At 32.8% G+C, this 144179-nt stretch overlaps 12 protein-coding genes across 16 annotated transcripts; 3 read left to right on the top strand and 9 right to left on the bottom strand.

Moving 5' to 3' along the window:
• Positions 1-18319: 18319 nt before the first annotated feature.
• Positions 18320-20586, bottom strand: LOC104877920 (sugar transport protein 8-like). The gene is made up of 4 exons (XM_059742103.1): positions 20385-20586; positions 19804-20123; positions 18916-19542; positions 18320-18810 (listed from the first exon to the last, which is right to left on the bottom strand). The coding sequence occupies exons 1-4, from the start codon at positions 20500-20502 to the stop codon at positions 18355-18357; spliced, it is 1521 nt and encodes a 506-aa protein (XP_059598086.1). The 5' UTR covers positions 20503-20586; the 3' UTR covers positions 18320-18354.
• A 6970-nt stretch (positions 20587-27556) lies between these two features.
• Positions 27557-29931, bottom strand: HT18 (putative hexose transporter). Its single transcript, XM_059742106.1, has 4 exons — positions 29729-29931; positions 29148-29467; positions 28260-28886; positions 27557-28154 (listed from the first exon to the last, which is right to left on the bottom strand). The coding sequence occupies exons 1-4, from the start codon at positions 29844-29846 to the stop codon at positions 27699-27701; spliced, it is 1521 nt and encodes a 506-aa protein (XP_059598089.1). The 5' UTR covers positions 29847-29931; the 3' UTR covers positions 27557-27698.
• A 10179-nt stretch (positions 29932-40110) lies between these two features.
• On the bottom strand, positions 40111-42380 carry HT17 (putative hexose transporter). Its single transcript, XM_059742101.1, has 4 exons — positions 42251-42380; positions 41666-41985; positions 40778-41404; positions 40111-40672 (listed from the first exon to the last, which is right to left on the bottom strand). Exons 1-4 carry the CDS (start codon positions 42366-42368, stop codon positions 40217-40219), a joined length of 1521 nt encoding a protein of 506 aa, XP_059598084.1. The 5' UTR covers positions 42369-42380; the 3' UTR covers positions 40111-40216.
• A 7211-nt stretch (positions 42381-49591) lies between these two features.
• Positions 49592-51948, bottom strand: HT16 (putative hexose transporter). The gene is made up of 4 exons (XM_002268141.5): positions 51831-51948; positions 51250-51569; positions 50362-50988; positions 49592-50256 (listed from the first exon to the last, which is right to left on the bottom strand). Exons 1-4 carry the CDS (start codon positions 51946-51948, stop codon positions 49801-49803), a joined length of 1521 nt encoding a protein of 506 aa, XP_002268177.1. The 3' UTR covers positions 49592-49800.
• An 8831-nt stretch (positions 51949-60779) lies between these two features.
• Positions 60780-62952, bottom strand: HT15 (putative hexose transporter). Its single transcript, XM_002268094.4, has 4 exons — positions 62835-62952; positions 62254-62573; positions 61365-61991; positions 60780-61259 (listed from the first exon to the last, which is right to left on the bottom strand). The coding sequence occupies exons 1-4, from the start codon at positions 62950-62952 to the stop codon at positions 60804-60806; spliced, it is 1521 nt and encodes a 506-aa protein (XP_002268130.1). The 3' UTR covers positions 60780-60803.
• Positions 62953-65599: 2647 nt separating this feature from the next.
• On the top strand, positions 65600-90186 carry LOC100265347 (crossover junction endonuclease MUS81). 2 transcript variants are annotated; one of them, XM_002268049.5, is made up of 16 exons: positions 65600-65950; positions 66583-66671; positions 66783-66861; positions 66971-67057; positions 67166-67291; positions 68195-68423; positions 71139-71346; positions 71456-71586; positions 72419-72508; positions 72620-72768; positions 74731-74788; positions 77922-78080; positions 79335-79414; positions 82468-82705; positions 89178-89264; positions 89765-90186. In XM_002268049.5, the coding sequence occupies exons 1-16, from the start codon at positions 65757-65759 to the stop codon at positions 89867-89869; spliced, it is 2109 nt and encodes a 702-aa protein (XP_002268085.2). In that variant the 5' UTR covers positions 65600-65756; the 3' UTR covers positions 89870-90186. The 2 variants fall into 2 exon arrangements, with proteins under 2 accessions (XP_002268085.2, XP_059598083.1); XM_059742100.1 differs by lacking the exon at positions 72419-72508.
• Positions 90187-90925: 739 nt separating this feature from the next.
• Positions 90926-94297, top strand: LOC100255053 (uncharacterized). Its single transcript, XM_002266733.4, has 3 exons — positions 90926-91251; positions 91347-91446; positions 93004-94297. The coding sequence occupies exon 3, from the start codon at positions 93026-93028 to the stop codon at positions 93935-93937; it is 912 nt and encodes a 303-aa protein (XP_002266769.1). The 5' UTR covers positions 90926-91251; positions 91347-91446; positions 93004-93025; the 3' UTR covers positions 93938-94297.
• Positions 94298-95532: 1235 nt separating this feature from the next.
• LOC109121948 (probable inactive purple acid phosphatase 27) lies at positions 95533-100652 on the bottom strand. The gene is made up of 13 exons (XM_019217805.1): positions 99763-100652; positions 99345-99432; positions 98942-99208; positions 98752-98857; positions 98483-98597; positions 98013-98145; positions 97628-97815; positions 97148-97334; positions 96955-97022; positions 96797-96881; positions 96534-96725; positions 96357-96437; positions 95533-95703 (listed from the first exon to the last, which is right to left on the bottom strand). Exons 1-13 carry the CDS (start codon positions 100107-100109, stop codon positions 95638-95640), a joined length of 1923 nt encoding a protein of 640 aa, XP_019073350.1. The 5' UTR covers positions 100110-100652; the 3' UTR covers positions 95533-95637.
• A 3303-nt stretch (positions 100653-103955) lies between these two features.
• Positions 103956-108632, bottom strand: LOC100253306 (probable inactive purple acid phosphatase 27). Of its 2 annotated transcripts, none has more exons than XM_019217803.1 (13): positions 108079-108632; positions 107777-107864; positions 107374-107643; positions 107185-107290; positions 106940-107054; positions 106546-106678; positions 106124-106311; positions 105753-105939; positions 105561-105628; positions 105393-105486; positions 104971-105162; positions 104784-104864; positions 103956-104322 (listed from the first exon to the last, which is right to left on the bottom strand). In XM_019217803.1, the coding sequence occupies exons 1-13, from the start codon at positions 108411-108413 to the stop codon at positions 104227-104229; spliced, it is 1953 nt and encodes a 650-aa protein (XP_019073348.1). In that variant the 5' UTR covers positions 108414-108632; the 3' UTR covers positions 103956-104226. The 2 variants fall into 2 exon arrangements, with proteins under 2 accessions (XP_019073348.1, XP_019073349.1); XM_019217804.1 differs by having other exon boundaries at positions 106949-107054.
• Positions 108633-118977: 10345 nt separating this feature from the next.
• LOC100258442 (scarecrow-like protein 3) lies at positions 118978-122176 on the top strand. Of its 3 annotated transcripts, none has more exons than XM_010647387.3 (2): positions 118978-119758; positions 120628-122176. In XM_010647387.3, exon 2 carries the CDS (start codon positions 120630-120632, stop codon positions 122055-122057), a length of 1428 nt encoding a protein of 475 aa, XP_010645689.1. In that variant the 5' UTR covers positions 118978-119758; positions 120628-120629; the 3' UTR covers positions 122058-122176. The 3 variants fall into 3 exon arrangements, with proteins under 3 accessions (XP_010645689.1, XP_010645688.1, XP_002267910.1); XM_010647386.3 differs by having other exon boundaries at positions 119176-119758; positions 120600-122176; XM_002267874.5 differs by having other exon boundaries at positions 119178-119758; positions 120603-122176.
• Positions 122177-124720: 2544 nt separating this feature from the next.
• Positions 124721-125536, bottom strand: LOC100260153 (dirigent protein 22). Its single transcript, XM_002266416.5, has one exon. The coding sequence runs from the start codon at positions 125484-125486 to the stop codon at positions 124938-124940; it is 549 nt and encodes a 182-aa protein (XP_002266452.2). The 5' UTR covers positions 125487-125536; the 3' UTR covers positions 124721-124937.
• A 1555-nt stretch (positions 125537-127091) lies between these two features.
• Positions 127092-131390, bottom strand: LOC100852743 (protein trichome birefringence-like 38). The gene is made up of 5 exons (XM_010647385.3): positions 131058-131390; positions 129140-129314; positions 128433-128608; positions 128147-128305; positions 127092-127587 (listed from the first exon to the last, which is right to left on the bottom strand). Exons 1-5 carry the CDS (start codon positions 131357-131359, stop codon positions 127296-127298), a joined length of 1104 nt encoding a protein of 367 aa, XP_010645687.1. The 5' UTR covers positions 131360-131390; the 3' UTR covers positions 127092-127295.
• Positions 131391-144179: the final 12789 nt, after the last annotated feature.

The raw sequence follows: 144179 nt of genomic DNA, 5'->3' as shown, positions 1-144179 counted from the left end.
CTAATGGATGTCTCCTTGGAGTCCAAAAGCTTACCAAGTGTTGGCAATTCTAGAAAATCCTACCTCCAAGTCACTTCCCAAAAGCTCGCAAGAGATAAACAAGTGCATCTCCATGGACGGAGATCACGTGCCTTACCAAGTGTTGGCTCAAGTGAATTAAAGGTGTTTTAAGTTAACTAAAAACATAGAAATCATTAAAGGATCACACTTTCTTTTCATTAATGGCTAAAACCACAAAGCTATAAATTCTTGCACTTGGAACCTTTCTCGGCAACCTTAACTCCAAGGAACTAAAAGTCTAGCCTCTCATTCTATGAGGAAACTTCCTCAGAGCTTGTTTGGCTAGTAAGAAAACTAACGAGAAAACAATTATATCAAGGAAAAACGGAGCAGGTGCTCTGTGAAATATATTTCTTTCTTTCGCCGATTACATAATCATCTTTTGTAAAGAAAATTACAAACTATATATATGAGGTTATTCACCCCTTTGTTCTTACTTAAAGACTAAGGAATCCTATGATAGGTGGGTTACAAGGAGACTTTGGGGATTTAGACAACAAATATCTAAAGCAAAATATCTCAGGATGTCGGTCGGAAATATCAGGAAGCTTTAGCAGAACACCGTGGCACTGTATACTGAGAGAAAAACTCCCTGGTAAGTGCTATCAGAGGATCCGGATAAGTCTGACTGGAGAAGTTGAAACGTCCTCCTCTCCCATCCGGCTATGAGATATCCGGATGTAAAATGTCGACGCACGGAATTCCGGATATGAAATGTCGGCGCACGGAATTCCGGATATGAAATATTGGCACACGGAATTTCGGATATGAAATATCCGGAGAAGGTGGAAAGCCGGCCGGATAGAATTCTTCCCCGAGTGGAATGAGCTATGTTGCGCAAGGGGGACCGTCTGCGTGTGCAAGGTGTAGGGACCCCTCTCCCGGATGACACGGAGCGCGCAAGGCTATCCGGATCAACTCCATCCGGATTCCCCAAGAGGACATGTGGCGCGCTCTCCTATCCGGACTCCCTCAGGGAGAAGCACACGGCACTCGTGAACATCACACCCAGACGATAGCATATCCTATCCGGATATGTTGTCTGAATCATTGACTTCCGCTGCCATCCTATCCGGACGCCCTGTCCGGACATCTTTTACTCCTTGAGTTCCGGATCTGCTTATGGCAAAGGACTTCAAAGCTTCGGTTCTTCATGTTTCTGAGCTTTCCATTGTTTTGCCATGGATTCCAAAGAACTCTCCTTAATCACGGATTGCTTTGGTGATAAAAAAGCTATCAAAACACCAAAACTTAACACAATTTGATTAGAATTGATTGCAAGGGTCCTTAATATGTTAATTGGGTTAAAAGGTGATAACTACTACTCAAAAGTGTTTATAAGAGTTAATTACAAGCTATGAAATAATACTTTTTGAGTAGTAATCACTCCCCCCAACCGACATATTGCTAGTCCCTTAGCAATGAAAGAGAGAAAAAGAAAAATAAACAGTACTATAATTTACAACATCATGCTAATCAAAAAACAATTTTCAAGTGGCATGATGATCTAATTCTCACATGGAACATTAAAGAAATAAAACTCAAACTTCAACAAGAGTTATCAAATAACTTGTCTAATCACAATTCTTAAAGAGAAGGCATTATGCAAATTTAAGTTTTAAAAGAGTTTCCACTCCCAAAGGGTTAAACCTTACTCTTCCACAAAAATCTAAGTGTTATTTATTAGCTTCCGAATATAGTATGTTGAACTAACCTCTCCCCCCAACCTAGTTCTTTTTCACAACTTAGCAAACTAATCAACCTCCAATAGGTTAAGAACGCACCTCTTTTTTCACAACAAATTTATTTTTTTTATTTTTTTATTTTTTATTTTATTGTAGGAGTATAAGGCTAAAGGTATTCTTTTCTAAATTGTCCATGTAACGGGGGTCCATCGATGACTCCCAACCAATTAAGGTTTAGGGCATCAAGCTTTAAGGATCTTTCAACCACTAACTCCTTGGATTTTACCCCGGACTTTTGAGAATGAATTTTAATACCCAAGCACCTACAGTATGTTAAACTCCACCTATCCACTCTTGTAACGAGCATTGAGGTGGTGTCTCCTAACCAATTAAGGCTTAGGGCACCAGGTTTTAAAGATTTTCACCATATACCCCTCAGACCTTGCTTGGGTTTCAAGGCAAGCAAACATTTTTTTTTTCTTTCTTTATTCTTTTTTTTTCTCAAAGGCTCATTGGCCTTTTATAAGGTGTCCCAACACTATTAAATGAGGTCAAAGGTACCAAGTCTAAAATTTTCCTAAGTCAAGAGGGAAATAGTTTTCCATCTTATAATCGGAACTGTGGGATCCTCACTAAAAAGTGCCACGTGGCTCCCTCTCCCTTGGCCACGCAGACGGCCCCCCTTGCGACGCGTGGCATAGCTCATTCCACCCGAACGGAAATCATAGCTCATTCCACCCGGACAGAAATCATCGCTCATTCCACCTGGATGTCTCACAGCCGTAATTATATCCGACCGACATTCCACCTCATCCGGATATCTCACATCCGGATCCGGCCGACGTTCCATCTTCTCCAGATATTTCACATTCGGCGCCTGCTGCCGGATGGGAGAGGAGGACGATTCAACTTCCCCGGACAGACATGTCCGGATACTCTGGTGACGCTTACCCGGACAGCTTGGCTCGTCATACGCTTATGATTCGCCGGATCCATTTCCGCCCACAATCAAAGAGCACCGACAATACTAACGACAAATTCTCCTGAGCTGTCACTCACTTTAATGCAAGATACATTCGACAAGACATTCCCAAGTCTTCTCAGGTCTTCTGACACATCCCTGATATTTAAAGTCATAAATTGAGGCGACATCCACTGCCTGAATACCTTCGTGACAGCCGTCACCTGGCACCAGAAATGTCATAATTGAAGTGACAGCCGCCACCTGGCACCAGAAATGTCATGATTGCTTTGCCGCCCTATGAGCCGCAATCATGACGATGGGACCCGCTAGCAAAGATGTGCCATACTTTCTGACTCGTATATAAACTCTAAGGAGACTCTCAGGAAGGTAAGGGAAAAACAAAAAGAGATAAAAAGAGAAGAGATAAGCATCCTGCAAAGCAATAAGCATCCTTGACAAAAATCACGGAGCAACACTCCCAAAGGAAAACCCTATTTTCCAACAGCTTCCAAAATACTAACTTACTCATCAGAGGGTGTGTCCGGACAACCCATCCAGACATCTTTTTTGCAGGAGGAAAGAGGATTCACTGTAACGCGTTGATCAAGATTCCGTTGCTGGTGATGACTATTGTAGTAGGGGAATTTTGCCATCAACAAGAACCTATTGTGCACAGTGTGTGAATAGCTTAAAGTGGAAGAACTAAGGTTGAATTCAATAGAAGTTTCAACAATTCATCAACTTTAGTAAGCATAATACAAAATCTAAGTCAAGTGAAAAACAAAAATTCAATTTCTCTCATTTCATTTTGAAAATTTTTCCTTAATAACGATGGAGAGTAGAATAAAAACTTAAAAAAATTTAAAATTAAGCAAAAAGCAACTAAATTGCCAAAATAACTTAGCATTAATAATAAAAACTTCCTTCCTCAACTCTCCCCCCAACCAAGCTGAACATTGTCCTCAATGTGACAAAAGCGATTGAAAAATAGGGAGGAAGTGGTACCTCCTTAGAGACATGAAGTGATGCTGTGGAAATAATGGCTCAGCTGTCTCTCTTGTAGGAGGCTCCTGATGAGGCAAAGGCTGATCAACAAAAGGAGGGGCCTGTGATGGCTCTGATGAGTTGGGAATGGCATCAGCTCGGAGCAACTTCTTTCGATTTTCTTGCAATTCCTCCTTGACTTTAATCATTCAAAAAGTTAGTTACAATTAACATAATTTAAGACCAAAATTACAATCAAATAATTTACAAAACTTAAAAATTAACATATTTAACAAAATTATGGACTTTGGTGAAACCAAGTCCATCTAACCCTTCTCTGATCAGGATTTTTGTGGCTCAAGGAGGTTGATTTCATCCTTTTCTGGCTTGAACGGTTCAATGAATGGCTTGAGGCGATGACCATTGACTCTGAAGGTGTCTATGCCATTGGAATTTAGTAATTCCACCACTCCATTGAGATGTACTTGGTGAATAATGAAAGGACCTATCCACCTTGACTTGAGCTTCCTTAGAAAGATATGGAGCCTTGAGTCATAGAGTAGGACTCTTTGTCCTTTCCGCAATTCTTTGTTGGAGATTAGTTGATCATGCCACTTCTTCATCATCTGTTTTGCAACTTTGGAATTGATGTAAGCATCATTTCTTAATTCCTCCATCTCATTAAGGTCTAAGCACCTCTTTTCCCCAGTTCTGATCAAGTCCATGTTCAACCTCTTGATTGCCCACCAAGCCTTATATTCAACTTCCACAGGGAGGTGGCATGCTTTGCCATAGACGAGACGATACGGGGACATGCCAAGAATAGTCTTATAAGTTGTTCTATATGCCCATAATGAATCATGCAGCTTAATAGACCAATCTTTTCTGCTTGTAATCACCACTTTCATCAGTATGTTTTTTATTTCCCTGTTTGCTAGCTCTACTTGCCCAGAAGTTTGAGGATGATAAGGTGTAGCTACCTTATGCTTCACTCCATACTTGGCTAATAGGGCTTCAAAAGGTTTGTTGCAAAAATGAGTACCTTCATTACTGATTATGGCCTTGGGCATCCCAAATCTTGAGAAGATGTTCTAATTAAGAAATTTGAGAACCACCCTGTGATCATTTTGTTTACATGGGATTGCCTCCACCCATTTGGAAACATAGTCCACCCCCACCAATATATAAGAGTTACCAAAAGACATTGGGAAAGGTCTCATGAAGTCAATACCTCAAACATAAAAAAGATCAACTATAAGGATGAGGTTCATGGGCATTTGGTTTCTTTTTGTAAGCTTCCCGAGTCTTTGGCATCTATCACAACTCCTACACATGATGTGGGAATCTTTGAAAAGCGATGGCCAAGTAAACCCTAATTGCAAGAACTTCATGGCTGTTTTCTAAGAGGCAAAGTGGCCTCCACAGGCATTCTCATGGCAATGGTTGAGGATCCCTTGTTGCTCTTCTTCAGGGACACACTTCCTTATGATCTGATCTGCACAATACTTGAAAATGAAGGGCTCTTCCCAATAATAAGCATGAATCTTTGCAAAGAAGTGCTTCCTGTCTTGTGCTTTCCACTCACTTGGAACTTCACCAGTAACCAAATAGTTAGCAATATGAGCATACCAAGGAGCTTTCTCTAGCAACATAAGTGATTCCTCAGGGAAATCATCATTAATAGATAATACATGGGAATTATGTGCTATAGCCAACCTTGAAAGGTGGTTAGCTACCACATTCTCCACCCCTTTCTTGTCTCTGAGATCAAACTCTTGTAACAAAAGAATCCATCTAATCAACCTTGCTTTTGCATCTTGCTTTGTCAATAAATACTTCAAGGCTGAATGGTCAGTGAAAACAATGATGAAAAACCCTACCAAATAAGCACGAAACTTGTCTAAAGCAAACACCACAGCTAACAATTCTTTCTCTGTAGTTGTGTAGTTTCTTTGAGCCTCGTTCAGTGTTTTGCTTGCATAGTAGATCACATAGGGATTCCCATCTTCTCTTTGGCCAAGTACAACTCCTGTAGCAAAGTCACTGACATCACACATTACTTCAAAGGGTAATTGCCAGTTAGGAGCCCTTACTATTGGAGCGGTTGTCAAAAATTGCTTCAATTGATCAAAACTCTTTTGACATCTCTCATCCCAGACAAACTTAGCATCCTTAACTAAAAGTTCACAAAGAGGCCTTGACAGCTTAGAGAAATCTTGTATAAACCTCCTGTAGAACCCTGTATGGCCAAGAAATTGCCTTACTCCTTTTACAGTGGTTGGGGATGGCAATTTGGCAATAAGTTCCACCTTTTCTTTATCAACTTCAATGCCTTTCTCCGAGATGATATGGCCAAGGACAATTCCTTGACGTACCATAAAATGGCATTTCTCCCAATTGAGCACCAAGTCTTTTTCAATGCATCTTTTAAGAACCGCTTCCAAATTTACTAAGCATTCTTCAAATGTACCTCCATATATGGTGATATCATCCATGAAAACCTCCATAATTCGCTCCACCATATCACTGAAGATACTAAGCATACATCTTTGGAATGTTGCAGGTGCATTGCATAAACCAAAAGGCATTCTTCTGTAGGCGTATGTTCCAAACGGACATGTGAAAGTGGTCTTCTCCTGATTTTCAACATCAATTTCAATTTGGAAATACCCTGAGTACCCGTCCAAGAAACAATAGAAAGGATGGCCAGAGACTCTCTCCAGCACCTGATCAATAAATGGGAGTGGAAAATGATTTTTCCTTGTCATAGCATTCAATTTCTTGTAGTCAATACACACCTTCCAACCTGAAGTGAGGCGTGTAACAATTTCTTCACCTTTTTCATTCTGAACCACAGTAATATCTGACTTCTTTGGTACCACTTGAGTAGGACTCACCCAAGGGCTGTCAGATATGGGATAAATAATACCCGCTTGGAGTAGCTTCAGTACCTCAGTTCGCACCACTTCTTGTAAATGAGGATTCAATCTTCTTTGAGGTTGACGAATTGGTTTAGCTTCTTCCTCCATATATATGTGATGCGTACAAACCAAAGGACTGACTCCTTTCAAGTCAGATATTTGCCATCCTATTGCTTTCTTGTACCTCTTAAGAACTTCAAGTAGAGAAATCTCCTGATGACCGGTAAGAGATGAAGATATAACAACAGGACATTGGTTATTTTCTTCCAGGTATGTATATTTTAACTCCATGGGTAGAGGTTTCAAATTGAGCTTCGGGAATTCTTCTGTTACATCGTCTTGTCCCTCCTCCTTATCGAATAAAGGTAGGATCTCTTGGTTCCTCGTCCAACCTTGTAGAGTAGCAAGTATATCAGCGGGTTCAGACAACCCTTCTTCAAGATCCTCAAGACTTTCATTTAACTCGTCTTGCATATTCTGATCACAATGCTCCTCCACTAGAGTGTTAATAATGCATACCTCTTCTGGACCTTCTTCTTCTTCCGGAGTAATCAGCTTCTTTGACATATGAAAGATATTAAGCTCAAGTGTCATGTTGCCAAAAGTAAGTTGCATAAGTCCATTCCTACAATTTATGATTGCATTTGAAGTAGCAAGAAATGGCTTTCCAAGGATGATAGGAACACAATTAGCTTCCTTAACTAAAGGATCAATATCAAGAACAACAAAATCTACTGGATAGTAGAAATTATCAACTTGAACTAAAACATCCTCAATTATCCCTCTTGGAATTTTCACTGACCTATCAGCTAAAGATAGAGTGATTGATATTGGCTTTAATTCACCAAGTCCCAATTGCTTATAAATAGAGTATGGCAACAAATTCACACTTGCTCCCAAATCTAACAAAGCTTTTTCCACTACCTTTCCTCCAATCATAACTGAAATGGTAGGACATCCCAGATCTTTGTACTTCAAAGGAGATTTGCATTGTATGATGACACTCACTTGTTCAGTCAAGAAGGCTTTCTTATTCACAGTCAACCCTCTTTTGATAGTATAGAGGTCCTTTAGGAACTTTGCATATGTTGGAACTTGCTTAATCATGTCCAGCAATGGAATGTTGACCTTCACTTGCCTCAATACTTCAAGGATTTCTGATGCATTTTTTATCCCCTTTTTCCCATGCAAAACTTGAGGAAAATGTGGAGATGTGCGTTTCTTCATCAGTTCTTCCTTAATAAGCTCTTTCTCTGGATTTGCATTCACTATTGAATCACGGTCCTCCTTCTCTTCACTGATATCTTTCTTCTTTCCTTTCATTTCCTCCCTCTTCTTTGTCTTTTCTTCTTCCTTCTCTTCCGCATATGGCTTGGGTGTTGTTGACTCAACCTTTTTACCATTCCTTAGAGTGATCAAGGCTTTAACATCTCTCACCTGTGAAGATTCTCCCTCATGAGTTTCCACTTTATGGATACCCTTGGGGTTTTGGTGAGGTTGAGAAGGAAATCTACCCTTCTCCTGCACTGTGTTCAAATTAGTGAGCCTTGAGATTGAGTATTGGAGATTATCTATCTTCTGAGATAAGTCATTTTGCATCCCATCCATCCTATTCTCTACACTGTCAATTCTTTGACTGAGTTGAGAGTTGATGGATTTTTGTTCTCTAATAAAATCTCCCACAACCTTGCTGAGATTCATTATTGCTTGTTCAAGACTTAAAGCTTGTTGGGATGGTTGAGATGGTTGAGCCGACTGTTGGTACTGAGGTGCTCTTGGCTTCCATGAAAAATTTGGATGATTCCTCCAACTTGAGTTATAAGTATTGCCATACGAAGCATTGCTATTGGGCTTGAATTGTCCAATGACATTTGCTTGTTCTTCATACATTTCTCTAGCAACTGGAATTGAAGGGCACTCCTCCACCAAGTGTTCATAAGATTGACAAATAGAACATGGCTTTACTTGCACTGGTGTTTTAGCAACAGCTTGCACTTCATGCATCTTTTTCAGTTCTAGCTCTTCCACTCTTCTTGTCATAGCTGCAAATTTTGCTTTCATATCAACATCCTCATTCAAGGTGTACATCCCAGCCTTAGCATGAAGAGCATTTGGTTGAGACTTCATCTTTCCCACTTCTCCTCTGTGCGGTTCATCCCATCCCCTTGAGACTTCAGCTACATAACTCAAGAAATTCATAGCTTCCTCAAGATTCTTACTCATGAAATCCCCTCCACACATTGTTTCGAGGAGTTGCTTCATTGAGGAAGACATCCCATCATAGAAATAACTCACCAACAACCATGTATCAAAGCCATGGTGAGGACAAGCATTAATAGCTTCCATGTATCTTTCCCAACACTCATAGAATTTCTCATTCTCTTTAGCTGAGAAGTTTGAAATTTGCCTTTTCAAGCTATTTGTTCTGTGAGTAGGAAAACACTTCTTGAGGAATTCAGCTTGTAAATTAGTCCAAGTACGGATACTCCTTGGCCTTATCCTTTAAAGTAAAAGGAAATAATTTAAGCCTCATCAGGTCGATAGAAGCTCCTCCTTCTCAGAATGTATTACAAACATCTTCAAATTCCTTGATATGGGCATAGGGATTCTCACTTTCCATTCCATGGAAAGTTGGCAGAAGTGGCACAATATGGGGTCTGATCACTAGCTTCTCTGTAGGGGGGCACTATACATGATGGTGCACTCATACGAGGTGGATGCATACGGTCCTTCATTGATCTGAATTCATTGGGATTGTCCTGATGATCATGGTGACTATGCTGATCCTCAGGTGTAGTTTCCATGATGTTCAAGATTACTTCCAACTCCTTGTTATGAGGTGTTTCAAGTTTAACAAGCCTTCCTCCACAATCTCGTATCCACTTTGGCATACACAACTAGTATCAACTGTAACAAAGAAAGAAAAACAAAAACAGAGGAAAACAAAAAACAAAACTACCAAAAAGAGTTCGATTAACTAAAACTAAATTAAAAGCTATGCTAAAATATAAACGAGTAAAAGAAACAACTAAAAGAGTTAAAAAATGAAGGAAAATTCACCAAACTTGTGATGAAAACCCCAAGTATCCTGAAATAATATCAATATGAAGTTGGCACCTTTCCCGGCAACGGCGCCATTTGATTCGTTCCCAATTGGTGTCTCAGCTGATTCATGTCCAGTTGGTGCTCCTTGAGTGAGGGAGTGATCAACAAAATTTATAACCTATATCACCATGCATTAGGATAGCTTTAGCTAATATAGCATAGTGGCTCTAGGATCGTTCACTGGGAAGGGTTTTCAACTCTCAACTGATACCAATTCAAAGTTAAATTGGTGCTTTTTCATTTCAAGGTTAGCTTAAGAAATAAAACACAAACTTTGTTTAAATGAGGTTTTGTTTAAAGCAAACTAAAAAGAAAGTAATGGAAATTACTTATGAAGAAAAACATTCCTTGGAGGTTTAGGTTCACAGGGGAGGTTCCTTATGCAAAAACAGAGCTCCGGTCATTTGGTTCGTTTCCTCGCATTAGAGAATTAACATATAGTCAATTCTCTAATCGGTGTTGTACAGATGTATCCTTTAAATGGATTTCAGCTCTAATTCCCTCCCACTGATGCAACTTGCAATGGCTCGTGCCTCTCACCTAGCATTTGCCATTTAAGGTGATCTTTAACTTTGGACTTCCCTTCTCAAGCTCGCAATAGATAACTAATGGATGTCTCCTTGGAGTCCAAAAACTTACCAAGTGTTGGCAATTCTAGAAAATCCTACCTCCAAGTCACTTCCCAAAAGCTCGCAAGAGATAAACAAGTGCATCTCCATGGACAGAGATCACGTGCCTTACCAAGTGTTGGCTCAAGTGAATTGAAGGTGTTTTAAGTTAACTAAAAACATAGAAATCATTAAAGAATCACACTTTCTTTTCATTAATGGCTGAAACCACAAAGCTATAAATTCTTGCACTTGGAACCTTTCCCGGCAACCTTAACTCCAAGGAACTAAAAGTCTAGCCTCTCATTCTCTGAGGAAACTTCCTCAGAGCTTGTTTGGCTAGTAAGAAAACTAACAAGAAAACAATTATATGAAGGAAAAATGGAGCAAGTGCTCTGTGAAATATATTTCTTTCTTCCGCCGATTACATAATCATCTTCTGTAAAGAAAATTACAAACTATATATATGAGGTTATTCACCCCTTTGTTCTTACTTAAAGACTAAGGAATCCTATGATAGGTGGGTTACAAGAAGACTTTGGGGATTTAGACAACAAATATCTAAAGCAAAATATCTCAGGATGTCGGTCGGAAATATCAGGAAGCTTCAGGAGAACACCGTGGCACTGTATACTGAGAGAAAAACTCTCCTGATAAGCGCTATCAGAGGATCCGGATAAGTCTGACCGGAGAAGTTGAAACGTCCTCCTCTCCCATCCGGCTATGAGATATCCAGATGTAAAATGTCGGCGCACGGAATTCCGGATATGAAATGTCGACGCACGGAATTCCAGATATGAAATATCGGCACACGGAATTCCGGATATGAAATATCCGGAGAAGGTGGAAAGCCGGCCAGATAGAATTCTTCCTTGGGTGGAATGAGCTATGCTGCGCAAAGGGGACCGTCTGCGTGTGCAAAGTGTAGGGACCCCTCTCCCCGATGACACGGAGCGCGCAAGGCTATCCGAATCAACTCCATCCGGATTCCCCAAGAGGACATGTGGCGCGCTCTCCTATCCGGACTCCCTCAGGGAGAAGCACACGGCACTCGTGAACATCACACCCAGACGATAGCATATCCTATCCAGATATGTTGTCCGGATCATTGACTTCCACCGCCATCCTGTCCGGACATCTTTTACTCCTTGCGTTCCGGATCTGCTTATGGCAAAGGACTTCAAAGCTTCGGTTCTTCATGTTTCTGAGCTTTCCATTGCTTTTCCATGAATTCCAAATAACTCTCCTTAATCACGGATTGCTTTGGTGATCAAAAAGCTATCAAAACACCAAAACTTAACACAATTTGATTAGAATTGATTGCAAGGGTCCTTAATATGTTAATTGGGTTAAAAGGTGATAACTACTACTCAAAGTGTTTATAAGAGTTAATTACAAGCTATGAAATAGTACTTTTTGAGTAGTAATCAAATTTCTAGAGAAAATTAATGGTTATGATTACAACAAATAGCAAAAGTGGCAGCAAAGATGAGTTTTGCAAAGATTCTTTTATGTTGGGGTTCCATCAAGTCCCCATTCAATATCCATAAATTTAACTTGTGTATTCTCATTAGCTTGGGACCACAAGTTCAAACAAATGTTAAGAAAAAAAAAAATGGAAAACCAAGAAAAAAGAGTACAACTTGGATAAAACTAAGTTGCATATTTTAAAAAGAAAATGAGATCTTTGTCCTAAAAATCTAGAATGGATTTCTTTAAAAGTTTTTAAATGATCTAAATTCCTTTGAAAAATGATTTTAGGAAAGCAAAAGGAACCATGTGAATCAATAAATCCAAAACATTGATACAAAATAGACATTTTTTTTTATTTATAACTTCAAATGGTTTTGAGAACAAGAGAAAATCAACTTGGATCACTTTTTTTGCTACCTTTCATTTGAAATCAAGGAGTCTCATTGATGATGGAAGGAAATTTATTTTTACAAAAAGAAAAAATGATTTTTACTCAATCCAAAAAAACCAATTAGATAATTTTAAAAGGATTACAACTCAAACAAATATTCTATTTGAATTATTGAATCAAGAAATGTTAAAACAAATAAATAAGATTCGATTCAAAACAATTATTTTTTTTTAACTCAAACTACAAATTAAATATCATGGGATCAATAAAAAAAATAACCAAAATTCCAAAAGCAAGTAAACTAAGATAGGAACACATAAACTTAGTATCATGGGATCTATTAGATTAATTTACGAAAACCCAAAAAACTGTAAACTGAAATATGATAAATAGCAAATTAAAGTTAACAAGCCTAGAACGTGAAAGTAATAACATGAGATCATCTAAACTAATCAATTAAAATTCTAGTAAACATGCAAACCAAATACGATGGATCCAAAACCAAACGAACTTAGAACATGAAAATATTGACATCAGGTTAACAAAATTAAGCAACAAAATTTAAAAAAAAAAAAACACTAAATATGATGAATCAAAACTAAAGTTAATAAGCTTAAAAAAAATATGAATATGATAACACGAGTTCACTAAAACTAGTAAACTCTAGAAAAAATATGATCTAAAATTGGACCAATTAAGAATCAACGTGAACAAACTCAATATATGGACAAAATAACATGGAATCAATGATAATGACATGGAATCAAATAAATTAATCAAATAAAATACTAAAGCCACACATAAGTCAAATAGGATGAATCTAAAAACTAAAATTAAAATTTAACAACTTTTGAAACTTACCTCAAATTTTTTTGAAATTGATGTTGTCTTCACGTTGCCAAACTCAAGCCATGTGCATCGATTAACTCACTTTAAATTTCAACAACTAGATTATACACATATATAACCACTTTTCCTCTTGAATTATAAATAACTTTCAGCCATGGAATTACGCACACATGCAGCCACAATTCCACTTGAACCACACTGAATTTTCAGCTATGGAATCATGGACGCATGCATGCAGCCATAATCCACTTGTAGTCTCAATTCATGGCTGCATTTCTATTGATTTTGCAATAAAAAATTCAGCCACCAGAAAACCATTGGATGGCGGCCACTTTCATCCATTAAACTTCCCATATTATATCCACTTTAAACAATTACAAGAATTCTCCATTATGCAACCACAACTTTCTTAATTTTCATCCACAAGAATCTTCATTTATGGAGCCACAATTTCCCCTTAATTTTCCACCGAAATTCTGCCTCCAAGAATCCACTAACAACGATAAAAAATTCAGCAAGCACAATTGGAAGAATCGAACTCCACTTTCAGTGAATAAAAAAATATATATATTTTCTCCATCCATAGTCGTGCCTCCATCAGGAAATTCCTTGTAGCCAATAAAATTCAGCAATCTTTAAACTTCATTCACCATAAATTTTCAGCCACAAAAGTTCCATATTGCATTCACTTTATTCAATCATATATCCTTCATGATGCAGCCACCATATTTGAATTGTTAATGCCACAAGTTCATCTCATCTCCATGGCCAACAACTTGCATTTAAATTAAACCTTTCAAGCCCCCATTAACAACCTGCAATTCAACAATGAGTTTTCTTCTTCATGTGGAAAAAATGGCTACTAATGGTGTGTTCTAGAAGTTTCTAACAATAATCTGGTTCTCTTCTCAAGTACCTCACGTAGCAATTAGTCAAAACCTTAAGATCCTCCCTTTCTTCCTTCCATGCCATCATATAGAGAATCATTTTAATCTCCAAAGTCCTCAAGCCGTGTCTTTCATTATTTGGTAGCTAAAGTCTCAATGTTATTCGTCTCCAAAAAAATGCTCACCAAAAGATGTCCTCTCCCATCTCAGATTCTCCAACATCCCTAAGTCTCCTCGAACTCCATGCAATAACATGATCCCCCTAATGGATTTTAAATTCTGACCCCATGGCCTCCACGAATAGAGAGAGAAAAACAAAAACAGAAAATAGAAAACAAAGTTTAACCCAAGAAGTGCTAAGCAAGCAAACAAACTACTGAATCAGGTCCCTTTTTATGTTTTAATCAAATGGCCAAAAACAAATGAAAGAAACAGTGGGCAAAAGCGTGATTCTTGTGCATCAAATTCAAAGATATCACAGGAAGGTTTGTTAATGTCCACACCAAATAACAAACGAAATCAAAAGATTAGCAAAAAATAAAAATAAAAAAAAAATGAGAAGGAATGCATGGTAATCAAAATGAACTAGAAACTTACGACAACCATACTTGTAACAACTCCTCCGAAATCGTGTTGACTAGGCTTTAAGTAAGTTGCATTCCTTCCTCTAGCCGATAAAATAACCAACCTTTCTTTTTTCTCCTTCAAACGCCTTCTCCTTGATTTTTCTTTTCGTTTCCTTTTTCTTTTTCTTTTTTTTTCTTTCTTTCTTCTTTCTTTCTCACAACTCTCTAATGTCTTTTTTCCTAGGACAATCTCTCCCTCTTTCTTAACGTTTTCTTTATCACCCACGTGTGTAATCTTGAAGAAATTTGATTCTTTTTTTGAAATTTGTAACCCCGCACTACTACAAAAATAATTTATGGTGTCACTTTTAAAACAATGACACCATATGACTTAAAATTCATAAAGGTGACACATCATGTAAAAATTTTCAATTAGGATAGACGATATTAATTTTAAGTTTACAGTGTTAGTTTTTGAAATGTGACACCATATAAAATAAAAATTAAAATATTATAATTTAATGGGCCCACTTTGAGAATAATGATAGTATATAAAAAAACTCATTGTTTCCACATACCCACAATCCAAAAAAATCTCATTTCATAACCCTAACCATCCTTTTCTTCTACCTCTTCTCACACCCATAGTTACACACAACTGCTCTTCTCTACTTCGTGGACTCTCAGGTAACCCAAAATCTTAGATTTATCATTTTTTTTTTTTTTTATGAATACCAAAATCTTTATTAGCACAATTGATTTAAATTCATTGATTTGGTATATCTGTAATGTGGATTGTATAAATAGTTTTTTTTTATTTATTGAATTGTAGGAAAGTAAAAATTAGGTTTAACATTCCACAATATCTTATGTTTCATTGTTAAGTCCATAAACCCCAAAATGAATGAAAATAAGATAAATAAATTATTTTTTAATATATTTCACACTCAGAATGAGGGATAAACATTTTACAGTATGAAATTTTCTTTTGATCTTACAAGAAATTTCCTTTAATGGGACTTTCTGTTTGTTTTTTAGGAATATTATAGCATATTGTGATGAGGATATGTATCGATGATATTTCAAAAATAATTTTTTAGAAAATTATTCTCAATATTGTCATCTCCCACAAAAGTAAAAATGAAATAGTTTCCATATAATATTGGAGTTGGTTTGGAATGTTGGAATTAATAATGAGAAATTAATTTTATTTTTATTTTTATTTTTATTTATTAATGTAAATGAATTGATTTTAAAATTTTAAATAGGAATGATAATTTTTATAATTATAAAAATGATCAAATCTTATATTTTGATTTTTTTTCTTCTTCTTTTACATGGTATTATGGTTAATATCTCATCTTGTTCTATTCATATTTTTTCTATTTTTAAAGTATGTTTTTTTATTGTTTTTACCTTTTTTTTATTGTTTTTATATGTGTTGAGCAAAATTTAGAGTAATTTGAGATTGATGATGAAATTTCCCTTTCAAGGTTAAAAAATTTCTATAAAATCCTTTTATTATATAAATTTTCCTTCCATAAAACTTTTTTTTTGTTTGAAGAAGATGTTTTATAATTTTCTTTTGATTTTCTATGAAATTTCCTTTAATTAACTGTTTGTTTATTTTCTAAGAATATTATAGTATGTTGTGATGAAGATATTGGTTGGTTATATTTGGAAAATAATTTTTGAGAAAATTATTCTCAATATTGCTATCTCCCTCAAAAGGATTCTAAAAATATGTTTTATTTTTGTCTTCTTTTCTTGTTGTTTTTATATGCATTGATCAAACTTTGAAGTAATTTGAGATTGATGATGAAATTTTCCTTTCAAGGTTAGGAAATTTTCATAAAATTCATTTATTACAAAAAAATTTCCAATCCCTTCCATAAAACTCTTCCTCTTCTTCATTTTTTTTTTTTTTTTTGAAAAAGATGTTTGATAATTTATTAATCTAAAGAATAATACAAGTAAAAAATTTAAAATATTGAATATCTTTTCCTTCGATGTTTTTAATTTTTTATTATTTTTATTTGAACATATTTTTCATATCCAATTTTTTTATTAATTATTTTAATTAGAAAAAATAAATATCAATTGGAGTTATGACTGAAAATCAATAATTTTTATGAAATGTTCTTTAATTCTTTTTCATACTAATTTTTCTCTTAACATTTTTTAAGAAAAATTTTATCATCAATCTCAAATTACTCCAAATTTTGGTAATTGCATATAAAAGCAATAAGAAAATAAGGTAAAAATAAAATATACTTTTAGAATCCTTTTGCGGGAGATAACAATATTGAGAATAATTTTCTCAAAAATTACTTTTCAAATATGACCAACCAATATCTTCACCAAAACATACTACAATATTCTTAGAAAATAAACATAGAAAATAAACAAACAGTTTGATTAAAGGAAATTTCAGAGAAAATCAAAAGAAAATTATAAAACATCTTCTTAAAAAGAAAAAAAAATGAAGAGTTTTATGGAAGGAATTGAAAAAATTTATGTAATAAAAGGATTTTATAGACATTTTCTAACCTTGAAAGGGAAATTTTATTATCAATCTCAAATTACTCTAAATTTTGGTCAACGTGTATAAAAACAATAAGGAAAGAAGGTAAAAACAAAAGACAAAAAACATATTTAAGAATAGAAAAAATATGAATAGAATAAGATAAGATATTAACCATAATACCATGTAAAATAATTAAAAAAAAAATCAAAATATAAGATTTGATCATTTTTATGATTATAAAAATTTTCATTCCTATATAAATTATAAAAAACAATTCATTTACATTAATAAATAAAAACATAAAATTAATTTATCATTTTTAATTCCAACATTTCAAACTAACTCTAACATGATACGAAAACTATTTTATTTTTCCTTTTGTAAGAGATGACAATACCAAGAATAATTTTCTAAAAATTTATTTTTCAAATATCATTGATACATATTCTCATCACAATATACTATAATATTTCTAGAAAAACAAACAAAAAGTCTCATTAAAGGAAATTTCTTATAAGATCAAAAGAAAATTTGATATGGTAAAATGTTTATCCCTTATTCTAAGTATAAAGGATATTAAAAAAATTATTCATTTATCTTATTTTCATTCATTTTGGGGTTTATGGATTTAACAATGAAACAGAAGATATGGTGGAATGTTAAATCTAATTTTTACTTTCCTACAACTCAATAAAAAAACATTATTTATACAATCCACATTACAGATATATCAAATAAATGAATATAAATCAATTGTGCTAATAAAGATTTTGATATTAATAAAAAAAATAAAATGAAAATGATAGATCTAAGAGATTTTGGATTACCCAAGAATCCTCAAAATAGAGAAGAGCAATTTTGTGTTAACTATAAGTACGAGAAGACGTAAAAGAAAATTATTGTTAAAGTTATGGAACGAGATTTTTTTGGATTGTGGGTATATCGAAACAATGAGTTTTTTATATCCTATAATTATTCTCAAAGTGGGCCCATTAAATTATAATATTTTAAAAAATTTATTTTATATAGTATCACTTTTCGAAAACTGACACTATAAACTTAAAATTAATAACACCTATCTTAATTGAAAATTTTTATATGATGTCTCACCTTTATGGATTTTAAGTCATATGATATCATTATTTTAAAAGTGACACCATAAATAGTGATACAATACATTATTTTTTAGTAGTGATGGTTGCAACACTGTATATACAATCATTCACATTCAGATTGATAAAGGGCTCTCTACCCATGCATGAGAACAAAAACATTCTTTTGGATGAGTCGTCCCACATTTGTAGCGAAAAAGAAAATATTTTTCTGTGCAATCGTCATATGATCATCCCAACATTTTTTACGTCTTCTTTACCGTCATAATCATCCATGAATCTCTTCCAGACCGGGTGCTGCTTCCACACCCTCTCAACCATGGCATCAATCGGCACATTCTTTGTCTCGGGCAACAGGAATAACACGAACAACCCCATGGCCACTATCCAAGCAGCAAAGAAGAAAAATATGAAGGCACGCATGTGGCACATCATCGACAAGAATGCCTGAGCAATGATGAAGGTGAAGAGCATGTTGGAGCTCACTGCACATGCAAACCCGGAAGTTCTTATCTCCAGAGGAAAAGTTTCGCTGGGTATCAACCAACCAAGAGGACCCCATGACCATGCAAAGGACATAACAAACAAACACACTAGCACCACTACAAGCCCTGCTAGTCCTTCGTCCAGAGAGTTCGAACCTTTCAAATGAACTAGTAGGATTGCTCCAATTGCAGTCTGCATCATATAGCATTGCAAATGATCCACGGTCAATACCAATATGTGAACAGGCTACTTGGAAAACTTAAGAAAAAGCAGGGTTATGCCAATTCAATACATCACCTGACTTATGAACATCTGGACGCAAGCTTGGAGAAGCAGTTTCCTCCTCCCGACCCTGTCAACACCATAGATCGAGACCAACGTGCTGAAAACATTCACAAGTCCGGTGATGACAGAGGACAACAAAGATGCGTCATTCTTAAACCCGACGGTCTGAAACAAAACCGGTGCATAAAACATGATAGCATTGATCCCCGTAAACTGCTGAAACACTTGCATCATAACGCCAATGATTAGTGGGGGCATGCTAGAGCGCTTCATGAGTGTCTTGAATGGATCCTTGACCTCTCGTGCTGCCTCGCAAGCCATTTTAATCTGTTCAAACTCCGCATCAACATCTTCTACTCCCCTTATCTTCTTAAGCGTCGATAGCCCTTGAGATTCTTGATTACGCTCGACCAGGCTCGCCGGTGTTTCAATGATGACCACAGAGCCTACAAATAGGAAGGCAGCCGGAAGGGATGCAAGGCCTAAAGACAGTCTCCATCCCCATGGATGAATCTTGGACGCGCCATAGTTTACCAAATTTGCGAACAAAATCCCTATTGTAATGAAGAGTTGGAAGAGAATGTTTACAGCTCCTCGATGCTGGACTGGTGCAATCTCCGACAAAAATAGAGGAACAGCCTACAAAATTTTCAAGATGTTGATGTAATTAGTTATAATTAGCAGTCCACGCTGGTGTTTCATACCTTCAAAGCAATGCCTAGCATTTGATGATCGAAAATCTCGACGATGTGAATCCAACAAAAAAACGGTTCGTAATTTCGATTTATGATTCGAAAGTTACGACAATTTAAAGCAGTAGTGCGCGAAAAATTGATGATTTTAATGCGAAAAGGAGAAGGATGATGATAAAAACTGTTGTAACTGGTGCAACATTAATACCTCATTGCCAAAGCCCACCCCAACACCTAGAAGAACCCTGGCAAGGATGATCATCCAAATTCGTTGAGCGGCCGCGCTCAAGAGACTGCCACACAAGAAAAAGGCAGATGCCACGAAAATCGTGGGCTTTCGACCCAATTTGGAGCACATCTTTGAGGCAGCAAAGCTGGAAACGAGAGCAGCAAGATAGAGTGAAGATGTGAAAAGCTGAAGGTATTGATTGTCATACTTGCAGTAGTTGTCTTCCTTCGCACGAAGCTTTCTTTGATAAACGGCCGGAAAGAACTTGATGAGGAAGTCATCCATGGCCGTCACTCCACCTGCCACACCCATGACAACAATGATTTTAACGTAAGCTGCTGGATTACATCTTCAATGATTTAAAAATCGCTACTGTCATCCAGTGGTTTGAACGACTCATTCATTGTAGGATCATGCTGACAACTTGAAAAACGTCCAAGGATTGGAATTGGATTATACCATCATCTTCAAGGGCACGCCTTAGATTACCAAGAGAAAGCTCATAAAAATAAAATAAAATCGGAATAATGAATTACTTAACACATGCAAGCATTTTGCACCTGAAATTCCGATGTCGTAGCCGAACATCAGGCCTCCACAGGCCGCTAGAACCCAACAAACTACCACATAAACGGTGATTTTCGATTCAAAGCTACCAACCTTTTCGATCTTTGTCATCTTTGCCTTTTTCAATAATAAACTCAATCACACCACATAAAAGGAAAAACCAAAAGACACGAAGTTCAACTCACGGTAAAGAGATACAAAGAGAGTGGGAAAATTGAATGAGCGAGATTACAAATCCAGAAGTGTGAATTTTATAGTCAAGCATTTCACTAATTTGAGAATTTTCTAAAATTGTTAAAAGACACTCTGGATAAATTAGACAGGTAATGCTGACACGAAAGTTGTGAGTTGGGACCAGAGGGGATTTTGAAGATCTTTATGTGGCAAAATAAAAGTTACAAAGTAGTTTTTCTTTAAATAGGTTGTTGGCGATTTAATTAAGGAGTGTGGAAAATATTAGGTTGGATGGGTCGATGCTTTAATTTTAAGTCCCCTTATTTTACTTCAAGAAATTTCCCCTCTACAACCAAAATCCTACACATCTTTCAATCAATAAAGTAAAAAAAAAAAAAATTAGAGAAACATCCTTTCTAAATTTAGACATTCAAAACTCCAAATCTCTTGTGTTTGGTCACTTAGATTTTTATGTTAGGCAATAACTGATTTATAAATGTCTCAAATGTTTATCCACATTTCTTTCAGACCAAAATATATATCCATATTTCATAAATTAACATCAACCTTATCCAATACCATTTACCTTCACATCTTCTACAAAACCATTCAATGACATTACTTGCAATTTCTAAGATTAGTTCTAATTTCCCACTTGTAAAAACCATAATTGAAATTATTGAAAAGGCTTTTCAAGAAAATGAGGACCATTGACTCCTTTTTATCCACTGTATTCATCTTCCAATAATCAATTTTCATTTCCAAACTATGTATGTGCCTTCAACTCTTCTTCAAAATCCGTGCCAGTGTAATTGTGGAGCAGCATTTTTTATGAGCATCCTCACTAGATTGATCAGACCTGCTTATGATTAAGGTTAAAAATTTTATTTTTGTTAAAACTTGAAGTTGCCACTTACTTTTATTTATTTTTAAAAAGGAAATCAAGTAAGAAAAAAACCCCTAAAATGACCCTTGATTTTTGGAAAACTTGTCTACAAAAAACCCACGTCTTGGTCTGAGGATCAGGTTACCTGTTAAGAAGGTACCTTTAAAGAGGTAGCACCTTTGTAAGCCCTAAGGAGGTCTCTACTAACTTAGTTTGGGGAAATCAGGCAATTAGTAAGTTGATCATAGATACTTAGATGGGCTAAAGTGATTTCAAAATTCTACTATTACTATCATGTCAAACAAGAATTCAAAGCACAATTATAAAGAAATGATAGTATGAGTACCTGAACCGTAACTTAAGCGCTATCACAAGACATCAATGGTTAGTTAAAAAAATAAGACACGGAACTTGTATTTTACCCTAGTCTCTTAATCATAAATGGCAAGTGAAACAAGCAATAAAAAAAAAAAAAAGATATGCTAAACATGTTGACAATTACCTTCAAAGTAATACATAATGATTAAGCGCTATCACAAGACATCAATGGTTAGTTAAAAAAATAAGACACAGAACTTGTATTTTACCCTAGTCTCTTAATCATAAATGGCAAGTGAAACAAGCAATTAAAAAAAAAAAAGATATGCTAAACATGTTGACAATTACATTCAAAGTAATACATAATGATCATACATAAAACAAAACATAATTTATGGAATTAAGATGTGAAGGGAAGAAGCGTACCTAAATAACATTGATAACTTACAATGCCCTTCCATAAGACATGGGGGGTTAGATAAAAATTATAGTAATAAATAATAAAAGAAATAAATCCTAGCATGTTTGGTGTCCAAATAGCATAGCAAAAATTATCAGAGTACATAGAATCATTAATTATCACATACATCTTGTATATAATTTCTAAAAAAAATTAATGGTTACGATTACAACAACTAGCAAAAGTGGCAGCAAAGATGAGTTTTGAAAAGATTTTTTTATGTTGGGGTTCCATCAAGTTCCCATTCAATATCCATAAGTTTAACCTGGGTATTCTCATTAGCTTGGGAGCACAAGTTCAAACATATGTTAAGAAGAAAAAAAAAAGTTTTTGGAAAACCAAGAAAAAATAGTGCAACTTGGATAAAACTGAGTTGCATATTTTTAAAAGAAAGTGAGATTTTTGCCCTAAAAACCTAGAATGGATTTCTTTAAAAGTTTTTAAATGATCTGAATTCCTTTGAAAAATGATTTTAGGAAAGCAAAATGAACCATGTGAATCAATAATTCCAAAACATTGATACAAAATAGACATTTTTTATTTATAACTTCAAAGAGTTTTGAGAACAAGAGAAAATAAACTTGGATCACCTTTTTTGCTACCTTTCATTTGGAATCAAGGAGCCTTATTGGTGATGGAAGGAAATTCATTTTTACAAAAAAAAAAAAAAAAAAAGATTTTTACTCAATCCAAAAAAACCAATTAGATAATTTTAAAATGATTACAACTCAAAAAAATATTCTATTTGAATTATTGAATTAAAAAATTTTAAAACAAATAAATAAGATTCGATTCAAAACTATTATTATTATTTTTTAAATTCAAACTACAAATCAAATATCAAGGGATCAATCAAAATACTAACCAAAATTCCAAAAGCAAGTAAATTAAGATAGGATCTAATAAAAAATTAATGAGCTCAACACATAAACTTAGTATCATGGAATCTATTAGATTAATTTACCAAAACCCAAAAAGCTGTAAACTGAAATATGATAAATAGCGAATTAAAGTTAACAAACTTAGAACATGAAAGTAATAACTCGAGATCATCTAAAACTAATCAATTAAAATTCTAGAAAACATGCAAACCAAATACAATGGATCCAAAACTAGATGAACTTAGAACATGAACGCATGCATGCAGCCATAATCCACTTGTAGTCTCAATTCATGGCTGCATTTCCATTGATTTTGCAATAAAAAATTCAGCCACCAGAGAACCATTGGATGGTGGCAAAGATAAAACATTGGAAATGACGGTAATTTGATTTTACGGATATATTGGATATATCGGCGGATATTTTGGAAAAAAAATATCGATAAACGTAAAACTGATCAAAATTTATAAAAGTATAAGAAAAACTTCATAAAAATGTAATTACAAGTATAATAGATATTTTAAAGTTGTTTTATTAAAGAATCCAATATATGTATAATATGATTTATTATATTTGATAATAATATCATATGCATCGATAAAAATATGAATTTTATAAGTGTACATTTATTATTAAATTACATCAAATATTATTTCATAATAATATTATGATGTTTGATTATATTATGTCTAATTTTAAAATTTATATTAATATTAAAATTATGATCCATTTAATTCAATTATATTAAATGATATAAAATAAATTATGATATATGTACAATTTTTTTAATATTGGATTAATTTATTAATGATATTTAAAACTCTATTAAGAAAATTATTATGATAATTTTTATATTTTGGTAATCAATTAAAAGAAATTTTGGTATTTAATTATAAAATAATTATAATTAATTTGCTCTCTAAAATTTTCTTTTAAAATTTTCTTTATATGATGACTTTGAATATATATTTTTAGTGCATTATATTTAATAAGGGTCAAACTTGCCCTCGTGGTAAGAAGGGTTGAACCCCAAACCTTTTGTTTGGGGTTTTGGAGGGAGCACTATAGCTTACTGCAGCAGGAGCACTGTAGCACGTTAACCATCCAATATATTGTGAAAAATCGACGATTTATCACCATATCGCCAATATATCAGGAAATATCGCTGATTTTTGGCAATTTCTCCTAAAATTTCGCCAGAATGATATTTTTCCACCAAATATCGTTTCCATACCCTCCGATACACGAAATTTTGGCGACATATCGCTAATATATCACTATATTTTCTTCCATGGATGGCGGTCACTTTCATCCATTAAACTTCCCTTATTGTATCCACTTTAAACAATTACAAGAATTCTCCATTATGCAACCACAACTTCCTTAATTTTCAGCCATAAAAATCTTCATTTATGGAGCCGCAATTTCCCCTTAATTTTCCACTAAAATTCTGCCTCCAAGAATCCACTAACAACTATAAAAAAATTCAGCAAGCACAATTGGAAGAATCGAACTCCACTTTCAGTGAATAAAAAAAAAATTATTTTCTCCATCCATAGCCATGCCTCCATCATGAAATTCCTTACTTGTAGCCAATAAAATTCAGCAATCTTTAAGCTCCATTCTCCATAAATTTTCAGCCACAAAAGTTCCATATTGCATTCACTTTATTCAATCATATATCCTCCATATGATGCAACCACCGTATTTGAATTGTTAATGCCACAAATTCATCTCATCTCCATGGCCACAAGCTTGCATTTAAATTAAACCTTTCAAGCCCCATTAACAACCTGCAATTCAACCATGAGTTTTCTTCTTCATTAAGCTCTCCACTAAGTGGAAAAATTGGCTACTAATGGTGTGTGCTGGAAGTTTCTAACAATAATCTGATGCTCTTTTCAAGTACTTCCATGTAGCCATAAGTCAAAACCTTAAGATCCTCCATTTCTTCCTTCCATGCCATCATCTAGAGAACCATCTTAATCTCCAAAGTCCTCAAGTCGTGTCTTTCATTATTTGGTAGCCCTTTTTCCCTAAAGTCTCAATGTTATTCGTCTCCAAAAAAACGCTCACCAAAAGATGTCCTCTCCCATCTCAAATTCTCCAGCATCCCTAAGTCTCCTCGAACTCCATGTAATAACGTGATCCCCCTAATGGATTTTAAATTCTGACCCCATGGCCTCCACGAACAGAGAGAGAAAAACAAAAACAGAAAACATAGTATAACCCAAGAAGGGCTAAGCAAGCAAACAAACTACTGAATGAGGTCCCTTTTTATGTTTTAATCAAATGGACAGAAACAAGTGAAAGAAACACTGGGCAGAAGCGTGATTCTTGTGCATCAAGTTCAAAGATATCAAAATAAGAAAAAGGAAAACCAAAAACAGAGCAAACATGCAAACAACCAATTTTAGCGAAACCTTCCTGTGACTCTTAATGTCCACACCAAATAACAAACGACATCAGAAGATCAGCAAAAAAAAAAAAAAAAAGGAATGCATGGTAATCAAAATGAACTAGAAACTTACGACAACCATACTTGTAACAACTCCTCCGAAATCGTGTTGACTAGGCTTTAAGTAAGTTGCATCCCTTCCTCTATCTGATAAAATAACTAACCCTTCTTTTTTCTCCTTCAAACGCCCTCTCCTTCATTTTTCTTTCTATTTCCTTTTTTTTTTCTTTCTTTCTTCTCTCTTTCTCACAACTCTCTAATGCCATTTTTCCTAGCCCAAATCTTAACATCTTCTCTATCACCAACCCATGTGTGTGTGTTCTTGAAGAAATCTAATTCTCCACACCGCGCCCACCCCCACCCCCCTTCTTCTTCCCAATCTTGGTGAGTGCCTTTTTTGGTGAGTGCCTTTTTTTATTATTTTCAATGGTGTATGTTGGTGCCTTCATCCAGAAATCTCATCCTTCATTTAAAAATAGCCCTTCCCTATGGTTTTTCCAAAATTCCATCTTTTCCCATGAAGCAATCCTTTGAAACTCCCCAGTCTCTCCTCTTTTCCAATCATTACTCTTGTTTTCTGTTTCGACACCTTTTCAAATTATGCATGCATCATGCTTAGTTGACTGTACATATTTAAAGGGGACAACATGCACTCAAGTGGCCATGCATGGCCGTGCAATAAGTGGGGCCTAGCCGAGGCCTTTAATATCGACAATATTGCACTTCGATTTGTGTCATACTAGTAGCTAGCTAAGGACGTTTTTCTCCAAAGTGGTAGTCCCCAATTTCCAATATATATAGTACTCAAGTCCCATGCAAAATAAAATAAGGTCGAAAGTAGGTATAATGCAAATTAAAACTAAACATCAAAATTATGCAACAAATAATAAAAACTAAATAAATAAATAAGTAAATAATAATAATAATAATAATAAATAGATAAAACAAATATAAAAATAAATATCACGTTTTGCATTCCGATGAATTTAGGATGTTAAACAAGCTCAATGGATTGTAATAAAAGTAAAAACCTACACTAAAAAAATCTAAGTGAGATCTAAACTAAGCTCAAAAGGCAGCCATAGGATGATTACGTGTCAACAGAAAAGTACAGGAAGGCACCTAATGTCACATATGATAAATAACAAAATGGAGGGTCTACAGTAGGGTTTTTACCCATAAATTCCTAAGTTTTAATATAATTTCCCACATTTTCATGAATAATAATTGTGAGGTAATCAAAATATTACTAAAGGTCTCGAAGAGCTTAATATGAGCGCTAAGGAATTATGAGCAAACGATATGGATGTACGCTCTTTCCAGGTCATATAACATAGTTAGCTCCTTTCAAACAATGGGAATTAAAAACTAGGGAAGAGGACGAAAAAAAAAATTAGGAAGGGACAAAAATTCCTTCTTGGGTTTATGGTGGAAGGTATGAAGGACTATTAAATAAAATGAAAACTATCTAAAAATGCTTACATTTCAAATATCTTGTTCTCGAAATAGAAGACGGAATTACAGCAGAAAAATTAAAGAAGCTTGTGAGAAAAAACAAAAAAAAAATGTATTTAGATCACACTTTTTCTTTTTTGGATTTGATTCACTTTTTCCTTTACTTCCACCCTTCTTTCTCTCTCTTCTTTCTCTTGTACTTTCCCTCCCCAACATTTTTCTTCTTCCTTCTCCAACTCCTTTAATATTCCTATTCTAGTATTTTTCTTTCATGCAAACATTTGTAAAATCTAATTTAAAAGCAGTTCGGAATTAGGAACACAAAAAGTTTTGCTTTTTTGTTTTCCTTTCTATTTTTAATTTTGGGCCAAAGGGTTTGACATTATTTTTCAATTTCTCTTGATTATTTTAGAATGTCCAATAGAAGATTGAAAATTAGGAGGTGAAGTTGAGTAATGTTCTTCATGTCATTTACTTGTCATAACAAAACACATTATTGCTAAGAGGGATGCTGTTATGGTTAATGGATTTTAACTCAAGCCGATGGCTTGAGCAACTCCACAAATTATTCCAAGTGCATGAAGATTTGCATCTCCTCTTGTTACGGCACACAAGTTTTTATCTTTTCTTCTTCAAAAAGAGGCCAAATATAGTGGCACAAGTCAGATCCCATCATCATATGATCATCCCAACATTTTTTACGCCTTCTTTACCATGATAATCATCCATGAATCTCTTCCAGACCGGGTGCTGCTTCCACACCCTCTCAACCATGGCATCAATCGGCACATTCTTTGTCTCGGGCAACAGGAATAACACGAACAACCCCATGGCCACTATCCAAGCAGCAAAGAAGAAAAATATGAAGGCACGCATGTGGCACATCATCGACAAGAATGCCTGAGCAATGATGAAGGTGAAGAGCATGTTGGAGCTCACTGCACATGCAAACCCGGAAGTTCTTATCTCCAGAGGAAAAGTTTCGCTGGGTATCAACCAACCAAGAGGACCCCATGACCATGCAAAGGACATAACAAACAAACACACCAGCACCACCACAAGCCCTGCTAGTCCTTCGTCCAGAGAGTTCGAACCTTTCAAATGAACAAGTAGGATTGCTCCAATTGCAGTCTGCATCATATAGCATTGCAAATGATCCACGGTCAATACCAATATGTGAACAGGCTACTTGGAAAACTTAAGAAAAAGCAGGGTTATGCCAATTCAATACATCACCTGGCTTATGAACATCTGGACGCAAGCTTGGAGAAGCAGTTTCCTCCTCCCGACCCTGTCAACACCATAGATCGAGACCAACGTGCTGAAAACATTCACAAGTCCGGTGATGACAGAGGACAACAAAGATGCGTCATTCTTAAACCCGACGGTCTGAAACAAAACCGGTGCATAAAACATGATAGCATTGATCCCCGTAAACTGCTGAAACACTTGCATCATAACGCCAATGATTAGTGGGGGCATGCTAGAGCGCTTCATGAGTGTCTTGAATGGATCCTTGACCTCTCGTGCTGCCTCGCAAGCCATTTTAATCTGTTCAAACTCCGCATCAACATCTTCTACTCCCCTTATCTTCTTAAGCGTCGATAGCCCTTGAGATTCTTGATTACGCTCGACCAGGCTCGCCGGTGTTTCAATGATGACCACAGAGCCTACAAATAGGAAGGCAGCCGGAAGGGATGCAAGGCCTAAAGACAGTCTCCATCCCCATGGATGAATCTTGGACGCGCCATAGTTTACCAAATTTGCGAACAAAATCCCTATTGTAATGAAGAGTTGGAAGAGAATGTTTACAGCTCCTCGATGCTGGACTGGTGCAATCTCCGACAAAAATAGAGGAACAGCCTACAAAATTTTCAAGATGTTGATGTAATTAGTTATAATTAGCAGTCCACGCTGGTGTTTCATACCTTCAAAGCAATGCCAAGCATTTGATGATCGAAAATCTCGACGATGTGAATCCAACAAAAAAACGGTTCGTAATTTCGATTTATGATTCGAAAGTTACGACAATTTAAACCAGTAGTGCGCAAAAAATTGATGATTTTAATGCGAAAAGGAGAAGGATGATGATAAAAACTGTTGTAACTGGTGCAACATTAATACCTCATTGCCAAAGCCCACCCCAACACCTAGAAGAACCCTGGCAAGGATGATCATCCAAATTCGTTGAGCGGCCGCGCTCAAGAGACTGCCACACAAGAAAAAGGCAGATGCCACGAAAATCGTGGGCTTTCGACCCAATTTGGAGCACATCTTTGAGGCAGCAAAGCTGGAAACGAGAGCAGCAAGATAGAGTGAAGATGTGAAAAGCTGAAGGTATTGATTGTCATACTTGCAGTAGTTGTCTTCCTTCGCACGAAGCTTTCTTTGATAAACGGCCGGAAAGAACTTGATGAGGAAGTCATCCATGGCCGTCACTCCACCTGCCACACCCATGACAACAATGATTTAAACGTAAGCTGCTGGATTACATCTTCAATGCTTTAAAAATCGCTACTGTCATCCAGTGGTTTGAACTACTAATTCATTGTAGGATCATGCTGACAAATTGAAAAACGTCCAAGGATTGGAATTGAATTATACCATCATCTTCGAAGGCACGCTTTAGATTACCAAGAGAAAGCTCATAAAAATAAAATAAAATCGGAATAATGAATGACTTAACACATGCAAGCATTTTGTACCTGAAATTCCGATGTCGTAGCCGAACATCAGACCTCCACAGGCCGCTAGAACCCAACAAACTACCACATAAACGGTGATTTTCGATTCAAAGCTACCAACCTTTTCGATCTTTGTCATCTTTGCCTTTTTCAATAATAAACTCAATCACACCACATAAAAGGAAAAACCAAAAGACACGAAGTTCAACTCACGGTAAAGAGATACAAAGAGAGTGGGAAAATTGAATGAGCGAGATTACAAATCCAGAAGTGTGAATTTTATAGTCAAGCATTTCACTAATTTGAGATTTTTCTAAAATTGTTAAAAGACTCTCTGGATAAATTAGACAGGTAATGCTGACATGAAAGTTGTGAGTTGGGACCAGAGGGGATTTTGAAGATCTTTGTGGCAAAATAAAAGTTACAAAGTAGTTTTTCTTTAAATAGGTTGTTGGCGATTTAATTAAGGAGTGTGGAAAATATTAGGTTGGATGGGTTGATGCTTTAATTTTAAGTCCCCTTATTTTACTTCAAAAAATTTCCCCTCTACAACAAAAATCCTACACATCTTACAATCAATAAGGTAAAAAAAAAAAATTAGAGAAACATCCTTTCTAAATTTAGACATTCAAAACTCCAAATCTCTTGTTTTTTGTCACTTAGATTTTTATGTTAGGCAATAACTGATTTATAAATGTCTCAAATGTTCATCCACATTTCTTTCAGACCAAAATATGTACCCATGTTTCATAAATTAACATCAACCTTATCCAATACCATTTACCTTCACATCTTCTACAACCATTCAATGACATTACTTGCAATTTCTAAGATTAGTTCTAATTTCCCACTCGTAAAAACCATACTTGAAATTATTGAAAAGGCTTTTCAAGAAAACGAGGACCATTGACTCCTTTTTATCCATTGTATTCATCTTCCAATAATCAATTTTCATTTCCAAACTATGTGTGTGCCTTCAACTCTTCTTCAAAATCCGTGCGAGTGTAATTGTGGAGCCGCATTTTCTATGAGCGTCCCCACTAGACTGGTGAGACCTGCTTATGATTAAGGTTAAAAAATTTAATTTTGTAAAAACTTGAAGTCGCCACTTACTTTTATTTATTTTTAAAAAGAAAATCAAGTAAGAAAAACCCCCCTAAAATGACCCCTGATTTTTGGAAAACTTGTCTACAAAAAACCCACGTCTTGGTTTGAGGATAGGTTACTTATTAGGAAGGTACCTCCAAAGAGATAGCACCTCTGTAAGCCTTAACGAGGTCTCTACTAGCTTAGTTTGGGGAAATCTGGCAATTAGTAAGTTGATCATGGATACTTAGATGGGCTAAGGTGATTTCAAAATTCTACTATTACTATCATGTCAAACAAGAATTCAAAGCACAATCATAAAGAAATGATAGTATGAGTACTCGAATCGCAACTTAAGCGCTATCAAAAGACATCAATGGTTAGTTAAAAAAATAAGACACGGAACTTGTATTTTACCTTAGTCTCTTAATCATACCTAGCAAGTGAAACAAGCAATAAAAAAAATATATGCAAAACATGTTGACAATTACATTCAAAGTAGTACATAACGATCATACATAAAGCAAAACATAATTTATGGAATTAAGATGTGAAGGTAAGAAGCGTACCTGAATAACATTGATAACTTACAATGCGCTTCCATAAGACATGGAGGATTAGATAAAAATTATAGTAATAAATAATAAAAGAAATAAATCCTAGCATGCTTAGCGTCTAAATAACATAGCAAAAATTATCAGAGTACATAGAATCATCAATTATCACATATATCTTGTATATAATTTGTAGAAAAAATTAATGGTTATGATTACAACAAATAGCAAAAGTGACAGCAAAGATGAGTTTTGAAAACATTCTTTTATGTTAGGGTTTCATCAAGTCCCCATTCAATATCCATAAGTTTAACTTGTGTATTCTCATTAGCTTGGGACCACAAGTTCAAACACATGTTAAGAAAAAAAAAATTTGGAAAACCAAGAAAAAAGAGTACAACTTGGATAAAACTAAGTTGCATATTTTTAAAAGAAAGTGAGATCTTGGTCCTAAAAACCTAGAATGGATTTCTTTAAAAGATTTTAAATGATCTAAATTCCTTTGAAAAATGATTTTAGGAAAGCAAAAGGAACCATGTGAATCAATAAATCCAAAACATTGATACAAAATAGACATTTTTTTATTTATAACTTCAAATAGTTTTGAGAACAAGAGAAAATCAACTTGGATCACCTTTTTTGCTACCTTTCATTTGGAATCAAAGAGCCTCATTGATGATGGAAGGAAATTTATTTTTATTAAAAGAAAAAATGATTTTTACTCAATCCAAAAAAACCAATTAGATAATTTTAAAAGGATTACAAGTCAAACAAATATTCTATTTGAATTACTGAATAAAAAAATGTTAAAACAAATAAATAAGATTCGATTCAAAACAATTATTTTTTTAACTCAAACTACAAATTAAATATCATGGGATCAATCAAAATAATAACCAAAATTCCAAAAGCAAGTAAACTAGATAGGATCTAATAAAAAAATACTGACTGAGCTCAAACATGTAAACTTGGTATCATGGGATCTATTAGATTAATTTACCAAAACCCAAAAAAAAGTAAACTGAAATATGATAAATAGCGAATTAAAGTTAACAAGCCTAGAACATGAAAGTAATAACATGAGATCATCTAAACTAATCAATTAAAATTCAAGAAAACATGTAAACTAAATACAATGGATCCAAAACCAAACGAACTTAGAACATGAAAATAATGATGTGAGGTTAACAAAACTAATCAACAAATTTTAAAAAAAAAAAAAACACAGACTAAATATGATGAATCAAAACTAAAGTGAATAAGCTTTAAAAAAATATGAATATGATAACACGAGTTCACTCAAACTGGTAAACTCTAGAAAAAAATATGATCTAAAATTGGACCAATTTAGAATCAAAGTTATCAAACTCAAGATATGGAAAAAATGACATGGAATCAAATAAATTCCTAAAGCCACACATAAGTCAAATAGGATGAATCTAAAAACTAAAATTTAAAATTAACAACTTTTGAAACTTACCTCAAATGTTTTTGATATTGTTGTTGTCTTCACGTTGCCAAACTCAAGCCATGTGCATTGATTAACTCACTTTAAATTTCAGCAACTAGATTACACACATATATAACCACTTTTCCTCTTGAATTATAAATAACTTTCAGCCATGGAATCACGCCCACATGCGGCCACAATTCCACTTGAACCACACTGAATTTTCAGCCATGGAATCATGGACGCATGCATGCAGCCATAATCCACTTGTAGTCTCAATTCATGGCTGCATTTCCATTGATTTTGCAATAAAAAATTCAGCCACCAGAGAACCATTGGATGGCGGCAACTTTCATCCGTTAAACTTCCCATATTATATCCACTTTAAACAATTACAAGAATTCTCCATTATGCAACCACAACTTCCTTAATTTTCATCCACAAGAATCTTCATTTATGGTGCCACAATTTCCCCTTAATTTTCCACCGAAATTCTGCCTCCAAGAATCCACTAAGAACGATAAAAAAAAAAATTCAGCAAGCATAATTGGAAGAATCGAACTCAACTTTCAGCGAATAAAAAATATATATATATTTTCTCCATCCATAGTCGTGCCTCCATCATGAAATTCCATACTCGTAGCCAATAAAATTCAGCAATCTTTAAGCTTCATTCTCCATAAATTTTCAGCCACAAAAGTTCCATATTGCATTCACTTTATTCAATCATATATCCTCCATGATGCAGCCACCATATTTGAATTGTTAATGCCACAAATTCATCTCATCTCCATGGCCACAAACTTGCATTTAAATTAAACCTTTTAAGCCCCCATTAACAACCTACAATTCAACCGTGAGTTTTCTTCTTCATTAAGCTCTCCACTAAGTGGAAAAAGTGGCTACTAATGGTGTGTGCTAGAAGTTTCTAACAATAATCTGGTGCTCTTCTCAAGTACCTCCATGTAGCCATAAGTCAAAACCTTAAGATCCTCCCTTTCTTCCTTCCATGCCATCATCTAGAGAGTCATCTTAATCTCCAAAGTCCTCAAGTCGTGTCTTTCATTATTTGGTAGCCCCTTTTCCCTAAAGTCTCAATGTTATTCGTCTCCAAAAAAATGCTCACCAAAAGATGTCCTCTCCCATCTCAAATTCTCCAACATCCCTAAGTCTCCTCAAACACTATGCAATAACATGATCCCCCTAATGGATTTTAAATTCTGACCCCATGGCCTCCACAAATAGAGAGAGAAAAAAAAAAAACAGAAAACAGAGTATAACCCAAGAAGTGCTAAGCAAGCAAACAAACTACTAAATCAGGTCCCTTTTATGTTTTAATCAAATGGTCAGAAACAAGTGAAAGAAACAATCGGCAAAAGCATGATTCTTGCGCATCAAGTTCAAAGATATCAAAATAAGAAAAAGGAAAACCAAAAACAGAGCAAACATGCAAACAACAAGTTTTAGCGAAACCTTCCTGTGACCCTTAATGTCCACACTAAATAACAAACAAAATCAAAAGATTAGCAAAAAAAAAAAAAGAAGAGAGAGAGAGAGAGAAGGAATGCATGGTAATCAAAATGAACTAGAAACTTACGACAACCATACTTGTAACAACTCCTCCGAAATCATGTTGACTAGCCTTTAAGTAAGGTGCATCCCTTCCTCTAGTTGATAAAATAGCCAACCCTTCTTTTTTCTCCTTCAAACACCCTCTCCTTGATTTTTCTTTTTGTTTCCTTTTTCTTTTTCTTTCTCACAACTCTCTAATGTCTTTTTTCCTAGCCCAATCACTCCCTCTTTCTTAATGTCGTGGGTGTATTCTTGAAGAAATTTGATTCTTTTTCTGAAATTTGTACCCCTTTCACTACTACAAAAATAATTTATGGTGTCACTTTTAAAATAATGACACCATATGACTTAAAATTCATAAAGATGACACATCATGTAAAAATTTTCAATTAGGATAGATGATATTAATTTTAATTTTATAGTGTCAGATTTCTGATTCGTTCCCAATTGGTGTCTCAGCTGATTCGTGTCCTCTCAATGGTCCCTGACAGTGGTGCCATTTGATTCATGTCCAGTTGGTGTCTTGATTTCAGTCCTCAGACGGGAGCAATCAACAAAATTTATAACCTATTACACCATGTGCTAGGATAGCCTTAGCTAGCATAGCATAGTGGCTCTAGGGTCGTTCACTGGAATGGGTTTTCACTTCACAATTGATATTAATTCAAAGATGAATTGGTGCCTTTTCATTTCAAGGTTAGCTTTAAAAGAAAACATAAAGATGTTTGAATGAAAAAAGGTTTGGTTTTAAACTAACCAAAAATAGTAATTGATTTTACTTACAAAGAAAAGTGTTTCTTGGAGTTTAGATCACCAGGCTCATATTCCTCATACAAAAAGGGAGTTCCGGTCACTTGTTTCTTTTCCTCGCATTAGAGAATTAACATATAGTTAATTCTCTAACCGATGTTGTACAGATGCTTCCCATTAATGGGTTCAAACACTAAATCCTTCTCACTGATGCAACTTGCAATGGCTCGTGCCTCTCACCTAGCATTTTCCATTCAAGGTGATCTTTAACCTTGGATTACCCGTCTCAAGCTCGCAAGAGATAAGTAATGGATGTCTCCTTAGAGTCCAAAAGCTTACCAAGTGTTGGCTATGCTAGAAAATCCTACCTCTAAACCACCTCCCAAAGGCTCGCAAGAGATAAACAAGTGCATCTCAATGGATGGAGATCACGTGCCTTACCAAGTGTTGGCCCAGGTGAGTTAAAGGCTTTTTAAGTTAACTAAAAAGATAAAAACCATTAACGGGTCACACTTTCTCTTCATTAATAACTAAAACAACAAAACTTCCAATTTATGCATGAAGAACTTACCCGGCTTTCTTCACTCCAAGAAACGAAGAGCCTAGCCACTCATCCTCTGAGGAAAAATCCTCAGAGTTTGATTGGCTAGAAAGAAAAAGAACGAGAAAACAAATATATATATAAGAAACAGAGCAAGTGCTCTGTTCGTCGATTCCATATATATGATTTTACATCATATATATGTATATCGTCCTCCCCTTTGTAAAGGAAATTACAAACTATATATAAAAGGTTATTCACCCCTTGTTCTTACTTAAAGACTAAGGAATCCTATGATAGGTGGATTACAAGGAGAGTTTGGGGATTTAGACAACAAATATCTAAAGCAAAATATCTCAAAATATCTCAAAATGTCGGTCGGAAATATCAGGAAGCTTCAGGAGAACACTGTTGCACTGTATACTGAGAGAAAAACTCTCCGGGTAAGCGCTGTCTGAGGATCCGGATATGTCTGACCAGAGAAGTTGAAACGTCCTCCTCTCCTATCCGGCTGTGAGATATCCGGATGTGAAATGTCGGCGGACGGAACGTCCTCCTTTTCCATCCAGTTGTGAGATATCCGCGCCGCCAGGCTATTCGGATCAACTCCATCCGGATGCCCCCGGATGGAAGGAGCTATGTCGCAAGGGGGACCATCAGCGTGTGCAAGGTGTAGGGACCCCTCTTCCAGATGACACGGAGCGCGCAAGGCTATCCGGATCAACTCCATCCGGATTCCCAAAGAAGACATGTGGCGCGCTCTCCTATCTGAACTCCCTCAGGGAGAAGCACACGGCTCTCTTGAATATCTCACCCGAACGAGAGTATTTCCTATCCGGATATGTTGTCCGGATCATTGACTTTCGCCGCCATCCTGTCCGGATACCCTGTCCGGACATCTTTTACTCCTTGCATTCCGGATTTGCTTATGGCAAAGGACTTCAAAGCTTCGGTTCTTCATGTTTCTAAGCTTTCCATTGCTTTGCCATGGATTCCAAAGAACTCTCCTCAATCTCTGATTGCTTTGGTGATCAAAAAGCTAACAAAACACCAAAACTTAACACAATTTGATTAGAATTGATTGCAAAGGTCCTTAATATGTTAATTGGGTTAAAAGGTGATAACTACTACTCAAAAGTGTTTATAAGAGTTAATTACAAGCTATGAAATAGCACTTTTTGAGTAGTAATCAATTTCGAAAAGTGACACCATATAAAATAAAATTTTTTAAATATTATAATTTAATGGGCCCACTTTGAGAATAATGATAGTATATGAAAAAACTCATTATTTCCACATACCCACAATCCAAAAAAAATCTCATTCCATAACCTTAACCATAATTTTCTTCTACCTCTTCTCACACCCACAGTTAACACACAACTACTTTTCTCTACTTCGTGGACTCTTAGGTAACCCAAAATTTCTTAGATCTATCATTTTCATTCTTTTTATTAATACCAAAATCTTTATTAGCACAATTGATTTACATTGATTGATTTGGTATATCTGTAATGTGGATTGTGTAAATAGTGTTTTTTTTTTTTTTGAGTTGTAGGAAAGTAAAAATTAGGTTTAACATTCCACCATATCTTCTATTTCATCGTTAAGTCCATAAACCCCAAAATGAATGAAAATAAGATAAATGAATGATTTTTTAATATCTTTCATACTCAGAAGGAGGGATAAACATTTTACTGTATGAAATTTTCTTTATGGGACTTTATGTTTGTTTTTTAGGAATAATATAGTATATTGTGATGAGGATATGTATCGGTGATATTTGAAAATTAATATTTTAGAAAAATATTCTCAATATTGTCATCTCCCGCAGAAAGAAAAATGAAATAGTTTCCATGTAATGTTGGAGTTGGTTTGGAATGTTGGAATTAATAATGAGAAATTAATTTTATTTTTTATTTATTAATGTAAATGAATTGTTTTTTAAAATTTAAATAGGAATGAAAAATTTTATAATTATAAAAATGATCAAATCTTATATTTTGATTTTTTTTTTTAATTCTTTTACATGCTATTATGGTTAATATCTCATCTTGTTCTATTCATATTTTTTCTATTCTTAAAGTATGTTTTTTTTTTCTACCTTCTTTTTTTATTGTTTTTATATGCATTGAGCAAAATTTAGAGTAATTTGAGATTGATGATGAAATTTCCCTTTCAAAGTTAGAAAATTTCTATAAAATCCTTTTATTATATAAATTTTCCTTCCATAAAACTTTTTTTTTTTTAAGAAGAAGAAGATGTTTTATAATTTTCTTTTGATTTTCTATGAAATTTCCTTTAATCAAACTATTTGTTTATTTTCTAAGAATATTATAGTATGTTGTGATGAAGATATGGTTGGTCATATTTGGAAAATAATTTTTGAGAAAATTATTCTCAATATTGTCATCTCCCTCAAAAGGATTCTAAAAATACGTTTTATTTTTGTCTTCTTTTCTTATTGTTTTTATATGCATTGATCAAACTTTGGAGTAATTTGAGATTGATGATAAAATTTTCCTTTCAAGGTTAGGAAATTTTCATAAAATTCGTTTATTACAAAAAAAAATTCCAATCCCTTCCATAAAACTCTTCCTTTTCTTCATTTATCTTTTTTGTTTTTTTGAAAAAGATGTTTGATAATTTATTAATCTAAAGAATAATACAATTAAAAAAATTAAAATATTGAATATCTTTTCCTTTGATGTTTTTAATTTTTTATTATTTTTATTTGAACATATTTTCATATCCAAATTTTTTATTAATTATTTTAATTAGAAAAATTAAATATCAATTAGAGTTATGACTGAAAAATCAATAATTTTTTTAAATGTTCTTTAATTCTTTTTCATACTAATTTTTCTCTTAACATTTTTTAAGGAAAATTTTATCATCAATCTATAATTACTCCAAAATTTGGTCAATGCATATAAAAACAATAAGAAAAAAAGGTAAAAATAAAATATATTTTTAGAATCCTTTTGCGGAAGATAACAATATTGAGAATAATTTTCTCAAAATTATTTTCCAAATATGACCAACCAATATCTTCATCACAACATACTATAACATTATTAGAAAATAAACATAGCAAATAAACAAACAGTTTGATTAAAGGAAATTGCATAGAAAATCCAAAGAAATTTATAAAACATCTTCTTAAAAAGAAAAAAAAATGAAGAGTTTTATGGAAGGAATTGAAAAAATTTATGTAATAAAAGGATTTTATAAAAATTTTATAACCTTGAAAGGGAAATTTTATCATTAATCTCAAATTACTCTAAATTTTGGTCAACGTGTATAAAAACAATAAGGAAAGAAGGTAAAAACAAAAAACAAAAAACATATTTAAGAATAGAAAAAATATTAATAGAACAAGATAAGATATTAACCATAATACCATGTAAAAGAATTAAAAAAAATCAAAATATAAGATTTCATCATTTTTATGATTATAAAATTTTTCATTCCTATATAAACTTTAAAAAACAATTCATTTACATTAATAAATAAATAAATAAAATTAATTTATCATTGTTAATTCCAACATTTCAAACCAACTCTAACATGATATGGAAACTATTTTATTTTTCCTTTTGTGAGAGATGACAATATCGAGAATAATTTTCTAAAAAATTATTTTTAAAATATCACTGATACATATCCTCATCACAATATACTATACTATTTCTAGAAAACAAACAAAAAGTCTCATTAAAGGAAATTTCTTATAAGATCAAAAGAAAATTTCATACGATAAAATGTTTATCTCTTATTCTAAGTATAAAGGATATTAAAAAAATCATTCATTTATTTTATTTTCATTCATTTTGAGGTTTATGGGTTTAACTATGAAACAAAAGATATGATGGAATGTTAAACCTAATTTTTACTTTCCTACAACACAATAAAAAAAAACATTATTTATACAATCCACATTACAGATATACCAAATAAATGAATATAAATCAATTGTGCTAATAAAGATTTTGAAATTAATAAAATAAAATAAAATGAAAATGATAGATTTAAGAGATTTTAGATTACCTAAGAGTCCACGAAATAGAGAAGGACAATTTTGTGTTAACTATGAGTATGAGAAGAGGTAAAAGAAAATTATGGTTAAGGCTATAGAACGAAATTTTTTTGGATTGTGGGTATATGGAAACAATAAGTTTTTTATATAATATCATTATTCTCAAAGTGGACCCATTAAGGTATAATATTTTAAATTTTTTATTATATATGGTATCACTTTTCGAAAACTAACACTATAAACTTAAAATTAATATCATGTATCCTAATTAAAAAATTTTATATGATGTCTCACCTTTATGGATTTTAAGCCATATGATATCATTATTTTAAAAGTGACATCATAAAAAGTGACACATTACATTATTTTTGTAGTATTGATGCTTCCAACACTGTATATACAATCATTTACATTCAGATTGATAAAGGGCTCTACCCATGCATGAGAACAAAAACAATCTTTCGGAGTAGTCGTCCCACATTTGTGGCCAAAAAGGAAATATTTTTCTATGCAATCGTCATATGATCATCCCAACATTTTTTACGCCTTCTTTACCATCATAATCATCCATGAATCTCTTCCAGACCGGGTGCTGCTTCCACACCCTCTCAACCATGGCATCAATCGGCACATTCTTTGTCTCGGGCAACAGGAATAACACGAACAACCCCATGACCACTATCCAAGCAGCAAAGAAGAAAAATATGAAGGCACGCATGTGGCACATCATCGACAAGAATGCCTGAGCAATGATGAAGGTGAAGAGCATGTTGGAGCTCACTGCACATGCAAACCCGGAAGTTCTTATCTCCAGAGGAAAAGTTTCGCTGGGTATCAACCAACCAAGAGGACCCCATGACCATGCAAAGGACATAACAAACAAACACACTAGCACCACCACAAGCCCTGCTAGTCCTTCGTCCAGAGAGTTCGAACCTTTCAAATGAACTAGTAGGATTGCTCCAATTGCAGTCTGCAACATATAGCATTGCAAATGATCCACGGTCAATACCAATATGTGAACAGGCTACTTGGAAAACTTAAGAAAAAGCAGGGTTATGCCAATTCAATACATCACCTGGCTTATGAACATCTGGACGCAAGCTTGGAGAAGCAGTTTCCTCCTCCCGACCCTGTCAACACCATAGATCGAGACCAACGTGCTGAAAACATTCACAAGTCCGGTGATGACAGAGGACAACAAAGATGCGTCATTCTTAAACCCGACGGTTTGAAACAAAACCGGTGCATAAAACATGATAGCATTGATCCCCGTAAACTGCTGAAACACTTGCATCATAACGCCAATGATTAGTGGGGGCATGCTAGAGCGCTTCATGAGTGTCTTGAATGGATCCTTGACCTCTCGTGCTGCCTCGCAAGCCATTTTAATCTGTTCAAACTCCGCATCAACATCTTCTACTCCCCTTATCTTCTTAAGCGTCGATAGCCCTTGAGATTCTTGATTACGCTCGACCAGGCTCGCCGGTGTTTCAATGATGACCACAGAGCCTACAAATAGGAAGGCAGCCGGAAGGGATGCAAGGCCTAAAGACAGTCTCCATCCCCATGGATGAATCTTGGACGCGCCATAGTTTACCAAATTTGCGAACAAAATCCCTATTGTAATGAAGAGTTGGAAGAGAATGTTTACAGCTCCTCGATGCTGGACTGGTGCAATCTCCGACAAAAATAGAGGAACAGCCTACAAAATTTTCAAGATGTTGATGTAATTAGTTATAATTAGCAGTCCATGCTGGTGTTTCATACCTTCAAAGCAATGCCTAGCATTTGATGATCGAAAATCTCGACGATGTGAATCCAACAAAAAAACGGTTCGTAATTTCGATTTATGATTCGAAAGTTACGACAATTTAAAGCAGTAGTGCGCGAAAAATTGATGATTTTAATGCGAAAAGGAGAAGGATGATGATAAAAACTGTTGTAACTGGTGCAACATTAATACCTCATTGCCAAAGCCCACCCCAACACCTAGAAGAACCCTGGCAAGGATGATCATCCAAATTCGTTGAGCGGCCGCGCTCAAGAGACTGCCACACAAGAAAAAGGCAGATGCCACGAAAATCGTGGGCTTTCGACCCAATTTGGAGCACATCTTTGAGGCAGCAAAGCTGGAAACGAGAGCAGCAAGATAGAGTGAAGATGTGAAAAGCTGAAGGTATTGATTGTCATACTTGCAGTAGTTGTCTTCCTTCGCACGAAGCTTTCTTTGATAAACGGCCGGAAAGAACTTGATGAGGAAGTCATCCATGGCCGTCACTCCACCTGCCACACCCATGACAACAATGATTTAAACGTAAGCTGCTGGATTACATCTTCAATGCTTTAAAAATCGCTACTGTCATCCAGTGGTTTGAACTACTAATTCATTATAGGATCATGCTGACAAATTGAAAAACATCCAAGGATTGGAATTGAATTATACCATCATCTTCAAAGGCACGCTTTAGATTACCAAGAGAAAGCTCATAAAAATAAAATAAAATCGGAATAATGAATGAATGACTTAACACATGCAAGCATTTTGCACCTGAAATTCCGATGTCGTAGCCGAACATCAGGCCTCCACAGGCCGCTAGAACCCAACAAACTACCACATAAACGGTGATTTTCGATTCAAAGCTACCAACCTTTTCGATCTTTGTCATCTTTGCCTTTTTCAATAATAAAATCAATCACACCACATAAAAGGAAAAACCAAAAGACACGAAGTTCAACTCACGGTAAAGAGATACAAAGAGAGTGGGAAAATTGAATGAGCGAGATTACAAATCCAGAAGTGTGAATTTTATAGTCAAGCATTTCACTAATTTGAGATTTTGCTAAAATTGTTAAAAGACTCTCTGGATAAATTAGACAGGTAATGCTGACACGAAAGTTGTGAGTTGGGACCAGAGGGGATTTTGAAGATCTTTATGTGGCAAAATAAAAGTTACAAAGTAGTTTTTCTTTAAATAGGTTGTTGGCGATTTAATTGAGTGTGGAAAATATTAGGTTGGATGGGTCGATGCTTTAATTTTAAGTCCCCTTACTTTACTTCAAGAAATTTCCCCTCTACGACCAAAATCCTACACATCTTTCAATCAATAAAGTAAAAAAAAAAATTAGAGAAACATCCTTTCTAAATTTAGACATTCAAAACTCCAAATCTCTTGTTTTTGGTCACTTAGATTTTTATGTTAGGCAATAACTGATTTATAACTGTCTCAAATGTTTATCCACATTTCTTTCAAACCAAAATATATACCCATATTTCATAAATTAACATCAACCTTACCTAATACCATTTACCTTCACATCTTCTACAAAACCATTCAATGACATTACTTGCAATTTCTAAGATTAGTTCTAATTTCCCACTCGTAAAAACCATAATTGAAATTATTGAAAAGGCTTTTCAAGAAAATGAGGACCATTGACTCCTTTTTATCCACTATATTCATCTTCCAATAATCAATTTTCATTTCCAAACTATGTATGTGCCTTCAACTCTTCTTCAAAATCCGTGCCAGTGTAATTGTGGAGCAGCATTTTCTATGAGCATCTCCACTAGATTGATGAGACCTGCTTATGATTAAGGTTAAAAATTTTATTTTTGTTAAAACTTGAAGTCGCCACTTACTTTTATTTATTTTTAAAAAGGAAATCAAGTAAGAAAAAAACCCCTAAAATGACCCTTGATTTTTGGAAAACTTGTCTACAAAAAACCCACGTCTTGGTCTAAGGATTAGGTTACCTATTAGGAAGGTACCTTTAAAGAGGTAGCACCTTTGTAAGCCCTAAGAAGGTCTCTACTAACTTAGTTTAGGGAAATCAGGCAATTAGTAAGTTGATCATAGATATTTAGATGGGCTAAGATGATTTCAAAATTCTACTATTACTATCATGTCAAACAAGAATTCAAAGCACAATCATAAAGAAATGATAGTATGAGTACCTGAACCGTAACTTAAGCCCTATCACAAGACATAAATGGTTAGTTAAAAAAAATAAGACACGGAACTTGTATTTTACCCTAGTCTCTTTAATCATAAATGGCAAGTGAAACAAGCAATAAAAAATAAAAATAAAAAGATATTCTAAACATGTTGACAATTACATTCAAAGTAATACATAATGATCATACATAACGCAAAACATAATTTATGGAATTAAGATGTGAAGGGAAGAAGCGTACCTGAATAACATACAATGCGCTTCCATAAGACATGGGGGGTTAGATAAAAATTATAGTAATAAATAATAAAAGAAATAAATCCTAGCATGTTTGGTGTCCAAATAGCATAGCAAAAATTATCAGAGTACATAGAATCATCAATTATCACATACATCTTATATATAATTTCTAGAAAAAATTAATGGTTACGATTACAACAACTAGCAAAAGTGGCAACAAAGATGAGTTTTGAAAAGATTTTTTTATGTTGGGGTTCCATCAAATTTCCATTCAATATCCATAAGTTTAACTTGGGTATTCTCATTATCTTGGGAGCACAAGTTCAAACATATGTTAAGAAGAAAAAAAAAAGTTTTTGGAAAACCAAGAAAAAATAGTGCAACTTGGATAAAACTGAGTTGCATATTTTTAAAAGAAAGTGAGATTTTTGCCCTAAAAACCTAGAATGGATTTCTTTAAAAGTTTTTAAATGATCTGAATTCCTTTGAAAAATGATTTTAGGAAAGCAAAATGAACCATGTGAATCAATAATTCCAAAACATTGATACAAAATAGACATTTTTTTATTTATAACTTCAAAGAGTTTTGAGAACAAGAGAAAATAAACTTGGATCACCTTTTTTGCTACCTTTCATTTGGAATCAAGGAGCCTTATTGGTGATGGAAGGAAATTCATTTTTACAAAAAGAAAAAAAAGAATTTTTACTCAATCCAAAAAAACCAATTAGATAATTTTAAAATGATTACAACTCAAACAAATATTCTATTTGAATTATTGAATCAAAAAATTTTAAAACAAATAAATAAGATTCGATTCAAAACTATTATTATTATTTTTTTAATTCAAACTACAAATTAAATATCAAGGGATCAATCAAAATACTAACCAAAATTCCAAAAGCAAGTAAATTAAGATAAGATCTAATAAAAAATTAATGAGCTCAACACATAAACTTAGTATCATGGAATCTATTAGATTAATTTACCAAAACCCAAAAAGCTGTAAACTGAAATATGATAAATAGCGAATTAAAGTTAACAAACCTAGAACATGAAAGTTATAACTCGAGATCATCTAAAACTAATCAATTAAAATTCTAGAAAACATGCAAACCAAATACAATGGATCCAAAACTAGATGAACTTAGAACATCAAAATAATGACATGAGGTTAAAAACACTAATAAAAAAAATTAAATAAATAAATAAATAAAAACTGACTAAACATGATGAATCAAAACTAAAATTAATAAGCTTAAAAAAAATGAATATAATAGCACGAGTTCACTCAAACTAGTAAACTATGAAAAAAAATATGATCTAAAATTGGACCAATTAAAAATCAAAGTTAACAAACTCAAGATATGGACAAAAAGACATGGAATCAATGATAATGACATGGAATCAAATAAAATCCTAAAACCACACATAAGTCAAATAGGATGAATCTAAAAACTAAAATTAAAAATTAACGACTTTTGAAACTCACCTCAATTTTTTTTTGAAATTGATGTCGTCTTCACGTTGCCAAACTCAAGCCATGTGCATTGATTAACTCACTTTAAATTTCAACAACTAGATTACACACATATGCAACCACTTTTCCTCTTGAATTATAAATAACTTTCAGCCATGGAATCACCCACACATGCGACCACAATTCCACTTGAACCAAACTGAATTTTTACCCATGGAATCATGGACGCATGCATGCAGCCATAATCCACTTGTAGTCTCAATTCATGGCTGCATTTCCATTGATTTTGCAATAAAAAATTCAGCCACCAGAGAACCATTGGATGGTGGCAAGGATAAAACATTGGAAATTACGGATATATCGGTAATTTGATTTTATGGATATATCGGATATATCGGTGAATATTTTGAAAAAAAAATATCGATAAACGTAAAACTGATCAAAATTTATAAAAGTATAAGAAAAACTTCATAAAAATGTAATTAGAAATATAATAGATATTTTAAAATTGTTTTATTAAAGAATCTGATATAAGTATAATATGATTTATTATATTTGATAATAATATCGTATGCATCGATAAAAATATGAATTTTATAAGCGTACATTTATTATTAAATTATATCAAATATTATTTCATAATAATATTATGATGTTTGATTATATTATGTCTAATTTTAAAATATATATTAATATTAAAATTATGATCCATTTAATTCAATTATATTAAATGATATAAAATAAATTATGATATATGTATAATTTTTTTAATATTTAATTAATTTATTAATGATATTTAAAACTCTATGAAGAAAATTATTATGATAATTTTTATATTTTTGGTAATCAATTAAAAGAAATTTTGGTATTTAATTATAAAATAATTATAATTAATTTTCTCTCTAAAATTTTCTTTTAAAATTTTCTTTATATAATGACTTTGAATATATATATTTTTAGTGCATTATATTTAATAAGGGCCAAACTTGCCCTGATGGTAAGATAGGTTGAACCCCAAACCTTTTGTTTGGGGTTTTGGAGGGAGCACTATAGCTTACTGCAGCGGGAGCACTGTAGCGCGTTAACCATCCAATATATTGTGAAAAATCGATGATTTATCACCATATCGCCAATATATCAGGAAATATCGCTGATTTTTGGCGATTTCTCCTGAAATTTCGCCAGAATGATATTTCTCCACCAAATATCGTTTCCATACCCTCCGATACACGAAATTTCGGCGATATATCGCTAATATATCACTATATTTTCTTCCATGGATGGCAGTCACTTTCATCCATTAAACTTCCCATATTGTATCCACTTTAAACAATTACAAGAATTCTCCATTATGCAACCACAACTTCCTTAATTTTCAGCCATAAAAATCTTCATTTATGGAGCCACAATTTCCCCTTAATTTTCCACTAAAATTCTGCCTCCAAGAATCCACTAACAACGATAAAATAATTCAGCAAGCACAATTGGAAGAATCGAACTCCACTTTCAGTGAATAAAAAAAAATTATTTTCTCCATCCATAGCCATGCCTCCATCATGAAATTCCTTACTTGTAGCCAATAAAATTCAGCAATCTTTAAGCTCCATTCTCCATAAATTTTCAGCCACAAAAGTTCCATATTGCATTCACTTTATTCAATCATATATCCTCCATATGATGCAACCACCGTATTTGAATTGTTAATGCCACAAATTCATCTCATCTCCATGGCCACAAGCTTGCATTTAAATTAAACCTTTCAAGCCCCATTAACAACCTGCAATTCAACCATGAGTTTTCTTCTTCATTAAGCTCTCCACTAAGTGGAAAAATTGGCTACTAATGGTGTGCGCTGGAAGTTTCTAACAATAATCTGATGCTCTTTTCAAGTACTTCCATGTAGCCATAAGTCAAAACCTTAAGATCCTCCATTTCTTCCTTCCATGCCATCATCTAGAGAGCCATCTTAATCTCCAAAGTCCTCAAGTCGTGTCTTTCATTATTTGGTAGCCCTTTTTCCCTAAAGTCTCAATGTTATTCGTCTCCAAAAAAATGCTCACCAAAAGATGTCCTCTCCCATCTCAAATTCTCCAGCATCCCTAAGTCTCCTCGAACTCCATGTAATAACGTGATCCCCCTAATGGATTTTAAATTCTGACCCCATGGCCTCCACGAACAGAGAGAGAAAAACAAAAACAGAAAACAAAGTATAATCCAAGAAGGGCTAAGCAAGCAAACAAACTACTGAATGAGGTCCCTTTTTATGTTTTAATCAAATGGTCATAAACAAGTGAAAGAAACAGTGGGCAGAAGCGTGATTCTTGTGCATCAAGTTCAAAGATATCAAAATAAGAAAAAGGAAAATCAAAAACAGAGCAAACATGCAAACAACCAATTTTAGCGAAACCTTCCTGTGACTCTTAATGTCCACACCAAATAACAAACGACATCAGAAGATCAGCAAAAAAAAAAGGAATGCATGGTAATCAAAATGAACTAGAAACTTAGGACAACCATACTTGTAACAACTCCTCTGAAATCGTGTTGACTAGGCTTTAAGTAAGTTGCATCCCTTCCTCTATCTGATAAAATAACTAACCCTTCTTTTTTCTCCTTCAAGCGCCCTCTCCTTGATTTTTCTTTCTATTTCCTTTTTTTTTTTCTTTCTTCTCTCTTTCTCACAACTCTCTAATGCCATTTTTCCTAGCCCAAATCTTAACATCTTCTCTATCACCCATGTGTGTGTGTTCTTGAAGAAATCTAATTCTCCCCCTTCCCAATCTTGGTGAGTGCCTTTTTTTATTATTTTCAATGGTGTATGTTGGTGCCTTCATCCAGAAATCTCATCCTTCATTTTCTATTCTTACACTTTCCAAGAAAAACCCCTTCTACTACTCCCCCATTGACTTCTCCCAATCTCAACATCTTTCTTTCACAAAAGTTGCTGCCTCTCTAAAAATAGCCCTTCCCTATGGTTTTTCCAAACTTCCATCTTTTCCCATGAAGCAATCCTTTGAAACTCCCCAGTCTCTCCTCTTTTCCAATCATTACTCTTGTTTTCTGTTTCGACACCTTTTCAAATTATGCATGCATCATGCTTAGTTGACTGTACATATTTAAAGGGGACAACATGCACTCAAGTGGCCATGCATGGCCGTGCAATAAGTGGGGCCTAGCCGAGGCGTTTCTCTAATATCGACAATATTGCACTTCGATTTGTGTCATACTAGTAGCTAGCCAAGGACGTTTTTCTCCAAAGTGGTAGTCCCCGATTTCCAATATATATAGTACTCAAGTCCCATGCAAAATAAAATAAGGTCGAAAGTAGGTATAATGCAAATTAAAACTAAACATCAAAATTATGAAACAAATAATAAAAACTAAATAAATAAATAAGTAAATAATAATAATAATAATAATAATAATAATAAATAAATAAATAAATAGATAAAACAAACATAAAAATAAATATCACGTTTTGCATTCCGATGAATTTAGGATGTTAAACAAGCTCAATGGATTGTAATAAAAGTAAAAACCTATACTAAAAAAATCTAAGTGAGATCTAAACTAAGCTCAAAAGGCAGCCATAGGATAATTACGTGTCAAGAGAAAAGTATAGGAAGGCACCTAATGTCACATATGATAAATAACAAAATGGAGGGTCTACAGTAGGGTTTTTACCCATAAATTCCTAAGATTTAATATAATTTCCCACATTTTCATGAAGAATAATTGTGAAGTAATCAAAATATTACTATCTAAAAATGCTTACATTTCAAATATCTTGTTCTCGAAATAGAAGACGGAATTAGGGCAGAAAAATTAAAGAAGCTTGTGAGAAAAAACAAAAAAACATTTATTTAGATCACACTTTTTCTTTTTTGGATTTGATTCACTTTTTCCTTTACTTCCACCCTTCTTTCTCTCTCTTCTTTCTCTTGTACTTTCCCTCAGCAACATTTTTCTTCTTCCTTCTCCAACTTCTTTAATATTCCTATTCTAGTATTTTTCTTTCATGCAAACATTTGTAAAATATAATTTAAAGGCGCTTCGGAATTAGGAACACAAAAAGTTTTGCCTTTTTGTTTTCCTTTCTATTTTTAATTTTGGGCCAAAGGGTTTGACATTATTTTTCAATTTCTCTTGATTATATTAGAATGTCCAATAGAAGATTGAAAATTAGGAGGTGAAGTTGAGTAATGTTCTTCATGTCATTAAGTCGTCATAACAAAACACATTATTGCTAAGAGGGATGCTGTTATGGTTAATGGATTTTAACTCAAGCCGATGGCTTGAGCAACTCCACAAATTATTCCAAGTGCATGAAGATTTGCATCTCCTCTTGTTACGGCACACAAGTTTTTATCTTTTCTTCTTCAAAACGAGGCCAAATATAGTGGCACGTACAAGTCAGATCCCATCATCAGATGATCATCCCAACATTTTTTACGCCTTCTTTACCATCATAATCATCCATGAATCTCTTCCAGACCGGGTGCTGCTTCCACACCCTCTCAACCATGGCATCAATCGGCACATTCTTTGTCTCGGGCAACAGGAATAACACGAACAACCCCATGGCCACTATCCAAGCAGCAAAGAAGAAAAATATGAAGGCACGCATGTGGCACATCATCGACAAGAATGCCTGAGCAATGATGAAGGTGAAGAGCATGTTGGAGCTCACTGCACATGCAAACCCGGAAGTTCTTATCTCCAGAGGAAAAGTTTCGCTGGGTATCAACCAACCAAGAGGACCCCATGACCATGCAAAGGACATAACAAACAAACACACTAGCACCACCACAAGCCCTGCTAGTCCTTCGTCCAGAGAGTTCGAACCTTTCAAGTGAACTAGTAGGATTGCTCCAATTGCAGTCTGCATCATATAGCATTGCAAATGATCCACGGTCAATACCAATATGTGAACAGGCTACTTGGAAAAGTTAAGAAAAAGCAGGGTTATGTCAATTCAATACATCACCTGGCTTATGAACATCTGGACGCAAGCTTGGAGAAGCAGTTTCCTCCTCCCGACCCTGTCAACACCATAGATCGAGACCAACGTGCTGAAAACATTCACAAGTCCGGTGATGACAGAGGACAACAAAGATGCGTCATTCTTAAACCCGACGGTCTGAAACAAAACCGGTGCATAAAACATGATAGCATTGATCCCCGTAAACTGCTGAAACACTTGCATCATAACGCCAATGATTAATGGGGGCATGCTAGAGCGCTTCATGAGTCTCTTGAATGGATCCTTGACCTCTCGTGCTGCCTCGCAAGCCATTTTAATCTGTTCAAACTCCGCATCAACATCTTCTACTCCCCTTATCTTCTTAAGCGTCGATAGCCCTTGAGATTCTTGATTACGCTCGACCAGGCTCGCCGGTGTTTCAATGATGACTACAGAGCCTACAAATAGGAAGGCAGCCGGAAGGGATGCAAGGCCTAAAGACAGTCTCCATCCCCATGGATGAATCTTGGACGCGCCATAGTTTACCAAATTTGCGAACAAAATCCCTATTGTAATGAAGAGTTGGAAGAGAATGTTTACAGCTCCTCGATGCTGGACTGGTGCAATCTCCGACAAAAATAGAGGAACAGCCTATAAAATTTTCAAGATGTTGATGTAATTAGTTATAATTAGCGGTCCACGTTGGTGTTTCATACCTTCAAAGCAATGCCTAGCATTTGATGATCGAAAATCTCGACGATGTGAATCCAACAAAAAAACAGTTCGTAATTTCGATTTATGATCCGAAAGTTACGACAATTTAAAGCAGCAGTGCGCGAAAAATTGATGATTTTAATGCGAAAAGGAGAAGGATGATGATAAAAACTGTTGTAACTGGTGCAACATTAATACCTCATTGCCAAAGCCCACCCCAACACCTAGAAGAACCCTGGCAAGGATGATCATCCAAATTCGTTGAGCGGCCGCGCTCAAGAGACTGCCACACAAGAAAAAGGCAGATGCCACGAAAATCGTGGGCTTTCGACCCAATTTGGAGCACATCTTTGAGGCAGCAAAGCTGGAAACGAGAGCAGCAAGATAGAGTGAAGATGTGAAAAGCTGAAGGTATTGATTGTCATACTTGCAGTAGTTGTCTTCCTTCGCACGAAGCTTTCTTTGATAAACGGCCGGAAAGAACTTGATGAGGAAGTCATCCATGGCCGTCACTCCACCTGCCACACCAATGACAACAATGATTTAAACGTAAGCTGCTGGATTACATCTTCAATGATTTAAAAATCGCTACTGTGATCCAGTGGTTTGAACGACTTATTCATTGTAGGATCATGCTGACAAATTGAAAAACGTCCAAGGATTGGAATTGGATTATACCATCAACTTCGAAGGCACGCTTTAGATTACCAAGAGAAAGCTCATAAAAATAAAATAAAATCGGAATAGTGAATGACTTAACACATGCAAGCATTTTGCACCTGAAATTCCGATGTCGTAGCCGAACATCAGGCCTCCACAGGCCGCTAGAACCCAACAAAGTACCACATAAACGGTGATTTTCGATTCAAAGCTACCAACCTTTTCGATCTTTGTCATCTTTGCCTTTTTCAATAATAAACTCAATCACACAACATAAAAGGAAAAACCAAAAGACACGAAGTTCAACTCACGGTAAAGAGATACAAAGAGAGTGGGAAAATTGAATGAGCGAGATTACAAATCCAGAAGTGTGAATTTTATAGTCAAGCATTTCACTAATTTGAGATTTTCCTAAAATTGTTAAAAGACTCTCTGGATAAATTAGACAGGTAATGCTGACACGAAAGTTGTGAGTTGGGACCAGAGGGGATTTTGAAGATCTTTATGTGGCAAAATAAAAGTTACAAAGTAGTTTTTCTTTAAATAGGTTGTTGGCGATTTAATTAAGGAGTGTGGAAAATATTAGGTTGGATGGGTTGATGCTTTAATTTTAAGTCCCCTTATTTTACTTCAAGAAATTTTTCCTCTACAACCAAAATCCTACACATCTTACAATCAATAAAGTAAAAAATATTAGAGAAAAACAAAAACAGAAAACAGAAAATAGAGAATAACCCAAGAAGTGCTAAGCAAGCAAACAAACTACTTAATCAGGTCCCTTTTTATGTTTTAATCAAATGGCCAGAAACAGGTGAAAGAAACAGTGGGCAAAAGCGTGATTCTTGTGCATCAAGTTCAAAGATATCAAAATAAGAAAAAGGAAAACCAAAAACAGAGAAAACATACAAACAACCAGTTTTAGCGAAACCTTCCTGTGACCCTTACTGTCCACACCAAATAACAAACGGGATCAAAAGAATAGCAAAAAAAAAAAAAAAGAGAAGGAATGCATGGTAATCAAAATGAACTAGAAACTTACGACAACCATACTTGTAACAACTCCTCCGAAATCGTGTTGACTAGGCTTTAAGTAAGTTGCATCCTTTCCTCTATCTAATAAAATAACCAACCATTCTTTTTTCTACTTCAAACTCCTTCTCCTTGAATTTTCTTTTTGTTTCCTTTTTCTTTTTCTTTTTTTCTTTCTTCTCTCTTTCTCACAACTCTCTAATGTCTTTTTTCCTAGCCCAATCTCTCCCTCTTTCCTAACGTCTTCTCTATCACCCATGTGTGTATTCTTGAAGAAATTTGATTCTTTTTCTGAAATTTGTACCCCCTCCACTACTACAAAAATAATTTATGGTGTCACTTTTAAAATAATGACACCATATGACTTAAAATTCATAGAGGTGACACATCATGTAAAAAATTTCAATTAGGATAGATGATATTAATTTTAAGTTTATAATGTCAGTTTTCGAAAAGTGATACCATATAAAATAAAAAATTTAAAATATTATAACTTAATGGGCCCACTTTGAGAATAATGATAGTATATAAAAAAAACTCATTGTTTCCATATACCCACAATCCAAAAAAATCTCATTCCATAACCTTAACCATAATTTTTCTTCTACCTCTTCTCATACCCATAGTTAACACAAAATTGCTCATCTCTCTTTCGTGGACTCTCAGGCAACCCAAAATCTTTTAGATCTATCATTGTCATTTTTTTTATTAATGTCAAAATCTTTACTAGCACAATTGATTTATATTCATTTATTTGGTATATTTGTAATGTGGATTGTATAAATAATGTTTTTTTATTGAGTTGTAGGAAAGAAAAATTATGTTTAACATTCCACCATATCTTCTGTTTCATTGTTAAGTCCATAAACCCCAAAATGAATGAAAATAAGAGAAATGGATGATTTTTTAATATCTTTCATACTCAAAATGAGGGATAAACATTTTACGGTATGAAATTTTCTTTTGATCTTACAAGTAATTTCCTTTAATGGGACTTTTTGTTTGTTTTTTAGAAATATTATAGCATATTGTGATGAGGATATGTATGGGTCATATTTGAAAAATAATTTTTTAGAAAATTATTCTCAATATTGCCATCTCCCACAAAAGGAAAAAATGAAATAGTTTCCATATCATGTTGGAGTTGGTTTGGAATGTTGGAATTAACAATGAGAAATTAATTTTATTTTTTATTTATTAATGTAAATGAATTGTTTTTTAAAATTTAAATAGGAATGAAAAGTTTTATAATTCTAAAAATGATCAAATCTTATATTTTTATTTTTATTTTTTTTATTCTTTTACATGGTATTATGGTTAATATCTCATCTTGTTTCATTCATATTTTTTCTATTCTTATTGTTTTTTTGTTTTTGCCTTTTTTTATTATTTTTATATGCATTGAGCAAAATTTAGAGTAATTTGAGATTGATGATGAAATTTCCCTTTTAAGGTTAGAAAATTTCTATAAAATCCTTTTATTACATAAATTTTCCTTCCATAAAACTTTTTTTTTTTAAGAAGATGTTTTATAATTTTCTTTTGATTTTCTATGAAATTTCCTTTAATCGAACTGTTTGTTTATTTTCTAAGAATATTATAGTATGTTGTGATGAAGATATTAGTTGGTCATATTTTGAAACTAATTTTTGAGAAAATTATTCTCAATATTTTCATTTCCCTCAAAAAGATTTTAAAAAAATGTTTTATTTTTGTCTTTCTTTTCTTATTGTTTTTATATGCATTGACCAAACTTTGGAGTAATTTGAGATTGATGATGAAATTTTCCTTTTAAGGTTAGAAAATTTTCATAAAATCCTTTTATTGCAAAAAAATTTCCAATCCCTTCCATAAAACTCTTCATTTTCTTCATTTTTTTTTTTTTTTTTCGAAAAAGATGTTTGATAATTTATTGATCTAAAGAATATTAAAAGTAAAAAATTTTAAATATTGAATATCTTTTTCTTTGATGTTTTTAATTTTTTATTATTTTTATTTGATTTTCATATCCAAATTTTTTATTAATTATTTTAATTATAAAAAATAAATATCAATTGGAGTTATGACTGAAAAATCAATAATTTTTATAAAAGGTTCTTTAATTCTTTTTCATACTAATTTTTCTCTTAACATTTTCTAATAATGAATTGGGTTTTTTTGTTTTATATACACAATTTTCATGCTTGTTATAATATCATGTCCTCGCATATTAGTAGTTGAAAACATTTTTATATTTTGTTACTAAAATTTTATTTTATACAATTGAGATGAAATTTAATGGACATTGTTATCTCACAAAATGAACATTAAAAAAATCCGTCCATGAAATAAAAAAACTATATAAAAAGAATTAAATGTTAAAATGATTTTTAAAAGTATAATGAATTATAATAAAAAAAATTAAAAAGTGAAGATTTTAATTGGAAGATTACTATTTTCTAAAATTTTAGATTTATTCTTTGATTTTCTAGTTTTGATTTATTTTTTATTTTCTTGAATTGTTTTTATTTGAGTTCAAATGTGACTGATTTGTTATGGGATTCATTAATGAGATAATTATTGATTCTACAGTTATTGTATTAAAGGTTTTACTCATTTAATGAATTGTACATAGTTTCATACTTCCAATTATTATGATATTAATGTTATTCTCATTTGATGATAAAAAAAATATATTTTCAAGTAGAATTTGATGAAATTAGAGGAGAATTGCCTATTTTGTGTTATAACAAATCATGAATCATGTTGATATATCATGATCATGCATGGTGAGTCCTTAGTTGTTATATGAATTATCCATTGGTATTGTATAGCATTACTTATTCTTTACGAACTATTTTTATATCAAAATTGGAAAAAGAAAGAAGAAAACAATAGTTCTTAGATTTGTTTATTTTTTATAACATCAATTAATTTTTATTTTCAATAAGAACTCTAAAACTCATTAAACTATGAAATGTAGGTATACACTCTTAGGAGGACATTATGACAAAAAAAAAAAAAAAGAGGCAACAAGATTTTGAGTTTTTAGATGTGACTCTTATGCCATACATTATAGGACATAAACGTTACTTTATTTAGTATTGAGAATTTTGGGTTTTTGGATGCAACTCTTGTGTCATTTCATGGTTAGTAGGTTTTACGCATATGAAATGCAGGTATACATGAATGTTGAAATGCTTAACATTTCTAAATCATATTTTAATGTGTATTCACTTCTTCTTTTTTTTAGTTTTGGTGGGTTTGATGTACTATCATTTTGTGAACATTTGATATACAAATATTATTGGATGATGTAATGTATTATAGGTTAATCCATAAGCATTGCAAAAATATAAGTTAAATGTGGCATGATTATTATATTCATGGACAAAATGTACACAAGTTGATCTTATTTATTAATAAGCATTACAAAAATCTACAAGCTAATTAACCAAAAACAACCATATCTTCCATAATCATTTACAATGATGTGACACCATAACTCAAAGGTGATGCATTTAATATGACACCTTATATATCTCACACAACTCTATATCAAACTAAGTATCACTAAAAATATATGATGTCGCTTTTGAATGTGTCACCATTTATTTGCTTTGTTGTCGCTTCCAAATATGTCATCAATTGGTACCCTCTATGGTGTTAGTGGATCAGGTGACATTATGTTATAACGACACCCTATGATTACGTGATATCAAAGGATGATTAAAAAATCTAAGTGAGATTTAAAATAAGCTCAAAAGGCAGCCAAATGATAATTATGTGTCAAGAGAGAAGTACAAGAAGGCACGTAGTGTTACATGTGCTAAAATGACAAAATGAAGGGTCTACAATAGGGTCTTTACCCGTAAATTCCTAAGATTTAGTCTAATTTCCCACATTTCCATGAATAATAATTGTGAGGTAATTAAAATATTACTAGAGGTCTACAAAATCTTAATATGATCGCTAAGGAATTAAGAGCGAACAATATGGATGTACGCTCTTTCCAGGTCGTATAACATACTCAGCTCCTTTCAAATCATGGGAATTAAAAACTAAGGAAGATGGGGGGGAAAAATAAGGAAGGAACAAAAATTCCTTCTTGAGTTTATGGTGGAAGGTATGAAGGACTATTAAATAAAATGAAAACTATCTAAAAATGCTTACATTTCAAATATCTCATCCTTAAAATTGAAGATTGAATTAGGAGGATAAAATTAAAGAAGCTTGTGAGAAAAGAAAAAAAAAAGGCATGTAATTTAGATCAAACTTTTTTTTTTCTTTGGTTTTCATTCACTTTTTCCTTTATTTACATTTTTCCTTCTCTCTCATGTACTTTCCCTCATAAACATTTTTCTTCTTCCTTCTCCAACTCCGTTAATATTCCTACTCTAGTATTTCTCTTTAAACTTGCATGCAAACATTTGTAAAATCTAATTTAAAAGAGCTTCGGAATTAGGAATACAAAAGGTTTTCCTTTCTTATTTTCCTTTCTATTTTTAATTTTGGGTCGAAGGGTTTTTCAATTTCTCTTAATTATTTTAGAATGTCCAACAAAAGATTGAAAATTAGGAGATGAAGTTGAGTGATGTTCTTTATGTCATTTAGTTGTCATAACAAAATACATTATTGCTAAAGGGGATGTTGTTATGGTTAATAGATTTTAACTCAAGTTGATGGCATGAGCAAGTCCACAAATTATTCCAACTACATGAAGTTTTGCATCTCATCTTGTTATGGCACACTAGTTTTTATTTTTTCTTCTTTTTCAAAAAGAGGCCAAGTATAATGGCATAAGTCAGATCCCACACACTACAAGGAAAAAGATATATGGTGACATTTATAATGAGTCACTATAAACATAGATTGTCGCTACAACATAGAGTCACCACTGACACCATAAAGGGTACCAATTGGTGACATATTTGGAAGCGACACCAAAGTAGAGTTGTGTGAGATATATAAGGTGTTATATTAAATGCATCACCTTTGAGTTATGGTATCACAATAAATGCATCACCTTTGAGTTATTGTGTCACATCATTGTAAATGATTATGGAGGATATGGTTGTTTTTGGTTGATTAGCTTGTAGATTTTGTCCATAAATATAATAATCATATCACATTTAACTCATATTTTTGTAATGCTTATGGATTAACCTGTAATACATTACATCATCCAATAATATTTGTATATCAAATATTCACAAAACGATAGTACATTAAACCCATCAAAACTAAAAAAAAAGAAAAAAAAGTGAATACACATATTAACATGATTTAGAAATGTTAAGCATCCCAACATTCATATATACCTGCAATCCATATGCATAAAATCGGCTAACCATAAAATGACACAAGAGTTGCATCCAAAAACCCAAAATTCTTAATACCAAATAAAGTAACGTTTATGTTTTATAATGTATGACATAAGAGTTACATCTAAAAACCCAAAATCTTGTTGCATCTTTTTCTTTTCTTTTCTTTTTATTCTTCATATTGTCCTCCCAAGAGTATATACCTACAGTCCATAATTTAATGAGTTTTAGAGTTCTCATTGAAAATAAAAATTAATTGATGTTATAAAAAATAAACAAATCTAAGTACTCTTTTTCCCATTTTGATATAAAAATAGTTTGTAAAGAATAAGTAATGTTATACAATACCAATGGAAAATTCATATAACAATTAAGGGACTCACCATGTATGATCGCGATACATCAACAAGATTCATGATTAGTTATAACACAAAAGTAGGAAATTCTCCTCTAATTTCATCAAATTCTACTTGAAATTAAAATGTGTTTTTTTATCATCAAATGAGAATAACATTAATATCACAATAATTGGAAGTATAAAACTATGTACAACTCATTAAATGAGTGAAACCTTTAATGCAATAACTATAAAATCAACAATTATCTCTTTAATGAATCTCATAACAAAGTAGTCACATTTCAACTCAAATAAAAACAATGCAAGAAATAAAATAAATAAATCAAAACTACAAAATCAAAATATAAATCTAAAATTTTAGAAAATACAAATCTTCCACTTAAAATCTACACTTTCTAAATTTATATTTTTATAATTCATTATGCTTTAAAAAATCATTTTTAACATTTAATTCTTGTTATATTTTTTTTATTTCATGGAAGGATTTTCTTAATTTCAATTTTTTTTTTAATGTTCATTTTGTGAAATAACAATGTCCATTAAATTTCATCTCAATTATATAAAATAAAATTTTAGTAATACAATATAAAAATGTATTCAACTACTAATATGATAGGACATGATATTATAACATGCATGCAAATTGTGTATATAAGACAAAAAAACCTAATTCATTATTAAGAAATGTTAAGAGAAAAATTAGTATGAGAAAGAATTAAAGAACCTTTCATAAAAATTATTGATTTTTTCAGTCATAACTCCAATTGATATTTCTTTTTCTTTTTTTTCTAATAAAAACAATTAAAAAAATTGGATGTGAAAAATATGTTCAAATAAAAATAATAAAAATTTAAAAACATCAAATGAAAGATATTCAATATTTTAATGTTTTTAATTTTAATATTATTTGATCAATAAATTATCAAAAAATGTTTTTAGAAAAAAAAAATGAACAAAAGGAAGAGTTTTATGGATGAAATTGAAAATTTTTTTATAATAAAAGGATTTTATAGAAATTTCCTAACCTTGAAAGGAAAATTGTATCATCAATCTCAAATTACTCCAAAATTTGGTCATTGCATATAAAAACAATAAGAAAATAAGGCAAAAATAAAACATATTTTTAGAATCCTTTTGCGGGAGATAACAATATTGAGAATAATTTTCTCAAAAATTATTTTCCAAACATGACCAACCAATATCTTCATCACAACATACTATAACATTCTTATAAAATAAATATAAAAAATAAACAAACAGATTAAAGGAAATTTCATAGAAAATCAAAAGAAAATTATAAAACATCTTCTTTAAAAAAAAAAAGTTTTATGGAAGGAATTGAAAAAATTTATGTAATAAAAGGATTTTATAAAAAATTTCTAACATTGAAAGGGAAATTTCATCATCAATCTCAAATTAATCTAAATTTTGCTCAACGTGTATAAAAACAATAAGGAAAGAAGGTAAAAACAAAAGACAAAAAACATATTTAAGAATAGAAAAAATATGAATAGAACAAGATGAGATATTAACCATAATACCATGTAAAAGAATTTAAAAAAATCGAAATATAAGATTTGATCATTTTTATGATTATCAAAATTTTAATTCCTATTTAAATTTTAAAAAACAATTCATTTACAGTAATAAATAAAATAAAATAAAATAAATTTATTATTGTTAATTCCAACATTCCAAACCAACTCTAACATGATATGGAAACTATTTCATTTTTCCTTTTGTGTATCCTCATCACAATATACTATAATATTCTTCGAAAACAAACAAAAAGTCTTATTAAAGGAAATTTTTTGTAAGATCAAAAGAAAATTTCATACTGTAAAATGTTTATCCCTTAATCTAAGTATGAAGGATATTAAAAAAAATCATTCATTTATTTTAAAATTATGTGAATATGAGTTTTTTTGTGTCAACTATGGGTATGAGAAGAGGTATAAGAAAATTATGGTTAAGGTTATGGAATGAGATTTTTTTGGATTATGGGTATATGAAAACAATGAGTTTTTTATATACTATCAATATTATTCTCAAAATGGGCCCATTAAGTTATAATATTTTAAAAAATTTATTTTATATGGTATTATTTTTACTTGACATTATAAACTTAAAATTAATATCACATATCCTAATTGAAAATTTCTATATGATGTCTCATCTTTATGGATTTTAAGTCATATGATATCATTATTTTAAAAGTGACACCATAAATAGTGAAACAATACATTATTTTTGTTGTAGTAGTGATGGTTCCAACATTGTATGTACAATCATTTACATTCAGATTGATAAAGGGCTCTACCCATGCATGAGAACAAAAACATTCTTTTGCATGAGTCGTCCCACATTTGTGGCGAAAAAGAAAATATTTTTCTGTGCAATCGTCATATGATCATCCCAACATTTTTTACGTCTTCTTTACCGTCATAATCATCCATGAATCTCTTCCAGACCGGGTGCTGCTTCCACACCCTCTCAACCATGGCATCAATCGGCACATTCTTTGTCTCGGGCAACAGGAATAACACGAACAACCCCATGGCCACTATCCAAGCAGCAAAGAAGAAAAATATGAAGGCACGCATGTGGCACATCATCGACAAGAATGCCTGAGCAATGATGAAGGTGAAGAGCATGTTGGAGCTCACTGCACATGCAAACCCGGAAGTTCTTATCTCCAGAGGAAAAGTTTCGCTGGGTATCAACCAACCAAGAGGACCCCATGACCATGCAAAGGACATAACAAACAAACACACTAGCACCACCACAAGCCCTGCTAGTCCTTCGTCCAGAGAGTTCGAACCTTTCAAGTGAACTAGTAGGATTGCTCCAATTGCAGTCTGCATCATATAGCATTGCAAATGATCCACGGTCAATACCAATATGTGAACAGGCTACTTGGAAAAGTTAAGAAAAAGCAGGGTTATGCCAATTCAATACATCACCTGGCTTATGAACATCTGGACGCAAGCTTGGAGAAGCAGTTTCCTCCTCCCGACCCTGTCAACACCATAGATCGAGACCAACGTGCTGAAAACATTCACAAGTCCGGTGATGACAGAGGACAACAAAGATGCGTCATTCTTAAACCCGACGGTCTGAAACAAAACCGGTGCATAAAACATGATAGCATTGATCCCCGTAAACTGCTGAAACACTTGCATCATAACGCCAATGATTAATGGGGGCATGCTAGAGCGCTTCATGAGTCTCTTGAATGGATCCTTGACCTCTCGTGCTGCCTCGCAAGCCATTTTAATCTGTTCAAACTCCGCATCAACATCTTCTACTCCCCTTATCTTCTTAAGCGTCGATAGCCCTTGAGATTCTTGATTACGCTCGACCAGGCTCGCCGGTGTTTCAATGATGACCACAGAGCCTACAAATAGGAAGGCAGCCGGAAGGGATGCAAGGCCTAAAGACAGTCTCCATCCCCATGGATGAATCTTGGACGCGCCATAGTTTACCAAATTTGCGAACAAAATCCCTATTGTAATGAAGAGTTGGAAGAGAATGTTTACAGCTCCTCGATGCTGGACTGGTGCAATCTCCGACAAAAATAGAGGAACAGCCTACAAAATTTTCAAGATGTTGATGTAATTAGTTATAATTAGCAGTCCACGCTGGTGTTTCGTACCTTCAAAGCAATGCCTAGCATTTGATGATCGAAAATCTCGACGATGTGAATCCAACAAAAAAAAAGGTTCGTAATTTCGACTTACGGTTCGAAAGTAACGAACAATTTAAAGCAGCAGTGCGCGAAAAATTGATGATTTTATGCGAAAAGGAGAAGGATGATGATAAAAACTGTTGTAACTGGTGCAACATTCATACCTCATTGCCAAACCCAACCCCAACACCTAGAAGAACCCTGGCAAGGATGATCATCCAAATTCGTTGAGCGGCCGCGCTCAAGAGACTGCCACACAAGAAAAAGGCAGATGCCACGAAAATCGTGGGCTTTCGACCCAATTTGGAGCACATCTTTGAGGCAGCAAAGCTGGAAACGAGAGCAGCAAGATAGAGTGAAGATGTGAAAAGCTGAAGGTATTGATTGTCATACTTGCAGTAGTTGTCTTCCTTCGCACGAAGCTTTCTTTGATAAACGGCCGGAAAGAACTTGATGAGGAAGTCATCCATGGCCGTCACTCCACCTGCCACACCAATGACAACAATGATTTAAACGTAAGCTGCTGGATTACATCTTCAATGATTTAAAAATCGCTACTGTGATCCAGTGGTTTGAACGACTTATTCATTGTAGGATCATGCTGACAAATTGAAAAACGTCCAAGGATTGGAATTGGATTATACCATCAACTTCGAAGGCACGCTTTAGATTACCAAGAGAAAGCTCATAAAAATAAAATAAAATCGGAATAGTGAATGACTTAACACATGCAAGCATTTTGCACCTGAAATTCCGATGTCGTAGCCGAACATCAGGCCTCCACAGGCCGCTAGAACCCAACAAACTACCACATAAACGGTGATTTTCGATTCAAAGCTACCAACCTTTTCGATCTTTGTCATCTTTGCCTTTTTCAATAATAAACTCAATCACACAACATAAAAGGAAAAACCAAAAGACACGAAGTTCAACTCACGGTAAAGAGATACAAAGAGAGTGGGAAAATTGAATGAGCGAGATTACAAATCCAGAAGTGTGAATTTTATAGTCAAGCATTTCACTAATTTGAGATTTTTCTAAAATTGGTCCAAGCTTCTCTGCATAAATTAGACAGGTAATGCTGACACGAAACTTGTGAGTTGGGACCAGAGGGGATTTTGAAGATCTTTTTGTGGCAAATAAAAGTTACAAAGTAGTTTTTCTTCATTGGGTTGTTGGCAATTTAATTAAGGAGTGTGAAAAATATTAGGTTGGATAGGTTGGATTGGTTGATGCTTTAATTTTAAGTCCTATTTTACTTCAAGAAATTTCCCCCCAAGAAACAACATCCTACACGCCTTATTATCAGTGAAGTAAAAAAATTAGAAAAACATTTGAAACTCCGAATCTCTTGTTTGTGGTCACTTAGGTGGTGTTTGTTTTTTTTATTTAATTCTAAATAGAATTTTAATGTTTAATAGTATTAAATATTAGGTTGTTTATATTTGTAGTATTTTATTTTTATTAAATATTAAAAAGTAAAGAAAATTTAATATGTTATTTTTTATATTTAGAAAAAATTAAATATTTTGACTTTTTCTATTCAGTAAAAAATTTATAATAAATCGTGAAAAGGTAAAAAAAAAACAAAAATCCTAAATTCTGAAAACAAATTACTTTTAGTTAAAAAACCAAAAAAACAAACATCCTCTTAGACATTCATGTCATGCAATGATTGATCTATAAATGTCTCAAATGTTTATCCACATTCCTTTCAAACTAAAATATATACCCATGTTTCATAAATTATCATCAACCTTATCCAATACCATTTACCTTCTCGTCTTCTACAAAACCATTCAATGGCATTACTTGAGATTTTTAAGATTAGTTATAATTTCCCACTCGTAAACCATAATTGAAATTATTAAAAAGGCTTTCCGAGAAAACCAGGACCATTGACTCCTTTTTATCAACTGAATTCATCTTCCCATAATCAATTTTTATTTGCAAAACTATGTACGTGCCTTCAACTTTTCTTCAAAATTCGAGCAAGTGTAGGGTCTTTACCCATAAATTCCTAAGATTTAGTCCAATTTTCCACATTTCTGTGAATAATAATTGTGAGGTAATTATAATATTACTAAAGGTCTTGAAGAGCTTAATACGAGGACTAAGGAATTAAGAGCGAACATGGATGTACGCTCTTTCTAGGTCGTTTCACATTGTCAGCTCCTTTCAAATCATGGGAATTAAAAACTAGGGAAGATGATGGAAAAAATTAGGAAGGGACAAAAATTCCTTCTTGAGTTTATGGTAGAAGGTATGAACGACTATTAAATAGAGTGAAAACTAATCTAAAAATGCTTACATTTCAAATTTCTCGTTCTTAAATAAAAGACGGAATTAGGGGTTTAAAGTTAAAGAAGCTTGTGAGATTAATATATATATATATATATATATATATATATATATATATATATATATATATATATGAAGGCACAAACACCTTGTGATCTTCTGCCCCTCCATAGTAATGAGAAAACCTTTGGCATCTAAACACCCATCGTTGGGGGTCAATTCCAGCAAATTTCGGAAAATCAATCATACCATACTAAGCTTTGAAGTTGTCGGTAAGATTAAGGTTTTTCCCATATTCATTGTGGTGTGAGGTCTCATTATGATCTGATTGATATATATATATCAATCAGATCATAATGACTTAGAGTGAGGATCTGAATTGTTACGCAATTGCCTCAATGCTTCTTCAATTTACTTCATTTCTTACCCTCTAGTTCCTTCCATAATCTAGATGTGAGCAAGATCACTAGCTTATACAAATTGATACAATGCGGAACAAAGAAAGGAAAAATGATAGAATTTTATTTTTGAAAATTCAAAAAAGATTACAATTGCTAGATGATTCTACCCTCACCCATTAAATAATAAAGAAAAAAATAAAAATAAAAACAAAGCATTTCATGCTCATGATCTCGACAATTAGACCTTATTTATTTGTAATTTGAGACATCCCAAAATTTGGATCTCAACTAATTATGAAATCCTTTCTTCCTTATTTACTACTCTGAATAATAGGAAGGTATGTAAATACTGATTTTACAACCCTTTATTCCTTATTTACCATTTTTAATAATAAAAAGATATGTAATAGAAGAAATGAGGTTTTAGGTTTGAAATGCATCTGAAAAATGATATGGGGATAAAATATTGAAATATCTAAAAAGAAATATTGAAATAAAAAATAAAAAAATTGTTGAATTTTTGTCCGACTAACTTTTCCTATGCAAAGAAAAGGTGAGAATGCATGGAGAACACTAATTAAAAACACAAATAGCATCCCTTTTTTTTTTTTTGTTTTCATAATAGTGGCAAAAACATGGAGAATACTATTTTTTTTTTTATTATTTGAAAGCCTAGCTTTGAAGAGTTGTTTTATAAAATAATGCGTTATTTTATAAAATTTGATTTGTAGATAAAGTCATTACACAATTGATGTAATAACCAATTGGGGGTAAATTCGTCTTTTAATTTAAAACGAAAATTGGGGGACTTGCTGAATTGGCAAGGTGGCAATTTCAAAACTCCCCAACAGAGACGAACCTGGCGCGGTTTTGTTCTTCCCTTCTGCAACCTCCCAAAATCAAAATGCCCAAATCAAAACCCTAAATCGATCAACTTCACGAGATTCTAGAACATCGAACGCCAAATGGAGAATCAGGGTAGAGTGGTGTGCCCAGAGAACGAAGAGCTTGCCGCGTTCTTGTGGAGAAAGAGGCAAGAAATGGCGGAGCAGCCCAAGGGAATTTCGGAGAACATTGACCTGACGCTCTACAGAGCTTATTCCAATGTTTGCAGATCCGAAGTCCCGGTCAAAACCCTCAAGGAGTTCTCTCAGATCAAGTGAGTCATTGTTTGGTTCCTGGGAAATTGAGAGTCCTCCGGGAAAGGAATTTGTTTCTTTTTAACTCTCCATTTGAGTTGATTGAGCATCTCCCCCCTCCCCCTTTTTTTTTTTTTTCCAATTCGTTATACCCGTCATGAACTTAAAAGGGCTTCTCTCAACTCTATTGGGTCTCTGCTTCTTTAGCTGGAAAATGACTGTTTTCCTGGAAAAGGAAAAATTTTCTTTTTATTCCGCTGGTTTTTATGTACACATCTTTATTTATTTATTTTAATGTCTCCATGATTGCCTACGATTTTTTTTTTTTTTTGGCGGCTCAATTGGGTCTGTGTTTGTTTCCCCAGGAAATAACCACTTTCCCGGAAAAGGGTACTTTTTTCTTCTTTCTGTTCTTATATTGATGTAACACTTTTTTCTTTCCGGAATTTCCAAGCCCTGTCCGAACACTCTTAAAATTTTCTAAGCTCAAATGGGTAACTTCCAATTTTTCTGTTGCTTTGCTAAGGCTTCATGTAAGCATATACCAGATTTAAAGTTGGTTTTATTTTATCGATTTTCTTGACAGGCAATGGGGTTTATTGACTCTTTTCCCTCTTTCTGCTTGGAACGGTTTGGTTTATATCTGTGGCAGGGGCGTGGGGAAATGGATTCTGAGGCTGATGCAGGAGTATTTCAAGGCCGATTCAGGCACTTCAGAACCACAAGATTTGTCAGAAAAGGGTATTTCTTTTTTTTTTTGTTACATTTGGGCTTCAAATTGTCCATGTCGTGTTGTTTGAAGGAGAAAAACCAATGAAGGTTGCAAATCAATTCTCAATTTAATCTGTTTAGGGAAGAAAGCTAAGGGTACCAAACGTTATATGCCACAAAAGAATTCTGTGGCTTATGCGCTACTGATTGCTCTGTACAGGTATAAGCTTGAATATCTGAATTCCTATTCATGTACAACTTTTTTTTTTTTTCTTTTTCCTTTTGGTAAATTTAGTGAATTATGAGTAGCAAACTTTTTCAAACATCAGGGGGACTGCAACTGGGAGTGATTTTATGGGTAAACAGGACCTTATCAATGCAGCTGAAGCAAGTGGGCTTTCACGGGTGCCAATTGTGTATGTTGAATCGTTGATTCATATTTTCTATTTATTCATTGCTTAAGCCTCTCAAAAGGTTTTGGATGATGCGAATGATGGTTTTGAAACTGGATTTTATGTTCTTAGGCCAGAAAAAGAGAAAGGAAAACGTGGGCATTTTGGAAGTTCTTCTAGGGAATGGTATAGTGGATGGAGCTGCATGAAGACATTGATAACCAAAGGACTAGTTGTGAAATCTAGTTGCCCTGCGAAGTATAGCCCTCAATTGCAATTTTTCATCTCCCCTTTTCTGGTTATATGCATCATGAATTGGTTTTATTTTCTGGAAAAATTTTTATATGTTCATTTGTTGTGACTTGTTCATTTTGATAATTTACTGCTAAATTGTGACATGGAGTACACTTCTATACTTAAGTAATTTGGATTGTGTTTATTCTACATTTATAGAAGCATTATTCTTTGTGGTGTGTTCTCAGGAAAAAAATGTGTGTTTGGTTATGAGAGCTGAGAGCCTGAAAATGCATTCTTGGAGAACAGACTTAATAATTTACATTTGTCATATTACATTTCTATAATTTGCAGCTAGCCGGCGGGTACTGCCCTTGCTGATAGCATCTGGTCAACCCCATTGCTCTCACCTTTGGTTGCCACCTGAACTATTGCCATATCACCTGCAGCTGCCACAATCATTCTTACCATTACCCATTTCACTTACTGAGCTGTCACACCAGATCATTATCACTGCTACCACCACAACCTCTAGCCACCATAATTGACACAACTCCCAAAGCTTTGACCATTGTTGTTGGAACCACCACAACCACCAATGTGGTGCCAGTACTGCTATTGCAGATTTAGAAATTTCTGACAAATACCTGAGGCATCTCTATATTATTATTGGATCTTTGTCATAATTTTTTGTAAACTACAATAATTGTCCTCACGAGATTATAAACACTTGTACCAAATATAATTTTGTGTGTTGTGATCTTATCTACATGGTACATGTGTTTAGTATGGCTCAGTGAAACTGTGCACTTAGATCTCATGTCAAACAAAAGGACCTTTCATACTCAGACAGATATTAATTCCTTTGTATAGAACTTGTGCTGTGCTTAGTAGGTGGTTTTTGCATGAACCTTTATTATTCTTCAGGTATATGCTAACTCAAGAAGGCCGGGAAGCTGCACATGAATGTCTGTTGAGATCTGGTTTGGCTGATCCCATTGAGAATTTGGCTGCTACAGAAACTACATATCTGGGCACAAGCAACGTGTTAGATTTGGAGTTTGATCATGCTGACCTGGATGAAGAGGATACAATACATTCCTGCTTAAATGGGCAGAAGAAATCTGTTGACGTTCCACTTGAATCTCTTGAGAAGGTATAATGTTGTTAATATTTGAATTTATACCTCGTATTACTGAGTTAAATATTTGTAGAATGGGAACACTTCATTGTTATTTCTTCCCATCTTTATTCTGTTTTTCTGAAATTTCTTTTATCCAAACTGGTGGAAGGTTTCTTTTGTTACTGGGAACTTCCTTTCTTATACAGTTTCTATGGTCCATGGTATCTTATATGTTATCATGTATCTGCCAATATATTTTGTTAAATGGCAATTTTTTTTTCCACCAATACCATTAATTGTTATGCTAATGGTTTTATGTTGTGGTATCTCTCATATTTGAACCATAGCATTTAGTTAGGATGCAAAGAATTCAGAGATCACAAAGGCATACTGATATTTGAAATAGCAATAGCATGATTTGCAAAGCTCATGTGGGGCCTTGTAATGACGGCTTGTCCCAACATAGGTGATACATGCAAGTGGATCATTTTTCATGAGTGATCGTTGATCCACATTTGGTTCTGACCTCATTTGCCATGGAGTAGTCTGAGAATTTCATATTCAAGGGTATATTCCTGACTTTGAGGGTGTTTGTCATCATGGTTAGAAGGCATTTGGTTGTCAATTTTATCAATTTATGTTCCTTTTTCTGCTTGATAAGGTATTGAAAATCATATTAGATGAAGTATGAGAAAGAATGGTAGATCCTTAAAGTAAGTATTTGAAAGAAAATAAATGTAGCCTACGGATAAGATGGTTCCAAGCAACACACGCTCTGCAACCAGAAAAAAGAAAAGCAAAAAAAAAAAAGAAAAGAACAAACCAAACCCTTAGGATTTGTGGGGGTTGAGGCAGATGGAGGGAAGGTCCCCAAAAGACCCCAAGTAGAAGGTCGGTCCCTTCTTTCTTGCTAAATAGCAGCTTCCTTATATAGCTGACCTAGACTCTTAACATTTCAGAGCAATCCAAGCTTCTTGATAAGTCAACAATTTGTTACATCCCAATGATCTCCATGGCAAATATCTATGGTTCTCTATCAGCAAGAATACAATATACTATCTTATAATTCGGTAAATAAGCTTAGGATGAAAAATGGGAAGGGTCTTAGGCCCCTTTCTGGTAGGGGGACTGTTATTGTGGTTCAGCTTTATGAGTTTTGGGTGTAGCCTTCTGAAGTTATGCTTACTTGTTGAAAGAAATTCTTGTTTTCTTTATTTGGTTGGGATGAGAGTTTCCTTTATTGACTCATCTAGTAACCATCAAGTGCATTTCTTAGCTAAGAGGGAATTTTACTAGAATTAATTTCAGGTGTCTCTTTTGAACTCCCCTCAGGATTTAGTTTAGTTGTTGCTATAGGAACTGTGTGGCTATTCATTTTCTTCAAAAAATTGTAAGAAACAGTGCCCCTTCAGAAAAAGTCAGATATGTGTCATAAAGGATGTGGGGAAGAACAAGGTAGAAAATATGGAAACAGGAACAAAAAAGGAGAGAGGTGGTGGCCCACCCTAATTTTATAAAAAATGATCTCTAAAGCCTCCCTCACTGAACTTTGGAGGAGAGTGTACAACCCTAAAAGGCCAAGGAGACTACAACCCTCATGAGTTATGCCAAGCGTGTGACAAATTAGAGAGGAGTTTGACAATGTTAGATCATTGGTAAAAAATGGCACTAGTTTATACAATAGAAGGCATAAACATAAGTATAAGTGGAAAATGCTTATAAAAAAAGAAAATTCCCGAATTAGAAAGTGGGATAACTACCAAGTCTCCATTTGGGATTTATTCTAGGCCCATTAGAATCACTTTTGCAATAATTTTTTACAACTAATCCATTTGCTAAAATAAATAAAAAGTGATTTTTGCAAAGAATCAACCTTTTATTTTAAAGTGTGTGTTATGTCTTCAAATAATTTCCTTTAGTGATTTCTTTATATATATAATTTTTCTTTCTCGGCCTCTTCTACTCTAAAGCCTTGTCTTTTGGACTTATATATACTAATATAAAATGTGAAAAAAAAAAAATTATTACCATCAACATATTTACTTGAATTTATTTCTCTTGCGATTTGTGTTATAATACTCGTTGTTAAGCATAAAAAGGAAAAATGAAGTTAAAATAGGAAAATGATAAAATGAAAGAGAAAATATTAAAAATTTGTTTTTAAATAATACAATGATTTATTTAATTAAAGGCTCCTTTTTATATTGAAATGAAGGAAATTGTTTAAAATTTTGACATCTTTGTTTTTATTTGGTCATTACATATTTTCATAGCAATTTAATAATCTGGTTTATCAAACACTTAAATGTTACTTTGAAACACATAGCTCTTTTAAACCATAGTTTATCAAGCATTCAACTGCTTTTCATCACAGCTAATTTTTCTTTTAGCACATGCAAAAGTGATTATCCTAAAAGCCAGTAATACCAAATTGGACCTATATAACCCCAAGAACCCTTTCTCTCTCCTCCTCTTCTGCTTACAATAGTTTCTCATAGTGTTTAGTGGATTTTAGTCCATTTTGTCTAAACAGATTTCAAACAGAAAGGTCCACATTTGTTGTCATAGGGGTCATGTCAATCTTTTTTATGCTTTCTAGATGTACCTGGTGAAAATTACCATAGTGGAATTTGAAACCTAAGGCCGTTTTTTTCCTACCTCATGATCAAAACAGTTTGAAATGACAGCCTTTTATCTTGCTTTCTTCTACAAGATTTTGTTGTCTGATTTATGCTTAAATATGTGTAGTTTACACGTATGGGGTATACTAGGGAAGAAGTACTTCGTGCTTTTACTGAAGTTGCAGAAACTTCCCAGAAGAAGGGGATGTCCTCACTCTGGCCTGCAGTGTTATGCTGTCTTCGAGAAAATCAAGTTTATGGTTTTCATTCAGAGTCTCAAGCAAATCTAAGAGAGGATTGTCTCTCCACAGCAACCACTCACACATTTATTGATGGTATATATGCTTCTTTATCGAACTGCGTATGAATGAAGGCAAGACAATCCATTCTCTCATATTAAATTATTTGATTTATATCTTCATATGGCACTTTATTGCTCTCCAGGTCAAGTGGATCTTATAAGTGAAAATAGTCAGATGGATTCTGCCTGTGGTGGACCACTACTCATGCCAAAGTCTTCACATCCAGTTGATTCTGTGCAGAGCTCTTTTACCTTGAGAGCTTGTTCATCATCTGTATGTGTGCATTTATTTAAACAAATGATGCAACCTTTTGCACTAGAAATCATGGGTTATCTAACAATTAAGTGGAAACCTGGCATGTGTTCTCCAGCATGTGACCCTTCATTAGGTCATGTGCATAAGATAGGAATGCCAGAATCATAATACTTGGCATAGCTTCAGAACATTATAATGCATGATATGATGTAACGTATATGAAAATTGATTTGTATCAGTATCACCAACATGTATAGCACCTCAGCTCTTTCTTACAATCCTCATGTGATGGATATGATGTATGAGACACTTGCACTAGATTGTGTATGTTTAAAACAAAGCACCTAAAAGGTATTTTTATAGTTTGTACATCAATATCTTAACTAGTATAGTTTCATACATGCATAAAGGTTTGGTTTTGGAATTTGGTTGGGTAATAGTTGGAACTTTTGATTGTTCATAGTTTGTTGTAGACTAGTTGACTTAGATATATAATTAAAACTTATGGGAAATTATTTTTTAGATCTTCTGATGAACTCGTGCAATGAACCTTCACTCTTGAGGTTCTACATGTTGGTTTGCATATACAACATATTGGTGGATGCATGTCTTCCCTCTTTGAACCTTAGTTTCTTTCATGAACTTGATCATATAGTTTATGTTCCATTGTTGCAATATAATATGTTATACATGTGTACCTGTTTTTCTCAAGATTTAACTGTGCATCTTTATACTATATGATAATGAGAAGAACAGGAGATAATTAATATTGTTACATAATTTGACAATTATGGTATATCATATAAGATTAAAGTTTTTGAAATTTACTAAATAATCTTTTCCAATGTAGATTTTATATGGAGGGTGTCAATTATTGTTGGATCCTGATCTTCTATTCACAATTTACCTGCACAACTCGTGCAAATCTGGTTACTCAGATGTAATCATATAAGATTTCTATTTTTTTTTCTCTATTCAAATGCATGCTTGTTTTAAGATATAGTGTAAATTCTTAGTAAATTGTTGCTCATCTTTTTATTGAATATTTTAGGATTATCCTGTTCAAAAATTAAATTCAGATGGCTTGAAAGTGAATATGAATGTTCTGACAATGCCTCCTCTGCTTGTTGGTGAGAGATTTGAGGATGTATATGAAGTAGTCTTAATATTGGATGATCGGGAGCAATTTACTACTCAAGGGTTAGTGATTTCTTATTATTAGCTTCCTTTGCCTATCACCTCCACTGTTGAGAAGCTACTTAGAGACACCTGTTATGTTGTCTGGATATAGGATCCCGTATTGTGCTGAAGCTTTTGAATTTCACTTACAATGAAATATGTTGTTCTGCTTTGTCTTGCTGCAATCTCTTTCATTCTTTAGCATCACTTCTGTCATGCTTTTGGAACAACTTGGAGGACTTCTTTTAATGCATATATGCTGTCTAATATCTGATTCTATCCAATCCTTTTATTAATTTTTTATTATAGTTAGTTGAATGGATTTTCAGTGTGCTTTGCAATGAAAAAATGGTTCTTCTTACTTGACTGTACTACTATACTCTTTATTTTCAGTTGATTGTCAATAGACTGGGAAAAAAGGTATGGGTTTCAAAATGTTTTTTGATGGGCGAGGCAATTAATTTGAGAAAACGGAAATAACAATGTGAAATTTGTTTGTTAATTTTGTTTTGTAACTGTTTGCCCAATTATTCTATTTTCTTTAATTTGGAAAGTTTAATCAATTGATCAACTTGTTGAGGTGATCATTTGATGAAGGCAGTACTATTCCAGGAGGAAGAGAATTTCACAAAGGTAACAGGTTTGATGGTACCAGTAGGGAAACCTACAGGTGGATTGAGTCCTCCTATTACCTTTCTAATCTTTCATCGGATTAACCGATGTCACTGTCTTAATTGGTTTCGTTTTTAAGGTTTCAGTAATCTTTTAAAGGTTCACCATATCCAATTCTCTAAGGGGAGTTGTTCTTGTGAGGAAATGATCCCAGCAGTGTCTGACACGTTGAGACTTTCTTTTGAAAGTTTTGTTGCGTCAATGTACATGTAGGTGAGATTTGGAAAGTGTGCAGTTGCATATGATGTTACACGGCGTTCAGAACCAGCCTTGAAGTGAATGAATTAGAAAGAACAAAGAAATACGAAAATGAAAGACTCAATGCCTAGAATACCTAACGATCGACTGGTGGAGTTTTTGGATGAGTGATTTGTGGTTATTATGTTTGTATTGACCCTATTTTTAGTTTGACTTTTTCTATAGAAATTTGAGGAAAATACTTGTGAATTGGGATTTGCTATTACTGCTGCTGTAAGTAATGATTTATTTAACTTGTGTTACATTAGTTGTGCTTGTTTTAGCTAATTTCTTTGATTCACTCCATACTTTAGTAAAAACAATTGGTGACATTTTCACTCTCAACTGATGTATTGGAAATAATTTCCCTTTTCCTCATGATACAAGATGACCATTTCAGCACACTTGCTTCCTGCATATTCCTTCGATAATTTATTTTTGTCCATTTCCCCATCTGCAGGGCTGCTTTCAACGATTTATCAATCCTATGAGCTCAAAGTCTGAAACTTGATATCACATACAAAGCTAGCAAAATGGTTTTGTTGTGGTTGTAAAAATCATTATGATGATGAATTTTTGTGGCTATTGTCCTCCATAAATGATATTCTTTGGTGGGGATCTAATTGATGTCTGTCCATTTCATATTTGACTATGAATTGAATGAATAAATAAAGAGATGGAAATAAGAAAAAGAAAAAGCAAAGAATCGAAAGAATGGTTTGGAACACGGAAATGGAGAACTAAAGTTGTGTGGATCCATAAAGACTCCATGTATAAGAACTAAAGAAGAAATATTGAGTGCTGTGGGTTATTAAATAATAGTATTACTTCAATTTGGGGTTCTAGTTACTTTCATTAGATCAATTTTTGCAATGAAATAACTTAAAAGTCACGATTCATTGGTTGATTGTATCATTAACCATTTCCCTATTTTGGTGCAAGAGATCTTTGGTAAATTATGCTATCTTGCTGTTGCTGTGGCAATATAGACACATTTGTGCTTCTGCTTTTATTGCATTGTCCTTGCCAGCATTGTTTCTCATGGATTACTCTTATGTACCATGTGGTTTTCAGGTCACGATCAAGGAAAATTATTGAGAATATTTGCACTCAATTCAAAATTCAAATAGAGGTGAGCTTTTATGACTCTTGTATGAGTTAAATCTTTCCAAAGGTTCATTGAGTATCAATGGAATATAAATATTGATTTTGTTGGTTTTGATTTTTCCTTAGCCATCATGCAAATCAAAGTTCAAGGCTTGTCAACATATGGGGGACTAACATTTTTCTTATTAAGTTGATTTTTTTGATGCAATTCAATTGCAATAGGAAATTAATTATTATGTTTCTTCTTATTTGATATAATTAAGATAAATATATTTGAAAATGAATCATTTGAAAGCAAATAGTAATTTAACATATTTTCAAATATCCCAAAATACTAAAATTTACTACAATACAAAGGATTTATAATAATTAATTATTTAATTAGTTAGGAAATTGGTAATTGATATCAATTATGGATTCCAATTATATTTGGTCAATAAAAGAATGTTAGAAATTTCGAGGTTAAATGTCATTGATTACTCATTGGTTCTAATGTGGTGCATCTTTGGACTTATGGATATGTGATTAAAATATGTATTCAATTATTAAAATTAATTTGTTAATATTCAAGATTTTAATTTGAGGAAAACATTAAATCATAACTTTTTATTTTTTTAAATTAATTGGAATTGTTGATTCTATTAGATATTTAGATGAATAATATGAATCATGTTTTGGGTTCCAATTTGAGAGATTTCATTGGAATTGGTGATGGTTCACTTATTTGGTTTAGTTGTATTGTAAGCACTAATGGAGCCTGTAGTGGCCAAGGGGGCACATGCCCTCCTCCCCAAAATTTTGCCCCCAAAAAAATCTCATACATATAATTTTCAAATAATAAAAAATAAAATAGAAACTTTGTACTCCAAAAAAGATAAATTTAATTTTGAAATTTTAAAATATAATTTAATTTTTGTCTTGCATACAACATCTTATTTATCTTTCATTCTTTCAGCATATTTAAATTTTAATTTTATTATAACTTTTCTAATAATATTAAATTTTTTTGATAATTTTGTATTTGAGATTTTAGTGAACAATTTTTTTTTAAATTGTATGTTCTCTTTAATTTTGAGTTTGATTGTTTTTTTTTTTGTAAAATTTTGAGATTTAATTAAATAATATCTAATTTAGAAATAAATTAAATAATTATATTAGGTTGTGTGCTATTTAATTATTCACATTATGAGAATTTATATTTAGATTTAAAATTTTATTTTGCTAATAATGCCATTCCGATATTATCATATCATAGAAAATTTTAAGGAAAAAAATCTCATTACTTTTAGTTGATTTTATACTTAGATTTTGTTTGATAACAATTTTTTAAAATAGTTTTATGTTTTCTAGAACAAAAAAAAAACACATATTTGATAACCAGAAAAATGGTGTTTCAAAGAACATCTATTAATTGTTTTTAGTTGTTTTCATTTGTTTTCTTAGGGTTGTTTTAAAAAATAATTATACAAATATGTAGAATAAGTAAAAATAAAGCATTGTATATAAAAATTATTTTTAAAACATATTTAAAAACATATTTTTAAAATAGGTTAAAAATATTTTAGAATCCCAAACAAACTTTTATTCTACAAAATTTCAAAGAATAGTTTTCAAAAACTGTTTTTGAAAACATTTTTTAAACAAAGCCCTATTTATTTGAAAAAAAATAAAATTATATTTATTAGAAAAATTATAAAATTCCTTGAAAATTTTTAATTTTTTTTGCTACAAGAATTATTATAATTATTGAAAGTTTTATAATCATATTTCTTACTATTTTCTAGTTTTTAAAAAAAAATTCTTTTGAATTATTATTATTATTATAAAATCTAAGTATTTATATACATTATGATGGTACATATTTCAACCTTGTCTTCTCAAACCAAAATATCTGGCTCTGACTTTGATTGTAAGGGGTTGAATTTAGAAAAATTGTATTAAATTTACTTGTAATCCAAAACTTATGATTTTAATGTTATTATTATTTTTTTTTTAATGAAGAATCTACAAAAATTTATGAGTTTGATTTTGTTGAGAATTGGATGAGTTATAAGGTAAAAATAGTGGTTGCATCCTATATGTAGTTAATTCAATTTTATCTTTGAAAATTTGTGGATTTATTTTAGATACATTTTTTTTCCAAATTGAGTGATTTCTATGTTATTGGTTTTGTTTTTAGTAAGAATTCACGAGTAAATTTGAGATCTAAATTTACTTAAGAAATAAGGGCAAATGGACAAATGAACTTGTTTTACTCATATTTGATTTTTTATTTTTTATTTTATTTTTTATTTTTATTACGATGACTTTGCTAATTTATGGTAAATTGATTTCCCATTCAAATCGCAAAACATTGGGTGTTCGATTTATTTTTAAATCAATAATTATCTGAAAATTTCAAAAATGAAATTACTTTTAATTTGAGTGAGAAATTGGGTTCAAGTGTTGTAAAAAATTTAAAGGTTGGAAAGAGAAAAGAGAAAAGCGATGTTTTCCATTAAGATAAATGTAAGAAATATTGCTTTTTGTATTGAGACAAAATTATCTTAGGAAAAGTGATAAGTTAAGAAGCAAATTACCTTTAGAATGTCTCAAGTCTTAAAGCAAGTTGCTTTAAGACTGGTCAAAAAAGCGAACAACACCTTAGCTGTGTTTTGAATCATATGTTAGGCTACCAACATCCCTAAAAGTTTAACCTATTAGAATATTGGCCTACAATGTAAATTAGGCTAACACCTTCCTTACCCTAAGCTCCATTTTGGCACGTGGAGAGACAGAATGACAGTAGTTATGAATTATACATGAATACATGGAGACATTAGTAGTAGGAGGGACTTGAATTTGAGACTTCTAGTTAACCATCATCTAGTAGCACATTCAGCTATGAACTTTCCCAAAAACTTAAGCTTTTAAGATATGAGTCCACAATATATACCGCACTAACAATAATGATTCAATTTATAATGATCTTTGATTTATTTCCTTGCCTCCAGGTAATATTTGTTGAAACGACTTGGCTTAGTTTATTTTATTAAACAATTGAATATGCATGTTTATTGTTACAAATGCAAAAATTGAAATGTGAAAATGTTTGCTTTTTTATTCAGGATTAGAGTGATATAGCTGATGTTGGATTTTCCATATGAACCCTTCCACAGGTTAGACGGTTACCAGTTGGAGATGGTATCTGGGTAGCTCGTCATAAACATCTTGACAGTGAATATGTTCTTGATTTTATTGTTGAGAGGAAGAATGTTAATGATTTACGCTGTTCAATCAGGGATAATCGCTACAAGGATCAGAAGTTAAGGCTTTTGGTACTGATTTTTACTGGAATAACTGAATGGTTTATTGAAATTTAGTAAGGTCATTATCGTTTGTCATATGTATGTGTGGTGAGAGGACTATGTTAGACCTGAGCTGAAATTATTGAAATATGTTCTGATCCAATAAAATGCAATGGCCTTAAGGTTTCAAAACCAGAGTAAGAATATGATTGTTATCAAGCATTTGTCCCAACCTGCAAATGTTCAAACTTATATTCTATAGTATATAAATGTAGGTTGGGTCTATTTCTGTGCTGTCTTTTGTTTATCGACTCTGTAATGTGTTACAATATTTCATGCTTAAGTACAAAATCTCTTGGGTGTATAAGGAAAAGGAGTACAAAATAGACCTAGTGTGTATCATATATATATGATTTGATCCATTGACAGGTTTATTTATAGATATATTTTGTTGTTTTGTTGTGGTAATCATAAAAAATCTCTCTCTGTGATTCATGTTATTGTAACTTCTTGTGGACAGGCTTATTCTTAGAGCATTAACAGTTTTTCTATTAAAACCTTTAGGAAATTGACGTTTGTATAATATTTTTTGTAATGACTCTTGATGCTAGAGTATATGTTTCCAGTAGCTAGCATCATTTGTCAAGTGTTGGGCCATAACCAAGTTCATCTTGGCTTCTTCCACCTGCAGCTTTGCAAGTGGTTTTTAAAGCTTATCATGAGTTCAAAATCCTACAATGAGTTCAAATTGACTTGCTCTACACCTAGCTTCAAAAAACCTGTAATAACTATGTTTTAATCTTTTTACTTAAATTTTGCTTCATATGTCAGCTAATGTTTTAGTAAGTATGAATCACCTAGTAGGTCCATTTCTTAGGCTTACCTTAGTTTTTTGACAACACATTTGGTATGTAATCCGATAACAAAATATGTTGTTTCAGGCAAGCGGAATAAGGCAGGGGTAATAAAAAAGGATTGAGAATCAACATAGTTACTTCATCCATTGAAACAGTACTTATACCATCACTGTATATTTTACTTTCCCCCCTATTCATTGGTTCTCAGACTTACACATGTTCATTTACTTGCTATACATTTTTGAACTTTAGCTACATTTATAGCTATGTAAAATTACCTAACTTTTAGTTTGGGTAACTTGTGCTCTTGCTAATCATTGAATAACAAAATATGTGTTTTTAAATCCATTGATGTAACTAGTTAATGTCTCATCCTAATGAGCTTCTCATCTTGGCATTTTTTTATTATTAATTTGCATGTTCTAAGAGATGCGGACTTAAGAAGCTGATATATCTAGTGGAAGGTGATCCAAATTCTTCTGAAGCAGCTGAAAGCATCAAAACAGCGTAAGCATTCCCCATTTTTAAGGGCAATGGTTGTTTCTACTTTATTAAATATGTCTCTCTTTGATATCATCAAGAAGTAAGGTTGATCATTTGTCCTGGGAAGTAAATTATTTCTTGAATGCTTGTATATTGTATGTGTGTATAATTTAACTAGTTGTATTTTTACCTTTAAAATGTTCTGATTAGGGAAAGATAAAGCAATACCCCTGAAACGACTCTTCAGTTCAAAAATACGATGCAAGCATTAATCCATGGAAGATATTTATCAAACAAGCATTCCATTGCAAAAGTTTTCCTAGTCACCTCTCAGCTTTTAGAAGAAGTTCAACAGATTATCTCACTAAATAAGTTCAATTGATTTTTAAAAGAAGCTTGCCATTTGGTCTGTTGATCATTTATTTATATTGGTGATCAGCTATATTAGAAGAGGTCATATTATTTAAACAGATATACCTCAGAGGTTGTGGAATCAAACTAAAATGTCAAGCTTAGGTTTACATTATAAACTTGGTTTGGTTGAGTAATCTGTGGTTCTTGAGTGGAAGTAAATTCTTGTAGTGTAAGTTTAAAACCATGGGCATGCATTATGTTGGTGTTGGCTAGGCACAACTTGCAGATGTCATGGTTCATCTAGAAGTTATGACCTTGACAAAAAACACTCAGAGAATTGCAAAATATTTTGACTGCTTGTCAAGCAAAGTTCTTGAATTCCTTTTGGGAGAAATATGATATTTGGTGACTGCAGTCTGCATATTGGTTATGTTGAATCAAGGTCCCCATATCTTTCCAGCACTTGGATCTTGAATGCTTCGATTCTAACCAAGTTAATTTCACACTATTTAATGGAAAATATATGCAACATGTGTGGTTCTATGTGGTCAACTTATTCTTTACCAAATATCCAATCAAATCATTAGCCTTCTTTTTTTTCTTTTCTTTTCTTTTTTAAATAAAATATTTTCAATAGACATAATTCAATTAGAATGTAGGTATCTTTTTCTATCAAGTGTTATTTTAAAGGAAAAAAAAACCTATAATGCTGTATCTTTGTGGAATATGCTGTTCAAGAAAACTTAACAATTTTAATATCCCTTCTAGAGTCTCAGGACTTGTCTTCTGGATGCATTTTTCAATACCCACAATCTGCCATTTTGTGGTTTTCTTTGGGGTTGAAGATAAATTTGGAGAAGAGTGAAATGATCCTAGTGGGGAAGGTGGACAATTTGGAAGGGTTAGCTTGTGAAATTGGTTGCAACGTAGGAAAGCTGCCAACTTCTTATCTTGGTCTTCCTTTGGGGGCTTGGTAGAAGTTAGTGGCAGTTTGGAATGAGGTAGAAGAGAGGTTTCGCAAGAGGCTATTGTTATGGAAGAAGGAACACCTATCAAAAGGGGGAAGACTCATGTTGCTTGGTTTTACTTTTGCTAGTTTACCAATCTATGTTATGTTGTTGTTTACCATCCCAAGGATTGTAAGGTTGAGACTAGAGAAGATTCAAAGAGATTTTCTTTGGGGAGTAGAGGCCTTAGAGAACAAATTACTCTTAGGGAAGTGGTCAATTGTTTGTAAAGCCAAATCGAAAGGTGGCCTAGGTGTTCGTTCTCTTTCTTTGCTAAATAAGCCCTTCTTTGCAAGTGGTGTTGGCTTTACTCTAGTGAAGGTGGTTCGTTATGGAAAAATATTGTTAGGGGAAAGTTAGGGGATGAAGAAAGGGGTTAGAGGTCAGATGTGGAGAGAGATTCCTATGGGATTGGGGTTTGGAAAATGATTGGGCAGTAGTGGGACTTTTTTAAAACTATGGTTTCTTTTTCAGTGGGTAGTGGGAGTAGGGTGAAGTTCTAGAAATCTAGTTGGTGCAATGAGCAGCCCTTATGTAAGACTTTTCCTTTCCTGTTTGCCTTATCTATTTTGAAAGAGACATGGGTAGCCGACTTTTGGGAGTAGGAGGAGGAACTTGGAACTTCCGTTTTGTCAGGAATTTAAATGATTGGGAATTGGTTAATATGAAGTGGTTTCTTCACTTACTCCATGGACAGACAATGAGGAGAGAGGAGGATAGAGTGGTTTGGAAGGGTGATAGCAAAGGGGTTTTCTCTGTAAGAGGGCTTTGTTCTCTTTAGGAGACAGGTTGTGCTATCCCTTTCCCTTTAGAGATTGTATGGAACTCATGGATTCCTACAATGGTGAGTTTCTTTACTTGGGAGGCTTGTTGGGGTAAGGTGTTGACTTTGGATCAACTTCAAAAAGGAGGGTGGACGTTGGTCAACAGGTATGCCTTGTGCAAGGAGTTAGAGACAATCGATCATATTCTTCTACATTGTGATAAGACGAGAGTTTTATGGCAGTTGGTGTTCTCCAGTTTTGGTATTCAATGGGTTATCTTTGAGATGATTAGAGAGACTCTTCTTGGATGGCCCAACTCTTTTGTTGGTAGAAGGCGTGTTAAGGCTTGGAAGGTTGCTCCTTTATGTATATTTTGGACAATCTCGAAGGAAAGAAATCATAGATGTTTTGAAAATGGAGAGTTGTCAGATCAAAGAATTAAAAACATCTTTTTTAGCAATTTTTCTTTGTGGGTTAAAGGGTACATAGCGGAGGTTATATGCCTTTGGTGGAATTCATAGATTGGTTGGGTCTTTCTTGAGGGAGGGAGTATTTTTGTGTCCCTTCTTTTCTGCTTCCTTTTTTAGTGCTCGTGTACATAGCCCTATATGCCTTTGGTGGAATTCATAGATTGGTTGAGTCTTTGTTGAGGGAGGGTGTATTTTTGTGTCCCTTCTTTTTTGCTTCTTTTTTTAGTGCTCATTGTATACGACCTATGTACTTTCGTGTGCTTTTTGCGTTTTTATAATACTATCTCTTACTTATCAAATAAAAGAAAAAAAAAATACCCACAATCTTAAAAATTAACTTGTAAACTGTCCAAGTCAAGTATTTCTATTTTTGCTTTGTGGAGCACTTTTGCATTGTCTGGCCTAGTTAGTGCAGGCTATTATATTTATTCTGTATTACAAATTCTTTCTTATCCTATTGTAATATTATGTTTTGTGTGCAGTTGTTTCACGACAGAGATCTTAGAGGGATTTGATGTGCAGAGAACAAGTGGCTTAGCTGATACGTTGAGGAAGTATGGTTATCTTACTCAAGCAATAGCCCATAGCTACAGATTGCAGGTGATTGAGGACAAGCTTAAAAACACTAGCGTCTGTCCTCCTTTCAATGAATTTATTAGGAGTTGCAATGGCCTGGATAAGATGACAGTCAGTGATGTATTTGCCATTCAACTCATGCAGGTATTAACTCTACTTGAATGATAAGAATCCTTTGATGTGAAGAAAATCATATGGCCAACAAATTATGACTGCATGTAAATGATGTAATAAGGAAAACATAATTGGCTTAACAACCAATAATGGCTGAAATTTACAAATCTTTCTGAATGATCTTTAGTTCTTGTGTCATCATTAGTAATGGTTTTATTGAACTTTGTCTCTCATAGTTCTATCACTATTTAATTTAGTTCTATTCATGTTATAGAAGTATTTGGGTCAAAAGTAGAGCACTTGTTGGAGAATCGATGCTGTAATTGTCAGGTTATATAGCCTGTATAGGTTGGGATTTAATTTGAATTTGTTTCTTTTTCTATATAGTTGAGTTGATTTATTTTCTATAATTAGAGACTGATTTTAGTTTTTGATTTATTTCCTATAATTAGTGTTTGATTTAGTGGATTAATTGTAGGTCTAGAATAGAGTCTTTTTTCTCATTGTAAACATTATAAATAACCTGTAAATATATCTAGTGAATATATAAATATTATTTAGAACTCATTCTCTATTTTCATGGTATCAGAACCTTGTGCTCAGTACATTTTTTTCTCTTCTATCTATTGACTCTAATTATTGGTGTTAGTCCCAATTTTTTCCAGCCTTAATGGTTGGAATTGTTCGCATATCCTTTTGGCCTTACTTAGAATCCTTACTGGTGTTGGTTTCAAGAGGTTGGTTGTTTGTTTTTTCTTGGCATGTCCTCCCCATTACAGTGATCTCTTCCTATCTCCAATCAGCCTAAGATAATAGAAAATTTTGATGCCTCTTCCACTATTACCCAAACAATCATGAACACTAAAAACCTAGTCCCAATTCGAAGAGAATTCCAAATTATTCTAGCCACATTTAAATTGAATGAAGGCAATTACCTAGAGTGGTCACAATTGTTAAAGATGTACCTGAGGCAAAAAGGAAATTGAATCATTTACTTGGATCATAGATGAGTAAGGTGGACATAAAATTCAATGCTTTGGTTGGAACTTAATGCAGTTGGAAATTAGTAGAACTTGCATGTTCCTTGCTATATCAAGAAAGATTTGGGAGGTCTCTTGTTAGACTTATGCAAAGGTTAGAGATGTTTAGATTTATGAACTAAAAATTAGAATACGTAATACTAAACAAGGTAATCTTTTAGTCCTTCAATACTACAATGTTATATAAAGGTTGTGGCTTGAATGAGATCAATATCAAAACTTAAATATGAAGTGTGACAAAGATTCAGTGATATATTAGGAATTTACTGAAAGGGAGAGAGCTTTTGATTTCTTGGTTGGACTACATAATGATTTTGATTAGATTAAAGTCTAAATTCTTGGTAAAGACTCTTTTGTAAGGGAAGCTTTTGCAATTGTTAGAGGGGAAGAAGGACAAAGAGATGTTATGCTAGATTAGAACCCTAAATTATGGCTTAACATATCATTTTTCAACCTAAAAATATTGTTATTACTATTGTTGGCCGGACCATTGATCGTACTGTCGTTGCCTCAACCACAAACCCAGAAAAGAACAAAGGCAGAAGGTCAAGTGATAAGGATTCTCAGTGGTGTAATTATTGGCGGAAGTTGAGACATATCAAGGAGTTGTGTTGGTAACTCCATGGAAAGCCTTCAATGTTTTGGAAGAAGAAATAGAGGTTGGGGATGAACCAAGGGTATAATTAATTTTTTTATTAGATGAACCTTATATTAATCTCGCTAACATTGATGAAAACCCCCTAAACAATTATATCAGTTGAGAGGGAGAATTGAATAAAGAAGATATTGAAAATTTGAAGCAATTCCCGCCATGACTTGAGATGTCGTGGGGAACAACATGTTTTGCTTGGACATGTAAGTATTCTCTTATCCTTAATGTCTTAAAAAATCGTTTTCAAGCCTTAGGTCATTGATTGAGAAGCTTCGGACTATATGACCAATTCTTCGAGTTACCTCTTAACCTATAGTTCATGCCTAGAAAATCAGAAAATTAAATCAGTAGAACATTTGTCATTGTAGTTGGCCAGGAAATATCTCTTTTGGCTAAAAGTAGCATCCTTGAAAATGATTTGCATGTTTGAAAGCTTTTTGTTAACATGTTATTCATCTCAAATATCATAAAAATTTGAATTGTCTATGAACTTCTCACATTTTGAGTGGGTTTTTCAAGAACTTTTTATGAGGAAGATGATCGGGGGTGTGTTAGAGAAAAGGATAGATTGTACCTCCTTGAGGCTAAAAGTTGTACAACATGCATAAGTTCTCCTTTATTTATCCAAAAGTTCTAGGTCCAATAAAACCGAAGTTTGGTTATTCCATCTTCGTTTGGGTCATCCATCATTTACATTATTAAAGAAAACATTTCCTAGTGTGTTTGAAAAATTACATATTCAAAATTTCCTATGTGATGTCTATGAACTTGTTAAGCACCATCAATTGTTTTTCCCTTAATAATAAAATAAATTCTATTTTTTCAGTTTAATTCATACTATTGTTTGTAGACCTATAAAGATCTAAAGTATTTGTGTGGTAAAGTGGTTTGTATATTTTATTGATGGATTATACAAGAATTACCTATGTATACCATTTTTTTTTCTGATAAGTAAAAGTATTGTATTATGAAGAGGCACTAAAATAGCAGCCCAAGATGTACAAGAAAAAGACACCCCCTTATAGCTGAAACAAAAAACTGACCAACAAGATGTACAAAAAACAACCCTAATTTAACTCAAAATGAAACAAAAGATGGATGTCATTACTATATTTCTTGTTTTCTAGAAAATGGTGAGCACCTAATTTAACTCAAAAATCCAAACCTTGAGATTTGATAATGGGAGGATACGTTGACCAGTATCTTTCACCATATTTACAAAAAGATGACATTTTTCACCAATCTCACAACAAAATGAGATAATTGAGAGAAAAAAGAGACATTTGCTTGAAATTATTAGTGCCTTGATTTTCCAAATAAATGTTCCCAAACCTATTGGGAGGAAACTGTCCTTGCCACTGCTCATCTTATTGATAGACTACTCTTGAGTTTTTTACTCTCAATTACTCATGAGTCAACTTTGTTAGTTATACCCTTAATTCGATGACTATAGTTGTATACCTCTTAAAAATTTTTGTTGTGTAGCCTTTGTTCATATTCATGCTCACCTAAGAACAAAACTTAATCCTAGAGCCCCTAAGTGTGTATTTGTTGGCTATTCTCCATTAGAAAAGGGATATAAGTGATATCATTCAAGAAAATTTTTATATTTATGGATGTTAACTTTCATGAGAGTCAAGCATTTTTTCATCAATCTTATCTTCAAGGGGAGCCATTTGCAACAGATAAGAAATTTTTTCAAAGTTCATTGGCCCCATACACTAAAATTGATTATGAATCCGACCCTAAATTAGTGCTTGTTCTTGTCTCAAGCTCTCCTAGTAGTTCCCCAGTCATCCTCAAGACTCACTCAAGGCCCACTAACTTTGAACCTGTGGTTCCTTAGTCTATTATTCTCGATCAATGTTGTCAAAAGCAAAAGAAGATGTCAAGGCTATAGGACTTCTTATAGCTTAAGGCGAAAGGTGAAAGGTGAAAAACAAGGTGATAGTTTGACTATAGTAAGGCGAAAAAAAGTATACATATATTTACCTATTCAATACTTAACCAATATAAGTAGCATCTTCAACAATCAACATTATTAATTTTTCATTTTTAATGGTGTCTTATAAAATTAACAAAATAGTAATAATGATTTAAAGTGTTAAATATTACACTCCACATCATAAAAAACATGATATTGTTTAGAGATATTCATCATGTCCAAATGCATATTCTAATTTTCTAGACATCTAGAATAAAAAACAAAATAAGAAAATGAACATCGTAGAGAAGCTTTTCACATCATCATCATAGTCATCATTGAAATTAAAATTATCATCACTTCCATCAAGACTAGGTTGATAGCCCTCTATCTCATTAGCACTATGATCGATAAGATAATATTTCATCTTATACCTTATTTAGTTTGATGTTATATTGAATTAAATTACAATCTAAGTATGTTTAATCTTAACCCATGATCAAAGGTGACTAGCCTTTATGCCTTACACCTTATCCCAAGGCGACTCCCTTGGCTTCGCCTTTTTGAAACCGCCTTGGTTGGGTCTTTAAGAGGTGACTTTTATTTGCCTTGTCTGGCTTGGTGGCCTAGGCAACCTAGGTGATCGCCTTTGATAACACTATTATTGATTTTGTTATCCAAAGGAGAGAGGGAGAGATGCTACACCACTCAAGGTTTACTTTAGGAGAATATAGTCTACCCTTGAACCATTGAGTGTTGCTCCTATTATCAACTTGAAAGAAGGTATTGAAACTCAACTTGAGTCTAGTTCCAATGTATTGGATGATCTTTGTTTACCCATTACCATTAGAGAAGTTTGACTAACTTTATTTTGTTTGGTAACTTTTTGGCATTTTAGAGAGCATTTGTTACCAAACTTAGCTCTATTGACATACCTAAAACTATTGAAATGGCACTAGGGGATGAGAATTCAAGGAAGACAATGCAAGAGGAGATGAGTGCCTTTGAAAAAAAAAAAAAAAAGGAAATGCTTGGGAGGTTATGGATCTTCTTGTTGGGGAGAAACATGTTAGGTGTAAGTAGGTGTTTATAATAAAATATAAAGTAAATGAGACACTTAAAAGATATAAGGCAAGATTAGTAGCTAAGGCATATACTCAAACTTATGGAATAGATTATCAAGAAATCTTTGCTCTAGTGGGAAAAAAATACTATTTGTATACTGCTATCCCTTGCTACTAGCTTTGATTGATCCTTGCATTAGTTAGATGTAAAGATTGCCTTCTCCCTTGGGAATTTAGATATGGAGATTTATATGGGGATATCACCTAGTCTAGAAGAAAATTTCAAGGGGAACAAAAGTCTATTGATTGAAGAGGGCTCTATATGGGCTTAAACAACCCCCTCGAGCTTGGTTTGGAAGGTTTTTTAAGGCAATAAAGAACATGATTTAGATTTAGAGTAAAGGGAATCATATGCTTTTTAAACACTTTGGGAGTGAGAAAATAACTACTCTCACCATGTTTGTTGATGATATCAATGTGACTGGAGATAATTTAGAAGAAATGGGGAGAGGAAAAGAGAAGTTGGAAAAAAGGTTTGAAATTAAAGACCTAGAAAGACTTAAATACTTTCTAAGGATTGAAGTTTCTTGGTCAAATGAGGGAATTGTGATTTCACATATCTCCTCAGAGAAACTGAACTGTTAGGGTGTAAGTCGGAAGATGCACCCATTGAGGGTGGCCTCAAACTTGATGGAGGGCCAGAGAATCCTCTGGTAGAAAGAGAGAGAGATGTATCAATACTTGATAGGGAAATGAATTTACCTATCACATATGGGATCTCATATGATATTTGTTGTGAGTGAGGTGAGCCAATTTATGCACAATACCAAGGAGGTGCACATGGAGGCAGTTACCCGGATACTTAGATACTTGAAGTTAATTCCTGACAATGGTATTTTGTTTTAAGAAAACTTGGAGGATGACACTGGGGGTTTACATAGATGCTGATTGGGCAGGATCAATTGCAGACAATAGGTCAACATCTGGTTATAGTACTTTATTGGGAGGGAATTTGGTAATCTGGTGGAGTAAGAAACAGTTCGTGATTGCTAGCTCCAACACTGAAGCAGAATTTGGAACCATGGTGCATGGATTATGTGAGCTTTTCTGGATAAAAATCATTCTTAGTATCTTAGAGTAAGTTTAGGAAGGTCCTATGAAGCTCTATTATGACAAGTTGACTATTAGTATAACTCACAATCCAGTTCATTATGACTGAACTAAGTATGTTGAAGTTGATTGTCATTTCATTAGGGAGAAACTGGATAGTTAGTTGGTATGCACCCCTTAATTAATTAGAAAGACAGCTGATCGACATATTGACCTAGGGACTTGCAGCTTAACTATTCCAATCCATCATAAACAAGTTGAGAATAAAAAATATTTACTTACCAGCTTGAGGGGATGTGTTGGAGAATCGGTGCAGTCATTGCCAGATTATACAACCCGTATAGCTTGGGATTTATTTGAATGTGTTCTTTTTTGGTACAGTTAGAGAGATTTATTTCTTGTAATTAAGGCCTGATTTATTTTTTTTAATTAGTAACTGATTTAGTAGAGTACTTCTAAGCCTAGAATAGAGTTATTTCCTTTTAGTAAACATTATGAATATGTTATAAATATACCTGGTGAAAATACAAGTATTATTCAGAAATCATTCTCTGTTTTCAATACTATTATAGCCTTTGAATTTACGCATGTAGAATCCTTCAAGAACTTTTATTTTGTATAATCCTTGAATGTAATTGAGTGGCCTGGAGAATTATTTTCAACATCTGTCTTCCTTTTTGGTAGTGTGCATGATGAAACTTCACAAATGCAGGTCCCACAGGTAACAGAGGAGGTTGCTGTTGTTGTTCTGGATTTGTACCCAACACTTTTGTCTCTTGCTCGTGCATATTCTCTTCTTGTGAGGCCTCATTCCTTTCACAAGTTTTTAGTTGGAGCTATCAATGAACAAACAGCGTGTCTTCTAATTCAAAGAGTATTTGAGCCTGAATGCATATTTTGAACTCCAGCACCTATTACTGTCCTTTGAAAGAAAATTTACTTCTGGATTAAGATTCTCAGGTTTAATTCAGCAGCCTGTGACATATCAAAAATTATTATAAAATTGTTTGAAAATGCATTAATATGAATCCAATGACACGGGAGATTTCTCTTTATATTTCCCGGTTTGAATTTGCAAGGGATTGATTTCTTTGACCCTACATGGACACCTTCTAATATCAGCGTTTTTACATGATGATTTGTCTTAATTTTTGTGATTACTATTATTATTATTTTTAATGTATACTCAATTTTGATTTAGTTTCTTGTACTGTTGGTGATTTCTAAAAATGAATAACCTAGTTCAAAACATCTGATATGTTCCCTCACTTGGGTTTTATTCTAATTGTTTTCAAATAGGACGGTGACATACTTGCACAAGAGGAGATGCTCAGGAAGCAGAGCAACAACATGGTTAATGCAGTTGCTAGTAGGAATATCTTCAAACTAGTTTGGGGTGATTGACTATTATTCTTCTCCATCTTCTATGTTGAAGATTTGTTTGCTTGTTTATTGGTTGGGGGGGTCGTCATGAAGCTTGATGACCAACAAACAAAAATGCTGGTTTCTTCGGTCATCACTGTTGTAACTTGCACATTGTACCATTGAAGGATGCCTATGCAGTTTGTACATTGGAGGTTATAGAGCATTAGTTGCAGGAACAGTTCTGTGAAAGATATTAATAATCAACTGAGAGTTCCTTACCATCTAGCCTAGTGTATTCCAGAAAATGCATGCTTAGACCATCAATGAATCATTTTTGCTTTTGATCGATTGAATAATTGTTGGAGTGCCATCTTTTACTCTGTGCTCATCTTGTCTCAACCCTCTCAGGATGAGTAATTTACTTGAATAATTACCTCTCATGTTCAGGCAGGCTGCAGAAACAGTGAGATATTCATGTAGAATCGTCTCCTATTAAAGGGTCTAGAATCAAATCAATACATGCCGAAAAACTAGATCAATCGGAATGCCCCGTATGCACAATTAGATCTTATCGCTCAGTATCAAAGTCAGTCTTATTGCTTTGTACTTTGATCTCATCCTTTTATACTTTTGTTCCCTTGTTTGATCTGTTCTTGTTGTATCTCGTCCCATTTTCTTCAAAGACGTTCCTTCTTTGTTTTAATACTTGTTTCTAATTCTTATTTCTCATTGTATAAAATGACTTTTGTGATTCTAATTCTTACGATTGGATGCATCTATGAATAAAAGGTTGGAATGTTTATCCGTGTCAATTTCAGTATTTGATAATAATGGGAATGAGAATAGAAAGAGAAATAAATCGATAATAATACTTTTACATATAGTTTGAAATAATTTTTTATTTTCATTTAAAAAAAATATTTCTATTGGAGTCGTTTTTACTTTTCATTCTCATCCCGGTTTAAGTCATCCAAATATTAGAATGAATGAAAAAAATAAATCGAGCTATTGGGAAGTATAATGCACTCTAAAATGCTTCAAATGACTAAAATATGTATAGATAAAAAAAAATTCGATAGATTAAATTACTATTAAATTGATTAAAATTGAGAATTCTTAGTTGAATATTTTTGGAGTACTCTCAAAATCTGTGCTTAAGAAATGCATATAGCAACCGTTTACTTTCAAGGCATCCAATTTCAAGTCAAGTAATTGAAATTGACTTGTTTTGGTGTTTATAATGGGTTATGTTTGGGCCAGCCCATCGCCGTGCTCGGGTTTAGAATCGGACCAAGTCCGATATTTTCGCGCGGGATCGGGTGGACTTGCAGTTGTAGCCAACAGGGCGGATTTACGTTCCTGCTACCTGTAATTTTAAACCCAAGCTTGAGTATTGTTTTCTCGATTCTGGAGCTTGAAATGTAAGTTACAATTGCTGTGTAATTTCTGTAGAGTTAGGGTTTGAATTTCTGTAAAAATTTGATTGTCTTCAGTTATTGATTGTTTGATTATTCAGACCAGAAGCTGCTTGAATGGGGCCGAATCTTCTATTGCATTGACAGAGACTTTGAGCTTCGTCACTTCCTTCAACAATTACGATCCTGACCTTTTCTCTGGTACGATTTCTTCCACCATTTCTTCTCTTGCCCAAACCTCTGCGTTCAGTGTATGTCAAATGAGCTGCGATTCTTCAAATGGGTCACATTGGTATGCTCGGATTCTGTTTGATTGATGTCCCATGTGAAGAGTGTTTTTTTTTTTTTTTTGTTTGCCTTTCTGGAAAATGCATTTCTGGAATGGGGTTCAGGGTTTAAGGCTCCTAGGAATAGGGTACAGGGTTTGAGGCAGTCCTGCCATGGATTCCATCCAATTAGAAGGAATCTCAAGTGCTCTAATTTGGTTGTGATGGGAATTACACAGGCATACTTATTTTTTGTTTTTCTTCTAATTCTTTTCCTTTCTCTTGCTTTTTTCCCTTCCATTGTTCCTCTTTTTCTTGATGATATTTGAGATCCAAACTGCACCTTAATTTAGCCAGTGAACAAAAATACTTAGTCGGCTGTAAGTTGGCTGGTTGTGTTACTATTGAAAACTCCATCATGTAATTCCCATTGCAGAATCCATAAAGATTTTGAACTTTGACTGTTAATTAAATTTAGGCCACTTCAAAAGTGTGATTTAGTTTGACAGAGTTGTAACAGTTTGATAGTCAATTTATACATCTACTAGGTCTAGACTTGCAACTTTAGTCAGATCACAATTATAATTAGCTTCACAGAAGAAGTCATCCCTATCAAATGTAAGTTGTATAGTAATTTGAGTTATTTTATAGAAATTCTGATTGGACCTGTGAAGAGACTTTCCGTTTGTCCTCCCCTTCCCAATTTTGTAATTTTAAGTTTTTGGATGAATAATTTGGGGTAGCAGCTCTTGCAATTGCTTCATGAAGTTAAAATTATGTTTATCAAATTTAATGCACTGATAACATACAGTCCATGATATCGGGATCCTTCAATTTCACCCAATGTATCTTTCGACATGGCATGATATGGGAATGGGTATGAGATCCTTGTTTGATACTTCTATTTTACTATAGGTGTGGCTGTTTGATTTTTCTATTGATATCTTTTTTTTTTTCTTTCAACTTTCTTAGTAATAATTACATTAGTTAAAAAGAGAAGTTAGCAGAAAAGTGAAGTTTTGTATGAATATTTAGGGATGAGATGAATAAAAAAGAAAAGAAAGAGATTAGAGGGACAATATGAGATCTTTGAAAAAGATATCTTCACTTCCAATTAATTTTTACTTGGTTTTTCTTTGACTATATCATATCCCAATGCCCGTGTCCTTTTTTAGATCCTTTTTAGCTGGGTTCGTGTATTCTAAAATTTGAGTTGTGAAGGATCAGATCCCTAAACACATGCCCGCATCTGACAGTCATGGCCCAGTCCATACAATATAGGATATAGCAATTTCTCTTAGCTTAGCTTATTATAAAAGGAGAAAAACATTAGGGCACTGGACTCTTGAAAGAGTTCTTCCTTACTGATTCAAATCGGGTCTCCCTTCTACAAATCTTGCCAGTGCTTATGGAAATCATTTCAACTGTTATTTTTTTATTTAATTTTGTGGTGTTTCATTTAGTATTGGCATTTGTTTACTATGTGTGGCAGGACGAACCCTAGCGGGTACTCGATGAAGGGTGCTTCGGCATCAAGTACAATACAGGCAGCTTTCTCCTACTGTGTACAGCAAGTAAGAAATTATGATTACCATCACTACCTCTGCAACATTGAGCTCCCTCCCAACATGTGGAAGGCTGCATTTGCCATCCGTGCCTTTAATGTTGAAACCGCCAGAGCAATGGATATTGCTTCTGATCCCAGGGTTGGCCTTATGCGCCTCCTCTGGTGGCAGGAAGCCATAGACAAAATTTTTGCCAACAAAACGATTGAGCATCCAACAGCTCAGGCCCTTGCATCTGTGGTATCTGAGCACAAAATCAGCAAGGGCTGGATGAAGCGGTCTGTTGAAGCTCGTATCAATGATGCAAGAAGAGAGGTTACTGATATGCCGGAAACAATTGAAGAGTTGGAGCGATATGCTGAGGACACTGTATCCACTCTTCTGTACACAACACTTCAAGCTGGTGGGATCAGGTCTACTGCAGCAGATCATGCAGCATCACATATTGGTAAGGCAAGTGGCCTTCTCTTGCTGCTAAGGTCTCTACCATATCATGCTAATCGAAACCGTCAGTTTCCTTATATACCAAAGGACCTAGCAGCCAATCACAATTTGTTGGATACACAGGGAGGTCGATCAGAGATTCGAATGGATTCTCCTGAGGGTCTGTGTGACGTGGTTTTTGATATGGCATCGGTAGCTAATGCCCATTTGGAGAAGGCTCGTCAATTAGCTGGAACAGTACCTGCTGAGGCTCTTCCAGTGCTTCTACCAGCTGTGCCTGCCCAGGTTATCTTGGACTCCCTGAGTCGGGTGCAATTCAATGTGTTTGATCCAAGGATGGCTCGGGGGATTCTTGGTATTCCTCCTTTGTGGTTCCAGTTGAAACTCAAATGGCATTCATGGAGAGGGAAATACTAAGAAAATTTCAGTTAAGGGATTTTATCATTGAAGAAGTTTTGGTTCCTTCAAATAAGGAGATTTTTGTTCTCATATAACAACAAATACAGTGACTTCTGGATTACAATTGTTTTTTAAACTGGCAGCTCCCTCAGTGCTTCGTTGTCACAGTAGGCAGCTGGGCTTGGATTTGATTCCTTGCTTGATGAATGTTGAATTTACTGCTCTTGTAACCTAATCCAAGGTTTTGGTATACAACTGTTGTAGTGGACCACATGTATCAGATATATGACGGCATACTCTTCTGGGTAAGCTTCCACTCTGGCTATCTCAATGACTGAATTTATATCCAATAAAATCCCTTTCAAATTTTTTTTTTAAGCTTTCAGTCGCACATGATCTCCTTCTCAAAAAATTTCTGGTCTGTTTGGTACTAATTTTGAAAACAATTATTAAAAATATGTTTCTCAAGAATATTTTTAAGAATAAAATTTTATTTTAGAACTCAAATATGAAAATTTTGGTGTTGGGTGATATCAACTATGATCACAACCATTCCTTTAGGGTAGTGTAACTTCAATCCTAAACCAAACTCATTTCATTTGACCTGAAAATTCGTTATAATGATTTTATAGTGCATATCCTTCTCTTTTGAACTCCATTCTAAGCTCATAATTCAAAAGGATCAATTTTAGCATGTCATCTCTAAGTAAGACTTAAGGATTCTGTTTTTTTTTTTTTTGGGTACATATATACTTCTTTTTTACCCTATAATTCAAAAGATGTAATTCTATGAAGAGCACTCCTCTCGATATCTGATTTTAGTTCCTCATCCAGTGTAAGTGGACTAAAACTTAATATTTAATACTTAATGATTTAAAATAATTTTAAGTAAAATTATCTTTAAGATATTGATTTAAAACTTATTACCTTATTTTTATTGATTTGAATTTTATTAATTTTTTAAACTATTAAATTAACATATTTACTTTTATTAGAATTAAGAAAGATACGGGTCACTAAATTTGTATATTAAAATTTAGGTTATTGGATGAACGTGATAAAATTTAGACCGTTGGATGAAGGTATAAACAAATGAAATTAAGGTACCATATAAAAAATTGACACTCAAAGGTATGCATTTGCCATCACATGATTGATGATGCTTTTCTAATATAACTTTTGGTACCTATCAAAAAAGTACCTTTGGTATTGTAGTAGGATACATGAAGAAATGATGTTATATAATAGATAAAAAGGAAGGAAAAAATATGAGATACAAACGTAAAATAAAGGGGTTTAGAATTTGAAAAAAGTTAATTATTATTACTTATTATTTAAGTCATTATAAATTTTAATTTATAAAATTAAGTTATTTTATTGCACATAGACATTCAAAATGTACTTAATAACTTAAATCATTAAATTATTAAGGTGATATTCAATTTTTTTAAGCTAATGCTAAATGCAATTTATAATTTTTCACCTTTTAGTTTCTTGAACTCGGATGTCTAGCCGTCCATATTACGGACTTTATTGGATAAAGAAACCAATTCAAATAACATAGTTATGATCATATTATCTTATGTTACCTGTTTTTTGGAAGGTAGGTCCAATTGATAGATAAGATTGATTTACATGAGGAAATATAACAAGTTTCATAAATTTAATCATACCAAAGCCAAAGTTGTGTCTTCGCATTCTCTCATTAGTTTCTCTTTCTAGGAACTTTGACTTCTAATGATGCGGAAGCTATCCCCAACTTTTCTTGTATTGCTTTCTACAAACTGCAAGAATAAGAAAGGAAATGAATGAGAAAATTTTAGTATGACTTATTGCATGGTGTCTTTGGTTGCCAAACATGCACTACACACAAAAGTAGAAAATAAGCCTCTATTTGAAAAGTATTTTTGAAAACAATTATGAATAACAATTTTTGAAAACAATTCTATGATGTCTTGTAGAATAAAAGTATAGTTGAAAACTCAAATGCTTTTAACCTGTTTTTTTTTTTTATGTTCTTAAATATATTTTTTTTAAAATAACTTTTATATATAATGCTTTATTTTTAATCATTCTCCATATTTGTATAACTGTTTTTTAAAAACTCTCACAAAAAATAAGTAAAAATAATTAAAAGATATTCTCGAAAACACCCCAATTTTTGTTTTTAAGGAAAAAAAAATTGTCTTGCTTTAGAAAGTAGAAAACTATTTTTAAAAACAGTTACCAAACAAGTCCTAAATATCTAAGAGTATGTGCATGAACTAGGCTAGGTTTCATTTTGGTCCAAAAGTTCGTAAACTTGCAATGTTTTGTTGTCCTTATATGTAGCTATATGGTTAGTATATGCATGAGGTTTCTAATAATTTGCTATTAAGGTGATTTAATGAAAGAATTTTTAAGCACAGCCCATTGATCAAAGGCATACAAAACTAACCTCCATTTTTAACTCTTCCCATGTTGCATGCCCTCTTACATATCCATATTCAGAAATCCTTGACAAACTCCAAGCATTATCCTGTATCCATGGACAAAAATAAAATGTATGAACACTTATAAACATGGACACATATACAAAATATACGAACTCGAATGCATGCAAAGTTATACTCACATCATCATCCGGGAACTTGTCCAAGCTGAAGCCAGCCATTCCAATGACTGCTTGAACTGGGGCAGTATAATTGCTGTTATCATAGGTGTCGATCCCATCTTCATCCTTCTTAGGCATCCCTTTGCATTCATGGTCATAAATAGCACAAGTTCTCTCGTAGTTGTGCACATGACCAAAGAGAACCAGATCAACCTAGTTCATGTTCCCAACTTTTAGTATTCAGTGCAAATTACAAGTCTGAAGCGTAATAGGTCCATACTCACCTTGTTGGCCAGCAATAATGGCTCTACGGCTGATATGAAGTCGGAGGAGCCCAAACTGGTTGTGGAAGTATACATATGTCTGTGCCTGTAATTTTTACCAATCTGTTAATGAATTGTTGTTCTAAGCTACCTATGACATATTTTTGCTTTCAACTTACCCAATAAAAATTAGCCAAGGGGTTTTCGATCTATCAACTGAAGCCATGTCATTTTTCATCCATTCATACTGTAAGAAAGTACAATTTTTTGGTCAGCAAATGGATGAAAAGCACAATGTATGATGGTCCAACAGACAATCAGAAAGAGAAACATTGAATGCTAAATATGGAAGAAGAATATGTTTCATTTTACCTGCTCGGCACTTTCAGCCCAGTCATGTTCGGTTGAAATTATTGTGAAGTGAACACTTCCTTGTTCAATGGAATACCATGGCTTTTCTTTTTGCACTGTAGGCATTGGAAAATAAGTCCAGTAAGGAACTCCACATTCTCCACCCGAGTCAGGAGTTTTGTAAATTGATTCTGCATCCGGGTAGTCCCTGAAATTTCATGCACCTCAGCTAAATATAGTGCCAAAACCGATATTTTTACCCTCAAACTTTTTATCAGTATTCGATGGGAGATGAGAATTAAAAAATGGTTGAAGGGTATTTTTATTAGAGAAAGAGGCTATATTTCATGCTTTTAAAAGACAAGATCATTCTTCCAAAATCGTGTTTTCAATAACCCTTTTAATCAAATAACCCTTGATTAAAATCCTGATATCTTCTTACACTATCAATTTGACCAAAACCTTAATTAAGTTATGGTGGTTTCCAATTGAGGTACTTACATCTCGTGGTTTCCAATTGCAGTCATGTAAGAAACTTGGGAAGCAACTGGGTTGATAAGGTGGAGGAAGAAATCCCATTCTACTAAGAAGCCTGTGGCATAACTAATATCTCCAATGTGGAAGATGGAATCTATATTCCCAGAACTGAGTTCTTTGGCTACGGCCTCAATTACCGAGATAGATCCTGGCTACATGTGTTCCAAACCAAAATCCTGATTAGCAAGTGTGTTGAAAAATTTGATAGAAATTGTTGAGGGATGGAAGTGGTTAATTAATACTTGTGTGAATATGGGATTTTCATTCAGTGTCCCAAAACAGAGATAGAGAGAATGATCTTCTAAAATGGTCTGTGATTTAGTTTGATGAAATACCAAATGGTTCCTACCTGAATGTAGTGTTCAGCAGAAGCATCACGAGGAGCCTTTCCCATGTCACCAAATGCAATAAATCTGAGTTCATCTGATCCCCCAGCAGGTGGAGTCCGGAATTGAATTTGATCACTCCAACCAACCGAGTCACTGCAGTGAAGGTACTAAAGCATCAAAAAGTCCATTACCCAAAGTAAAAACTCTCCCCTCCAATGGTCATAACAAGACTATTTTGGAGGTAGATAAAGTTCTCCTCTACTTGGCAATTTTAGGCTCAATTTGACAAGTATTTCCGAGAATAGTTATGAAAAACAGTTTTTTTATGTTTTATAGAATACAAGTCTGTTTAAAAACTTGAAATGCTCTTAATTTGTTTCGATGTTTTTAAAATAAATTTTATTTTCTGTTTTGTTTACTGTTTTCTGGTTGTCAAATTTATTCTCTTATGAAAATTGTTCTAAAAAACAGTTGCCAAACCGGGCCTTACCTTCCATATTTATAGGAGAAGGTGCTTGAAGGCTGAAGTCCTGTCATCACTGCTGAATGAATGTAACCGGGATCATGCCACCCAAAATCCTTGGCTGGACTAGTTTTTTCAGTGCCTGTTCGTTTCCCAGGAATCAAATAAAACCAAGTGAATTTTTTGTTTCAATTCCATGAGTTCTTCTATCACGTATAAACAAAATTAATTAGGATAACAGCCAGCAAAAAATATAATTAATCATTTGCACAGGAAGTAGGAAGATGGTGACTTACCACACATATCACCTTGTGTAAATGTTACAACTTCTGATTCTTCTGATTTGCCTTCATATTGAACTTGTTGAGGCTCTTTATCACCACTGACCCATGTTAATCTCATCTGCAGTAATCAGTACCTTTTGCTAAGATGGAACACAAATGAACACATTCAGTATTTGATCATAGTATGAAAATGGCTGCTTACAGATGTTCCAGTTGAATCTATGCTTGAGATGTGTCCATATAATGGCTTTTCTGGACTAGCAAAGCTCACAGGGTTTGATCTAGTCAAAATGCAAGGGGTTTGGAATCCACCAGCGAAGAACACAAACTCAATGTCTGTTCTGATGTTGATAGCATGAAATGTTAACGAGCCGGCGCAGGTGACCGCTACACATTTGCCATTCTCATACTTCTTGCATTCCTGTTTCTTGCAACTGAGGTAGTCAGGATCATTGCTCACAAACTGTGCCTGCAATTTTAATCGAAATTAAGCATTTAGAAATTCTCTTCCAAATACGTGTGCTTTTGGTCTTGGTCACTTTCATTTTACATCTCCAGTAGTACTTCCAATAAGACAAGTAACTGGTCTTGGTCACATCATGTACCTTGACAGGATAATGGCAGAGAAGAGGCAAGTTACTAATGTCACCAGTTTGTATATAGAAAATTGCAGCTAATGGACAACTTGAGACACTGCTCATGGAGAAAAACACAAGAACAAGTCAAGTGAAAGAATGGTTAGAATTGAAAAGAGAAAGATTTGATTTCATTTTCATGTCAATTCTTATTCTTGGAAATTTTGAGTAACATTAAGGGTATGTTTGGTTACTTGGAATTTTTTTTTTTTTTTTCTTTCACTTTTTTTTTTCTTTATTTTCTTTCCTTCCAATTTTACATCGAAAATTTCAAGAACCAAACAGTGCCCGAAACATTAATTAAAAAAAAACAGTTTCATCTGACTTTTTTCACATATGCTTCATTCTTAGTATTTATGAAACAAAGAGTGGTTAGTAATCTTCTTACTCGGAATGAGAAGGGGAAATCATGGCCACCCAATCAGTCTCTGCGGGAAGTAGAACTCCGCTAACGGTGACAGTGAGGTATTCTTCATCGGAGAGGCTTGAAGTCTTGCTAACGTTGATTTGAAGATAAGGGTTTGCATCGGGACACTCCACCAAAACTCTTCTATTCAGTATCCGGAAATCGGATATTGCAGTGTAGTTTTGGAACTCATCAATGGAGCTGATGGTTATGGGAGGCGAAAACGAAGAAGAACAAGGACCGGGAAAGGAAAGTAAGACAGCAGCTAAGAAAAGTCTGAAAACCCATGAAGAAATGGAGGGTTTCATGGAAGAAGAGGGAGAAGACATGTTTGGAGGACAAGAAAATTTGTCGTTCCAAGGGAGAAAATAACAAGGCTTGCTTTGTTGATTGGTTATTGGATTTTCTTAATTTCCATCTGAGTTACATCAATGGAATGCATGAAAACATCAATGGAAGAAAAGAACCCTAGAAGAAGCAAAAAACATGTTTGGAAGACAAGAAAATTAGTTGTCCCAAGACAATATATATGCATCAACAAGCTAGTTATGTTGGCTAATTGGATTTTCTTCTTCACTCTTTCTCACTCTCCATCTAGCATACCATCTTGACTACTGTTGATCAAACTCAATGGGAATATCAGCAGGAGAAGAAAATCCAACAACAAAAGCAAACTTTCAAGAGGCCAAATACGGACAAAACATGTTTGGAAGACAAGAAAATCTGTTGCTCTAAGAAAGAGAATCAACAAGGCCAGCCAGTCCTTGTTTGAAGACTAGTTTTTCTTCTTCACCATCCTCTGACTACCCATCAAATATATATACCATTCTGAATAGTGATCTGAGAATTTGGATGTAAAAATCAATGGAGAAATGTCGTTGCTTGGTTTAGATATGATGTTGACAAAGAAAAAGGGATTAGATCAAAACATTTATAGAAAAATTAAAATTAAAAAATATATATAAATATATGAAAAAAGAAGGAAACAAGACGTAGGCGAATATTACGTGGAGAATTTGGATTTCTTGGACGTGATGTCGTTGGTTATGGTGATACCAAAGAGGTCTCCAACTGTCAGTTATGCTATTTTTTTTTTTAATAAATTCATGATGTTGAATGTTTATCCGTTATTTAAATTTAGGATAGGAAAATAAATTTTAATTGATTTTTTTGGGTAGATTTTGTGTTTTTTAAAATAGATGAGTTAGTTTCCATGTATTTATCATAATAATTATATTTATTTAATTATTTTATAATTATAATAATAAATTAAATTGTCCTATGTAACATATTATAGGTTATTTGATTCAAATGGTTTATGAAAGCCCAATTTTTGAAATTTAGTTCTTTAGTTTTTTATTTTTTTATTTTATCTTATTTCAACAAAAATGGTTTCGTTAAATTTTTTTTGGGTAAAAATAATTTTTTTTTTTGAAAACTTACGTATAAATGCTTGAAATAGTAAATGATGTTTATTTTACTTTTCAAGAAAAAATACAAGAAATGTTTGATTCACAATTATGGAATTATTTCATCAATTTTAATCAAATATTTCCACATTATTATATGGTAAGGCTATCACCAAAATGATTATAAAAATGATTTTCTTTTATACTAAAAAAAGTTCAATAAATATTATCTCAATGATGTAGAAAATATATGACGTTCAAAGTAGAAGGCATTTGTGCAGTGACTGCAATTTGGACTTGTATGTAACAAAATAGTGGCCTTAGTTTGTAACGTGTGGGCAAGGTCACAATGGGCAAATATTAAATTAGGTCTAAAATAAGAAAAAAAATAAACCTAAGTTATATAATGGTATTGGTCTTCATCTATATATATCAATTTTTATCAGCAGTGGCATTCGGTTTTTGGATTGGAGTACCAGTGAATTAATATTTGAAAATAAACATTTCCAACATTCCTTCTACGCCTCCATGTGTAGATGATGCCATGCATGGTCCAAATTTGAGGCTTCAAACATGCATGTTAGGCCAAAAAAAAAAAAAAAAAAATCTAAAACAGGTATTTTTGTAGCATTTTCTTTAGTTGAGTATTTTCACATACAATCAAGAAGACCCTATTTAGTGCTAGTTTTGTTTTAATTGGTTTTAAAAAATAATTTTTGATAATGGTTTTTGAAAATCATTTTTTTATATTTTATAAAATAAAAGTTTATTTGAGAAATAAAATATTTTTAACATATTTTTAATATCTTCAAATATGTTTCAAAAATAAATTTTATATTTAGTATTTTATTTTTAATCATTTTACATGTTTGTATTATTATTTTTTTAAATAATCTTATATTTTAAAATCGTCATTAAAAAAATAAGTGAATCACTCTTATTTTATGTACATAAAATAGAGAACAATTTTCTAGTTGATAAATGATTTGTCTTATTATTTTTATTCTCGAGATCATAAAATTGATGTGGAAAATAGTTGTGTTGCCAAGTAGACTCAAAATATTTTCTTTTTTTTTCATTTTAAAATGGGTACATATTCTTTAATAATTTAAAATGATTGAAAATATTCATCTTGTATATGATCATCATGGTCTAAAATAGAAAGATTATTTGGAAAGCTTGATTAAATAAGTAGGAAACTAAAAGAAAAAATGAAAAAGAAAATGCAAAATATATGTATATATTCAAGCAGGTTCTTATCATCCACTTGGATGTCAAATGTGTATACAAGCTGTTTAGATTATTGCCTAAAGAAAATACACTTTCCAAGCTGTGAGCAGCCCATATTGACAGGTTTAGGTTTCATGAGAATGATTAGAAGTAGACAAAACCAAAAATAACGAAAAATTCATTTCTGCAATACGCCCAACAAGGAAAAGGTGCATTTCCATTAATAACGAGCCTAGTTTCATGTTACACATGGGGGTGCACATAAATGTGGAGCATGCCCAAGTATCCGGGCCCTTTGCTTAAAGGATTTAGGTCAGTTACACACCAAGTCGTTGTATATAAGAGCATAGAGATTTCCATGTAAACACATGTTGGGATGCAAACAAATTAAAGAAAAGAAAAAATACAGTGGGTCCATGAATACATGATTGTCTATGAATACATGCCGTTGAAGTTTTGAGTCATGGAACATGAAATGAATGAGAGACTTTTCTTCACGCAAAGGTGTAAGGAATTAGGCACCGTGTGTTTAGGCTTTGACATCATGTTGTATCACGATAGTTAGTAGTCAATTAAGTCTATGAGATATCACTATAGGAAGCATTATTTTCTAATGCCCTTCATCCTACCCAAAGGAAAGGACTTGCTACTAGAAACTCCTAACTCAACTCACACCTTGATTGACTACAAAAGACGGACAAAAGAAATGGAAATTGGCACCATTGACCGGATGAATAGACTGCCTTCCTTGACTTTGTCCATCGTGCCGGTAGCACAACACATGCTTGCAAAGGAAGGGTTAAAAGCTAGCTTTGTGCCTATAGTCATTCCTCTTGATGGTGGCAATATGGTCTCCAACATCCTTAATAGATTGTTATTGGAAAGGAGATTAACTTCTAAATAAAAAAATATCTAAAAATAAAAACTTAAAATTCTAAAATTCCTTCTAATCAATTGTAGCCTTAAAAGTCATTGTTACAATGTAAGACAAGGGGTAAAATAGAAAAAATTAGTTCGAGGGGATGATGTCACATAAAATGGAAAATTTAGTTTAGTTGTTAAACTTTTTTCCCCTTTAATCGGAATTTGGTTTTTCAAGAGGAAGGAGATCTTGCCCCCTTTGGGCATATGCTGACCCCACACCCAATAATGTTGTTTAAACTTTCCTTTATAACTTATAGTGCAAGGCCAAAATCTGAACAAGATTGTCATGGTTTTGGCTCTTTGTATAGCCATTAGATGGTGGGAAATGGGTTATTTTTAAGAAATTGGTTTTTTTTTTTTAATTATTTTTAATTTATTTTCTTTGAAATTATAGAAGAAAAAAGAGATAGAGAGCGATAATTGAGTTTTTATTTCTTATTTTTTAAAATTTGATTATTCAAGAAGTGTTCCCCTTTTTATCTTTTTCTCTAGTAAATATTCTATATATGTGTTATTTTCAATTAAAAAAATCTGAAATAAGAAATAAGAAATAAATAATAAATGAACAAAAAAAAATCTAAAATCTGAAAATAAGTTATTTTCAACAAAAAGTTAAAACAACAAACAATACCTTACTTTATATATTTAATACAGTAACAATGTTATGATCTTATTGTTTTATGTTGCAAAAAGCCCATTCTGGGTTTACAACATTTGCTAAGTTGACAACTATAAACAAAGGATGTCCTTTGTTAACCATTCAACAAAGCAAAAGGAATTCCTCAAAACCTTCCTTCTTGAGGAGTTTATTCACAGATTTAATCATACCAAAGTTGTGTCTTCACATTGTCTTCTTATTTGGAACATTCATATGATATCTCTCTCAAGAGAATGGATCTATTTCTTCTCCTAAGAACTTTGCAGGGCTTTTAATGATGCGGAAGCTATCCCCAACTGTTCCAGTTTTGGATTCTACAAACTGCAAAAAGTAAAACAAACTAAAATAAAAATGAAGGAAATGAATGAGAAAGTTCAGTATATAACTATTGTATGCTGAGTATTCTGTTTAGAATTTCTCCGTTTTTCTCAGTAACCAAACATGCATGACATCTAGATATTTATTAACACCTAACAGTCTTTGCATGAGCTATAGGCTAGGGTTTCATTTTGTTGAAGAACTTAATTCCTAAACTTGTAATGATTTGTTGTTCTTATGTGTAGTAGCTGTATACTAAGTACATGCATGGGGTTTTAATAATGTGCTAACCATCTCATTGATTCAATCAATTCCCTGTGCCGGTTATTGAAAATTCTTAATCCTCCAATGACATATCGCTAATGTAGGTGAGTCGTGCTAGAGATAGACTGAAATCTCTATTGGGATGGTGTTGTGACTCAGAAAATTAAACTATACAGAACAAGTAAATATACGATACCAACCTCCATTCTTAACTCTTCCCTTGTTGCATGCCCTCTTACATATCCATATTCAGAAATCCTTGACAGACTCCAATTATTCTCCTGTATCCATGGACAACAACAAAAATGTACATTGTACGTAAACCTTGTGACGATGAATACTTATGTAAACATGTACATACACGAATTAATGAAAAGTTATACTCACAATATTCGCTGGGAACTTGTCCAAGGAGAAGCCAGCCATTCCAATAACTGCTTGAACTGGGGCAGTATAGTTGCTGTTATCATAGACAGCAGTCCCACTCCAATCTTTTCCAGGCATCGCTAGGCATTCATTGTTATAAATAGCACAAGTTCTCTCGTAGTTGTGGACATGGCCAACAAGAACCAGATCAACCTAGTTCATGTTCCCAACTGTTAGTATTTAGAGACCAACCGAGCAAAACTTATTCTATGACCTGACGACAGATCTCAATGTGAAGTTTTTTGAACCCTAAAAACAATGTTCAGAAGATTAAAGATAATTCAAACATAAATTTATAGAAAACTTGACTCTAATTATTCTTGCCAGTACAATTACTAGAAATGTAAGTTAAATGTCTTAAACCCAAATATGTCCGTACTCACCTTGTTGGCCAGCAGTAATGGCTCCACAGCTGATACAAACATGAAGTCTGGTCTCGAGAGGCCTGACTTTAAGGAAGTATACATATGTCTGTGCCTGTAACGTTACCAAATCTTTCAATTAATTATAGTTCTAGGCTACCCATGGCATATTTTTTGCTTTCAACTTACCCCATAACAATTAGCCAAGGGGTTCTCGATCTATTAACTGAAGCCATGTCTTCTTTCAGCCATTCATACTGTAATAGAGTCCAATTCTTCAGTCAGAAAATTAACAAACAGAAAGCAGCATGATCAAACAGATAGTGAGAAATTAAGATAAACATTGAATGTTAAATATGGTAAAAGAATCTGCTTCATTACCTGCTCCGAATCTTCAGAACAGTCATGTTCGGTTGAAATTATTGTGAAGTGAACACTTCCTTGTTCAATGGAATACCATGGCTTTTGTTTTTCCATTGTAGGCATTGGAAAATAAGTCCAGTAAGGAATTCCACATTCCCCACCCGAATCGGGGGTGTGGTGAATCGATACTGAACCCGGGTAGTCCCTGAAATTTCATACAGATCAGCTAAAGATTGTGACAAAAATTTCTTTTGTGGCATGAATGTTATACATAATTTTCCAATAAAAGTATCAATTTGATCACTGGGGCTTAAGTTATTCGGTAGTAGGCTGACAATATATACCAGGTTAATGGTTGGAAAAGGAAAGGGAGAAGTTGAGGTACTTACATCTCATGGTTTCCAATTGCAGTCATGTAAGAAACTTGGGAAGCAACCGGGTTGATAAGGTTAAGGAAGAAATCCCATTCTACTAAGAATCCTGTGGCATAACTAATATCTCCAATGTGGAAGATGGAATCTACATTGCCAGAACTGACTTCCTTGGCTATCTCCTCAATTACCGAGATAGATCCTGGCTATACTTGTTCCAAAACAAAATTCTGATTAGTAAATGTGTGGAGAATTTTGATGGAAATTGTTGAGGGAGGGGAGTGGTTAATATATACTGTAGTGGATGGCTAGTTTCCTTCATTTGGTGAATGTGCTAGCCAAAATCATTTTTCTTGTGTTCCAACACAGAAATAGAGAGAATGAACTTCCAAAATGATGTGTGATTTAGTTTGATATATGGAATACCAAATGTTTCCTACCTGAATGAAGTGTTCAGTAGAATTATCACGAGGAGACTTTCCCATGTCGCCAAATGCAATGAATCTGAGTTCATCTGATCCCCCAGCAGGTGGAGTACGGAATTGAGTAAGCTTACTCCAACCAACTGAGTCACTGCATCAAAAAAGTCCATAACCCAAGTAAAACTCTCTGCTATACTAAGAATTTTTATTTTCAGAATGATTGGAACCATCCAGTGGTCATATATATCAAAAGCTTATTTCTCAGGTAGCTAGGAAAGTTCTCCTCTACTTGTTCTCAGGTTTACTACTTTCAAACATCGATCGATACAATCGAAGCTTCATAATATACCAAAATCCATGTTTCTTTTAATTACAAATTTAGGCTGCTTGGATAGAAGTTGAAAGATCTTACCATCCATACCTATAGGAGAAGTTTCTTGAAGGCTGAAGTCCTGTCATCATTGCTGAATGAATGTAACCTGGGTCATGCCACCCAAAATCCTTGGCTGGAGTAATTTTTGCAGAACCTGTTGGTTTCTCGGAAGCCAAACAAAATTAAATAAACCTTTTTGCTGCAATTCCATGCATGACTTCTTCTATCACATAGAAATTAAACAATTCAAGAATGAATATTTTCCCTTGAATTAAGTGACCTACCACACATATCCTCTCGTGTAAATGTTGTAACTTCTGATTGTTCTGATTTGCCTTCATATTGAACTAGTTGAGGCTCCTTATCTCCACTGACCCATGTTAATCTCATCTGCATAAATCACCATTTGCTAAGATGGAACATTGAAGTGACCAAATTCAGTATCTGATCATAATATAGATATGGTTGCTTACTGATGTTCCGGTCGAATCTATGCTTGAGAGGTGTCCATATAATGGCATCTTAGGATTAGCAAAGCTCACAGGTATTGATCTAGTCCAAATGCAAGGCCTGTCGAATGCACCAGCAAAGAACACGAACTCGATGTCTGTTCTGATGTTGACAACATGAAATGTTAACGAGGCGCTGCAAGTGTTCACTAAGCATGTTCCATCATCGTCATATGCCTGGCATTCCTTTTTTGTGCAATTGAGGTAGCCAGGATCATGGCTCACAAACTGTGCCTGCAATTTTTATCAGAAGTATGCATAGAATTTACCTAGTTGACCAGTCCCTAAGAAAGGTAAAGCAGAAATTAAGCTCATGTAGGAACAATGGCTAGCTAGGATTATAATTTTGAGTGATGTGATTATGTACCTTGACAGGATAATGGCAGAGAAGAGGCAGGCTGCTAAAATCACCAGTTTGTATATAGTAAAATTTGGACAATGGACAACCCGATAGACTGCATATGGAGAGAAAAAGAAAACAAATGATATATCAAAATTTAAAGAGCAGTGATGCATGCGCTTCACCATTTGATTTCACTTGCATGGTGGTTCTTCTTCTTCGAAAAATCGGGTAACATGGAATGAAACATCTAGAATTTTCTAGAATTACTCAGAAAATTTTTCATTTCACTTTTTTTCACATATGCTTGTGGTTAGAAATCTTCTTACTCGGAATCAGAAGGAGAAACCATGGCCACCCAGTCAGTCTCTTCAGGAATTAAAACTCCGCTGACAGTGACGGTGAGGTATTCTTCATCGGCGAGGCTTGAATTCTTGCTGACAGTGATTTCAAGATAAGGGTTTGGATTGGGACACTCCTTCAAAATTCTTCTGTTCAGTAACCGAAAATCGGATATTGCAGTGTGGTTTTGTAGGTCATCAATGGAGCTGGCGGTTAATGGAGGCAAAAAGGAAGACGAAGAAGAACAAGAAATGGGAAAGAAAAGAATGAGAGCATCGAATAAGAAAAGCCCGAAGACCCAAGAAGAAAGGAAGGGCTTCATTGAGTGCTGTTGAAACTCAATGGGAATATCAGTGAGAGAAGAAAACCCAAGAACAAACGCGAACGTTAAAGAAGCAAGAGACGGAAGAAGACAGATGTTTGGAAGACCAGAAAATCTGATAATCTAAGAAAGAAAATCAACAAGGCCAGTTAATCCTTGCAGGATTTTTCTTCTACATCAAATATACCATGAAATGCTGTTTGGATATGATGTTTGACAAAAGTAGACTGGATTGGTTCCAAATATTTATAGCAAATTATTTTTTTTTTTGAAAAAAAATAAATATAAATAGAGGAAACCAGATGGAGTCGAATCTTACGTGGAGAATTTGGATTTCTAGAACGTGATGATGCTGGTTCTGGTGGTACTAAAGACTTGCCCAACCGTCAGTTGTGTCTCTTTTTTTAAATGTCCACGTGTTCGAAGACTTCTACTTTATCTGGTTTTTCTCATCATTTTTTTTTCTTCTCCATCCATACAAGTCTGAAGCTCTTTTCAATTCACGTTTATTTTCAAATTTGGAATTGGAAAGTAAATTTTAATTTAGCCATCTTTATTTTCCAAAAGTAGTAAGTTAAGAAAAATCATTTTTCCCATTTTTAATTTTACCATAAAAATATATATATAACTAAAAATTGAAAAAAAAATGTTTTCATGTGCTCATATAAAAATAATTACAATATAACAATCCTCTAAAAATAATTCGGTTTTATATACTGATTGATCAAATGTAGTATCTAATATAAGATGGTCAAAACTAATACCTAAATGATCCAAAGTATTACATTTGATCAAAAAATATATTAAATACTATTTTATATTTTATAAACTTGAACTCCTATTTAATGATTTTTTTTTTCTATTTTTTATCTTTTATTTTCATTTAATATTTCCAACAATCAATATTATTATAATAATTATTATAAAACCATATAATATTCTCATATATAACAAATATATATAAATGGTAATGTCTATATCACATTGATAAGTATAACAACGATCATGACAAGTGATCGATAAGTATTTCTTAATCTGCATATTCTACTTAATGATTTTATTTATTTCAATTATTAAAATTATAGATGGAAATGTATAACTAAAAGTAATTCTAAAAATCAAATAAAATTTATCTAGATGTTCTAGAAAATATATTTTAAAATATGTGACGTGTAAAGTAAAAGCATTTATGCAAGTAATGCTATTTGGACTAGGTGGCATTGATTTGTAACGTGTGGGCAAGATCACATTGGGAAAATATTAAATAAAGCCTAAAAAATGAATGCATGAGCTAAAGTTTGATGTTGATATTGGTTTCCATCAATATATGTGCCAATTTCATCAGCAGCGGCATTTCTGTTCTTGGAGTTGGACCATGCATTGGGCTTGGCTAAGATACCAAAGTCAAAAGCTTCCTACTCAAAAGCTCCCTCCAATACCTAAGCTACACGTGGACACAAGATTTCAAAAAAAAAAAAAAAATTACTTGAAGGTGTAGGTAAGATCCAAAATTATATAATCCTCTTGTTAAAAACAATCAACTTAGGGTACAAAGATACAAGAGAAGATATAAATTCATAAATTTTCAATTTCTTACATTTTAATCGCCAGTAATCGTCGATTAACCATATTATAGTGAATTTGTTATCGGGCTTTATACACATTGCTTGTCTTGTGTGATTCCATTCTAATACGTTCAAATTTTGTTTTCAAGCTTTCCAACTCTACTCCTAAGAATGAAACTATAAGAATTCCCGACGATTTGTATCCAAAATCTTATTTAGTTATATCTTGATTTTATTTTATTTTTATAGTATTTTCTTGAAGTGAGTTCCTTTCAAAGAAAGTAAAGAATTTTTTTTTTTTAATAAAAATGATTATAAAAGCAACAATTTAAATTTTCTCATTTTAGAATCATACTGAAAATTTTATTCTTCTATCCTTTATGAAAATGGGTTAATATTATTTAATCTATATCTATCAATAAATTTATAGAAAACTAAGAAGAAGTCAAGTGTTTGTATAATTCTTCCTCCCTAAAATACCTTTTTTATCAAGAATTTTACAATTTATTATATATATAATATTTTATTATTTATTATTATTATATTTATAAAATCTTTTACAATTTTTCTATATAAAAAATACTCTCAATATTTTACACATTTACAGTAAAAATACCTTCAATCAATACACCAAATAATTTATTTATTTTTTATGATGATATTTTCTCTATAAGGACTTTTATATTATTCTATATATAATTAAAGTGTCAATTTTTTTTATATGAAATTTATAATTATAATTTTTTTCCTATTATATATTTTTTTTATAAAGACTTTCTTACTATTGCAATTGATTACTTTACATGGATTTTCTTCTTTCTATTGGAAAAATATTTACTCTCCCTTTCCATTTTTGCTTACCATGTTTTTTTTTTCTGAACGAGGATTACGAGGGTGGTTGAGGTATAAACTATAAAAAAAAACCTACTACTAAGTATTTTGTAGTGATTTTAGAAAATGTTTATAAGTTTTTTAATACTTGAAATTTTAATCATTTAAAGTATTAAAAAAACTAAAAATATTTTTTAAAATCCCTACAAAAATATAGATTGTAAGCTATTAGATTATTGAAAATTGGGTGGGTCACACTCGATAATTACTTGTATTTCTAGTTAATTTTTATTTCTTCGGTTTTTTTTCTTAAATCCTTTAAATAAATGGTTTTTTTTTTTACTCCATTCATATATTTTGCTTATTTTTTTATTAATTGATTAAAAATGATGAAATAATCCCAATTTTATAAAAGTAATCTTTCCTATGTTTGAATTTGAAAAGTAATACATTTTTTATATAAATGTCCTTTAATATTTATATTATTTTCATATAAATTTTGAAAGAAATATATTATTTTTAGAAGAAAAAATAAATGATATTTTTGTCAAAAATAGGTTATTTTTGGACTAAAATATGTGGAGGGTTAGACTTGCAAAATTGGAATTGCTTCATATTTTAATCAAATAACCGCTCCGATTACACCGGTTCATTACATCAGGGCAAAAATGAGTTGAACCGATACCGAATCAGTCTATCTAACGGGTCAGTTCGACCACCAAGTGGGTGAGCCGGCTCAACCGGCTCATGGGCTGCCCTTTTTGAAATAGGCCTAAAATGTCATTCGGCCCATGGGATTTGTAAAGAAAAATATTTAACTATATATACGTTACTACAAAAATTAAAATAGATATAAATATTATAATAAATATCAAAGTAATTTCTATATAAAAAAAACCTATAATTTTGAAGATAGTAAAATATATAGTTATGGAAATCCAAACAAATTTTAATAATAAAATTTTATTTTATCTTAATAATTAAAAGTTATATATTTAATAAATCAAAACTACTAATAATTTAATAAATCTTTGTGTTATCTTATTATAATTTAATTATTTATATATTTTCTAATTTTTTATAATTATTTTAAATTTTAATGATTAATATATATATATATATTTACGACATCATCGATTTGACCATTAATTAACTATTAATCGATTATTGAATCACGAGTCAGTAACTTTTTTGATTTTAAAAAATTGAGAAAAAAGTTTTATTAAAAGAAAAACTAATCGTTCTATCAATTCATTAGGTTATACCATGGATTGAAAATGTCGCCGATATTTCGTCGAAATATCGGTTATCGGGCGGCATGGAAACGATAAACGGCACCGATTATCGATCGAAGGAAAAATCGGCCAAAAATCGACAAAATCGCCGATATATCGGCGAAATATCGGTGAAGCACCGAAAAATCGGAGAAAAATCGCGATATTTCCTACCAGTCCAGCCCGCGCAGTTGTGTTTTTCAGCCTGGCTCAAAAATCGTGGATTTAGGGTTCGTGAAATTTAAATCCAATGGCACAACAGCAAAGAGACCCCTAAAATAGATCCAGAAAACACAGGGAGCAAAAGAAAAGCAATTTTTTTGGTTTTCTTTGGGAGTTTTGAATGGATTTTCTCGGAAATCAAACGAGGATGAATTTTCCCGGAAATCGAATGGGGATGGATTTTCTTGGGAATCAAACGGGGGTTGCAAAAAAAAAATAATAATAACATGATTAGATTAGTACCTGCGAGGATTGAGATTTGAGAGTAGCAGAGGAAAATAGGGCTTTTTAGGGATTCTCTCGCTGGAAGACACCTTCAGAAAAGGGTTCTTGATGCCCGAGAGAGAAGTGGGTGCCTTTTTTTATTTTTTTTTATTTTTAGATTTAGGGGAGATAAAAAAATAAAAAATAAAAAATAAAAAAAACATGAGAACAATTTTCTATAAATAATTATTAATTTTCAACTTTTATTTGGATTATTAAATAAATTTATATTAATAAAAAAAGTTGTTATCACATTTTTTAATAAATTTTAAAAATTAAATCTCAAATAAGATATTTTATATAAATTAATTTAATTTATCATTTAAAATATAATAAAATATGTAAAAAAATCATGAGAACAATTTTCCACTCTCTATATAAATAATTATTAATTATCAACCTTTATTTTTATTATTAAATAAATTAATATTAATAGAAAAAGTTATTATCACATATTTTTAATAAAATTTTAAAAATTAAATCTCAAATAAGATATTTTATATAAATTAATTTAATTTTTCATTTAAAATATAATAAAATATATTTTAATAAAAATATTTTAAAATTTTTAAAATAAATACTGTCTTCAACAAGATGAACTCCCTTCATCTAATAATATATTGAAACTACATCGATATCTTTCTTAGTATAAGGACTATTGCAATCTCATATTTCTTAACTCAATTTTAACTTTATACACTTTCAAAATTCATATATATTATTTTTAAAATTCAAATATCGAATCTACCAATATATCTCTATTTACGATATTTTTCTTCTTAATTATATATATATATCAATTACACTTACAAGATAACTTTAAAATGTGTATTCTTACTTATGTTATCATTTTTTGAAGTTTTTCAAGCATTCCTATTAATTTTAAATAATTTTCACTCCACCGATATTTATGAAAAAATATCCACCGATATTTCTCCGATATTTCCGATATATCCGTAAAATTGAAGTACCGATATATCCGTAAAAACCGATATTTCAATCCTTGGGTTATACAACTCATAAGGATGCTTGAAAATCAGCCAACCAGCTTGGTATCAAATTTTGGAACAATAAATGATTTCATAGAATTATGGGAACCTATGAAGTGGCTCAACTATATGGGCTTTCTTCACTGTCACAAGTGGTTAGATATATAGCCAATGGAAACACACTTTCCAACCTGTGAGCACCCAAGATTGAAAGGTCTAGGTTTTAAGAGAGTGATTCAAAGCTGGCATAACCAGAACAATATTCCATGAAAATTTTCAATTCTAGAGGAACACCCAAAAAGGAAAAGGGGCATATTCATTAATAAGGTATGTAGTTTCATGTGACACATGGGGGTGCACAAAGATATGGACCATGCCCAATATTTGGCCCTTTCGTAAAGGGTAATTAGGTCAAAACTCATGCATGTATCAAAATATAGAATGATCGAGCTCGACACCTCTCACTAAACCAAGTTTTGATATCATATTAAATTATCAATTTTCTTAAAAGGTTAAACTTGTAGAACTTGATTTTAATATGCATATTATACTTTTTAATAAATCAAATGCAGTTTTATAATATTGCTAAAAAGCAAATTAATTTATTTCAAATCTGTCGTTGTAAACATACCAAACCACCCCTGATATTAATAATAATAATAATAATAATAACAAAATTAAAAAAGGTTCATGAAGGTTGAATCTTATAAAAATATAGAAAATATTTATTGAAAATTTCAAAAAAAAAAATAGTTTAAAAACATTAAATGATCTGAAATTTTTATTGGGCCATATTAATGAGACCATTTGGACTTTCATGGGCCAAGATAGTTGGATTGGGCCCATAAGGCTTTAAACCCTCTGGTTTTGAAAGAGGCTTGGGCCATGGCCTTGTAACATTTGGACTCACTTTGAAGGCTTGAAGCCCATGTTGTATCTATATATGGATATTATATTCACCTCAGTACTTCTGAATGTTTCCCTTATATGGCTAAACCTAAGCATGATGCATCCCTCAAATGAAAACAAACAAGTCCAGTGTACAAAGAACCAAAAATTTTCCTAGTACTTCAACAAGATGTATATCATCCAACCGACTCTAAAAGAACTGAGGCTCATGTGAATCAACATCCATACATTTTTTTTTCCTTTTTTTTTTTTTTTTGATCATTCTAACCCTAACTTCATTGAAAAGCTTATGATTTTTTATTTTTTTTTATTTTTTGTTGAGATATCTAGGGTTTGGATTGTCTCATATTTGACAATAATTCCAACCCCACACAGAAAAAAACAGGCGAACACCGATGGATCATCGGTGCTTATTGTCCCCTTCGAGAGTCCTTATCCTCTTGTCAAATTCCCATTATTTCTTAATCAAACACCAAACAAGGCATAAAAAGAGAAACCCTAAGAAACTATGGCCAAAATACATCTCAAACTCATTTATATCTTGGTGGGTCCTCCATGTTTTTGTTCCTATACACACCCTATGCCACCATAGTTGAATTCTTGGGAACTTTCCTGTTTAACTCTCACTAGTTATGGTAGGATAATATTGCTAAAAATACCCAGAAAGCAACAAAAAAATGTCTCTTCTTGAAAACACCCCCACTAAGCTTTGCTTGGACCAATGGACCACATAAGACCAAGAGCCTACCTTTCATAACAAAGAGACAAGCCTTCGCTTGTCTTTCTCATTTTCCAGTCTTACACAAAGCTAAGCCAAACCAAACACTAAAAACATCATCTGCAGTTCCCATTAGGCACTTCTCTTTCAAAGATGACATGATCTAGGCCTTGAAAAACCCTAAACCCTAGAATATCTCCTTTGTATGTAGTGAGGTTTGATGGATGCTGTCCCAATATAAGGACATATATATTGATTAATACAACAAAGTTACGAGGATTCCTAGCTCTTCAAGACTGAAATCGCCTGGGTTAGGGTTCAAAGTTTGTAACAATATATATTGTATGTTGATGATGTAAGAATTTCACTAGGGTTTCTTTAGGGTTTTGTCTTTTGTGTGTACAGCTCTGAAACTCATACAAACCCTAGTGTGTGCCCACATAATTAATCTGCACATAGCACTAGAAAGGGATTAAAGTTCGTACCTGCAAGGCCATATGTTAATAATGTTGTTGAGGATGATCAGTGACAGATTCTCTGATTTGTCGCTTCGTATTTGGTGGATACACATGGGACGTAATACTTGACTCGTTTGTGGTTCGTCACATAGGATATGGTTTTAAGATCTAGATAGGAAAAATCGTTGGATGCCTTGTCCACCATCCACCTAATTATACTCAATCATCGGAGTTATATATGCTTAAGAATTTGTGAAATTAAAAACTATTAGAGTGTAATAATATCGTTTTTAACTCCAATAATTAATCATCCAAATGATAACTCTTAGAATAGACCCGCAAGATTAGATGTACATCAAATGTCATAAATGGTTTGATCTACCTTTGCTAGACATCGATTAGTTCGAGAATTGATCACCCAAATAATAACTCTTAAAACATATTCATAGGGTCTAATGTATGTTGAACGATATCATAAAAGGTTTGATCTACTCTTATTAAACACCGAATCATTTTCAGATGAAATTGTCAAAATCCCGATCCAACATAAATTATATGACCGACAAATAGATAAGATACCAAAAATGGCTATAAAAATTTCATTTTGCATGATGGATGTGCTTGCTCATTTTAATTTTTCTCTATAATAAGGTATGTGTATAGTGCTGAAATAAGTAGCATATGATGCTATAATTTTCATTATTAATTCCATTTTTATCGTATCCATATTCTTGCTTAGTTGATTACTGTTGTACAAACATCAATAATTGAAGCTTCCAAACCCCATCCACCTAGGCCTTCAAAGAGGGATGTCTAAAGTGTCTTCAATAATTTAATGGTGGAACCAGGCATGTATCAAATTCATGATATATTTAATCCTGGATACCTTGCCACTTGCCACCACCACTTCATCATATATTTCTGATGCATTGCATTGTGACACTGCATGGGTTTAATTAACAGTTAATATATACAATTAATACTGGAATTTCAATTTAGGGTTAGTGATTGGTTTGTTGGCTTGCTGATTTGATCAGTTGTGATTCCAAAGTTGTTACCAATTTAATTTGTAATTTCTTTCAAAATCAACATTTTTCAATCCTTGATCGATGAAAATCATCCAACCATTTATCATCCGAACCAAAAATAAAATAAAATAAAATAAAATGAAAGATAGAAAAAAAAGACAAATAGTTTGATGTAAAGCAATTTGGCCATCTCCTCTTGTAAGTAGCTTTTTTTAAAAAAAATTACTATTCAAATTGAAACCATTGTCCTTAATTGTTGGCTATCCTAAATCTAATTGTTGTGATTTGTGACGTGAAATTCTTAAGCAAACAGAGCAATGATAATGAAATGAACAAGAAGATGGTGGAACTTATCTATAGAAAGTGTCACATCTTTGATCAAATTTTAATTAAAAGTAAGATCTCATCATTTCTCAAAATGATCTCACTTTTTCGAATTCAAATCTTTATAACTTTTTAGTTATAATTCATCTCCTGATATAAATTAAGATTTCATACATCAATGATCCATTTTTGTCATCAATGAATCAAATCACAAAGATAGGTACTCATTGAGACTATGTAAGCATCAATGATATCTGGTCTTGATAGGTTTGTAAAGAATTTTCTCATATTGACTAGTGAGATTTAAAAATCTAAAGAATAGCTAGAGATAAACTTTCACCACATGAGATACACTCCTTGCTAAATTTCTCCCTTAGATGCAATCCTCTTTTGGATAAACCAAAATTAGCTATGGGTCATAACGAATTCAGTCATGATCCCCACGTTTGTTAGCCAAGAAAATGTAAGAAAATGAATTAAAGGGAAAAGTTTCAAAATGCTCCAAACTAAATTTTTAATGCGAATTGTAAAATTAAATGTATAGATTCTTTTCCCCCTAACTTAAAAAACTAGCTTAGATACTAGCACTAATGTCATGCGGCAATATCTTCATATGCATGTAATCAAGTTCAAACAGAGTAAAGATGTATGACACAAAGTCAAAATATAAAGGAAGTAGAATCTAAATTACAATTGCAAATCTCACAAGATCAAAGACTAGTAGAGGTGGTTAATCATAATCAACCCTATCATTTAATTGTTCTTCAAATCAATCATGATCATTTCTTCAATAAGAAACACAGTTAAAAACTTCATTATTACTTTAATACACAAAATGATCAAAAGCCCTCAAGTATGACAACCAATCATAATCATGATTGTTATTTCCTACAACCCAACCTCCCTCTCTCGCCCTCTTTTTTCTCGGGGACATTTGCCTCAAGATACATTGATATGAATATATAATCTATTACTTCAATTCATAGATATAGTTCTGTCTACTCTATTTGCTTCCTTCCTTACTTTCATCCTTTCAACTTGAATACTCAAACCTCCGTCAACTCTCAATTTCTTTCTTTAACTCTTTTTACTCTCTTTTTGCTGCATATTTATTGATATATAACATTAGACTTTCAAATGAAACCATGGCTAGATTATTTCAAACTAAAAGTAATTATGTTTACTAATTGTATATTTAGAATCATGTTTTCAATTTTTTTTTCACTCAAATTGAGTACGATTTAATTGTGTACAAAAGGAAAAAAGATATTAGGCGTGCTAGGAAATTTTTGCAGTAAGTGGCAAAACTTAAACTTATCTAGATATATGAGAATATTACTAAGAGAAATATAATATATATATATATCATTCTTTCTACTTGTTTTTTTCTTTCTTTAGCAGGAGAAGAAAATATTTTGATTTTTATTTTCTAATTATTATCTTAAAGGAGTGATAAAAGTAAGGTAAAAAGGTGAAAAGGATAGTAATAATTTAGTAATACTATTCAAATAATCTTTTGAATGATTAATTGAAAGACGCATATCATTATGCTCTTAATCTTTTAAAGAGTTAAATCCATACACCGTACATCATTCAAAAAATGTATTTAAGACATAATATCTATACTTTTGTATTTTCTTCTTATACAAAACAATAAAATGATACATGAGATGAGATGCAATTCCCTTTGTATGTGTGAAAAGAAAACATTTTTGGAGATTCCAATAAGAAAAGGAAAGAAGTAACAACACTTATTTCTTAGAATTTACTAAATAAACAAATTTTGAAGGAAAAATAACCAATAACATATGGATGAGTAGGAAGCAAATAACAAATCCTTACACCCCTCCATGGGTACAAACAAAGATGAAGCAAAAGTGGTGATGTGTCCAAATACCACTATTCCACGATGATTTTTAGGCCTAAATAAGGGGTTAAGTTGCTTTAAAGTTGAAACCAAATAATAAAGAAGGAAAAGAAAGCATTAAGAATGGAAGGAAGGAGCTAAGAAACTCCAAGGACTCCCACCCAAGAACTCCACACCTAAAGTTAAATGTTCTATCTACTTTTGGCTTTTCTCACAACCTCCTTGTCTCTTTGTCCTGATATAAGAAGATAGTACCAAATGGATGGTCTATGGGTTTGAAAAGAAAACAAATAGTGGTTTTGGAGGCACTTGTGAGGGCTTTCCTTGCAATCCCCACTATCACCCACTAAGCAACAACCAAGGGTGTTGTTTTGCTTTGTTAGGGCATGTTTGGATTGTTCATTGATGGGGAATAATACCAAGCCTGGCCAGCTCTTATTCCCATCCACTTCACATTCAGACAAAAGAAATTTAAACAAGTTAGAGAGAGAGAGAGAGAAAAGGGAAGAAAACAAGGAAAGAGGGGAGAGAGAGAGAGAGGTAGAGAGGGCTCTGTCTTTCACAAATTCCATATTCCTCTGATCCCCCCAAAGGACAACAAACCAATGACGACAAAAACAACTTCTTACATTGTCGCCAACGCAGCCATGGAAAAGTCCTTCAAGATAAGGGCTTTCATTTCAATTGACACGCACTCCAGCAACAAAACCCTAGAACTCAACACTAAATACCTCTGAAGACACTTTGGTGGGTGAAGGGATTGGAGCAGCAATTTAGGCAATTTTCATAGGGTATTTTTCTGGGTTTTTTGTTAATTGGAAAACCCAGTTGAGAATTTGAATTTGCTCGTCTTTTATGAGTTGTTCAGGGAAACACTGCTGAAGTTGCTCTCTCTGGTAATGTTCTTCTTCCTTTTGTTTTTTCTTTTCTCTGTCTCTGTTGTTGAGTAACGTTGGTGAATTCTCGAAGTGATTCATGTCCACTTGGAAATGCTTTGTGAGTTTATTTTTTTAGTGAATTTTCTTTTGTTTGTGGTCTAATTTTCCTTTCATTCTCTGTTTGGTTGTTGAGAAAACATAGGAAAAGAAGATATATGAAAGTTCTGATTTCATTAGTTAGGACCTCAGAAAACAAAAAGCTCCTTTCAACCGAGGCTAATGCAATTATTTGGCTTTCTTGAGTTAAGTTTTTTACTTCTTGGTTGAAAATGAAGAAAAATATCAGAAAACATAAGCTAAGGAAGATATCTTTTTTATGTTTTCTTATCTTTCCTCTGTTTCCTCAGCAACCAAACAGATGGCCAATTTCTTTCTAATTTCTCCTTTCACTGGACTTCATTGGAAATCGCTGGAAGACTCGAGGGAGAATTGTCGGTTTCCAGACATATTCTGAGCGTGAGGAATTCAAAACCCAATTCAGGATGTGTTTGGTTGCCGAGAAAATGGAGGAAAAGGGAAGAACTTAAAGCATGAATGCTAGGGTTTTCTGTATTTGGGACTTGAGGAAACTAAAAGCTTGACGGAATTGTGCCTAAGAAAAAATCTTTGGTTTAATTGGGTTGAATAAAATGAAAATCACATAAAGCATATCTTTAAAAAAAAAAAAAAAAAGGGAAAAAAGAAAGATTCTTTCCATTTCTCAGGTTTTTTAGCTATAAAAATTAGAATTTAGTGTAGTTGTGATATTAAGATTGATTCTAGTTTTATTTTGGTCTGATTGTAGCTAATTTATTTTCAGCAGAGTCCAACCAACTTGTTAATGGCAGGAATGATTCAAGAGGACGGATCTTCATCTGTAACTTCGTCGCCCCTTCAAATCTTTTCCCTCATGTCACTTTCTCCGGGTTTGGGCTCACCATATCCCTGGCTTAAGGAGCTGAAATCCGAGGAGCGGGGTTTGTATCTTATCCGTCTTCTCGTGGCCTGTGCTAACCATGTTGCCGCTGGCAGCATTGAGAACGCAAATATTGGCCTTGAGCATATTTCCCATCTAGCTTCTCCTGATGGAGATACAGTCCAGCGAATAGCTGCTTATTTCACTGAAGCACTTGCTGATCGAATGCTGAAAGGTTGGCCTGGTTTGCACAAGGCCCTCAATTCGACAAAGATATCTTCTATATCTGAAGAGATTCTTGTCCAGAAATTGTTCTTTGAGCTCTGCCCCTTCCTGAAGCTCTCATATGTTATTACCAACCAGGCTATTATTGAAGCCATGGAAGGGGAGAAGATGGTTCATATTATTGACCTCAATTCATTTGAATCTGCCCAGTGGATTAATCTTCTTCAGTCATTAAGTGCACGGCCAGAAGGTCCACCCCATCTGAGAATTACAGGTATTCATGAACAGAAAGAGGTGTTGGATCTAATGGCTCTTCAGCTGACAAAAGAAGCCGAAAAATTGGATATCCCATTTCAATTTAATCCTATAGTTAGCAAATTAGAGAATCTTGATTTTGAAAGTCTGCGTGTTAAGACAGGAGAAGCACTTGCAATCAGCTCCGTACTACAACTTCATACTCTCTTGGCAATTGATGATGAGATGGTTGGAAAATCCCCTTCAGCATCCAAGAACACTAGTGCAGTTCACTTGCAGAGAGTTTTGCAGATGAACCAACGCACATTAGGAGAGTGGCTCGAAAAAGATTTGCCCAATGTTTACATTCCAAGTCCTGAATCTGCATCGGCATCAACAACATCCCCACTATCTTTGGCCAGTTCACCAAAGATGGGGAGCTTTCTTGCTGCTCTTTGGGGCCTCTCACCAAAGCTGATGGTGGTAACAGAGCAAGAATCAAACAATAATTGTCCTACTCTGATGGAAAGAGTCATGGAAGCATTAAATTTTTATGCAGCACTATTTGATTGCTTGGAATCTACCTTATCAAGGGCTTCCATTGAGCGACAGAAAGTGGAGAAGATGCTTTTTGGAGAGGAAATTAAGAATATCATAGCATGTGAGGGACCCGAAAGGAAAGAGAGGCATGAAAAGCTTGAGAAATGGGTTATGAGGCTTGAGCTGGCTGGGTTTGGGAGGGTGCCTCTGAGCTACCAAGGAATGTTGCAGGCATCGAGGTTGCTGGTGAGTTATGGTTATGATGGGTATAGGATGAAAGAAGAGAATGGGTGTTTGGTCATTTGCTGGCAAGACCGGCCCCTTTTCTCTGTCTCTGCTTGGAGGTTTAAGAGGTATGATTAAAACATTTGACAACACGGAGACTTAGTTTTCCATTTTGTCTTCTCTGTATAAAGGATATTCAAGTTTTGTCATTTCTCTGATAGTGCATAGTGTTTTGTGGAAAGGTTTGAAGAACTTAATTCTCTGTTCTACATCTTGTTCATTTATTTATTTATTCGCTCCTCTTTTATCTTTCTATCTTTAGCCTGATCTTTGGTAGTTCGGTTTCAAACCATAATGTGTATGTGCAGGTGTGCATGATGTTCTCATATCCTGTTAGTCATGACTCATGAGTCAGTTCCGCAGTTTGAGCTCATCTGTTCAGTCTTTCTCTGGCCTTTTAGATGTATTGTTTCGTACCTGTTGGCCTCAGTTAGGCATTTTCAACACCCACACCAATAATGTCCTTTTTGATGGGACTTCTAAAGAGTCTTACCTGTTTCTTTCAGGGATTGTTTGATTGGTGATTTTCCTAGTAGGCTTTGACATGATCCAAAAATCCCCACCATTTCCTTTGATGTCAGGAATCATCACATCCTTTTGATATTTGGTTCCTCCCCCTTGTTTCTGCTAGTTGCTCAAGGCTAAAACTGGAGTAGTTTTTCCTAGAATTCCACATGGAAACTGCTGAAGAAATTCAAAAAGTGAAAGTCCTGTTTCATATGGAAAGTAGACAGCTCAAATTTCAGTGAGGTGGTGAGAGTTTTTTTCCACTAAAGAATGTGCTGTTCTGGTTAAAACTTCTATATAAATCTTGGGTTTTTTTTGTTTGTTTTTAAACTCTGTAAGTTCCAAGTTGAAGCTCTGATCTTCTTAAGAGCTGGTACAAGTATGAAAACTGTGTTCTTCATTTTCATCTTCCAATTCTTTCTTCCTTTGTACATATCTTCATGGAGGGGAAATCCAATTGGCATGGAACAGTTAAAAGAAACACTGGAGAGGGTGCACACATTCAAAATGGAAAGGATAATCAATGAACTCGGAATTGAATTGTAAGCACATTGAACTGATGGGCAGCACAGCACCCCTCCTCTGAACAAATCGTAGCAGACCAGAAAGTCCCTGCTACCTCCATGGACTGATGCTTCAGTTCCAGATTCAGGGACCCCAATCTGCCCAGAATGCTAAGAGTACTTCCATTATACATTCTCTCCATGACCACAAAACTCATAGCCAGAAGCAATAAGCTAGCTCTGCCTACAAGCTCAGTCCCTTGTATGAATTGGACATCCATAATCCCAGTCGTGCACATCATTTCTCATGGCAGTTGGGTTTCTCCTATTGAGGGCATCATGGATTGCAGAAGTGGGGTGACTCACCTTCTCACTGGGCTTTCTGGTTTCAGGGAATTTCCTGCAGAAAACTATTACTTAATAAATTGTAAGTTCTACATCATTTCTCATTATATATAAATATAAACCAGGTCCAGAAGTTGGGCCTGAAGTTTGATATCAATGGATGGGCAATTTGGAGCCGGAGGCCTGGCCTTATAAGAACATATGGTCGGGCTTTGAACCTCAAAGATGGGACAGAGGTCCCGGCCTCAGCTGCCCCGAATGTCCCTATTCTAAGTACAACAAGCCGCCCAAGAGCCTGAACCGCTGGGTCTGAGCCAGATGGGTGGATATGTTGACCTTTCACAATTTCTGCCGCCTCCCCCCCCCCCCCGGCCCCTTTTTTTTAAAAAAAAAATCCATTTATTGGCATGATTAAAGGGGAAAATGGTAATCTAATAACTCAAGCCACTCAGCATGCTGTCTTCTTTTCCAAACACTCTTTGCAGCTTTTCCTTTTCATTCACTAACGAGTTATCATATCCATTCTATTATTATTATTGAATTATCACTTTTCTTAAAAGCTTTAAGACACATTTTCTCTAAATCTTAACGAGTGTTTGGTAAGCCTTAATGCTTTTTACTTACTGATTTAGGTTATTTTAAGTTAAATTGTTCTTAAATTATTCATATAAACTTATTACTTATTTTTTAGTTGGTAAAATTAATTTTAAATTTATTTTAACTTATTAAATTCACATATTTATCCTCATTAATTATAATTAATATTTATCATCATTAGTTTTAAAAAATATTTATTTTCATTAATCTTAAGCTTTTTTTTTATTAAACATCCATATTTAAATTATTTTAGATATGTAAGATAACTTTCAAATATTTACCATAAAAAATAAGTTATGGATTTTAAGTCATAATTATTAAATATATTTTCATTAAATGTGGGTAAATAAGACAAAAAGATTTAAGATTAAGAATAAGCTAATTATTTTGACTTAATACTTAAAAATCATTTTTAACTTTAAATTATAGTTTAAGTTATTTTACCAAATATACTTAATTATTTAATAACTTAAATTAAATAATTAAGTCTAATTTTTTTATTTTTTTTATGAGAAAAAGGTCAAGGTTTTGGAAAAGAATAGTTCTCGTATTTACAATTTCATTCATGATTTGAGGCAAGAAAATTAGTGAGTGAAACAACCGATCAATAGTTTTGAACATTTCAAAAGTTAACCCGAAAGCTTTATTTTATATTAGTTGATTTACCAAACACCCTGTTACTTATGCTTCAACTTAATAAATTGGTGAAATAAAACTCGTAGCATCCCATGAAACGAGGTTATAAAGACAATATAGTCAAATGAACCAGGAAGTTTGAGGTGACAAAGATTTCAGAAGTTTAAAGACAATATGATATTACTAAGTAGTGCAACTTCTACCAACAATAAGGAGGTGATGAGGATTCAGTAGAAACATTTCCATGTCCATACATGAGAAAAAACCAAGTTCATAAATAACCTCCATCAAATCTGTGCTAAAACACAACAGCCACTGAAGCATAAAAACTGAAAAACACTACCTTTCCATGACTCCTTTCACACAGATTTCAGAAGTGCAGTACACTCACATTGTACTCAACAATCGCATCTCCCGTCTTACCATCAAACCAAACTGTATGCGCCAAAGCATAGCCCCGCGCATACCGGAAAAGCCCACTTCCGCCCACGATGGGCATTTCCCTGACCGCATGCATCACCGGGTTCCGCCCAAGTACGCTGATGCTACTCCCATTGTACTTCCCCTCCATGAAAGCAAAATTCATCACCATGAGCAGCGCAGGCTCCTGTTGCGCGGACAACGCGTACAGTCCTTGAGCTCTTCCCAGCAGCTTTGAGCTGGGCTCGGGGCCTTCAGTCAAGGCGTCGTCCACCATCATCGTCACGCCAAAATGACCCTTCTTTGGGCCGGCGATTTGCGTGGCGGTTGGGTTTTTCCCGCTGAGGATGTCGTGGAAGTAGAAGTGGAGGTGGCTCACTTTCTCTAGCCGCATTGTGGCGATTTCCTCCGCAAATTGCTGGGAGAAAGCTGCGGGAATGGTGATGGAGAAAGTTGAGAAGAGGGAGAAGAGAGTAGTGTAAGTGAGAAAAGAGGCCATTTTGGCTAAGTCTCTGATCTCCCAAAATGAAGATGTGTAGGAGAATGGAAGTAGAAGAATGGTTATTTATAGGAGTTGATAGAAGGGGAAAGGTTCATACGCATGAGCTTGTGGAGTCTGCTTTTGTAGGGTATGGCGTGGGTGAAGCATTTTTGTTGAGAAATCATTGCCTTTGTGCTTTCTTCCTCTTGAAGAAACTGGCTTAAAAAACATTGTGATAATTTGAAATTTGTTCTTTACGTTTAAGAAAAAAAAAAAGAATAAAAATTATACATAGTAAATTATATATATAATAATTTTTTTGATTATTTTTTTATGATTTTAAAATTTGTATAAAAATTTTGAAAATTTAAAAAATTCTTGATATATACCTTTTTTCATATACCTTCAAATTTTAAATAAAAAAATAAAAAATTAATTTAGATTTTTTACTTTTAAGAATAAAAATTAAGAAATAAAAGGACAACAAAATGTACTCTTTTTTTTACCTTCAAATGTTAAATAAAAAATAAAAAATAAATTTAGATTTTTACTTTTAAGAATAAAAATTAAAAAATAAAAGATAACAAAATATATTCTAACTTATATAAGTTCATTATAGTTGTATACAATTTTAATTATATAATTACTCCATTGTTACGTACAAAATAGGCAGAAATTGATAATTTGTAAGATACTTTTATCAAATTAAAATGATAAATTAATTTTTTAATAATTTTATTTTCAAGAAATAATTATAAAATAGTGAGTCAAACCCACTTTTCCTTATATTAAAGGTTGATTAACTTAAAAGTAGCATAATCAAAAGCCAATAATTTAGAAATTAAAGGTGAAAAGAGTTCCCACAATGTTACTTAAAGCCAAAGCCAAATTCCAATCATAAATTAATCACAACTTTGAATACAAATCCATTGGTTTCTTCACTTAACAAAATTTTGACATTGTTGTCTAACCATTTTTCGAAGGGTTTTAATTAATTTATTGATTGAAAGCTCTTTTAATCAAACTATGAGCTAATTATTGGGTGTTTAAGTAAAACTTAATATTTATTACTTAATGAATTAAGTTGATTTTAAGTTAAATTGTACTTAAATTGTTGATTTAAAATTTATTATTTAATTTTTACGTTAAGTATTAAGATTGTTCAATAAAATTAACTTAAAATTTATTCTAAATAATTAAATTAACATATTTATCCTCATAAATTATAATTAGGGGAAAGAAGGTCAAGAAACAATAAAGATCGTGAAGTAGCAAAAGAGATCGTAAAGATAATTAGGGTAAATATAAGTAAAAATAAAATAAAATAAAGATGTGAACTTAAGTTAATTTTTTTATTTATTATTTAAAAGTTGTTTTTGACTTTAAATTATATCATTAAGTCATTTTACCAAATATACTTAATAACTTAAATTAAGTTATTAAGCCACTTTAAGTTATTAAGTGGTTTACCAAATACCCACTTGATTTTACCTTAATAAAAAAGTTTCCTCTTCACAACTATTATTTTAATTAAACGGCATTTTGGATGAAATGATTCAACCGAGTGTGTGCTTGCTTCTGCCCAACTCAAAGCTTTGCAGCTTTTTCCTCACCATCTGCACAGTCCACTCCAAAGCTTCAACTTTCTTTGATCAGGGCATGGCAAATTAGGCCCACTTCAAAGCCCATAATAGAGCCCGGGTAAGAATCAGGGCCTGGGATGTCTCAAGGGCCCCCTAGTACAATACTCTTTCATAGGGCGAGTCCAAAGTGAGCCCAACCCATTAATTTTACATCTACATGTAACCAATGTATGTTACTTTTGTTTCAACTGATGAGAGTGGTGTACAGAAGTTGATTCCAAGTATCAAGGAGTCCAGGGAGACACCAGTGTGTACAGTCCATGTTCCCAAGCCCATTGTACGTACTAGGATGTGCATCTTTCCTTAATTGGGAGAGATTTGTTACATTAAGCAAATGAATGGGTTTTGTCATACTGCCTAAGACTTCTTCTAGTACATGACTTGCAGGGGGTAAACCAGCTGGGTATGTGGATCCACTTATAGGTTGTGTCTCCTTTGAGCAATTTGTAACTCCTGGCTTGCCCCATTCCTTGCCACTATTTTTACATACATGCAAGAGAAATATGAGAGTTGGGTTAGTTTCAAGCTAACATGATAATAACAATAATATTAAAATTAATATTTAATTTTTTTTCTAAACTATTTTAATAGGTAGACACGTAGCCATTGCGGTCGTTTTTTTTTTTTTTTAATTAATTGAGCATAATGTTGATTTTTAGATAAAGTTTGATATTAGGGTGCATTTAAATCTACATAAGGAATATAAATGAGAATAAGAGTCCGTTTCGTAGTACTTTTAAAAAATACTTCTAACATAAAAAGTACTTTTAAATAAAAATAAGATGTTTGATAAAATTTAGAAAATATTTTTTAAAACTATTTTGAACATAAATACTTAATAGATGATTCTGTTAAAAATATTTCTATTAAAAGGGTTTTGAATAAAAATATTATAAAATAGAATCTAAGAATAAAATTGAAAGTAAATTATTTGGAGAATTTGTCGGAAAAGTAATAATTCTATATATATATATATATGTATATATGTATTAAAGTAACACTATTTTTAATATTATTTTAAGTAAGGGAGCTTACTTGTAATGGGAAGGAGAAATTCCTTGAAAAAAAACTTGAGTTTTTGTTAAATCCACCTCTAAATCGACCCATTTAGCCCAAGTCATTAAACCTTTTCGGAAAGCTAACATTCGATCCATGTCCTTTAGTATGTTATCACCGTCTTGAATATAATCCCACCTGCAATCAAGATTAATTAATTTATTCTTTATGTTAAGATTACTTGCATAAAAGTATAATAACTAAGTTAGTAAGCTCATGATTCTCATAAAGTTGTTATTTATTAATGTAGTTTAATATTACTTACGGTTGTTTAGGGCCTCTGCGATACCACCAAAGCCATGTATTGAAGACTAAGACGTCGATATTCTTCCATATTTCACCATTCTTAAGTGAATCGAGTTTCAAAATTCGACAATTTTGTTCGTTTTCAATGTCTACTAAGTATTGAGAGTGAAATAACATCACCGACAAATCATAATCCTGTAAAATAATGGAGATTATAGTTGATTAATAAAAAAAAGTTTTTCTAGTAAAATAAAAATAGTAAAAAAAAGAAAAAAAACATATTTCAAAATCTTCATTTTTATTTTAAAAAAGGAAAAGCTAATAAACATATAAATAGAAAACTTTGACCTTATATTTGTAAATGCATTTTATTACTGGTTTTTTTATTCTTTTGAGCAAAGAATATGAAAACATGTTTAATTGCCAAACAAAAAACAATTTCTACTTTTAAAAATAGAAAACATAATGTTTTTAGAAAATATATTTTAGTCATTTTTTACTTTTTTTTAAAGAGATGTTTTAAAAAATAATAAAAATAAATCACCACATATAAAAATCACTTTTAAAACATATATAAAATATATAAAATAAATTTAAAATATTTCAAAATTTTAATCAAATTTTGTTTTACAAAATATGAGAAAATAATTTTAAAAAATTATTTTCAAAAACACTTTCCCCACAAAACCTTTATTACTATAAGAATTAAATTATATATATACTGACCTGGAAAATAAATGTAGAAATAGTGTCATTTGTCTCTTGTAAAATTCTGGATTGATCAGAAACAACAACATGAAGAAGGCAAACCATTGATTGCCAATGATTTAGACTCAATGAATCCCCTATATACATTATTTTCTTTCCCTTAAATCTCCTCAAGAAATCTTTTCCATCGAATCTGCAATTCCATCATCTCCATCAAATAATATTACAAAAAAAATCAACAATAACCAATTTTAATTTTTCAAGCTATATATCAATCAAGAAACAAGTATCTCCAAAACCAATCTTCAGAAAAGAAAAAAAAAATCATAAAAAAATAAATAAAAAGGTTTGGACAGATCAAGCATTTTTCTATTTCTAGATATGGGTTGGCGTTTTGGTATGGAAAAAGGGAAGATTGTGTTTTGAACCCAGCTGGATCCAAAAATTAAGATTTGACTCATAAAAATTACATAATTGATGAGAATGATATAAAATATGAAGAGACATTGACCTTTCAAAACTGTTTTGAGTATTATCTAATATAATATTTGATAAATTTTTTTATCTTAATTTTTTTAATAATTATTCTGAAAATTTAATTTTTTTTTAGCAAACTATTTAAAAATAAAATTCTAAAAATATATCATTTTTTAAAAATAAATTTGACATATTTTTAGTTGTTTTTTATATACACAATTTTAAAAACATATATTTTCCAAAATGTTTGATTTTAAATAATAATAATAATAATTTATTTTTATTTTTTTGGAAAAGGGTGTATTTTTTTCCAAATCACTAGATTAAATTAAATTTTATTGAGGTTTACAAAAGGAATAAAATTTAAATTAATGTTTTTCTACTTTATTTTTTTCCATAGTCAATAAATATCATTTTTGGAAAGATAAAAATTTAATATATTTTTTCTTAATTTTCTCACTTTCTCTATATATTAGGCTTAAATGGTAAACTTATATAGACTAAAACTTAATTTTTGAGTCAAACTAGAACTAAAACACAATTATCTAAAAATACTCGTCAGCACCGTCGAAGTCAGAAATGTGGGGTGGGAGGGCAAAATGGAACAAATTGATTTAAGTAAGGGAAATGTCACTAGGTAGATGAGTGGGCTTATCATCGATGTACTTAATTGGGAAGTAATAGGGATGTAGAATCCAAACACCAAGAAATCATGCCCCCTTTATGGCTTATAGCTTTTTGGTTTGATAATAGCTGTAATGGTACTGGCATATGTGGGGACCTAAGCTAATAAACATGGAAAGAGACTTATGACTTATGAGGCATTCACTATCAACATTAATGATTATATGCACCTATTTGTAAACTATTTTTGAAAAAGTTTTTTTTTCTTTTTTTGGACCAAAAAATTAGAAAAGCGTATTTGGAAACAGAAAAATAAAAAATAGTTTTTTCTTTTTCAATTATTTTTACTTATTTTGTTTTTTAAATAAATATATAAATATAGAAAATAATTGAAGATAAAGTATTATATATATAAAATATTTAAAAAAATATTTTTAAATTTTAAAATAATTTTTTATTCAACCACGGTTTAAATCATTTTGATAATAATCTGTTTTATGAAAAAGGTTTATGGTTTGGGATTTTTTGGGTTTCAAATAAACAAACAAATTTTTATTCGTTACTCTTTACAAGTTTTCATATATCTACCTAATCCCGTGAATTTTTGAAGTCAAAATCATAACATGAATCGAGTTTAAAAAAAAAAAAAAAAACCATAAACTATTTTTCAAAGCACCTTTGAAACAAAGTTTAATTTGCATCTTTTTTTCTATGTACCTCATCACCAGCTCATCTAATACTGAAACTAAGAAAATCAAACAGCCAATAAAAAGAAAAAGTAAAAAGAGAGAGAAAAAGATAGAAAGTGATGAACATGGAAAAGAGAGATGCTTACCCAGGCAAGTCACAGTCCCTGGGCTGCCATCTATACTGGAGGTAGAGCTGATCTGGGCGTCCATACTTCTGGCAGTTGAATTCTTTTCGAATGTAAGGGCACGATGAAGAATTATTATACATTGGATATGTCTCATCCACCACCCAACTCCCTTCATATATATCACATTTTCCCATTTTCAGCATCTTGTTTCTGCTTGTTTTCCCATGGACATTCACTGTAGTGTTCCCCAGATACATCCATGAAAATATCATAGAAACAGCCACCAGAATGGAGGAGCTCTGAACCCCAAACCACCCCATCTCTGTTTGTTTCCTGAGAAAGACACAGAGAATTGAAGCTTATTACAAACAAGAGTGGAAGAAAAGATACAGATCCAACGCATAAATATGTTTTTAATACGCTACCTCCTTTTTGGGTCAGTTTCCAATTTCTAGACACTCTTCAGAATTGTTTTCTTTTATACATATAAGTACACCAAAATCTTAGGATTTAAGGAGCAAGGCTGGATCTGTAGGGGATTTTTTATTTTTATTTTTATTTTTTGTTTTTTTAATTTTGAATTCACATGCATCACATGACAAACACCTCACCTTTATGGGGTTGGCCTTTCTTTGCTTGCAGCTGTCTCTGAAAGGGAATGAGATAGAAATATTGAATTGAACTTTAAAAAAGAAATGAAGACAAACATTTATATATCCATATATATATATATAAATAACAACAAGAGGGAATAAATAGTAAAAAATTAAAATTGAAAACAACTAAAGGTTGTTTGGTAATTGTTTTAAGAAATATTTCTGAAAAATGATTTTTAAAAATAATTTTTTATAACTGTTCTATGATGTTTTTTGGAATAAAAATAAGAGCTTGAAATATTTTTAACCTATTTTTATATTTGTAAATATATTTTAAAAATAATTTTTACAAGTGGTGTTTTATTTTTAGTCATTTTTTATATTTGTATAATTATTATTTTTATAATAGCTTTTAAAAAAACTATTAAAAAAAAGTAAAAGATGTTTTTTGAAAGCATTATGTTTTCTATTTTTAAAAACAAAAAACTGCTTTCGATTTTCTAGTTGTTGTGAAACATGTTTTTTTTTTTTGAAAAACAAAAATTTGTTTGAAAAAATAATAATCAAATAGGCCTAATATTGATGAGAGGAAAGTATTGGAAAGTACTGAGATAGCACCCATGACAACAAATTAATAAGAAAGGAATCCAATTAGTATTATCTTATTGAAAAGAGTTCATAAATAGTAAAATATGTAAATGAAGCTTACGACGGATTATTCAAACTTTGAAAAGATATACCATGTTTGCAATACAAAAGCTCAAACACTACCTCCTAGAACATCCCGTTGGATTCGTATTAAAAGTAGGTCCACTCAAATATTTGATCTTGAGGTTAGGAGATTGTCAAAATGTCTGTAACAAAATATTTCCGAAGAAAGTTAATTTTTATGAATGAAATGTAATATAAGGATGGTGTTGATTAGGCAAATGGAAGGTGTAACAAAGTATGAACAGAAGTGCCAATTAATTAGGTGAGCATCATTATAATATGGTATGAACATGAGAATGTCACATGTATGGATGGTTTGTTGCCACCTTTGCCCATATATTTGATCTTGTTTTGAACATAAAGAGGTATTCAACTCCAGCCTCCAGCAATGCAGTCAACGAGAAATCTTTATTAGCACTATCTCCCATTTTTATTGAATAAATTATCTAAGGATAAAATAAAAAATAAAATAAAAAAAAGGATTCGGATCTCCCATTGAAATTATTTAAAAGATCCAAAAAAAAAAGTGAAGTTATTTTTTTTTTAAAGATAACTTCCAATTGAATTGTTTTAAAGTGTCGTAAATTTGAAAATATTTTTTGAATTGTTATATTTTAAAAATATTTTTAAGAAAACGGTATTTTTGTCTAAATCCCCTCTCAACCTCCTACATTTGCTTGAAATTTGATCCCTCCTCATGGCAAACTAGGCTGAGTCCAAAGCCCAGGATCAAGCCCGAGTAAGGATTTGGGTTTGGGATGTCTCAAGGGCTCCGAGGACCTTATATTTCCATAGGGTGTCTACAGTGAGCCCAATCCAATAATTTTACATCAATAATTACACTTAGGTAATTGGCAACTGATTTTTATAATAGTTTTATGTTCTTCAAAGTAAAAAAAAAGAAGAAAACCCATTTGATAATAAAAAATTGCTTTCTGTTTTCTATTTTCAAGAACGAAAACGACGTATTTTCAAAAAACACTTGTTTTCTGTGGGTTATTTTAAAAGATAATTATACAAACATATAAAATGATTAAAAAAATATTAGATATAAAATTTATTTTAAAAATATATTTAAAAATATAAAAAATATGTTAAAAATATTTCAGTTTTCAAATAGATTTTTGTTTTATAAAACATTATAGAACAATTTTTAAAAACTGTTTATAAAAATAATTATCAAATAGACTCATAGTAACCAATTGTCTAGGACTCTTGAAAAAAAAAATGATTTTATGCCAATTTGAAGCATGACATTACATGATAATATGAATACAACAAAATACAAAAATGAAAGAGGATTTTATACAAAAATGAATCCAATTCATGAAACAATCTTTTCTCACTCCATTTGTTTTTTTTTTTTTTTTTTTTCCTTCAAGTAACGAGAGTGGTATACAAAAGTTGATTCCAAGTATGAGGGAGTCCAGGGACACACCAGTGTGTACAGTCCATGACCTTGAAACAATTGTACTTGCTTGGATGTACATCTTTTCTCAATTGGGAGAGCTTTGTTATATTTAAGGGTCTCCAACGAGTCGGGTCGTTCGTATATCTAAGGCCCGTGGCCCAGCCCGTGGGCCGGCTGGGCTGGGCGGGCTACCCGACGGGCCGGATGGAGGGCTACCCTGACAGGCTTGGGTAAAAATTAAAATAGTTTTCAGTTTTGAAGGGAAAGAGATTCAAACCCCTTCCCTTATGGATCCATAAGGGAGCTAACCACCAACTGAGCTAACCCTTTTTTGTGTAAATATTTTGCATTAGTTATATATGTATTAGAAATGTTGTATGATTTTTGAAAAAAAAAAAAAAAGTGAGTTGGCTGTTCAACGGTCTGTTCAACAGTCATGTGACCGTTAAACATGTCTGCCACTCATAATTCAATATTATGACCATTGAACGGTCTTGAAATTAAAAAAAAAAAATAATTAAATCCTAATATTTCCCTATAAATATTAAATACCCTCAATTTTTTTCTATTCTCTCAACTCTTAAGCTCTCTCCCATTCCACAATATTTCCGATTATTGCATTTTGTCTCAAATTATTCAATATTATTGGTGGTGAAAAACAAGCATTGGTGGTTCAAAGAGTTCAAATTTGAAGGAATTTCTGCTTCGGTTCTCCAATTTAGTAACATACTTCACCTTTACTTTTATTTATTTGTTACATTTTAATTTTACATTTATTACTTTTAGCATAATATTTTTATCAATAATTATAATTATGGCAAGTGGTTCTTGTTCTTCATCTAATGCATGTGATAGCAAAAAATTTACTTCAAATATATGGAATTTTTTTGATAGAATAGAAATAAATTTAGAAAATAATAAAAAAGAAATAAAATCAAAATGTAAAATTTGTAACAAACTTCTTAGTGGTGGCTCAAATGCAGGTACAAGTCATTTAAAAAGGTATCATGAAAATTGTAAAACTAAAAATAATGTAGATATTAGAAATTATATGCAATTAGGTAAAGATGAAAGTGGAAATTTAAAAACATTTTCTTATGATGAATCTTATTGTCGTGAAGAAATGATTGGTTATATAATAAGAGCAGAACAACCTTTCAATTTCATGGAAACTCATGATTTTACGGGAACAATGCAACGAACTGTTAATCCTCAGTTTCAAGGTTGCTCTGGAAATACAGTTAAAAGAAATCTTATAAAAAATTTTGAAACACAAAAAGAAAATTTTAAATTTTTTTTTGCAAATTTCGAAGGAAGAATTTGTTTAACATTTGATATTTGGACATCTTTAATTCACAGTGGTTTTTTATGTATAACTACTCATTATATTGATAATGAATGGAAATTAAATAAAACAATTATTTCATTTAAAATAATAAATGCTCCACATAATGGTAAAAATATAGCATCTTTAATAAATGATGAAATTATAGATTTTGGCATTCGTGATAAAATATTTACAATAACATTAGATAATGCTTCTAATAATGATGTAGTAATATCTAGATTAAAACGATATTGGCAAATAAAAGAAGATCAATGTAAAATATTTCATGTGCGTTGTTGTACACATATTTTAAATTTAATTGTAAAAGATGGATTAAAACACATTGATGATACATTATAAAAAATTAGAGGCATTGCTGCGGGTCTTAATAGTTCTCAAGCAAAACATGAATTGTTTTTTTATTGTTGCAAAATGTTAAATATGAAAAAAAGAAATATAAATTTGGATATGCCCACTAGATGGAATTCCACTTATAAACTTTTACAAACTATTATAAAATATAGAAAAGTAGTAGAACTATATGAAATACAATTAATTAGCAATGATTGTGAAGCAGATATTGATGCATTAAATGATTATGATTGGCATATTGCAGATCTTTTAAGAGATCTTTTTGAAGTATTTGATACTTCAACAAAAAAATTTTGTGGTGTATATTATCCATCTTCAAACCGAGTTGTCATGCATATAACTAATATTTTTATTGTACTTCAAAAATATTTAAATTTGGATATATTTAATGATGCAATATTTGCAATGATAGAAAAATTTAGAAAATATTGGGGAGATATACCTTTAATTTTTTATCTTGGTTTAATTGTGGACCCTAGATTGAAATTTGAAGCTTTGGATGAATGGTTAACAATTATTTATTTTAATGACCAAATAAAAATAGAAGAAATTAAAAATGAAATAAATTCATTATTATATAATTTATATAACTATTATAAAGAAAAATATGGTGATGATATTAGTTCTATTAAATTACCACCTACATCTACAAGTTCTTCATCTTTTTATAAAGGAGCTCTAGAAATGTTAAAAAGTCGAAAGAAGACAACAAATAGTTCTCCAAACAACACAACTGATTTAGATAGATATCTTAATATATATTGATTTAATTTCATTTGAAGATGATGAAGATTTTGATATTTTAATATGGTGGAAATTATAACAACACAAATATCCTATGCTTTCTATCATTGCTCGTGATGTACTAACAGTTCCTGTGAGTACAGTTGCATCAGAAGCTGCTTTTAGTGCAGGTGGAAGAGTAGCTAGTGATAAACGATGCAACTTAGCGCCGGATTCTATTGAAGCAAATATATGTGTGAAAGACTGGGCAATAGCAGATAAAAGGATATTTGATTCTATTCAAGAAGAAAATATGCTTGTCGATATGGAAAAACTAAAATCATCAAGATCTTCATGGATTTGCGATAGTTCGCCATCACCGCTAAGAGATAATGATTAAAATATTTTACTAAATGTATGTCATATTTTTATTTTTATTTTTGTGGTTGAAAAGTACAAATGATTGACAAATAAGTAGGTGCCAACCTAGTTGGGATGTATTTATTTTGTAGTGATGTAAACTTTTCCCACATTTTCAAATGTAATGTATATATTCAATGAATAAAATAGTTAGAAATGAATATTTTTATTAATGTAGCATTTTCTATTTCTTGAATATATTTTTATATATATATATATATTTAAGTGGCGGGCCCACAGGCTGGCCGGGCCTAAATTGGGGCCCATGGCCCGGCTCACCCAGAAATGGGCTCGGGCTTGCCGGGCCGGGTCGCGGGCTTTTTGGAGACCCTTAGTTATATTGAGCAAATGAATGGGTTTTGTCATGCTCCTTGAGACTTCTTCTAGCACGTGACTTGCACGCGGTAAACCAGCTGGATATGTGGATCCATTCATTGGTTGTGTCTCCATTTCGCAATTTCCAACTCCTGGCTTGCCCCATTCTATGACTCTATTTTTACATACAAGAGAAATATTACACCATAGAAAATTAGTAAGGACATGGTTCGTAGCTGTTTTCAAGTATGGTTCTATGTTGTGTAGAACAAAAAAAAAAAAGAAAAAAAAAACAAGTTTGATGAGTAAAAGTTGCTTTTTATTTTCTGTTATTAAGAATAAAAAAAATATAGTGTTTTTAAATAACATTTTATATATATATATTATTTTTACTTATTTTGGAGGGTTACTTTAAAAAAATAATTATACAAACATGTAAAATGTGTTGAGATATTAAGAATGTTTAGATATTAGGAATGTTGAGATATTAGGATATTAGTTGTTTTTTTCTTATATCATTCATTCCCATTCTTAGAATGGTGATTACCCTCTATATATATTTTGTACATGAACGAATGAAATAATTAAAATGAAAAACTACCATTCATCAATTTGAAGATGGTATTAGAGCCATGGAACTAAAATCCTAGATATTTTGTTAGAATTATTTTGACTGAATCAAACTATGACGTTTGGTCACAACTCGTGGAGATTCATATTGTCGAACGGGAAAAACTTTCCTACATTCAAATGCACTCACTGCAGTAAGACTGGTCATACCAAGAGTCGTTGTTTTGAAATTGTGAGATATCCAGATTGGTGGGATTATAATCGTGATCAACGGAAGAAAGAAATAAAAATAGAGGCTAATGTCGCTAAGAAAGCCTCTACATTAGTAACCGCTACAGATTATGGTGGTAAGTTTTTAAATACTTCTACACCTGTTATTAATAATGCATGGATAATTGTTTCTGGTGCTATAGATCATATGACTTTTGATTCTAGACAAGTCTCACCGCTTAGACATTCCTCACAAAAAAATGTTTCCACAACCAATGGTAACACAACCCCAGTCATTGGGGGAGGATCCTTAACTCTTACTGATACTTTGAATTTGGATTTTGTTTTAATTGTTCCATCTTTAAATTACAATTTTTTGTCAGTTTCTCAAATCATTGCAACCTTATCTTGTATTGTCATTTTTTAGCCTGAATTTTGTGTTATTAAGGACATCCAAACAAGACAAACGATTGGTTGTGGTATTAAGAGGGGAAAACTCTATTACTTGGAATTACAGTCAAAGGATTCAAATAAGTTGTGACAAGCCTTGATGGTAGATGGATCTGAGGGGGAGAAGAAAAAGTCTGAAATTTGGTTGTGGCATCGACGTTTGGGATATGCTTCCTTTGGTTATTTAAAAAAATTGTTTCCTAGTTTGTTTGCAAAGAGTGATATTTTTGGTTTCTGTTGTGATATTTGTGAATTGGCTAAAAGCCATCGTGCTTCGTTTCCGTTAATTTTGAATAAAAGTCAGTTTCCTTTTATGGTTATACATTCTAATGTTTGGGGCCCATCCAAAGTCCCAACTTTGAGTGGTTCGCGTTGGTTTGTTACTTTTATTGATGATTGTACCAGAATGACATGGTTATGTTTGATGAAGACCAAAGATGAAGTGAACTTGTTGTTTCAAAATTTTTATAAAATGATTGAAACTTAGTACAATGTAAAGGTTTGGGTTCTGCGTAGCGATAATGGTGGAGAATATCAGAGTTCTGATCTTCAAAAGTATTTGGAAGGACATGACATCATTCATTAGACTACTTGTTCCAATACACCATAGCAAAATGGAGTCGCTGAATGGAAAAATCGGCACTTGTTAGAGGTTGTTCGTGCTTCCTTGATAGCAGCAAAAATACCGATATCTTATTGGGGAGAAGCAATAACATCTGTAGCATACTTGATCAATCAAGTACCTTCCAGCTCAATTAACTTCCAAACACCTCTCCAAGCTCTTACTAATGTCGTAGTTGCCCTAATCGTCCCAAATCTACCTCCTCTTGTTTTTGGTTGCATGGCATTTGTGCATTTACACAAACACCAACGCACCAAGTTAACTTCCTGTGCATTGCAATGTGTGTTTGTTGGATATGCATTACACAAAAAGAGATATCGATGTTACCATCCTCTAACTCGATGAATGTTTATTACAATGGATGTGGTGTTTCATGAAGATTCAATGTATTTTTCATTTGAGTCTGAACTTCAGGGGGAGTATCAGAAGGAAATTTAGACTCTCAATTATGATTATCATATCTCTGAGGAGGATAGATCTGGACAATCTGAACTAGTGAACCAGGAAGCGGGTGAGTTGGATATGAGTGGTACAACTTTGGAACCAAGTAGTAATGACCACCCAAAAACTGAAGAAGTGATAGAAGAAAGAAGAGACAGTACAATTGAACCATCACCACCATCTGAACAATTTGGGTCCAAAGATGTCTTCACTGAAATACCAAACCAATCGTCGTCTGTTGAGAGTGTTCTTAATTTGGAACCTGATCCATTCATAAAACGGTTACCACACCATCATAATAGAGGTATTCTTAAACCCACATATGAACCTGAATTGTCTACCAAAGTCAAATATCCCATGAGTAACTATGTGTCTAACCATCGTTTGTCTGAATCAAATAAGTTATTTGTAAATCAATTATCTACTGTAGCTATTCTTAACAGTGTGCAGGAAGCCTTAGCTAATCCAAGGTGGAAAGCATCCATGAATGAAGAGATGAAATCATTGCAGAAGAATGAAACATGGGAACTCGTAGAATGTCCACCAAGAAAAAAGCCAGTTGGGTGTCGTTGGATCTATATTGTGAAGTACAAGGCAGATGGTAGTATTGAACGATTTAAAGCAAGACTAGTAGCAAAAGGGTACACTGAAACTTATGGAATTGACTACACAGAGACATTTTCACCAATAGCTAAGATCAACACAGTTTGAGTATTATTGTCTTTAGTTGCAAACCTGGATTGGCCATTACAACAGTTCGATGTGAAAAATGCCTTTCTGCATGGCGAGTTATTTGAAGAACTATATATGGATCTTCCACCAGGATGCATGGTGTCAGAAAAGCAATGTCAGAAGGTGTGCAAATTGAAAAAGTCGTTGTAAGGGTTGAAGCAATCCCCGAGAGCATGGTTTGGAAGGTTCACAAAGTCAATAAGAGTTTTTGGCTATCTTCAAAGTAATTTAGATCACACTTTGTTCTTGAAAAAGCAACATGGTAAGATTACGACACTCATCGTATATGTGGATGACATGGTAGTTAGAGGAAATGATCCTAAAGAAAGAAAAGCTCTGCAAAATTATCTATCTAGAGAATTCAAAATGAAAGATCTAGGTTCTCTGAAATACTTTCTTGGGATTGAAGTTTCTTGATCAAGTGAAGGAATTTTTCTATCTCAAAGAAATTATGCCTTAAGTCTTTTATAGGAGACTGGAATGTTGGGATGTCAACCTGTTGATACACCAATAGAAGAAGGTCTGAAATTGTGTGTTGAGCCTAATCAAGTATCAACCGATAAGGGAAGATACTAGAGACTTGTGGGGAGATTAATGTACTTAGCTCATACAAGACCAGATCTTGCTTATGCATTGAGTGTAGTAAGTCAATACATGCATAATCTTGGAGAACAACATATGAATGCAGTCATACGTATTTTGAGGTATTTGAAGAATGCTCCTGGGAAGGGAATTTTGTTCACTAAAAATGTTGATCATCAAAGTATAGAAGTATATACTGATGCTGATTAGGCCGGTGTAGTGGATGATAGGCGATCTACATCTAGTTACTTTACCTTTGTAGGTGGTAATCTTGTGACATGGAAAAGTAAGAAGCAGAATGTCGTCGCTCGTTCAAGTGCAGAAACGGAATTTAGGGGTATGGCTTTAGGACTTTGTGAGGCATTATGACTAAGACTCCTCTTACAGGATTTAGGTTACCTATCTAGGCAACCAATCTGATTGTTTTGTGACAATAAAGCCGCATGTGATATTACTCATAATCCAGTATAACATGATCGTACAAAGCATGTCGAGGTGGACAAATTCTTCATTAAGGAGAAGTTGGATGATAAGATTATGGAATTGCCTAAGATTCAATCAGAAGATCAATTGGCCGATATCCTCACCAAAGCTACAGTCTCAAGTCAAGTGTTCTCAAAATTTTTAGACAAGTTAGGCATGTGTGACATCTATGCACCAACTTGAGGGGGAGTGTTGAGATATTAGGAATGTTGAGATATTAGGATATTAGTTGTTCTTTCCTTATATCATTCTTTCCTTGTATCATTCTTTCTTATTCTTGGAATGATGATTAACCTCTATATATACTCTGTACATGAATGAATGAAATAATTAAAATGAAAAACTACCATTCATCAATTTGAATAGAATGATTAAAATAAAATATTGAATATAATTTTTTTTCAACATTTAAAAATATTAAAAATAAGTTGAAAACATTTCAGGTTTTTTTGTTCTACAAAATATGAGAAAACAATTTTCAAAAATTATTCTAAAAAATTATTTTTCAAAATTATTTTTCAAAATTATTTTTGAAAACCGTTATCAAACAATCTCTAAATTATTTGATCACTTTATTTGATTGGTTTAAAACAAAGTCACATAGGTATGTATTGAGTTTTTTTTTTCCTTGAGGTAATGTTGAGTTTTAGGTAAAATTAATATTAATAATTCTAATTTAATTCATATTTCTCTGATAAAATTTAGCTTATTCTCATGATTTATTTTTCATTATTAATATTTCTAATTTTATTCTTTTTCTTTCATAAAATTTAGCCCTCTCTCTCTATGTGAGAATGTTGTCACTCTTTCTCTCTCTATATATACACATGAGAATGCTCATAGTAGTAGGCAGATGACTGACTAGGAAGATAATTGTACTAATAGGGCCATTTGCCTTGCATAAAACTCTAGATTGATAAGTAACAGTAGCATGAAGAAGGTAGACCATTGAGTGACACTGTTGAATCCCCTATATACATTATCTTCTTCCCCTTAAATCTCCTCAAGAATTTTTTTTCCATCAAATATGCAATTTCATCATCTCCAACAAATGAAATAACAAAAATCAACAATAACCAATTTTAATTTTTGAAGTTATATATCAAACAAGAAGCAAGTATCTCCAAAACCAATGTTGAGAAAAAAAAAATCATAAAAAAGAAGAAAAGTTTTGACAAATCAAGCATTTTTCGATTCCTAGATATGGGTCAGTATTTTGGTATGGAAAAAAGACTCATTGTATGATCTTTATTTTATTTTCTAAGAGTTATTTTAAAAAATAATTATATAAATGTGAAAAATAAATTATTATATATAAAAATTACTTTTAAAAATATTTAATAATATAGAAAAATAAGTTAAGAATATTTCAAGTTCTCAAATAGACTTTTATTATATAAAACATTAAAAAAACGGTTTCTAAAAATTATTATTCAAAACTCTTTCAAAGACACTTTTCAAAATATAGTCTAAGTCATTTTTTCCACCTAGCTCATCACCAACTCATCTGTAGTAGTTGGGTTTGGGTGCCCAAGTGGGCTGACCCGACCTGACCCAACAATATAAGAAATGAGGGAACAATTTTTAGGAGTTAAAATTGCTTAGAAATTATCACTATATTATCATTACAAAAAAAAAAAAAAAAAAGCTCTCCCTAAGAAAAGTATGAAAGAATATGCTTCTATAAAATGGTTCTCTCTTTTGAACGCATCTATTTTTTTTCCTGTGAAAACAAAGGTTAAAACTTTGGTGCTGTGGAAGTAGAGTGGTTCTCAATTTTTATAGTTTCATTCATGACTTGAGATAGAGAATTTATAAAATAACCAATCTAGATTTTGGACATTTCAGAAGGTAATCTAAAACCTTATTGCCATCCAATATAAAAAACCAAGAAAATCAAACAACAAAGAAAAATAAAAAGATGGAATAGAAAGTGATGAACATGAAAAAGAGAGATGTTTACCTAGGCAAGTCATAGTCCTTGGGTTGCCATCTATATTTGAGGTAGGGTTGATCTGAGCGTCCATACTTGTGGTAGTCGAATTCTTTCGTGTTGAAGACGTGCTTAGGATTGCTAATGTGGTATCATAATTTTTTTAATTGTGTTGAATTTTTCAAAGTTGTTGTTACTAGTTTTTAGGTGTTGGTTGTTTTTCTATTTTGCATGTTTTTTTCATGGCTTAATCATTTATCCACGTTTATAGTGGGTAGTTGTAGATTAAGTTTTTATTATAATTTCTAATGATTAATGAATTATTGTCGTTCTAGTTTGTTTTATTTCTGCAGTATCTTTCTGTTTTTCTTCATCCTTGTTTTTTTTTTAATAAAAAAACTACAATTGGTATCAGAGTTTCTACTCTTAAGGGACCAATGGTATTTAGGTTGAGTTCTTAAAGACGCCATGGAAGCCGAAACAAGTTTTTCTTCAATTGCCCCTCTAGTCTTTGACGGTGACAATTATCAATTCTGGGCCGTTAGGATGGAAACGTACCTTGATGCTATGGACCTCTAAGAAGCTGGGGAAGAGGATTATGAAATCATTCATCTTCCAAACAATCCGATGATGGCTCAGATTAAGAATCACAAGGAAAGAAAAACAAAGAAGTCCAAGGCAAAACCTTACTTGTTTGCTGCCATTTCTTCCACAATCTTCACTCGCATCATGTCATTAAGATCAACAAAGACGATTTAGGATTATCTCAAGATGAAATACGAGGGAAATTAAACAATAAGAGGAATGCAATTTCTGAATTTGATTCGGGACTTTGAGTGGTAGAAGATGAAGGAGACTGAATCCATCAGAGTAGTTTGATAGGTTACTTACCATTGCAAACCGAGTTAGATTACTTGGTTCTTCCTTGCCAGACTCAAGGATAATTGAAAAAATCCTTGTGATAGTGCCTGAAAGATTTGAGGCATCCATTACAGCCTTAGAAAACACTAAGGACTTGTCAATGATCACACTCGTAGAGCTCTTAAATGCACTATAAGCATAAGAACAAAGAAGAGTTATGAGATAGGATGGTGCTATCGAGGGAGCTTTACCAGTCAAGCATCACGTGAATGTAAGAAATGACAAGAATAAAAAGGGTAAAAAACATCAAGGCTCAAATGGAGAATATACAACCAACAACAACAAGAGCAAAACTGGAAACAAAAATGAACCCCATCCTCC

Source organism: Vitis vinifera, chromosome 13 (genome assembly GCF_030704535.1).
Source record: "Vitis vinifera cultivar Pinot Noir 40024 chromosome 13, ASM3070453v1".
NCBI classification, from domain to species: domain Eukaryota; kingdom Viridiplantae; phylum Streptophyta; class Magnoliopsida; order Vitales; family Vitaceae; genus Vitis; species Vitis vinifera.
The sequence above is the reverse complement of the archived record's forward strand: the minus strand, read 5'-3'. Positions and strand labels throughout refer to the sequence as shown.

What these genes read in the sequence shown, in the direction of transcription:
- LOC104877920 (XM_059742103.1), bottom strand. Translation starts at nt 20,502, where the DNA reads ATGACAAAGATCGAAAAGGTTGGTAGCTTTGAATCGAAAATCACCGTT. An exon ending in CTACGACATCGGAATTTCAG is followed by an intron (nt 20,124 to 20,384) that starts GTGCAAAATGCT and finishes TGGGTGTGGCAG; the next exon opens with GTGGAGTGACGGCCATGGAT. An exon ending in TCCAGATGTTCATAAGTCAG is followed by an intron (nt 18,811 to 18,915) that starts GTGATGTATTGA and finishes TATATGATGCAG; the next exon opens with ACTGCAATTGGAGCAATCCT.
- HT18 (XM_059742106.1), bottom strand. Translation starts at nt 29,846, where the DNA reads ATGACAAAGATCGAAAAGGTTGGTAGCTTTGAATCGAAAATCACCGTT. An exon ending in CTACGACATCGGAATTTCAG is followed by an intron (nt 29,468 to 29,728) that starts GTACAAAATGCT and finishes TGGGTGTGGCAG; the next exon opens with GTGGAGTGACGGCCATGGAT. An exon ending in GGGTGGGCTTTGGCAATGAG is followed by an intron (nt 28,887 to 29,147) that starts GTATTAATGTTG and finishes AAAATTTTGTAG; the next exon opens with GCTGTTCCTCTATTTTTGTC.
- HT17 (XM_059742101.1), bottom strand. Translation starts at nt 42,368, where the DNA reads ATGACAAAGATCGAAAAGGTTGGTAGCTTTGAATCGAAAATCACCGTT. An exon ending in CTACGACATCGGAATTTCAG is followed by an intron (nt 41,986 to 42,250) that starts GTGCAAAATGCT and finishes TGGGTGTGGCAG; the next exon opens with GTGGAGTGACGGCCATGGAT. An exon ending in GGGTGGGCTTTGGCAATGAG is followed by an intron (nt 41,405 to 41,665) that starts GTATTAATGTTG and finishes AAAATTTTGTAG; the next exon opens with GCTGTTCCTCTATTTTTGTC.
- HT16 (XM_002268141.5), bottom strand. Translation starts at nt 51,948, where the DNA reads ATGACAAAGATCGAAAAGGTTGGTAGCTTTGAATCGAAAATCACCGTT. An exon ending in CTACGACATCGGAATTTCAG is followed by an intron (nt 51,570 to 51,830) that starts GTGCAAAATGCT and finishes TTGGTGTGGCAG; the next exon opens with GTGGAGTGACGGCCATGGAT. An exon ending in TCCAGATGTTCATAAGCCAG is followed by an intron (nt 50,257 to 50,361) that starts GTGATGTATTGA and finishes TATATGATGCAG; the next exon opens with ACTGCAATTGGAGCAATCCT.
- HT15 (XM_002268094.4), bottom strand. Translation starts at nt 62,952, where the DNA reads ATGACAAAGATCGAAAAGGTTGGTAGCTTTGAATCGAAAATCACCGTT. An exon ending in CTACGACATCGGAATTTCAG is followed by an intron (nt 62,574 to 62,834) that starts GTGCAAAATGCT and finishes TTGGTGTGGCAG; the next exon opens with GTGGAGTGACGGCCATGGAT. An exon ending in TCCAGATGTTCATAAGCCAG is followed by an intron (nt 61,260 to 61,364) that starts GTGATGTATTGA and finishes TATATGATGCAG; the next exon opens with ACTGCAATTGGAGCAATCCT.
- LOC100265347 (XM_002268049.5), top strand. Translation starts at nt 65,757, where the DNA reads ATGGAGAATCAGGGTAGAGTGGTGTGCCCAGAGAACGAAGAGCTTGCC. An exon ending in CTTTCACGGGTGCCAATTGT is followed by an intron (nt 67,058 to 67,165) that starts GTATGTTGAATC and finishes TTATGTTCTTAG; the next exon opens with GCCAGAAAAAGAGAAAGGAA. An exon ending in CACTTGAATCTCTTGAGAAG is followed by an intron (nt 68,424 to 71,138) that starts GTATAATGTTGT and finishes AAATATGTGTAG; the next exon opens with TTTACACGTATGGGGTATAC.
- LOC100255053 (XM_002266733.4), top strand. Translation starts at nt 93,026, where the DNA reads ATGAAGGGTGCTTCGGCATCAAGTACAATACAGGCAGCTTTCTCCTAC.
- LOC109121948 (XM_019217805.1), bottom strand. Translation starts at nt 100,109, where the DNA reads ATGTCTTCTCCCTCTTCTTCCATGAAACCCTCCATTTCTTCATGGGTT. An exon ending in GGGCTGAAAGTGCCGAGCAG is followed by an intron (nt 97,023 to 97,147) that starts GTAAAATGAAAC and finishes ACTTTCTTACAG; the next exon opens with TATGAATGGATGAAAAATGA. An exon ending in CATTATTGCTGGCCAACAAG is followed by an intron (nt 96,726 to 96,796) that starts GTGAGTATGGAC and finishes AACATGAACTAG; the next exon opens with GTTGATCTGGTTCTCTTTGG.
- LOC100253306 (XM_019217803.1), bottom strand. Translation starts at nt 108,413, where the DNA reads ATGAAGCCCTTCCTTTCTTCTTGGGTCTTCGGGCTTTTCTTATTCGAT. An exon ending in TCTGCCATTATCCTGTCAAG is followed by an intron (nt 107,644 to 107,776) that starts GTACATAATCAC and finishes TAAAAATTGCAG; the next exon opens with GCACAGTTTGTGAGCCATGA. An exon ending in CTACTGAACACTTCATTCAG is followed by an intron (nt 106,312 to 106,545) that starts GTAGGAAACATT and finishes GAACAAGTATAG; the next exon opens with CCAGGATCTATCTCGGTAAT.
- LOC100258442 (XM_010647386.3), top strand. Translation starts at nt 120,621, where the DNA reads ATGGCAGGAATGATTCAAGAGGACGGATCTTCATCTGTAACTTCGTCG.
- LOC100260153 (XM_002266416.5), bottom strand. Translation starts at nt 125,486, where the DNA reads ATGGCCTCTTTTCTCACTTACACTACTCTCTTCTCCCTCTTCTCAACT.
- LOC100852743 (XM_010647385.3), bottom strand. Translation starts at nt 131,359, where the DNA reads ATGGGGTGGTTTGGGGTTCAGAGCTCCTCCATTCTGGTGGCTGTTTCT. An exon ending in TTTCTACATTTATTTTCCAG is followed by an intron (nt 128,609 to 129,139) that starts GTCAGTATATAT and finishes ATTATTTTACAG; the next exon opens with GATTATGATTTGTCGGTGAT. An exon ending in ATTTCTCCTTCCCATTACAA is followed by an intron (nt 127,588 to 128,146) that starts GTAAGCTCCCTT and finishes ATGTAAAAATAG; the next exon opens with TGGCAAGGAATGGGGCAAGC.